The sequence below is a fragment of the Malaclemys terrapin genome, chromosome 13, assembly GCF_027887155.1.
Source record: "Malaclemys terrapin pileata isolate rMalTer1 chromosome 13, rMalTer1.hap1, whole genome shotgun sequence".
Classification (NCBI taxonomy): domain Eukaryota; kingdom Metazoa; phylum Chordata; order Testudines; family Emydidae; genus Malaclemys; species Malaclemys terrapin.
The window spans coordinates 23830101-23974279 of NC_071517.1; positions in this window are offsets into that span (position 1 = coordinate 23830101).

Consider the following 144179-nt stretch of genomic DNA (forward strand, 5'->3'; position numbering starts at 1 on the left):
GCACCCAAAAACTTTGCAAATTTGTGTCAATTTTGTCAATTTTTTTTAGCCAGGAAAATAAACCCAAAAAAGGAAAAAAAAATCAAAACATTTCACTTGGACATTTTCAAAACAATCTGCTTCAAGTTTTCAATTCAAAACGACATCTTTGTCTAGAAATTTCCTTTCATTGTATTTTAAAGTATTATAAAAATTCTCAAACTCAAAATAATTTTAGGTTGAATGAAACCTTTTCTTCAATCCCAAATGATTTTTTTTTGACTTTTCAAGTTGCAAAAAAGTACAGCAGGAGGTTTAGAGCATGAAAGTTAAGGCGGTGGAAGGTTTTGAGCATTGATTACAACAGAAGGTTTTCCAGACTCACTGTTTATTGCAGATGATACAGCAATGTGTGATGAGCAAAGCAGAGAGGTGAAATACCATTGCTCTCGCAGAGAAACACGGGTCTGGAAGATAGAGGGAGAGCAGGAAGCTGGAGAGATGGGAAGAGGTAGGTCTTGAAGGAAGAGGAGTGGGTTCAGATGGCAGTTCTGCTCTGGCCCCTCTAGGGACAGCTCTGTCCCAGTGTTGTAGAAGAACTCAATCAATATGGAGACAGAGCTGATACTAAATGATGCTGGAAATTTTGCTCTTTTGCCAGAGGGGAACCCCAGTTAAGAAGCTCAGGAGCTCCTGCAACAGGGAACTTCTGTTAAGTATGCCTCCCACCACTAGGGTGACCAGATGTCCAGATTTTATAGGAACAGTCCTGATTTTTAGGTCTTTTTCTTATATAGGCTCCTATTACCCCACACCCTCCGTCCCGATTTTTCACATTTGCTATCTGGTCACCCTATCCACCACCGAGCATAGGGGCATTATCTGCCCCCAAATTTTCCACTGCTTCCTTCTGCACCCTCAATCTGTGCTCCCTACAACCATCCCCACTCCACCCTGAGCATCAGGGAGATCAGGGGGATTGTCTATCCCCCCCCTCATCAAGGCCCCCCCCCATAGCCCCTACAGCAGTTACTGTCATTCCAAGGGAGAGACACCAAGAATCCTGTGACAACTTGGAGCATGTTACTGCGATTCAAGATGATTTCTGTTTGGAAATACTTTGTACCTGGTTTAGTGATTAAAATAAAATTATGAGACAATTACCCATTTCAATTAGAGAAGGCCATTACAACGTATTTACCCAGGGCTTGCTCTCAGCTGCTAATCAGGCTGCAGAAGGAATTGTGTCCTGTGTATTTATCTTTTTAATCACTTTTTTAAGCATACATGGTTTATTACTTTCTTGATTTCACAAAGCCCTGAATAATCAAGGCGGCTTTAAGAATTCTCCAAGAATGATAGAACAGCAATTAACTAAAGTATGCAGAGAGAGTGTTAACCCATTTCACTAATTAATGAGGTCACTTTTTCAAGTGTTTCATAGCAGCCTTTGGGAAGTAGACAGCAATTTGTTGTAATCCCTAGAGATGGGTTTATTTTTTCCCTTCAAAACTATTTCAGATGCTGCCCCATGCTCAGAAGCAACTTACTACATCAAACTGACATTTGCTTGTCCTCTGGCACCAGCTTGTCCGTGAGATGGGGGTGGGGGAGAGGGATGAGCCAGGGGAGGAAAGGCTTAATGATCTGCCATGGAGAAAGGGACCCAACCACTCTGCAATTTCTGACAGTCATAGCGAGCCCCCAGTGGTAGGGAATTAAAAGAGAGGAAGTGAGGCTGTTGTGACAGTGGACTCTTGGGTCTGAGAGAGAGAGGATCTGGGGAATGGGCTGAGCTTGGAACCTGAGGAGCAGCCCAGCTTGGGGAGAAAGTTTGCACTGGACTGTGTTGCCCCATTGTCAATTAAGCCCAAAGAGCAAGTTGTGACCCTTTCCACGGTGCATGGAGGGACCATGCTTCAGAGCAGCGAGGGCAGGCAGATGCACACAGACTGCTAGACTCTTTCTTTCACTCATTGCTTGTAATGGAGCCCAGACTATTAGCCTCTCCACTCACAAATGCATTAGGTACCTCCCCATAGCTAGCGTGTCTGGGCAATGGCTCTCTCCCATGCCAATTCACTTTATGGGACTTATGTGGGGCCCAACGGCATCCTCAGGATGCTGGAATTTGTCATCGGCTCGTCAGTGGCAGAACTCAGAATGCATGGGGATTGGTCCTGCTTTGAGCAGGGGGTTGGACTAGATGACCTCCTGAGGTCCCTTCCAACCCTGATATTCTATGATTCTATGCGCGTGGTGACTGGGCAGAAGAAGGTCTGTTTGAATCCATCCACAGGACAGAACCCGCCAACAGAAGAAAAGATGATCAAAATCCCTCAGACACAGGCACAAGATGATTTATTCTTTCCTCCCCTAGGCAGACGATGGTGTGGGATGGTTGATTTCAGTGCAGCCTGCTGACAGTTGTGTACTTGCTGGTTGCAGAGAGAATGGAGGGAAAGGATTTGGTGCAGAGGCCTGCTGAAGGCAGGAATCAAGTCTGTTGATTCCAGGTATCAACTGTAATTCTTGTGAGCTGTACGCTCATGGATTAGCCTAAACGAGGTAGAGACTCACAGGATCGAGTACCCTGATCTGAGCCTGAAGGATAATCTGTGCGTGGGATCCCTTGACGGTCCCTGCAGCCAATCTGCCTTGGAGAAATTTTTTTGCCTAGAGCTGGGAGAGCACAGTAAAAAAAAAAAAAATAGTCACAGGACTGGTCTACATTAAAATTTAGGTTGACAAAACTACATCAGTCAGGGAGGTGACAAAACACAGCCCTGATTGACAGAGCAATGCTGACCTTGCCCCTAGGGCAGAGGCAGCTATGTCCACAGAAGAATGCTTGCACAGAAGTAGCTGCCTTCGTTCAGGGAGATGGTGTTCCTACACTGATGGAAAAACCCCTTCCAATGGTGTAGGCCACGTTTGCCATATAGGGTTATGGAGACGTAGCTACGCCAACGTAGCTGTGCTGGTATAGTCTCTGGAGCAAAGACACGGGTGTGCAGTCTTGTGAATAAGCCCCACCTCAGTGTTGGGAGCTGCAGCCCCTTTATTCACAAACATTTGGACCAGTGTGTTTTTATTTGCAAGCTTGTTTAGAAAAGCAAGCGCCTGATCAGCACCAACTGGACCGACACTCCCCAGGGCATTTGCACCTCCGGATTCCCCTGTGACCATTTTGAAAAGTTTTGTTGTTTGCACAATAGATTTGAAGCGGTACACATGTCTGCATGTAGTTTACAGGCAGAAAAGGGCCTCCTCCCATTTATAGCACGTCCTATGATCATTGAGTTATTATCAATTGTATTACAGTAGTGCCTAAGAGCCCAGGTCATGCACCAGGGCCCCAGTGTGCCTGTCACTGCACAAACACAGAATAAAAAGACTCTTCACTCAAGGAACGGAAACAATATGCTGTGACTTAGTTGATTGTTTTGACCAGTCCCACAATGCAAATAGCCAATAGTGAATTCGCACAGGGACTGGTTCAGAAATAAACCATAGATTAACATTCTGCACCAACTGTTAAGAACAACAAACTGTGGCTATCCATGAATAATTCACAGACAGAAACTAAGGCTAAGCAATATTTGATTGCATCTTGGGCCAGCTGAGTATTAAACAAAAATGGATTCAGGAATACATATGCAAATAAAAGCATGGTGTTTGGGCCCTTATTGCTTGTTTTTGTTGTTATCTGTATTATTCTCAAGCCAGACAGCTGCTGGCTGCTCATGGAAATGTTCCCAAAGCGTGAAAGTTTCACAAGTGTTTGCTTGTTCAAATACTCTCACTGGAGATGTATTATTCATCACTCTCCTATTTTAGAAGTTTTGGTCATCCAGTCATGGAGCAGAAACAATACCACATGAGACTACAAATAGAGAGGATCTCATCGTTAAAGGGAACACTTAGTGGACAAGCAGGAGGCTAAAAATTCTTCATAGATAATATTCAGCAAATACTTATGAACTACAGCTATGTTATCTAGCAAGCTCCTATGGAGCACTTTCCATCCATAGACCTCAAAGCCCTTTACCAAGAAGAGCAGTATCAGTATGCCCATTTTACAGATGGGGAAACTGAGATACAAGATGACTGGCCAAAAGTCACCCAGTAGGCCAGTATCAGAGCTGAGTGTCGAATCTAGGTTTCCTGAGATACAGGCTACTGCCTCGGTCTCTAGACCAAATTCAGTCTCTCAGCTTTGTTACCCCTCATTAATGGGTCTAGTATAAGAACCTAGTTAGGATTCACAGCCATTGACATCAGCTGATGGCTCACAAAGAGAAAATAAATTCAGCCAGCTCTGTTTGCAAAGGATAATGTTCCCAGCTCTGCCTGACCCCAAATATGGAATGGGTTTTAATCCTTTGCATAATGGAAGAGTCTTGATCTATCCTTGATCTATCCTGACTGTAAGGAGAAGTTCAGCAAGTGACCATAAACATATGGCAACATAAATGTCACCCTCCTAAATAGGGCTGGTTGGAAATTTTCTATTGAAACTGTTTTTCAATGGAAAATTGAGTGTTCAATTCAACTGATTTTTTTAAAGAAAAGTGTCTACTTTAGGTGGAAAATTTTGATATTATGTTAAAAAAAAAAGAACGCATGAAAACTGAAACATTTTGACAGTATTCCTTTAAATAGTCTGTGAACCCTTTCATGGCACTCACTGTGTTCTATGTAGTAGAAGCCACCAGACACCAGTCAGAGAAGTCGTGTGCATGGCTAGACCAGGCATGTTTGTGTCTAGTTAATAAACATGGTTATTTTGGACCTCACTATGGGTGCATCTTCACAGCACACTTAGCTCAAGTTATAACTTGAGTGTTACCCTGAACTCAGCTCCTGCCCACACACAAAAATCTGTAGCTCGAGTGACGTGGGTTCTTTAAGCAGGAGCTAGCTGGCCTGTTGGGGTCCGGGAGAGGGTGTGGGGAGCTCCAGTGATGCTGATGTTCGAGCTAGTAATGCAGTGGGGATGCAACAGCTCAAGTCACAACAACTCATTATCAGCAGCTAACCCGTCACTCTGCTAATCCTCCCACTCTGGGCTGCCAATCAAATGATAATCACCCTGTGTAACTCCAGTGTTGTTCTGAAGTGTGTTCACTCTCACCAGAGTTAGGCCAGGGCCTGCAATGCCTAGCACAATGGGGCCCCAGTCTTGGCTGATCCCTAGGCACTGCTGTAATAAACCCAATTAATAATATAGACTTTTTTCTGCTGTGTCTAAGCAGTGTATTCGGCGCACACCTGGATCAGCAGGACACACCGTGGCTGCTGGCCACCCACACTGCCCCTGAGGTTGGAAGCAATGCAGAGAGCACCCAGGCCATGGGTGGTAATTGTATAGCCCGGAGTCTCATTGAGCAAGGGGGAAGGCCTACAACAAGCAAAAACAGATGCAAAGAGGTCTCTGCAGCTTGTTGTGTTAACTGTTCTAGAAGTGAGGCCGTGCCAAGAGAAGGCAGTGCCCGTCTTTACACGCTCAGCATTCACTGCGTTCTCGGTACGCGGCTACCACACCACTGTTCACACCGTAGAGCTGCTCTCGAGAGGCTGGCTTGGGAGCTCAGCTCTGGTCAGAAAGCTGGCCTGAAAGATTTCATTGCTGTGAAAAGTATCATCAGCCAGGAAATAGCCCTTTTGGGGGAATCACTTCCAACCTGGATAGTCCATGGGCTCTAACACCCGAGCCAGGTTTCTGGGCAGATCCAAAGATGAACAATGCACTCACAGCTTTATTAATAAACTTGCTGTAACCAATAGATCTCCACAATAATTCCTCAATTGCTAGAGCCTAGAGAGCAGTTTTTGTCCATTCTTTCACCCACCCCTGGCTCAGTTCCTTAACACAATGTACTACTGCAGTGAGCTGGTCTGGAGCTGTTCCCATTAAGTATTGTATTAGTATTCACACGGGCTTGCCACTGGGCCAAGAACACTGTGCATTCTGACCGTCACAGCACAAAGCCAGCACTGACTCCAGCACACACACCAGCTGCTTGATCTTAGGGCAGACAGCGGAAAAACTCGCCTGGAGTGTGGTCAGTAAAATACAGTTCTTAGTAAAGATGCCACGAGGGGTGTGAACTGATTGTGTTGAAGAATACAGAGAAGATTGTAGTTACAAAAGAAATCATTTGAAAGTCTGAAAATTCACTTGAAATTCCACTGACTCCTTAATGCTGCCAACATGCCCGTGTCTCCTAGAGCACTTCAAAAAAGCCAGTTGGGAATTCTCTGGGTTTTATTCCCGACCCAGGCTCTGACCTGGGTCGGGAATAGAACCCAGAGAATTCCCAACCCTCCTTTGGCAGTAATCACACACTCCCTGGAGGGGAACTCTCCTGCAAGCCGTGCACTGCCATTTAGGGAGGTTCCAAACACATTCTTTTTCCTCTAAGATCTGCTCAACACAGTTTTTGTACCAATATATATTGATTAGGAGGAGCATTGTCTTACTGAAACAGTTATAGTAGTACCGCCCCAATATGGACAGTTATCCCAGTGCCTTATGCAAGTACAGCTTATTCCCCTTCCTGCAGAGGAACAGCTATTCCAGTGTAAGCCCCTTTCTCCCAGTATAACTACATCCATGCTGGCTGGGCGGGATTCTACAGCTGTAGCTACACTGGTATAATTAAAGCAGAACAACGGTTGTGTATAAATACGGCTTCAGTGTGAGGCAGCAGAAAGGGCTGGTGCTAAACTGAGCAGCAAGGAAAATATTTATGTACATATTTTATGTATTAATATTCTTATAGACTGACTTCTATGTCCCTGATCTTTATTGGTCACCGCTGAGGATACATTTATATTGTACACGCACACACACCCCATTCATTTGATTCACCGCCTGGGTGACAAATAGCACCTATTAAAAGCGGAGTGGTTATAGGAGAACCAATCCATCTCCTCTGGGAAATTAGCTGTGTCAGGAAAGGCAACAATGAGAGAAGGGCGAGCAGTGAGCATGTAACTTCTCTCTGAAGGGAAGACGACTCCCTTCCATCATCAATCTGTGGCGCGGAACATTTGTGAACAGAAGAGACTGATACGGAATGAAACAAGAGCTGGCTTCATTTCAGTTTCTTGATCTGCTTAGGAGACTGCAAGCGGGGAGGTTGGCTGCAGAGCAGGGCAGAGATTTTCCAACTGAACGTTCTTCTGTCCAAAAAGGCCATTTCATTGAACCCACAATTTTCCACGGAAACACGTCAATTTCAGCAAATTTTTGCTTGGAAGGAAAGTACAAAGTTTTTTGAAAATGTTGATAAATGTTTAATTTTATTGAAACAAAAGTCTTGATTGACCTGAAATTATTTCCCGCCCCCCAAAATTTCATTTGGCAGGAAATTCTAAATTTGCTCTTTTTGTTCCAATTCAGAACAATTCCTCCCCACCCCCAGTGTTGGAATTTCTGGCAGAAGAAGACATTCTAGGTCCTGCCCAGCTGTAGTTGAAAAGCACACATTGGGCTGACCGAGCCTGGTGACTCAATCCTGCAAGGGGCCAAGGATTTGCTGAACATCCATCACCTCCTAGTGGGGTTGCTGGAAGTGAGGAGATGATTGAGGGGGCAGACAGATGGGTGTGCTTCACACCCTTCCCAGAGAAATCAGTCTGGACAAACACACTAGAAAGTGCTGTAGCAGGTCAGCATGATCTGCTGTGATGGGATGTGACACTCTGGACGTTTGTCCCTCTTTCTTGTTTTTTACATTCGTTTCTCTAATTAAAATACAATGTCTTTGCTGCCATCATAGAGAAATGGCAGATCTTTCCCACCTCTGTCATCTGTGAGTCTCTGAGTCCCATCAAGACCCTCCCACTAATCCAGTTCAGGATCCTTCCCTACCCGGTCAAAGCCAAGGCGAAAGATACGGTATTCCATTCCCAGTCTCACCTGTGTGACCTACTGAAGCCAATGGCATTGCATAGATTAAACTCAAGATAGAATCTGGCCCATTGGCTGGATAGCTGTATTTACAGAGAGGCAGCATGGACTAGTGGAGAGTGCTGTATTTGATTCTTGACTCTGCTACTGGCCTGAGGCATGGCCTTGGGCAAATCCGTTCCCCTGTCCATGCTCAGTTTCCCCACCTATAAAATGGATGTAATGATCCTGACCAGCTTTTTTGAAGTGCTTTGTAAAAGCCAGATATTGCTGCTATTTCTACAGTGCAACCTCAGTTATCCCAGTGTGATGGGGGACATGTAATAGTTGCAGAGCTTTGCCAAAGGAACCCCCGCCCCTCACCCCATGAAACACTCCAACCCAGCCAGGAAGGTAGAGATCCTAGAAAATGGACGTCTGAGCATGCGTATACTCACACCATGAAACGCTCTTGTTTCATTCCATATGGAATGTTCAATTCCATTCTAACAACCCCACTGATCTCAAGGGAACTGCAGAGATGTAAATGAGAGCAGAGTCTGGCCCTGCTTTTATAAAGCAGAAAGGCTCCAGTGCACGCAGTTCTCTCTACTCAAAGCTTCATTTCAGTAGGGAATCAGGAGCCAGATATGGATAAATGGGAACATGCACGCATAGCACCGTGTATTCTAAAGACAGAGTTCGTGGGACAAATGACCTCTCTAGCCACGTTGGTAAGAATTCATGAGCGGTAGCTAATCATCTTTGATACTCCCTGTGATAACTTTAGCCACCATCCACTCATTTAGCTTTACTAGAGATTTAATATCTAATTATACAGCATTTTATGAGATCAGACCAAAAGGCCTTGTTTGGAAAGCAGTTAGGGCCCCATTTTATGCATTGCTTCTTTGCACTTTTTTAAGAGAGCACACAGTGACCTTTTAAAATTATTTTTTAGGGTTTGGAGAATCCATAAAACTTTCTCTCTGACACGTAAACCCATTCAGGGACATGTTCACGAGGGATTAGAGGGTATTAACAGGGAGAGATAATGGCCTTTTGCCTTCCATGTTAGAATTGGTTAGTAACGCAATAATGTTTTCCCCTTGTATTCCAGTAGAGGGCAGCACACACAGCCGCTGCCTGCTATAGCTACACTCTCAAGCCTAGCATGGGTGGATGCTGTCATAAATGCCCAGGCAACCTGCAGTGTCTGTGCTCCTGCATTGGCTAACCCAGCCTGTATCCCAGCCATGGTGGCTGCATCCTGTCCACACGAGCACTCCCATCTCTCATGCTGCACTGGTGCTAGAGCAGCAGTGGGGGAAGTGGAGTGGCTCCCTTGAGAAAACATGTCCAAATATTCCTGGCTAGCCGGCAATTTGCAGAGTGCCGTCTCAGGGATGTCAGCACAGGACTCACTGGAGTGGAAGATCTGTGATGCCCAGAAGTGAGTCACAGAAAGTTAACTGGGCTGGTGTAGCAGGATGTTCCCATGACTGCGAGGATGTGCGGGGCCAGAGCACAGAGAGAGATGCTGCAGATCCGGTTCTAACGTGAGGCCCTGCAAACCTGCTTTTGAACAAGGTTTGGGCTCATGCGTAGCAGGAGAGAAAAGGGGCAAAGGTTCCAGAGTTGCAAACTCTTGCTGTTCTAGTATGAGTCTCGTGAAATTTGCTGGTTTTCTAAGGCCCTAGAGCCTGTGAATACACCAGGAGCATCGCCAGCCCCAGAAGGGCAACTATCGTGAGCCAGACCCCAAAACATCAGGAGATTGGCCCCCAAATCCTGAGATTTAAAAGAAGATTATAAGCAAAGGGGAGAGGGGAGAGGTTGGTCTGTCTTTTGACTTTTGAATTCCCCCTTGTGTGTGTAACAAGTAAGATCGTGAGAACATAAAAATGGCCATGGTGGGTCAGACCAATGGTTCATCTAGCTCAGGAATCTGTCTTCCGACGGTTGCCAAAGCCAGGTGCTTCAGAGGGAATGAACAGACCGTGGTAATTATCAACTGATCCATCCCCTGTCGTCTAATCCCAGCTTCTGGCAGTCGGAGGCTTAGGAACACCCAGAGAATGGGGTTGTGTCCCTGCCCATCTTGGCTAATAGATAAGTGCCTGGAAGATAGGTCCAGCAATGGCTAATTCTTTTTCTGAGCCCAATTATACTTTTGGCCTTCACAACATCCCCTGGCAATGAGTTCCACAGGTTGTCCATGTATTGTGTGACCTGCCTATTCATGTTAGGCACTTTCCAAATTTACTGGGTAAGGGGATTTTGGCCCCTGCTGCAGGAGCTCTCACCCCCACATCTATCCATGCTCAGCAAATAATTCTGCTCCCAAATCCATCAGTTCTCCCCTCCCCCTGCTTCATGTCCGCTCCTCCTGAAGCTCCAAGGGTTCTCCATGTTGCCCCCGCCCCTTCCCAGGCTGGGTGCTGCAGGGAGGGAGAGGGAGGAGCCGAGGAGCCATTCCTGCTCACAGGAGTGGGGGAGCAGAGCCACCTTGAGCTGCTGGGCATTTTCTGCTCCTATGAGAATGGGGTGTGGGAACCCTGAAGGGAGGGTAGAATTCTGTGCCTGCCTCTTGCAGCAGCTCTGATTGGCTGCTATACCCCAGCAGGCAGGTAGTGAGGAAGGCAGCCAATCAGAGGGGGAGTGGGTTTCCCCAGGCAGGGGTGAAATTTGTGGCCATCATTGCCAAATGGGCTCCAGCCCTGGTTGAAATCCTGAGACCAGCGAAGAAATCGTGGGCGCTGGCAATGTTGCACCAGTATCTCTGATTTCATTTCAAAACAAGCCATTTTCTATCCCTCGTGATTGTAGAGAAAAGCTGGGAGCTGTGACCTCTAGCGGTGCCAAAGCCCAGAGCCAATGAACAGAGCCCCAAACAGCCAACTTTGGAAATCTCAGGATTTTTAAGGCGGTCTCATGATTTTTGGGGGTGCCCAACGCATGATGATTCACATGGCCCTGCCGCATCAGACAGCTGCACACATCTGGAATGCTCCTAGTAACTGAGTATCAGACTGAGGCAAGTGAGCCAGGGAAGTGCTTGTAACGGTCAGGCCTAATCGCTGGGACTGGTGCGGTTTGTGTCAGTATCATGCTGTCCCCACAGTGGGGCCCCTTGTGGTGTGATGGATTGATTGATTGATTATGTGTTAATTACAATCCCCAGTTTAACATCCTGTGGTTTGGCAGTGTTCTGCCTCATGACCAGACCCAGACGTATTGGAGTTATTACAGGTGTGCAGGAGTGAGACGTTCACACTTAGAAAAGGCGTTTTGTCCTTGGGATATTTTTATTAGCACAATTATCAAAGTCACAAACACTCCAACCCAGCCAGGAAGGTAGAGATCCTAGAAAATGGATGTCTGAGCATGCGTATACTCACACCATCCCTTGCCAAACCCCCCAAGTGTTAGTCATCATCCTCACCCTCATCATCCTTCTCAGCAGCGCTCGTCATCCTGGCCTCTCCCAAGGTACGCCAGCCAGGATTCAGCTTTTATAATGCATTACTCTGACACCCTCTAGGCCTAATGCATCTTCAGTAGGGGGTTCAGCCCCTTTTCCTTATCTGTATTTCCTCACCCTACTCATGTTGCGGTACCCTTCTCCCATAGGTTACGAGGTCTCAAGCTTGTTAACGTACACGTCAATTAGTTACTATGGCATTCTTGTTGTCGGACATCTGCTGATGTTCCTAACTCAAAGTAGCTAAAGCTGGTATCAACTGGCATTGGGTGGCTACCTGCCAACAGTTTAGTCAAACTTGTTTATTACAGCTTCTATTCTGTGATAGCTTCTGATCTAGGGTTACTCTTGGTGCACTGCGTATGCTAAGGCTCTTTGAACCTTAGGCCTTGATTAGTTTAGCGAAACTATTGTCTTACAGGCCTTGAGTCATTGCGTTACTGCCTTACCTGATACTAGTGCCTCACCTACCTAACCCTATAGGCTGCACCTAGACAGCGAGTTCTCTTCCAGTGGAACTTGGCCTGTTGTCAAGCGGACTGGACGTCCCTGATTGCTTTAGTGTGTTCCAGCCGACTCCTCCAGACGTGACATGGGTCATGTGTCTTCTTGCGTGGCAGTCATGCCTCTGGCAGTCCTGCCATGTCTGCTCACACAGTGGGTCAAATCTCACACATTCCCCACTCTCAGCCTATCCTGGGAGAGCTCAGCATGTTCTGGGACATGGTCGCTGACACCTGGCCTTGCTAAAGCTGGTTCACATAGGGAGGGGAGAGGAGCTTGGCTGCAGTTTCTGCAGCCTCTTCTGGGAAGAAGAAAGCTATGACCCTTCCAGACAGCCTTCCTTGGGGCAAAGAGCACCCTGTCACTACTCCCAGGGGAAGGGGAGAGTGGATCTGTTGGGAATTCAGTGTTGTGGCAGGGTGGCATGATGAAACGTACCCATTTGACTACGGGCTACACTCTCAGCCTGAATAGCCAGATGAGTGGTGTAGTGGGGCGGTTGCCCCACTCCTGGTGAATTTAGGCTGCAGCAGGGCAGTGGGCCTGTGCAGATGGACACCCAATCAGGGAAGGGCTTATTGGGAGCCAATCAGGGCCCAGATTGGAGGCAGCCAATCAGGGCCCAGATTGGAGGCAGCCAATCAGGGCCCAGATTGGAGGCAGCCAATCAGGGCCAGGCTCAGCCCTATAAAAAGGTTGCTCAGGGAGAGGGCAGGCAATCTGTCCCAGACCTTTAAGAGGGGAAGGTCTATCTCTAGAGCTGGGAGACTAGCACCTGGGACAGCACAGCACAGTGCTGGGCAGGCCCGGGGGAGCAGAAGGGAACTCCAGCCCAGTGTCTGCCAGGCCCAGGCCCTGAGGGGATGGGCCTAGCCGGTGTGAAGGGCCAAAGGGGAAATGGGACAGGGACAGATGGTGGGAGAGAAGGAGGGCAGGATGGCTGCCACTAGAGGGTCCCTGGGTTGGGACCCAGAGTAGTGGGCGGGCCTGGCTCCCCCCTTGCAGTACACCCAGCCATTGGCTGTAGGGAGCAGCCATCATAGACCTGCCAGATTCCTGAGAAGAAGGGATTAGACTCAAAGGGTGTGGTTGGACATGGTGGCTGGAATGTAGGACTGCTGATCACCCAATCCCTGGAAGGGGGTGTGGATGGACCGAGGGGCACTGCTGGAGGGCAGTGGTCCTGAAGAGGACGCCGTGAGTTGGTGAGCGATGTGGGCTCAGAAGCAAACCGAGGGCAAGACATCAGACAGGACAGCACCAGCAGGGGGCGCTCCTATGGACAGAGCTAATTCCTGGAGCAACCAGTAGGTGGTGCCGCGGTGGTGAGTCCCAACACTGTTACAAATGGACATATGGGGGGGGGTGTAAATGAGGGAGATTTGCCCCTGCAGTCTGTGGATGGGTGACAGCTGCCATCTTGCCCAACACCAGGGATTGAACCGGGGTCCACCAAAGCTGAAAGTACAAGTTGCTGTTACTGCTTGAGTGAAAGAGCGAAGCTTTGTGCTGTAGCACACCCACGGGCTTGGTGGGCTGGGTTCACAGGCTGACATCTATCACCCACTGATTGTGCCTTAGGTACCCAGCCACTTGGGGGGCATGACCCTGAGCCCTCCAACTCTGGGCTGCTGAGCATGTAGTGTGACCTGTTCCAGGGCTACAGAGCCGCCCACAGCGTGGGTTACGGTTCCAGGGTCACTGAGCAGCCCTCTGCTGAGGCCATAGCTCCTACTGGCCAAAGCATAGCTCCTACTGTGCCTCCGTGCCCTTTCTCATCCTGCTGTGGAGCAGAGGGGCCATTGATCCAGTCCTGTGCCCAGCCTCCCCTGCCCGCTGTGCACTGCCATGCAGGGTGTGTAGCTCTCCAAAACCCTCCCCTCCTTGTCCTGGGCAATGGCGCCAGTTCCATCAGCAGAGGGCGCCCAAAGCTAGGGCAGGAGGGGCCCTTGTAGCAGAGCATTGCCAGGAGGCCTGAGGCAGGGCTGTGATCTGTAGTCTGCGCCAAGCAACCCATGACAGCAAAGAACTCTAACTAAGCCTGTTTGAGCACCAAATGGCTCCATTGTATTTTGTTTACGCGAGGAGCTATAAATACTGGCTTCTGCTCTGGACGCTGACTTCCTTGTTTGCATTTTTAATTGTTGTGACAGCTGCTACATTTTGAATTCCAACGAGGGAATCTGTGTGTATCTGGAACATGCTGCCAGCACCTCCAGCGTGGGTCCCCCATGCTCTGGCAGGCCTGCGGAGAAAGCTTGCAACATGGCTTGGCCCTCTCTACGTCGCTGGCCAAGACGCATTGGGCTTAGAGGGGAGCATCTGTGAATTAGGCTTTGAAACAGGCTTCAAACCCAGTGCTGGGTCTTCAACGCAGAGTGAAAGGAGTCATTCCCAACCATCTCCACTGACTAGGGTGACCAGATAGCAAGTGTGAAAAATTGGGACGGGGTGAGGGGTAATAGGAGCCCATATAAAAAAAGCCCCTAAAATTGGGACATCTGGTCACCCCACCACTGACACATGCACAGAGCCCTCCCCAGACAGATCCCAGCTGCAGCCTCCTTTCTCCTGACTGGGTCTCCCAAGCACAGTCTTCCAAGGAGCCTGCTGCTATCCAGGAGAAATTCTGCTGTCTCCCTGGGGAGGGATTTCTGAGCAGAGGTGTGAGGCGCATTCTTCCAAAGAAGGATTTGTTTTGGGACTAGGGCATGAGCCTGGGACTAAAGAAACGTGGGTTCAATTCCTGGCTCCACTGCAGGCTGTGTGACCCTGGGCAAATTCTCTCCGGAGCCTGTGAGGGGCGCTGTTCACCTAGCGTCACAAGCTCCTGATTCTCATGCCAGTATTTGTGCCTGTGACATTTGCTGAAATCATGGGCTCGAGGAATTTGGATCAGAACGGTATTAATAATGATAGCTCTAGGAATGAAGACCTCAATTAAGCTCAAATAGTACATTATCTGGAAATTCTCCAATCAATGTGGCTTTGTGATGGCTGGTTTAATTATCTCTCATTAAATGGAATTGAAATCAGTCTCCATCTTTTTATTATTTCAAATTCACCATGGGTCGTGTGAATTTTTAATTCTTCTAAATGTCCCTTCTTTGGAAAACCTGCCTAATGTATCCATGACGGATGCTAAAGCAGAAGCTCATTCAGTGACTGTAGGCTAGTACCTTGAATTATTTGTATTTCAGTAGCACCTGGTGCCCCTACCTGAAATAGGTCCCTCATTGTGCGAGGTGCAGTACAACCACAAAGTCAGAGAGAAGGGAAAGGAAATTATTATTCCCATTTTACAGATGGGGCCTAAGGCTCAGAGAGATGCAATTACTGGCCAAGGTCACACAGGACAGCAGTGGCAGAGTGGCTAATTGAACCCAGAGTTTGAGTCCCTGGCCTTGTCCTATCACCGCAGACTCCTCAAATGCAGATCGTGCTGTCCAAGTACATTTTCCAGATGAGCGTTGCACTCCTCAGCTTTGGAGCCGATGCACAATCCATCGCTGCCTTTTCATGTATGTCAAAGCTGATCATTTCTCTGCCAGCAAGGCAGGGAGTCTCTGCTAATCAGCACTCTATAAATCATCCGTTAGTAATTACATTATTTATTGCAATATGAAAACAGAATAATAATGGTAATCTCCAAAAGAATTAGCTCAGCCAGACTGGAGTTGTTAATTTCACTGCGCTCAGTTTATTTTTGGCAGGGTTGGCTACTGGAACGTTTTCACTGTAATATTTTCCTCTCATCTAAACTCGGCTGATAAACACTGGATGATTTGCTCCCGTTAAACTATTGTCTCAGAGTCGGCACCAAGCATCTTGCCATCAGGAGTGTAATAAGGCAGGGCCTCAGGTCAACAATGAATACACACACCTTTCCCCCAATTATTCCTCTGCTTGTTATTCCACTCTCTCTGGAATGCAGCTACTTCCTCCTTTGACTCTGATCTATTATAGCATGATCAGTCCTGAAAGAATCAATACAACCCTCAAAATCACTGGTACCTAGCACTGACTTTAGAACGAGGCTGGGGTTTATTCTACAGAGGAGCTGCAAATATTTGACTACAAATTAAAACCACGTTGGTGAGATTTCCAGAGGGAATAAAGCCCACAGCTGTTGTGTGAGCAGGTACAGTAAGTAGCTCCCTATTTTGGAGGTCACCAGAAGCAACTTCTAGAGGTGAGGTAGAATCCTAGCTTCCCTTGTCATTTTCCACATAATTCCCTGAAACAAATTCTCCTGGGGGTGAAATTTTCCCTTGTGTAACATTAGCTGAACTTGTTGTGACTTCTGTGAGTGTGGGGGGGGGGAAAAATGCACATGTCCCTGGGAGGAGTAAGGGCTTAATTCTTTGCCCATTGGAAATGTTGCTGTTAACACTGGTGGGGGCTAGATCAGGGTTCAAAAAGATTTTTTTTTTTTTTTATTCTTAGCAAACTTTAAGGTGGTTTGATTTTTTTTTTTAAGTCACTTGTGTTGCCAACTCTCACAATTTTATCACAGATTCATACATTCCAAGGCCAGAAGGGAGAATTGTGATCATCTCGTCTGACCAAACATAAGGAAGTATTTCTTCACACAACCCACAGTCAACCTGTGGAACACATTGCCAGAGGATGTCGTGAAAGCCAAAAATATAAGTGGGCATAGGTGCTGGAACTAGTGGTGTTGGGGGTGTGGCAGCACCCCCTGGTTTGAAGTGGTGCTCATCATTTATAGGGTTTACAGTTTTGTTTAATGGCTTTCAGCACCTCCACTATAAAAATTGTGCCAGCACCTATGTAAGTGGGTTCAAAAAAGAATTAGCCATTGATGGACCTGTCCTCCATGAATGTATCTATTAGCCAAGATGGTCAGGGATGCAATCCCATGTTCTGAGTGTCCCTAAACCTGTGACTCTCAGAAGGTGGGACTGGATACCCTGTTATATTCATTCCCACTGAAACATCTGGCACTGGCCACTGTAAGAGACAGGATACTGAGCTACATGGTCCATTGGTCTGACCCAGTATGGTCATTCTTAAGTTCTTATGACCTTCTGTATAACACGGGCCATAGAACTTCTCCATAAGTTTAATAGAACATATAGAAATAACTCCATAATTATTGCAGGGCTTGTGATATATGGTGTTTTCCTAAAACCCAAGCTGCTGGTATCATGTGACTAAGTGAGACTCTCAGCTTTCATGGCTGTCAAGAAAAGCTTGAAAATGTGTCCTTCTTAAAGTCTCTAAGCCCATAAAGTGAATAAACAAACCCCCAATTCAGAGCTGGTTGGACAAAATATTATTTCCCTCCATGGAAAATTTTGACTTTTTGTGGAAAAAATGAAAACACCAAAACCAAAAAAATTTGGCTGAAAATTGCCAACCTCCCCAAATGCTTGGCTGAATACTTCCAAAACCCAAAAATTTGAACACAAACTGGTGAAAATTGAAAATTTTCAGTTTTGGAGTTTTCAGTTTTCTGACTAAAACTCAACAATTTTTGTGGAAAGTGGGTACATGCCATGAAAATTATCATTTTGTCAAAACCCAATCATCTGTCCAAAGCAAGTTTGTTTGGAAAGTTTTTGATCAGCCCCGCACAGAACCCCAAGCTGAGAACCCCCCACCTCCTGTTCGAAGTGCCAGGTGCATGTCTAGCTGTTTGGGTGATGTGAGCTCAGAGCATGGTGTGGATACCATAGATCAAATGAAAGAAATGAACCCCCACAACACACCCACAATTTTCCCCACAGGGAGAGGAAAAAATGAGAGAGAATGACCACAACAGATGTCAGTCGTGTCACTTAATGCATGACTGGATACCATGGGTCAGATACCACCGCAATGAGCATGGGATAGAAAGTTGAATAGAACAGAACATTTATTTAAAAAAAAAATCTCATGATTATCAAACCAATCTCATGATTTTGCAGAGCTTGTCTCGTAATTTTCAATCCCTTGGGGTTGGCAGTGCTGACAAAGGCCGGTTAGCGGCCATCTCAGCCCAGCTGGACAGGAAAGCTAGCCCCTACGCATGCGCACCCACAGTCACACACACAAGAGGATCACATCGTAAGGTTTCAAGGTGTGATTTCACACTGAGCTGGGTGCAGTTCTTCAACACAACTAGAGTCAATGACACCGAAACATTTGGTGAATTTGTGTCAAGTTTGTCAAACTGTTCATTTAGAAGTGATCGTGTCACAGGGTGAGCCCCACCTCGAGCACCCTCCTGTGGCAGGCCGTGGCCTGAAATGCACCCTTGCCTCAGTTTCCTCTTTCTATGGCCCATGGAAAGGAATAGGGTCTCTGGCAATATCAAATTTAAACTCAAATTCATTTGTATAAAGTGTTGCAGTCTGCAGTTCCCTCATGGTAAAAACTGTTTCTTCCCCAAACCCCCAAGGTAAAAACCAGGTTACCATGCAGCAGCTCCTCAGTTCCATTCAAGGTGCCACCATTCCCAGGTTTCCCACCCAAAAGTCCTTAACCACTCCAGACTGGTTCCTTTGGGCTGTTCCAGGGCCCCACTCTCTAGGTCTCCACCGCAGAGTTCCAAGAGCCAGGACTTTCCTCCCATAGCTCAAAGTCAGGCCCCCCAAGTGAGGGCTCACCGCACAGATACACTCCTGCTCAGGGGAACCTCCCTTCAGGACTCCTGGTCTCCTCCTGCAGTGCTCCACTTGGGTTTGCTGCCAGAGAGCTTCCTGGAGTGTTTTACAGCCCAGCTTACTTGCCTGAGAATCCCACCCATGCTCCGGGGGAACTCCCCCCTTACTTCTGGGCCTGGCATGCACTGACCAGGCTGGTTCTTCCCTTCATTCCTAGGCATAAGCCTTCCTGCAGCTTGGCAGGGTTCCCCACCTCTAGCCGGTCCTTCAGCAGTTCTCCTCTGAACCCATCACTTGCAGCTCACAGTTACTGCTCCTCAGGCCTGCAGCTCTTTCCCTTGGGCAACTCTGCTGCTCCTTCTGTCGCTCCTTGGTTTTCTGGCAGCTCTCACCCGTCCCTTCCTGCCTTCCCCCGGATATGGCCCAGTGTCCTCTCTCTGGCCCAGTTGGGAGGCAGCTGTCGAGTCCCGGGTGCACTGGACAGTGCTCCCTCTTCCAGGGACAAATTAAAAAACAAAAACAAAAAACAGGAAGTTTTGTTTTGGCCTTTTCAAAACAGTTTCACGGTTTGAAATGACTTTTTGTTTTAAAATTTCCTTTAATTTTTTAAAATGCAGAAGTGTTTAGAACTGTCTGGAATCTAAACAAGATGTTTCAATTGTGTCAAAACGAAACGCTTTGTTCTACTCAACACAACTTGTTTTGACTTCCCGAGGCACTGAACCGTTCAGACATTTTCTTTTTGGGCCAACCTGACATTTATTTATTTTGTACTTGTCAAAAGTACCAACAAACTGAAAACGCCATTATTCCCCCAGCGCTCCTAGCAGAGAAGGGTCCCTCCTGACCCACCCTCATCCCATTCAAGCTCTCCCTGCCCTACATTCCAACATGAGGCTGACTTCAAGCAAGATGTTAATCACATGGAAACTCCGAAATCTGACCCATTTTCTTTGTTTATTCTCCCTTCTCATTCTTTTCATGGCAAGTGACAAATTCTCCCTTTTCATTCTTTTCATGGCAAGTGACAAAGTTGTTGCTTAGCCGAGATGCTGTGTCCAGGGAATTATAAACTTGGAAAGGATGAGAATGTATGTCCTAACTCCAAAGAAGCCCCTGTGTGACTCAGTTGCAGAGGCGTGCCGATTGCAGGATTAGCAGCGGTGAGAGCGGAATGATTTAACGAGGTAAGGAGATCTGCACAGGAATCCTTAATTCCCCATCTGAGATCCCAGCACTTCCTGCCCCTTAATTAGATTCTCCACCACCACGTTTGAGGTGTTCCAGGCCATTACGCTGTTGTGTGACCTATCCATCTTAGACTCCAGGTCACTTCTGCTGCCCACCTCTGCTCAGATGCACCATGGAGCCTTAGCTTCCCCAAACCACAGTCTCAAAGCTAGATCTTGCTCAGCCCTCACTCCATGGCAGATTAGGTCGCACATCAAGGCATGGGAGGTCTAAACAGCCACAGCATGGGAGACAAAGCTGAAGTTACAGTAGCACAGCTCAGAACAGAACCCTTGACACGTTAGCCCTAGCCAGTGCCCTATGGGCTGGACCCAGCTGGCTCCCCAGCACTTGCTGCTAGACCTGTTAAACCTCTGCAGTTGTCTGAAAAGGCTGGACACCTCCATTTCCAAATTCCCTCCATAACAGGGTGGTGGTGGTGGTGGTGGTGAGATATTGCATGGGAAGCCAGTGGATGTTGTTAGATGACTCACCCAGTGCAGCCAAGAATAACAGAACCCGTCTTTCCTCTGGGCTAAGACTGGGGCACTATCTGGTCCCTGGTGAATGAGGGGTTTCCCAGGGGAGCAGACGGATCACGCACAAAGAGCTTCTCATTGAGGTCCGTATGATTTAGTTTTTGACACTAGCTTAGTGGGGTATTACTTGTACTACAGTAGTATCGAGATGCCCCAACTGAGATGAAGGCCCTGCTGTGCGAGGTACTGTATAGACACATAGTAAGAGACAGTCCCCAGTGAGATCTCGCAGGCTCCATAGACAACGCAGACAAAGTGTGGAAAACTGTGCTGAAATAACCCATCCGTGATCACAGACAAGCAGCAAAACCAGGACGTCCTGTACCCTAGGCTAATACCTTATCTTGGAGAACACACCGCTGGACATGGATAGCCAGAGTACAGCAGGAGGGGTGACCCAGGGACCCAGCTAATTGCGCTGATCGTAAAATGGCAAACCAGAGAAAGCGAGCTTTTCTTTCAATGTGACTTTTTTAAAATGTTTTTTAATATGAGAGAGAGAGAGAGAGAGAGTGCCGTTGGACTCGTATGATGTTTCTGACCTGAAAGTTGTCCATAAGTGGCAGCTAGCAAGACAGGCTGGTCCAGTGGTGCAAGGGTTAACCTCTGCCTAAAAAACCTGTGTTCAATTCTTCCCTCTGCTACAGACTTCTTGTGTGACATTGGCCATGGCACTTGTCCTCTCTGGGCCCTAATTCCCCGCTGTACAATAGCGATAACAACACTGCCTGACCCCATAGCAGGGCCGACGAGGGCGGGGGGAAGCCGGTACAAATTACCGGGGCCCGGCTTCCCCGCCCCTTGTTGGCCCTGTTTAGCCGGTCCGCCCTTGCTGGGGGCCTGAAATTTTTTCACTGGAGCCCGAACCCGCTCTCGGCAGCCCTGCCCCATAGCAGTGTTGGGAGGATAATGAATTAGAGTGTGAGGCTTGCAGTTACGTAACAGGGGCCAGAGAAGTGCTTTAGCTAGACTAGCTGCAAGAATGAACATCCTTAGGAGTGGATTGCTGTAGCAAGCCTCCCAGCATGCATCACCCTTTGATTGACATAAAATATGAGAGATTTCTGTCCCACTGGGAGCAGAACAGAACCATATTCCAAGAGCACCAGAGGCATCAATGTGCAATGAGTCCGAAGTAGAAGAGCATGAAATAAAACATCAATCTGTCCCTCTGAGCCTCCTAATTTCAAGGAGGGCTAGTTCAGATTTGAAATCCTGGCTCTGGCACTGCAGCCGGCTCTCAAGAGTCTTTGTGATGTTTGGTGCATGTCTTAAAGCCTCAGCGGCAGGAGTCATGGGATGACATTGGAATCTCAGTTTTCATTTAAATTATTAGTTACGTTAGAGAAGCTGGGGATTAGTACAAGAACTGTCAGGTGGAATAGGAACTGGGTAAAGGGGAGAGGGCAACGGGTTGTGCTGAAAGGTGAACCATTGGGCTAGAGGGAGTTTACTAGTGGAGTTCCTTGATATACATCCATCAGTGACTATTAGCTAGGATGGGCAGGGAAGATGTCCCTACCTCTGTTTGCCAGCAGCTGGGAATGGGTGACTGGGGATGGATCACTTATGATTACCTGTTCGGTTCATTCCCTCTGGGGCACCTGCCATTGGCCACTGTCAGAAGACAGGATACTTGGCTAGATGGGCCTTTAGTCTGACTCAGCATGACCGTTCTTATGAAGTCATATTTCCATGGGGGTGCTAAAAGAGCAGCATTATTTCATGGTCAACAGTGTCAAACACTTGCAGCAAGGTCCAGGAGGATGTGAGGCGCTACTTTGTGCTCACCTTCAAGCACAGACTTCAGGGAGTGGTGGTTTTCTTTTAAATAAAAACCACCAAGAACTTTTTACCCCAGCTGCTACAAAAGAATTAATGAGCCGCGCATCAGCCCAAACCAATTTTGTGTCCCTGCCTTATAAACAGGGAACGCGTATTCTCCTTCTGGCAACACGTCCTAGACACAGCACCACAAAATTGATTTTCCTTGAAGTGAACTGCGCCCATAGTAAGGAAACATCTGGTATATAAATCATGCTGTTGGTGAAGTAAGGGAGAGTCATTAAGTCTTTCCATTGAATAGCGCCGATGATAACCTTGTTGGTATCACAAAGCAAATATGAAATAGACCGGAGGAGTTTGACAGAGCTTTTGATGAAACAGCCGAGCATTGGGAGAACACGTCTGGGTTGCTGAAAGAGGAACGTTTTAGGGATGATGCCGATTTTTTCATTATGACTATTCCACACCCCCGCCCCCCCACCAGATCTTAGATTTGGAATTCAAGAATCAGGTCACATTCCCCCTTCTTTTTATCTCTATTCCATTTTAATGAGAAGCAGTATGAGCATATTTTGCAAATTTGGATAATGGCTCCAGTTTCATATCCCTCAGCAATTTCACACTATTTTCTGTATTGCAATATTCATTACAGAGAAGGCAGAGTGCTGCACAAAGCACAAACCTGAGTTAAGTTTGTAAATGCATGCTAGGAAAGCATAGAGCTGCAGTCCTTTCCTGGCTGCTCCCAGACACTGAGCACCTGCTGGCATCTGCATCTCTAGCTCTGGGCACGGCTGCAAGAAATCAGGTTTTAATTCCCTGTTTAATCAAAATTAAAAAGCCAGAGTTTACAGCAGAGGATAGTGCAAAGAGGTTTCGAATTAAAGTCCTGCAAAGGAGCAAGGGCTGTGATGAAATTAAAGTGTGATTCGCCTTTACAAGAATGAAAAATGTTATTTTAAAAAAAATGTTAAGAGATAAGGGGTGCATTATTTCCACTGAGGTTCTGACTGTCTTTCTGGACAACACTAGCTCTCATAGTGTTATAAGTAGGCTTGGCAGAATTTTTATTTTTTTTATAATTCTGATGGACAATACCAATGCTTATTTTTAAGCATTTTTGTATGTTTACCAATTTAAATTTTCACAGTTGCACAAAATTTTGGATTTTAAGGCTTTTTAAATTTTTATCTATTTAAATTTTTACAGTTGTGGGAAATTAAGGGGGTGTCAGACACTAGGTGGAGTCAGACAGCAATTATTTAAAGACAGTAGACAGTGAGATTCACAACGTTAATTGAGAGAGACAAGGTGGGTGAGGTAACACCTTTTATTGGATCAACTGCTATTGGGGAGAGAGAAGAGCTTTTGAGTTCGATGTCTCTTTCACCAACAGAAGTTGGTCCAATAAAAGGTGTCACCTCACCCACCTTGTCTCTCTAATATCCTGGAACCAATATGGCAAAACACACAAACTGTCAACATCACATGGCAAAATATACAAAGTCAATATCCTTAAATCAAACTCTGTAAGTTCTCAAGCTGCATTTTCCTTACTTTACCGATCTGTAAATGTCAGTGATTGCTGGAAATCTTTGCTCGTCAGTTTGGGTGGATGGTGAAAATAAATGCTTATTGACATTTACCGATAAAAATTGAATCCTTCCAAGCCTAGTTATAAGAAAAGCTGGGCAAATGACTGATTGTTTGGTTCAGTGGCAGCAAGGGTGATCAGATGACCCGATTTTATAGGGACAGTCCCGATATTTGGGGCTTTGTCTTATGTAGGCTCCTATTACCCCCCACCCCCGTCACGATTTTTCACACTTGCTGTCTGGTCACCCTAGTGGCAGCTCAAAAAAATATATATATAGTTTGGTTGGGGTCAAACTAAATATGAAAATGTTAAGAATTTTCAGTGAATCAAAAAAGCCCATTTCAGGTCAGTTCTAGAGTGGAGATTTAACCTGGGTCTCATTCTCCTCTTCCTCCTCCTCTCGCCGTTTTGTGAATGCCCAAAACTGTTTGTGTCAAATTTGCAAATAATTTTAGATTGACCAAAACTGCATTGTTTGTCAAATAAACTATTTGTCTGAAACATTTCACCCAGTTCCATGTTCTGTTTAACTGACTTGATAGGCATCTCCATCATGGAGAAACGCTCATTACTACTTGTCATGGGATTCTTTTTAGAAGCTGTGCATAACTCCAGTAAAGTATCTGTAGCCAAATCATACCTGGGACGGAGCTGCGTCCAGCAGGATTGATCCGTGCAAGCAGTTTGAGCATGATATTCACGTCTGAACAGGACTGGGTGGAAATGCTGGGAAAGAGGTTCAGGGATTATTACAGTTGTCTCTTTGACCTGAGTAGTGAGCCAATATTCTGGGCCTTGTAGGGTTGTTGCTGTTAGGATGAGAAGAGATGATCTGAGTCAGGTCTATGCGGAGTGTCGTCTTGTTTACTTACAAAAAATAGAGGCAAAGTCCTCTTTCCCTGAGTGCAGTAGCAGGCAGCAGCAGACAGCTTGCTTGCTCAGAAATCCCCAAGTCTGCCTCCCTAGCGAGTACTCCTTCCTCTGTGGCTGTACTGTTAACCCAGACTCTTACCCAGGGTTTAGCCCAAACTTATCTACTAGCCCCACAGAGAAACCTCTGACCCAGCGTAGCCGAGTGTACAAACCCTGCACCAGACAGGAAGGGGTCAAGGAGCTGCTCTGGACTCAAACAGTCCCACCACCCGGCACCTCAGGGCTGGAGGAAGGGCTTCAAAAGGGAGAGTCCCAGCTCAGCAGGGGCAGCTCTGGAAGGAGGATAGACCCTAATCCCCAGCTCCAGTGAAGGGTCTGGCTTAGGACAAAGGCTGCTCACACTCCTGCAGGCTGCCCGGGCCTGGAGACAAAGGCAGGCTGGAATCAGGCACTTTCTGGAAGCTTGCCTGAGGACACTGAGCTGCACACTGGCTGCCTGCTTGGGGCTGTGCATTTGTTTTTTCTTTTCTGGAGCCCCTGAAGGAGCGAGCTGCAGAGGAACCAGCCCGAGGACTGAGTTCCCATCCCTGGACCTGCATCACTGATGCCCAGTCTGGGTGAGTACAGGGCCCTGTCACATCCCACAGGGATGCTGTGGAGGGACCAAGCCAGGACACCCAGGTTTGGAGGTACTTTCAGCCCAGGGTCGCTGACCCATCTGTGGGCTGGGGTTAGAACTCCGGCTGCATGTTCATTGGGACTGGAGCCTTCACACTCTGGAATGAGGACATCTTGGGTGCTGACCGTCCTCCCGTGCCTTCCCACAATTCCCTCCGAAGGACAGACAAGTTCTCCGCAGTCGACACAATTGACTGGGAAAGAATCCTTGAGCATCTCAGCACAAAGCCCCAGGGGATACACCCCCACAGCTCCAACACACACCCCGCACACAAGCGAGTGCAGCACCAGTGAGAACACAGGAACTCAGGCAGGGTGGGGATGGGAATGAGTGAGACAAACCCACAGACTCTGACCCTCGTGCAGATCACCTGGGTTAACTGCAGTGAAGACGTACTCTTAGGGTCATGCTCACAACTGCTTCTCCTAGATTTCTGCCTCCAACTCCCACAGCCTGCAACCTATATCCCACCCCTTGTGTTTACAATGGGGGAGACCCCTGTTTATCTACTGGGTTAGTTCCGGCCTAACCAGGTGGCTTAGTGCCTTGAGTGGTTATCTGCCGCTGCTTTCATTACAGAAAGTGGCTTAATTGCTCCTTCCATTGAGCCTGAAAGATAGTGTCTGGCACATTGGGTCTTTGGATCCTAAAGCACCTCGCTAGTTGCCATCAGCACCTGTCAAGGCTTCTTCCCCACTCTGAACTTTAGGGGACAGATGTGGGGGCCTGCATGAAAACTTCTAAGCTTAACTACCAGCTTAGATCTGGTTCCCTGCCACCACTCCCAATGTGCTAATTCCCTTCCCTGGGTAGCCTTGAGAGACTCTTCACCAATTCCTTGGTGATTACAGATCCAAACCCCTTGGATCTTAAAACAAGTAGAAATTAACCATCCCCCCTCCTTTCTCCCACCAACTGCTGGTGGATCAAGATCCAAACCCCTTGGATCTAAAAAACAGGGAAAATCAATCAGGTTCTTAAAAAGAAGGCTTTTAATTAAAGAAAAAGGTAAAAATTATCTCTGTAAAATCAGGATGGAAAATAACTTTACAGGGTAATCAAACTTAAAGAGCCCAGAGGACCCCCTTCTAGCCTTAAGTTCAAAATTACAGCAAACAGAGGTAAACACCCTAGTAAAAGGTACATTTACAAGTTGAAAAAACAAAGATAAAAACTAACACGCCTTGCCTGGCTGTTTACTTACAAGTTTGAAATATGAGAGACTTGTTTAGAAAGATTTGGAGAACCTGGATTGATGTCTGGTTCCTCTCAGTCCCAAGAGTGAACAACCACCAAAACAAAGAGCACAAACAAAAGCCTCCCCAAGATTTGAAAGTATCTTGTCCCCTTATTGGTTCTTTGGGTCAGGTGTCAGCCAGGTTACCTGAGCTTCTTAACCCTTTACAGGGAAAAGGATTTTGGAGTCTCTGGCCAGGGGGGATTTTATAGTACTGTACACAGGAGGGCTGTTACTCTTCCCTTTATAGTTATGACAGCACCTTTCCCCATACCATTATTATTTGTATTACTGCAGTGCCTAGCGATCAGCAGAGAACTGGCCCCTATTGTGCCAGGTGCTGTACAAACAGAGGCAGACAGCACCTGCCCTCAAGAGTTGACAGCCTCACTGCACTCACAAATTCCAGGGCCAGAAGGGCCCAGTGTGATCATCTAGTTTGATCTACATAACACAGGGCAGAGACCTGCCCCACAATAATCCCTAGAGTGGAGCTTTTAGACAAACACCCAGTCTTGATTTTAAAATTGTCGGTGCTGGAGATTGCACCATGCCCCCTGGCAAACTGTTCCAGGGATTAGTTACCCTCCCTGTTCAAAATGAACACCTTATTTCCAGTCTGAATTTGTCCAGCTTCAGCTTCCAGCTACTGGATACTTGTGAAGGGGTCACCCTCACCAGCACCGCTGCCTTGTGGTCAGGCAAGGCTGTGGCAGGGGGTCCCCTTCCTGACGTCTCCCCTTTTCTCTACAACTCCATCCTGTGGGGTCGATCCCTTCTTCTGTGGCTCAACCCTGAGGTGGGGTCCCGCGTTCCAGTCCCGCCCTTTTGGGGATGTAGAAAGAAAAGTCCAATAATGGAGAAGTCTTTTGGTGCTCACAAGGTCTTCGGGGCTTTCTCTTTAGACTCAGGGAATAAGGTCTGGCCCCTGGTGTATTCAGAGCTATCCCTAGCTGGATACCCCGCCAAGGGGTAGACTCCTGTTGTTTTCTCACCCTAGTGGTTGGTGGAGGAGCCTGGATCCACCTGCTCCACTGGGCTCTGATCCAGGCCCCAGTGGTGGGCACTGCAGCTAAGTCCAGACCTTTGGGTGCTAAATAGCTGCCTCCCTGGATCACTCCCTACCAGGGTCCCATCCTCCCACAGGGAAGAATAGAGAACTGAACACAAAATTAAAGTTTCTGACCTTCAAAAGTCCCCAGTCCCTCCTTTGCAGGTGTGGGCAGATTAGTATATCCGAGCCTCAGGCAGCAAGAGCTCCTGGGCTGCTACCTCCCTAGAGCTTAGAGCAGGGGGCAGCTCCCTTCTTCTGAGCTGCTTGGCTTCCCCTTTGCAGCTCTGCTCCAGCTTGTGCAGGCTTTGCAGGTGTGGCCGGGTGGGGCCGCCTGCACCCAGAGTTGCTCCTTAACCCCTTGCTCTCCAGTGTGGGGTTTGTATCCCCCATCACAACCATGTTCTACCTCTCTGTGCTGGATGAGACAGAGGAAGGGCAGGAAGGGGTGTAACCCATGGGTGCAAACGTCATGGCTTTTGTCTCAGGTTTGCTTTGCTGGAGATTTCCTAAGCAGCTCTGCACATGGGAACAGTTGGCTCTCACTGGCGGTGGGGGGCCACAGGCCTGCATGAGGAGCATGTCATGGAGCTTGAAGGGGAATAACTGGGCCTCTGTCTCACTCTGCCCACAGCCTGAGAGCTCAGGAGCTGAGCTCTACTCCCCATTGTTTGTAAGCCATGCCATTTGCTGGATGCTAACCTCCTGGATGGCACTACCTGCAATCAGCTGGCTTTATCCTGCATCCCTTATGTGCCAAAACTAGCAGTGAAGAAATTCCCCCTGCTGCTGCCCAGACTGTACCTGTCTGGTGGATAATCAGAGCTTCTAGTGCTGTCCGTCCAACTTTCCCCCAGTTTATAAACACCAGCTGGGATTTCCAAGGGAGCCAAAGGGAATTAGACTCCTAAATCCCATTGGCAAGCAATGGGATTTGGGCACCTAACTTCCCTGGGCACTTTTGAAATTCCCAGCCTAAAAGCGTTTGAAATCTCTGCTAGTTGTAGCTGATTCAGCCCTGCTGTGGGTGCATGGATAAGGTGGAGAAAAGTTTGTTACAGACTGTTGGTCTGAGAAAACATACTGAATGTGGAGGTGAGGTTAAAACGAATGGGGAATGGGCACCCAGCACCGTGGCTTAGGATCTTGAAGCTTTATTATCAGATGAATCAAAGGTGAGTTTGGTGCCAGCAAAACCATTCCTAAGCTTCCCTGGCTGGCATTTAGGGTGACCAGATGTCCCGATTTTATAGGGATAGTCACGATATTCCGGGCTTTTTCTTATATAGGCTCCTATTACCCCCCACACCCTCTGTCCTGATTCACACTTGCTATCTGGTCACCCTACTGGCGTTGGGGTTGGGAGCTGCAATGGGTGATGCTGATAGCTTGCCAAGGCACTGGGAACGGTGCTATAAGATCAGTTATACGGGATGCTGCTACATTGTTTCCACCAGAGCTGTTTTCTAGAGGCCAAACTTGGGCCTGGGAAAACTTGGCAGCGATCCTACGAAGGGTTAAAGCAGCAGTTTTCCAAGTGTTTATCCTCTGAGCTCTGTGGGTTGGTGCTTAATACCCCAGGTTTAAAGGTACCAGTGGTGCCACTATTTAACATTAGCTCCAGCACTGATGCGATCAGGCCCATTTAGTTCAGCACAGCTGGTGTGCAGTGGAAGTGGCATTTGGTTTTAAAGCCCAATGAGGGGGCACAAATGTAGCTAAGAGCAGCGTGTAGCCTGTGATGCCTATAACTCATAGGGGGGAGAACTTTTGTTTCAGAGCTGAACTATACAAACGCCATACGAAACGCATGCCTGTTGCAGCAAATTCACGAGATATACAACTAGTGTGAACCGCATGTTTGCCCGTGTCCTAAATACATGCGCACCTGTTTTTTTCCATGGGCAGGCCTCTTGGTATATATACAACCTCCAACTTTGAATGTGAAATGTATTTATTATTTGTATTTTCGTAGCCCCAGTCATGGACCACGACCCCATTGTTCTAGGCGCTGTACCAACTCACAACAAAAAGACAGTCCCTGCTCCCAAAGAGCTGACAATGTCTATGTCCTGGTTCAGGGGCCTGTCCATAAATAATACCCATGCTCTTCTTTGTAGCTGCCCAATCCCATAGAGAATGCATTGTAATCATGTGGATTCAGCCTTTTACTCTGAAACTATTGCTGCAGAAATACACAGACTGAGGCTCTGCACAGGTAAAGCAGAACTCCGGAGTGCTTATTGCAAAGTGCTGTGAGCTCAGCGTGAGCTGTGAAGAAATGAGCTCCGAGGCTTTGAGGGTGGGCAAAGAAAAGAGCTGATATTCTTAATCAAATGTACGTCACTCATTTCAGATGAAATGTAAAACCTTCCCTAGGGATTTAATCATATGCAAACCACCGAAGAATAGCCATTAATTTTCTCTTGGCTCATAACATGCAATTTTCCACTAATAAAAAAGCGTTAATAAGGCTCCCCGTAACCTTTATATGTTCTGTGATGGCCCTGGGAATTACAGTTGCCTTGTACTTGCAATAGAATGTGTAATCCTATCAATAGGCAAAATGTCATCCTCTGAAAAGGTTCCCAGCCAGCAGCTGTCATTAACCCATAATTTGCTAAACTGTACTTAATACACACATACAATCACCTTGGGTGTGGATTAAGTCTTGGCAGGGGGATTTTTGGTGCTCTGTCAATTGACTCATTTCGCATGGAGGTCAAACTTGCTTGTGAGTCCCCCCCAGCCTACACCTGCTCTTAGTTAGATCCTGGGCAGTGCAGCCAACACAAGCGTTACAAACACCGGTTTTGTGGGCAGTTCAGTGATTTCCATTCAGCCTGGCTGAATTTCTTCATTTTCCCTGCCAGCTGCATCAGGGATGTGGCTCACACTGAAAATCCAGTAGCTTTGTGTACAAAAAATGAAAGCCCAGTCGAAGTTATCAGTCCCACGGCATTATATCACACCAAGACTGCCATTTGGGGAGGTATTTCAAGAGACTTAATGTTAAACATGACATTTAATTGGAGGACATTTTTCTCTCCCTCTTTTTGTCTTTCCTAGGAAGGTTAGAAAGCAGCAAGCTGTCCTATTATACTGTATTTCACTAGGTGGAGATCTTTAGTTGTCCACTAGTTCTGGTCTCTTGTTTTTCAGTGTGTGCAATTGAGATTTTCTCAGGAGCTCCGCTATTGAATTTTCAGATGCTCTCTCAGATCTTTAATTTTCCTCTGGGATATATGGTTCTTTTTTGCTGGGAACATATGGGCTGACAGGAAATAGTTCTTTGTGTGGTTGCCACTTTTAGAACATTCTGTGTCTGATTCTTATCATTTATTGACTGATGAGAGTGACAACACTCAAAGAACGTTTGCCTAACAAACTGATGGAAACTAAAAAGAGAGCATAAAAAAGGCAAATGAATACCACTCTGCTAACAATGAACAGAGAGGGGCGGATTCTGGTCTCGGTGACACTGTAATATCCAAGACACTTTTACAACAGAGTTATCCCAGATTTACAATGGTATAAGTGGGACTAGAATCTGGTCCAAACAGAGCTGCTCCAGAATTCCACTGGGTCATCTTGAAAATGATGTTAGTTACTAGAACCATAACTTGGTTTATTTTGACTTTAGTGGGTGAAGTGATGCAAGCACTGACTTGGGGGGAACAGGGTTGGGGTTATAAAGATGGGTGAAAAATAATATTGGTGGAACTGGCAAAGTTAAATATCACATCACTCATAAATTATAAGTGTATATTAAAAGAATGAGATCCCATGGATAGAAGGTCAATGTCTCACAACAATAATTCCCTCCAATGGAGCCAATAACTAACCAGCAGGAGAGATGTTGTAGATGGGAGTGAAAAGTTAATTGGGCCACAACCCGGACTCAATGTTTTAGATGCTGTAAAACCTGATGCTAAAACTTTTTTGTAGAACAAAATTTCTGTCATTGGACAAAATGGTGAATTATTGAGCATGTAATAGTAGGCCAGGAGAAGACCAGTTCGCTCTGTAGCTCAGTGTTCTGGCCTGGCCTTTCATTTCTAGAGTCCCCAGTAAAGCTGTATGGGAAATAATTTTTGCACTCCTTAGCTGCCCTCTCAGTCCTCATCCTCAAAGGAAACCTGCACGACTCCTTCAAAAGATGAGACTGGGAACTTAAATAACAACACTGCTGGACATTAAAAAAACGTGGACTGAACAGAGTCGCTGATATGGTGGCTCATTACAATGATTTGTAGAACACCCTGCTGCTCACTAACCCTTCTTTCTCCTAAATCTGCATTCTAAGTGATCTCCAACAGCATGTGTGAACCTTTTAGGCTTAACAATCTGTCCCACCTTGTAATTAGCTGTGACACACTGGTTCCCTTCTCCAGACCTGAAGAAGAGCTAGGTGAAGCTCTCACCAACAGAAGTTGATCCAATAAAAGATATCACTTCACCCACCCTGTCTCATTAATGAAAACATTTTCTGTTTTGTCAAAAATTTCCTTCAAGAGTGTTTTTGTTTTCATTGAAAAACTGAAAATGTTCAGTCAAAACATAACTTTTGGCCAATATATTTTAGATTTTGATTGCCAAAAACAATTTTTTAAACAAAATCTCTCAGGTTTTGGGTGCTGAAAACCAAAAAAGTTAATTTTCTTTTTTCAACAAAAGCCCCCCAGATTTTGTCCCGAACAAATTTCCATTTCTACAAAACAGCCTTTTTTTGTTGAAAGAGCATTTCACATGAAAAGCTTCAATGAGCTGTAGTCTAGTGACTTGAATTTTGAGGTTTCTGTCTTGTCCCTACACTTCAAAGCCATCACACAAGATGTAGACTCGGTTTTCTTCTTCAGGAATAGCAGCAGTGCCACATGTCAGGAGTAAGATTTAACAGCCCAGCAGTGAGATGGACTCAATAGTGGGATAGCAGGGCTGTTGCAGGTTATGGACACAGCTGTGCAAGGGCTGGGACAGCAGGGGGCTGAGACAGAATCCCGTGTGTTGGGGTAGGGCAACTGAAACTGCTACAGGCCAAGAAATGCAGAGAACAGAAAGGAGATTAGATGAAAAAACAGGGAAGAGGGGGAGAAACAGAGAAAGAAAGATGAGGAAGGGAGGCTCTTGGTGAGGAGATTGCATGAAGGTTGGGAGTTCAGCAGAAGTCTTTGTGGAGGATTGACTTTGTTGCGGGGCTACCTGTTAGATGCTAGCTTTATTACCCATATCAAAGGCTCCCAATCTCAAAACAGATACCTGGTTTGTGAATATTGTTATTACAGGAATTACCAGATGGTGCTGTTACACATCACCTTACACGTTTCTTAGTATGTGAGCAGCATGCGGTCTTTGTCAAAATGCTGCATTGTTGTTAGTTTTGTGCAATTATTTCTTTGCCAAGAGCTGTTGCAACCAGCGAGAGAGTTTGCTTTCTGCCTCTTAATCTCTCTACCTAAAGTTGATTCTTCCTAGGAAGCAGGCATTTGTGTTTGGGTTCAAGTTCCTGAAAGAGGAGATTGCCTATGTGCTGTTTGCGAACACTTCTGTCCAAGAACTGATGTGTACAGTATAAATAAACAAGTCACACTGCCACTGGTTTCTCCTTCAACAGGAAACCAACCTGCAAGGCTATACACAAAGGAATAATAGAAATTAGTAACATTATCTGATATGCATGAATCAAGTCCAGAATGGGTGAAACTGACACCACTGCCAACTGGCTTTTCAATACTGAATAGGCCATCAATAGCCAGCTGGCTGATTCTTGGCAATTCATGTTAGAATACAGGAAGAAAAGCTTCTTCTGACATAAAATGTTTCACTCTCTGGTTTGCCCTGAAAATAAATTAATTGCTGCTTCAAGATACCTTCCTACTCTGCTCATCACACTTTTGCAAAGCCTGGAAGGGACTACCGGGAGTAAATTGGCAGCAGGCATTCATCTTTGTATAACCCACAGCGAGCTAGTGAGAACTAGTTGAGGAGGAACATCTGATGGGGAATATACACACACAGAGCCACACAGAGCGATCCACTTGCAATGGGTATTTATTTGTCTACTCATTCATAAGAGGTATCCATCACCTTAACATCTAACTGTCAAACCCTGGAACTGCTTTGAAAAGTGGCTGTGCAAAAATGGCACTCAGCTGATTGGGCCACTGGGTGTAGTCAGCATCATGGCTGCTTGCTGAAGTGACAAAGAGAAGCGCTACTGTTAGCCCTGCTTGGAGAGATGCTTGGAGTCTGTTCCATCTTGTGTACCACCAATTAATTGCTAATGATGTTCCAGGCAGTTAGACCTGTGCAAACCCATGGAGGTTAATTGGTTTGCAGAGGTGTCATTAAGAGCCTAATTTGGCTTGCAGAACATTTATTGCCAGCAAGGAGAGAGCCCAGCTTGACTCTCAGATCCCAGGCTGATTCTGTTGGCCTGACAGTAAGGAAAACGTCCTTTTACTTGTAACTGAACACATTTGATACAGAAATTGGGAGACAATGAGCCCCCTATGCCAAGCTGATAGTCACTTTTCAGAGTAGAACTGTACTTTAACTAGAAAATAATTGCAAAATTCAAAAACCAGAGGTGGCACAAGATTCTCGTAAGTATCTTCATGGGGAGAAAATTCTGGGTACTGAAGGGCTGTTTAATCTAGTGGGGAAAGGCAGCATGAGACGCAATGGCTGGCAGCAGTGGTGCAGACCTGATTTTTTAAGTGCAGATACTCTGCTCCCGCTTGCATGGCCCTGCTCCCATCGGTGTGGCTCCACATGTACGGAGCAGGCAAGGTCACGGTGTGTGGAAGATGCTATTATGCTCTGTAAATGGCATCCTCCATGCTGCCCCAGGAGGAGACCATTTTGTTTCTGTATAAAATAGTGCCCTCAATGAGGCGTGACCTCGCATGTACAGGGCGTACGAAGTCACACTGTGCAGAGAACACCATTTTGAGACCAAAATGGCCTCCTCCATGCAGCAAAATTGCCAGTACATTGTTCTGGCATGATCTGGCCCCACTACTGCACAAGCTGGAAGTAAAAGCCAGACAAATTCCAATTAGAAATAAGACATAAATTTCTGACATTGAGGGCAGGGCCAGCTCCAGGCACCAGCTAAAGAAGCAGGTGCTTGGGGCGGCCAATACCAAGGGGCGGCACTCCAGCCGCTAGTGGGGCGGCACGTCCGGGTCTTCGGTGGCAATTCGGCGGCGGGTCCCTCAGTCCCTCTCGGGGCGAAGGACTTGCCACCGAATTGCCGCCAAAGAGTGGAGCAGCACGATCGCGCTGCCACGGCTTTTTTTTTTTTTTTGCCACTTGGGGCGGCAGAAAACCTGGAGCCGGCCCTGATTGAGGGTCACTAACGACTGGAATAAATTCCTCAGGAAAGTGGTGGATTCTTCATCTCTTGATACCTGCAAATCAAGACAGAATGCCTTTAGGAAGAGATGCTTTAGCGAAACACAAATGATTGGGCTCAACACAGAGATAATGGAAACCCTCTGGCCTGTGTTATGCAGGAGGTCAGACTAGATGACCGAATAGTTCCTTCTAGCCTTAAACTCTATGAATCTCTCCCTGGCCACTGCGGTGATCAGGAACTCCTCCGACCCAACATCCTGATTCCCCCAAAGACATAAGTGTCGCACTACTGTTGGAGCTCACGGAATCTTGGCTCCAGCTGACCTCCAGAAGGAGTGGCTTCTGGAACTGCTGCCAAGGGTGCTGGTGTGGAAGCATTTAACCTTGAGAACCGACAAGCAATTCAGTGCACAATAACCCCAGCACTGGGACACAGGCAGAGGGCTGTTTGCTCAGATAACTAGGTCCCGAGCTGGGCGAGGCTGTCTGGATCATAATCAAGCTTTTGGATAATAATCAAGTTGGGTTGGATATTCCGGGGGGAGGCAGGTGAGTGATTGGCATTAACCTTGCTTATTCCTCTCCAGTTACCAGTTCACACAGCACTAGTTATTCATCTGCAGTCACCCCTTCTACACACTGTATATCATACACTGCTTCTTCCTGGGGAACACAGAGGAAACAAGCCAGAGCTAGAATGACTTGGGAAATATCCTCACCTCCCTTTAACTCAGCTTACATTATGGGAAGCTACTGCCACAATCACGTCCTTTTCATGGGAGTGAGGAGCGAGGCATTCATACTCTGAGGCTTGGTGTTCCTATCATAGCTCTGAGTATTGCTATTAAATAATAACAGCAGGTCCTCTGCAGCCAGCTATGATCTGGGAAGAGCTGATTATAAGCCTCAGAAATTCCAGAGAAGAACTTGACTCAACTCAGCCCTTTAATGCCACCAAATAGACAAAGTAGCCTTTGTTTCTACATCTCACGGGCTAAGAGACTGGTGGCCTTATGCAAATTTTTTTATATTAATTCCTAATTGAAATATCTCTCACTGCTGATGATAAAACACTCTTGAAGTGATAGCACTTAGACACCACAAAGGAAATGTCCCCTCCACAAATTTGCCATTAAAAGATGGAGTTTGGTGAAATTCACCAGAGGGGACATCAGACTGGCCCACAACGGTGAACCCACAAATTACTTAAGATCAAGCTGTATCAGACTTGAAACAGGATGACAAAGCTTCAGCAGGCTACAGCAGGTCGAAATTTTTCCCTGGAAAACATTTTTGGCTGGAAAATGGCTTTTCAACTAAATATAAATTCTTACCTCCTCCCTGCTCCCAACCCCCAAAAAGGGCTTTGAAAATGTTCAGTTTTTCAAACTGAAAACTGAACATTTTCAGGTTTTGTTTACCAAGGCCAAAAAGCTGATAAATATTCCCCTTTATGATGAAAAATCAGAAAAATGTTGATGATTTTTTTTTTGACAAAAACAGACAAGTCAAAAAATTTATGGGGAGAAAAAATGCTCCAGCCAGCTCTACAGTAGACTCCACTGACTAACCCTAAACACATGTAAAATGCTTGGTGATTGTAGAGTCTTGGTGCAGAGTAAAGAAAGAACCAAGAGTGAGGCTTATGGACCAGGGGCAGAGTTAAGGTTACTAGAGAGGAGCAGTTAGCTCTAAATTTCCTTTCTTGCAAACCCCAAACTTTGGGTCAGTGGAGGCCAGGGTGCCTAGAGAGCACAAAATCACATGGATTCCCTCAAAGCTGCATAGAAAGGATGTGAAATTCTCCTTCCTGCAGCAGAAGCAAACCTGGAACCAAAATACAAAGCAGCTAATGCTGGTTAAACCACAAGGGTTTCAGAATTCCAGGCAATGGCTGAGTTAGCAGCAGGGCCAGCGCAACCCATTAGGCGACCTAGGCAGTCACCTAGGGCACTACAATTTGTGGGGCGGCAACCGTGGTGGTATTTCGGCGGCAGGACCTTCCACTGCCTCTGTGGGGGCGGCATTTTGGGGTGGGACCCTCTGCCGTCTAGGGCGGCAGAAAAGCTGGCGGCGCTCCTGGTTAGCAGGGGTCACTTCCTGCGTAGTGATTGCTTGTAGGGGGGCTTTACTCCATTGCTTTCAGCCTGACGCCTTGGCTCCTGTTAGTCCATTGAGGTATCTTCCCCTAGCAGAGGGGCTGGGGATGGAGGGAGGAGAAAATGGAGCCTTTATGGATTTGGAGTGGGAGGTTTTCCTACACGTGGCTGCATGAAGGTGCTTGTGGGAGAAGTGGATGCGCTGAGAGTTAGGGACAAATAGCTGTGAAGAGTCAAGGGAGTCAGCCCAGCTGAGCTGGGAGAGGCCAAGGAGGGTTAGTGCTCTGCTGGGGCTCAGAGCTAGGGTTTCAGGCCTGGCAAGATCTGACAAGTGAGAAAGCTGTGAAAGGGAAAAGCTCCCTGGGGAACAGCCCCAGTCAGGAGTCCCCTTGAGATAAGGCTCTGGTTCCGAGCCTGGGTGCTGTCAGGTGTCTGGGTTTCCTTTATCACGAGGCCACAGAGATCAGCTGCTTGATTGAGGCAGGCCCACATCTAGATCTCTACAGAGTAAATAGCTTTGTAAGCAGAGCTCCCGGGGCTGCATGTTGATCTCTGCTCTGCACTGGGTCTGTGTGGTATCTCCTAGGATCAACTGTCCTCCCTGCCTGGCTCATTTCACACAACACTGATTATCTCATTGTGGAGCTGATCCCTCCCCAGGGTGCCCTGTACAGCACTGGCTGCATACACAACCCCCCACTCCACACACACACACACCAGTACACTGCTTTAACTCTCATCCTGACGCCAGCACGCCCAGGCCTTTAGAGTCACTTGCATCCAGAAATGGGCAGGGATTTGGACGGGTTCCTCAGATAGGTCGGCTTCCCTGGCCTACTTGCATACACTCTCCTGCCACAGTCCTCTACACCCCTTTAGCTCATCACTGGTCTGTGCTAAGAGAAAGCGCTAGGCCCCAGGGAAATGCCATCCCCTAATGCTGGTGGCTGCTGCTGAGGAACACAAAAATAGTCATTTGTGTTCTATTAAGAATGCCATCCCCTGAGTTCATGTGCACGCAGAGCATGGTGAGGCAGGTCAGGAGCAGGGAGAGGGTTTAAGTTAACCCCCCTTCCTACTCACTCCTCTGTGTCACTGGCTGGTTCTATTGGACCAAAACCTCCTACTGCACTTATTTAAAAAAAATAAAAGGAAGTTCTTCACACAGCGCACAGTCAACCTGTGGAACTCCTTGCCTGAGGAGGTTGTGAAGGCTAGGACTATAACAGGGTTTAAAAGAGAACTAGATAAATTCATGGAGGTTAAGTCCATTAATGGCTATTAGCCAGGATGAGTAAGGAATGGTGTCCCTAGCCTCTGTTTGCCAGAGGGTGGAGATGGATGGCAAGAGAGAGATCACTTGATCATTGCCTGTTAGGTTCACTCCCTTTGGGACACCTGGGATTGGTCACTGTCGGTAGACAGGATACTGGGCTGGATCAGTATGGCCATTCTTATGTTTTTATGTTCACTCTTGGCTTAGCAAACAGCATCAGCCCACTCGCCAAACCCACTAGCTGGACCCAGCCAGGAAGAGACACCTGACTGTAATTTTGGAGCCACTGACCTGTGCATCAAGGTTTCACCACACACATTATTGCCCCAAATGAGAAACAACCCTCCCTGCATTGACAAAGAGGCCACCCCATGTGACATGTGTCTCCCATTCTCAGTTCAGGCAGGGTCTCAGCCTGCCCCAGCCAGGGAATCTGATCCAAATGCCACGCACTACCTTCGCAGCGTTGATGCCACTTGATGACTCATTTGATCCCTGTATTCTGCCATCATATCCTCTGGTTCTCGTCCCCTGCCTTCTGGCTGCGTCACTATGCTAGGGATTAGTCCCCACAGAGACTATGCCAACTGGACTCAGTCTGAGAACCCAGCACTGCCCATTGTGCCCTGCACCAGGTTGGCACTTAGCTCACCCAACACACGTTAATTCCTCTCCCAAGTTACCCTCTGTGGCTGGGCTCTAGTCACGTACTTTGGTCTTCACTGAGATGCTGAATGCTGACCATGGATCCTGGTGAGGCACAGGAGATGGGGTTCAGAAATACACACTCCGGTATAAAATGGAAGGGTGCCACTGGTGAAATGAAAGCATGTTCTCAGCCAGGGATAAAGCTCAGCAGCGGCAAGCCAGAGGCCTGGATTCTCCTCGGGAATCCAGGGGAACCCTTCCAGCATGGAGAGGGGTCCTGATGGCTTTGCTACTCAAACCGTTGGGATGACGGCGCCCCAGGGGGCGACTTGATAGGGTGACCAGATAGCAGGGGTGAAAAATCGGGACAGGGGGGTGGGGGTAATAGGCACCTATATAAGAAAAAGCCCCAAATATCAGGACTGTCCCTATAAAATCGGGACATCTGGTCACCATACGACTCGAGCAGGTTGAAATGTTTTGAAAGAAGAATGTTTTACTCGGCAAATGGCCATTGTGCCAATGTAGAAATGATCACAGAAGGTTTTGAAATTTTTTGATTTTTTGACAAAAGAGGAAAACAAACAATATGTCCTGAGCTGACGGAAAACCAGAATTTCCCTCCTGTGGGATACTCTGATATCTCGGCATTTGTTTTTGTCTGGAATCAGGAGGAAAAGTTGAAATATTGAACATTTCCATGGAACAAACCATCCAAAATGCATCTGACTCAGAAATGTAGAAACCTTCAACATTTGTCTGCATTCACATGAGGTGCTGCGGTGCCTTGTGGGAGTTGTAGTGCAGGTGCCTCCTGCCCCTTCACTCTCCCAGAACTGCAGGGAGATCCTTGAAGGGGCTGGATTAACACTAGTGACTGTTAGCAATTGCCTGATGTTCATGTATCCTCCATCCCAACAGCCTGCCTTTTTACAACAAGGCAAACCCTGAAGTCCACACTCTCAGTATAAGACTGGCTGTCTTCATATGAGATCCACTCCAGTTCTCCCATACAAGCCACTGGGCTTCATGCAAGAACCCCCGGTGGAAATTGTCTGGTGTGTGTTATGCAGGAGACCAGACAAGATGATTACAATGGTCCCTTCTGGCCTTAAAGTCTGTGACTCTTGGGCATCACTGGGCCCCTGGGAGGTAACTTTCATGTGCTTCTCAAATGAAGTGCGTGGTGGTGAAACAGTAGGTGAGTCTTTTCCTGCTTGGACACTGGCTGGACATCAGAGTTTGCGAATGGCAGGACAGTAACATGAGGCAGACAACAAGATGCAGCCGTTTACCTGTAGCAGGATGTACAGTGTCATCCCACAGACAGCTGGACCTTTCTAATTGGGCTATGATGACCTTAGGAAAAGCATTATGCAAAGCAGGCGAGGAGTGGCTGGGAGCGGACTCCCTGGCAGAGGCTGTCGGAGGTTTCACGCACCACAATTTTGTTTTCGGCATTTGTGCCCTTTGGTTCTGCTCATTAAAGGAGCTGTTGACTTAATCCGTGACCCTCTCCCTGAATGGCCCAGGCAATTAACACACTGTCCTTATTTTACCACGGGCTGCAAAAATAAATGACAAGTTGCTTTGCAATGAGCAGATGTGGAAAATGGAGCGAAACAGAAATGCATCAGCTGTCTCTGGGCCAGATCGGGCCTGTCCTTTACGGGGGATGGTGTGTGTGTGTGTGTGTAGATTACACACACACACATACACACACACACACACACACGTGTTATGGCGAGGGCATAACAAGCCCCACCTCTTTACATGGCCCATGTAGGGACTGGGCAAAGCAGTCCCTGGGATCTGGTGAGTGCAGGGGCTGATCTGTTTCCATGTCCCTATGGCGCATGGGACCCCCAAGGGCGCCATAGCTCTGCTCCCCATGTGCTGGCTGGCTATGTACAGGATACTGAGCTCCATTAGGCCATGGCTGGGGCCTCCCAAGGAAACGCCCTTTACTTGGGACATAGGTAATAAAAGTGGGAAAATAATGATCCAGGTTAGGACTTTGAACACGCTGGAGCTCAAGGGCAGTGGGAGCCGAAGCATTGGTTCAGCTGGTGTTAAAGACAAAGGCAGCGCTGGTCAGAGATTTTTTCATCAGTATTTTTTTGTGGGGACAAAAATGTCATTTTCATCAAAATCAAAACACTTTGAAAAACACCTAGATGTTAACAAAATTTCACGTACGCCCCGCCGCCCCCAGCAATGAAGCATTTGGCTACTGTCAAAATGTTCCATTTCGATGTTTTCAGAATGGATTCTCATTTTGAAACGCTTATTTGAAAACATTTTTTGAAAAGGTTGAAATCTCAATGAAATATTTTGATTTTATTAAATAAATTCCTTTGACTGGAATATATTTGAATTTTATTTTGCTGAAATTGTGACATTTCTTGTCTATGGAACAGAAAGAAATTCAAAATTGCAGAATTTCCCACAAAACAGAAAATCTGGCTCCCGCCCAGTTCTAGGCAAGGGCCATATGCAAAGCGGAACTCTCAGCCTGGACTGCAACCCTCGCACAAGAAGCTGTTGGGCTTGGCCCTGTTTTAGGCCCATTTGTGCAAGGGACCAGATGCCATCGCTGGGCTCACTCCAGCACTGGCGCTAGGGGAAGGGGTCGATATGACCTAATGATGCTGTGATTTCACAGACTGTGAGTGCAAGCACCTTCCATGCTGCCATTCAATGGGAGACAGTGATTTCTCATGCAGAACCAGACATGCAGCATTGACTCTGGGGGAGGTTAAAGCAAACAGCTGGGCTTCCAGACATGTCCAGCCTTTGTTCTGCAGTATTCAGCTTCTCAGCATAAGCTCCCAGCGCCCCAGACCGACCTCTCTAGCACAGCACTCATGCCAGGCCTGGTTTATATGGAGACCTTGATGTGTGAACCCACTGGGACCAGATGAGTTCCCTGCTCCCCTTCTAGAGCAGCAAAACCAATCAAAGAAACCAAAGACACTTGATCATATGAATGAAAATGGCAATTGGGAACGATAGATAAGAGCTGATCCAAATAGGCAACATTATCCAGAGCTCCCTGGGTATGTGTGCAGGCACACATGCATGGGTACACACATGGACATATACACACACAGACACACATTCACAGGAGGGCACATACATACGGATACACACATGCAGACATACATGTGGACATACATACAAGTGCATACATGTACACATGGACTTGTGCACACTTGCAGCTACACACACATACACATGAGTGCACACACATGTGGGCAGGGCACACAAGTATTGGCAGACATGCACATGGGCACACTCACCTGTACGCGCACACACACACATGTGGACATACACAGACACACATGCTTGGGGCATTCACACATATGAGCAGGGGCACATGCATGTGGGCACAGAGAGGCAGGAGAGCACACATGGGCACTTGGAGACAGGAGGAAACACACATGTGGGCATGCATGCCCTTGAGCACTCACACACACATGGGCATGCACCTACCGATGCAGTCATATACACATGCAATTACACAGACACACAATCACTTACATATACATATGGGCACTCACAAAGCATATTCCATGTATGACTGAATTAAAAACAGATCCTCTTATTTTCATAGTGAGATTCCAGTACTGACTGTGCTATTCTCCGGACTTTAACAGTGCAGGATCCTGAATGAACCCCTGTCCCGCAATAAGTCAGATTGATGGTTTTTCCCCAGCCTAGGAACACTTTGCACAGTGATAAATTGTCTGAAATTGCTCTGAACAAAGGAAAGAAAAGGATGAGAAAAACAAAATGCCTATGATTTTCCAAAGCTGGTTGGCTGCTAAGAAGCAACCACCTTGTGTCCCTCTTGTGCCCCTCGGCACTGTCCTGCTAGCATCCACACACAAGAGGGTGTGGTGGTGGAAGGGTGAAATTGCAGCAGAAAGCCTGTTCACCTCAGAGTCCCTGCCTGGTTTAGCAGCCCCAGCATTGGAGGGGGCCAGAGAATTAAAGGAGACAAATAATTCGTTCAAAGGAAAGTGCTAAAAGCCCACCAGGGAAATGGGTCACAACCAGCATCCAACCAGCTCTACCTTAGATGTTCAGGCCTCAGAGAGGCAGCCAAACATCTGGGCACACATTTAAAGCCAGCGCTGAGCTGTTCGGGGTCTGCCCGTTGCTGATAGATGTTTGGCTGCATGCGTGTGTTCTTTCTGCGTGCTGCACTGGCTCTGGCCAGATAGCCCATACAGCAGGCGCTGATCAAACTGCCCAATAAGATCACAAGACTTGGTTTAGTAGCAAAGGCACCCAGCCAGGTTTATTACCAATGAAGCACGGTGCTGTTGCCCTGGCTGAATGGTTACAGGTATACTAACACATGTGTGGCCCTGACAATGGACCAGCTCAGTGAACGGCGGGACTTTCCATTCCTCCTTAGGCCAGACAGAGACACTCCCTTTGAGGCTTCATTTTATACATCAGTACAAACAGGTTACCTATTCCCCTCTGACGTGGTTAGTTCCTGTCCCTGACGTGGGTTGTTGCCATCCATTGCCTTGTACATGTTGATTCGATCAAAACATCTCTATGTATCACACTGCCATCCTGACCTTATCTTTAGGATGGGTCAGTGTGTCCCTGTTATCTTTAGGGAATGTGTTGGTATTGAGGTGTTCTAGTACCACTCTTCTGGAATATGTTTGTGTGAGTGCTTTGTGCCTAGGAATGTGTGTTTCTGCAATATCAGCCCTGTTCTTGCCAGACTCTGTGAGCAGGGCCTGCCTCTAGCTCACAGCCTGATTTTGCTTTATGTCAGCAAAGCTTTGACCACTACATTAGCTCAGGTCTCATACTAGGCCTCAGATACAGGGGCTTATGTTTCAGGCCCTCTTCCTACTACACCTGTCAGGGGCACAACATTTGCCACCACTATGACACTTGAGCTGGACTGCAGCAGGGACATTTAGGCCCAGCTCTGATAGTCACACAAGTGGCTTGGGCCTCCAGGGCAGGGGGATGGGGACGCCTCACTCTTTCCGACGGGCAGGTATTAGCAGCAGGCCCCGGAACTGCGTGGGTGGGGGCTGTTAGGTGGATAGTTGAATAGCTTACTAGCTAAATACCACCTTAAAATGGCTGCCTCCCATAATAGCCCCTAGAGCTGCCTGTTCTGCTGCGGTGGAATGTGTCTGAGCTCAGGCTTGTACCTGTAACAGGGAAGCCCGGCTTAGCACTGTGGCCCAGTGGTTAGCATGCGGAGTTGGAGCCCCAGGCTCAAGTCCCTGCTCTACCACAGTCTCCCTGTCTCTCTGGGCTGCAGTTCCTTATCTGGACAAAGGGGATAATGTACTGCCCTGCTCCCAGGGGCTTGTGAGGGTACAGATGCTGAGGATTGTGAGGTGTTCGATACTCCAGGCAGGGGGCCATATAAGTGTCTAAGAACAACAGGTTAGAAGCAAGCACATGAAAGAAATGTTTCTCTTTGCTTCAGGGGCACCCAGTCATTGTATTTGCATGCCTGAACTCCCGCTTCTCCCCCCTCAGGCACTCACCAATCTGCATTTCAGCAGCCCTGGGGCAAGGAGGCTGCCCCCAAGGAGCTGGTTCTGAAAGGGACATTGCACTTCACCTCAATTGTGGGGGAGGAATACAATCTCTTCTTGCCTTTGGGGATCCTGTCTCAAGCAGGCCGACAGCTCCCTCGCTGGAGCAGTAAGCGCCGAGGAAATGAGTGTGATTCTTGTTCGGAGTGTGAAAGGGCAGCTGGAAATTCAGCTTCTGGGACAGGGCCATATTGACTAGTGCCAGGGGAGTCCCAGTAATACCAGGAGCTGGAATAGCGTTAAACTTGCTGCCGTGAGGTTCAACAACTAGCAAAGCAGAACAAATTGAAAGGGCCCAGAGAAACGGATCACATGAGCGCTAGGCAGAAAGATGCCAACAATTGGATATCCATTTGTCTAAACTGCCCAGCTGTGCCAACAATTCTCTGTCACTCAGGGGCACCCTGACATTACCTTCAGACACCGGGGTCAGGTGTTCACTGACAGGATTAATTCACTCGTTGGCAGAGATGGCCAGTGCCAGGGGCTTTCAACAGGAACAGCAGAGAGCAATTCCTAGTGTGCTTGATCTATTATTTAAGGCAACACAATTGGTGCAGGTGGTGAAGAGAGAAATTAAAGTGCAAAGATGACTAGGCAGAGGAAACAGTGGGGACCTAGCAACAAGAAAGAGGGAGAAATGGAACCCATGCCCAGGGCCTTAATGATAGAATCTTGCCTCTTAATCCCCCCATGCAATGAAACAAGGATCCCACAGATCTGAAAGCACATACAGCGATGCCTTCGTTGTGTGGCTGAAATACAGCCGTTCACGCTGTCAGCAGCAATGTCTGTGATTGACACCTTGGCCCCAGTAACACCATTTGGCCTGGAAAGAAGGATTTTTTTTAAAGTGGAAGACCATTTTGTTCCTTATCAGTTTATAAGGAGGTTATTACTGTCATCACAGAGCGAGCCATACAGTTGCAGTGCTCGCAGGGCATCTAGGCTCAACAATCTAAGCCAGGGGTAGGCAATCTATGGCACGTGTGCCGAAGGCGGCACGCGAGCTGATTTTCAGTGGCACTCACACTGCCCGGGTCCTGGCCACCTATCCAGGGGGCTCTGCATTTTAATTTAATTTTAAAGGAAGCTTCTTAAACATTTTAAAAACCTTATTTACTTTACATACAACAATAGTTTAATTATATATTATAGACTTATAGAAAGAGAACTTCCAAAAACATTAAAATGTATGACTGGCACGTGAAACCTTAAATCAGAGTGAATAAATTAAGACTCGGCACACCACTTCTGAAAGGTTGCCAACCCCTGATCTAAGCATTAATACAGCACTGCTAAGCCCAATGGTGCAAAAATCATGAGTCAGGCCCCCCAAATTGGCTTAAAAATCATGGTTTTTTTTAAATAAATAAATCCGGGGGGTTGTTTTATTTGCTGTCTGGGTTTTGAGCCTTTAGGTCACACGTGGGACTTGTTCTCCAAAGGTGGTGGGGTAAAGATGGGTCATCTCTGGGTGTAGAGAATGGGGCATCCTCTTCATAGATGATGGGGCCACCATTCTACCATGTGACTTAACCCAAGTGCCTCCTGGGGGCTTCATAGCCCATCCACTCCCCCATCCACTGGGTGCCAAGTTCCCAGTTTTGCTCTTGAGTGTAGAACAACACAGGACGACATAACCAGTAGTACTTTGCCCTGTTTCCCACATGCAGGTCCCTTATGCAATCTGTTCTCTATGAATCAAATATCAATGGAGGCCAAAAACTATTCAGCCTTTTCCTGGTTCCTGAGGCGCTAAAAGGCTGATTAGCAACCTGCATGGTTGCAGGTTGCAGTGTAATGAGGAGATATGTAATGACATTTAATTGTAATATCCTTGAAATATATTAACACTACTTCTTAAAAGTAATAGGCTCACTAATAGACAGTGAAACCTTCCCCACTCCGCATCAAGGGTCAGTCAAATGCTGTGGCAAGCTGGGCGGGAGATAATCACTGCCAATTTGGTTTTGCAAAAAGACTATTGCAACCTTTTATAGAAGGTAAAATGTCTTTAGTTATAGAAATAAAAGAGAATAAGGAAGGCTGAGGTTGGGCAGTTAGGCAGTGCGGATGGGAAGGAGAATAAAGACAATATAGCTATGGCCCAAAACCAAAATGAATACTTTCCCTCGGTTTTCAATAACAATGATAATATGGGACATGTTCATGAAGGCAGGACAGCTGATGGAAATGAGTCGAGAAATGGAAATTACTACATCTGAGGTGGAAGAAATACTTAAAGAGCTTAATGCACTTAACATAGGGGGACTGGGTAATTTCCATCCCAGAATACTGAAAGAGCTGGTTCATGAGATTGTTGGTCCGGTAGCAAGGATTTTTAATAAATCTATCTATTTGGGGGTAGCACCATATGACTGGAGAAGAGCTAACGTCATATCTATATTTAAGAAAGGGGAAAAAAGGTGATCTGTGCTGTTACAGACCTAGGTTAGTCTGACCTAGGTAGCATGCAAGGCTTTAGAACAAATTGTGAAGGAAATAATCATTCAATTCATGGAGGTAAATGGTAAAAGGGATGTAATGCAACATGGGTTTACTAAAGGTAGATCACGCCAGACCAATCAGATTTCCTTCTTTGAGAAAATAACTGATTTTTTAGATAAGGGAAGTGCAATAGATCTAATATACTTGGATTTCAGTAAAAAGCATTTGACATGGTACCACATGGGAAATTATTAGTTAAATTAGGGAAGATGGGGATTAGTACAAGCCTTGTAAGGCAGATAAGGAATTGGCTAAAGGGAAGAAGACAACATGTTGTGCTGAAAGGTGAATTATCGGACTGGAGGGAGGTTACTAGTGGAGTTCCGCAAGGATCGGTCTTACACGAACACTGGACAATGCAGAGGACACTTGTACCTCCACCTCGTGCCATCTCCATGGATTAATTCCATGACAGAGGTCTGCCTGGAACCAGAGCAGGTGTGGCAATTTCAGTGCAATCCCACAGGCAGCCACCCTGAAATGGATGCTTACTCCCTGGTGTATTTTGGGTTTAATGAACATTTTAATAACATTGCGCAAAAGGCAGCACTAATGGATGGGGAGAATTGTGGGCTGAGGAGCGGATCCCAGTGGTGGAGAATGTGCTCGGCTGCTAACCACAGGGAAATTGCTTTCCTGGTGCAACACCCCAGTTCAACATGCTTAATCTGCATCGTTTGCTGCAGTTGCTGGGAAAATAGCTGACAAATTTGTAGAGGAAATCAAAATAGGCAGCAGACCCAGCCTTGTCAATATTTAAAGGGCCAGAGGTGTAACTGTGAAGGTCATCGGTTGGCCAGCCACCTAGAAAATCCCTTTTCAGGCTAATCTCTTTAACATATCTCCAGGAGATGAGGAGAAGGACATTGCATTGTCAGGAGAGCAAAGTAAGGAGGCCTGCTCAGGAAAGCAGGTCTGAGACAGAGCTACCCCACTAGGCACTGGGGAGGAGACTGAGAAAGGGCAACTACCCCCGAACCAAATGACAGCCGTGGAAAGCGAGACTGACAGGAAATGCTGGGATTGGCTGCTTGGAGGAGCTCATCACAGGCTGATATGAGTGGGCACTGCCCATGCCCCCTATGGGAGCACAGCGGCCCTTTCTGCTGGTCACCTCAAGGTGTGGCAGGTGGGGTCATGGCTCTGCTTCTTCCTTGGGGTGGGCATGAGCCAGGAGAGCCCTTGCACTGAGATGGCAATTATGGCTAACTGTGCAGGGAGTGCAATGGGAAAGGCACTTTGCACTGCTTCCCCGCCCACACACACCAGGACCTGCCGATGGCCACAGCCTTAGTGAGCAAGCCAGTCTGAAAAGCAGCCAGAGAGGACATTGTGTGTGCCCCCATGAAGTTGGCCTCCATGAAGGTGGCCAGTCCAGTCAGTTGTGTGAGCAGAGAGACACCAGACTCCAAGTGCATAATCAGACAGTTAGAGAGTGAGTTCTTACCTGGAGGTCTCTGGCTTTATCACATGACTTGGTCTTCTCTAGGAACCCAAGGAACAAGAACTCTCTGATTTTAGCTTATCTCCACACAGTTAGTCTTATCCACCAAGCAAGTAGAAAACTCCCTGCAGTGGAAGAAATTGGAGCCCGTTTCCAAGTGGAGGTCTCCCAATTGCACCAAATTCCCTGGAATGCCCTGGCCAGATACAGCTTCATGGCTATTGGAGCAGAAACAGAACCCTTCACTTCCACCACAGTTGTGGCACAATCACAGAGCCTCGGCATGATTGCTCCCATCGACCCGTTAGCCTCTGCCTCAGGGATGCATCAACTGACTCTCATGAGGATGCTCTCTGTGGGGATGTCATTGTAACTTCTACCCACTCCATGTGGTGTGGTGTCCCTCTCTACTGGTGGCTGGGCCACAATGAGAGGTTGATGAGCCTGCGACAGCCTTGGCTAACACCATTGGTCATTTACACTCAGGCAGTAAAGGCTCATGCTTTGCAGTCCAGAGGTTCCCAGTCCAATTCCAGCAGTTTAAAAACCACCCAGTTTGCAGCATCATATCAGCGTATCAATGACTGAGAACAACAGATGATCACAATATCCTACTCCAGGGGCCATTGATGCAGTGCCGTCTGTGCCTATTTAGACTGTAAGATCTTCTGCTCAGGACCATTTACAGCCCTAGCACAGTGGGGCCCTGGTCTTTTATGGGGCCCTCTGGCTACTACCACAACAGATATAATAGCAGTAACTACAGGCTCACATGGAGTCCCCTGTTGTTAAGTGCTGAAGGCTGGAATGTCATTGCCATGGTAACGCAGTCCAGGGGGTGCTTTGAGTTGTTACATCTGCTTAATGTCTCTATCTCAGGAAAGCCAATGTTAGTAACACAAGCATTGGATGCGGTTTGCTGAAGAGACCTTGGTTTTATTCATAAAGAACAACCACAGGCACAGTTCGGTGATAAAGGCACTCGGCCAGCTTTATTGCCCTCAAGACAGTCCCAGTGCACTGGCTCCATGGTTACAAGTACACTGACACGAGTGTCCAGTGGTAAGGAGCAGCTCAGTCAGCAGCAGGAATTTCTGCTGGCCCCAAGGCCAAACAAAGGGTTAAGGTGAGGAAATTTCAATATTTCAATGTGTCCCCTCACATGTTTCAGGATATCTGCTTGTTACCTCCTTTTGTATTACACTCCAGGTGGCTAAACATCCTCCTGTCTGATGTTCGCTCAGAATGTCCTTGGGCTAATCTTTAGGAGTGTGTTCTCACACCTACCCAGTATCCCATTGCTTCTTGGGGGTGCCTGTGCTTTTAGCTACACTAGCAATACTTTTGCCAGGGTCTTATATTGGACAGGAAGCTTGTAAACAGCTACTTTAATACATGGCCTGACTTTGGTTCACAGCCCCTAGTTCAGGCCTCAGATCTTATACCTGGCCCTGTACTTCAGGGTCTCTCTCGCCTACATCCCCAATTAATGTTTTTATTAAATAATTCTAAAAAAGTTTATATTAGGTTTCTTGGGGGCATCACTGACAACTTAGTGATTTATAATTCAGTGAAATCTCTTATATGAACATAAGCAGAAATCGGGACTGACAGTTAGCAAACAGCATGCCAAGCTCCTGGTGTTTAGACCTTTGTAGTGCACACAATAATACAGGTGTTAACCTTGGGTTCCTGGCCAAATGATAATTTTGGTGACTGCATTCTGCCACCTGAATTCCCCCTGGGTAAGACTGTCTTGTAGGTGTTGTTAAATTCTATTCCATTCTTTATGGTCATCACAATAGTATCTGAGCAGCTTCCAGTCACGCATTATGACTAACATCTGTCACATGGGCTTCATTTTGTCTCTCATCCTCTCCCCTGGGGTAGAATTGTGTGTGCAGTGGAGGTTTTGGGAGAGGGTGTCTTTGTTTATAAACAATGTCCATGCTGCTCTGGGTTGATATCGGAGAAGGCAGGTCTGAGACATGTATCTGGCACTTGGAGTGGAAGGTGAGGAGGTTTGGGATGGTCTAGAGTTCCTGAGGGGGTTTGTTCCACAGTCTCAAACCAACTCCTGATAAAGTTCTGCCTCTGGCACTGATTTTACCCTTATGCTAGGGAGTTCCATTGTGCCAGAGGAGCAGTGTTGCCCACCCTGGTTTTCATCCCTGAGCTTTAAGAGATCTTTTAGGTATGGTGAGCTAAGGCCATTGAGCATCTTGAAGATAAGGACTGAGACTTTGAACTTGAATTAATAGAGCTTGTAATAGCTGTCATGTTCCATCCCAGAGGCAGCTGCATTTTAGTGGTGCATGGAGTCCTATGTATGTGAATACCTACCTATAGCTGCCTAGCTTAGTGTTGTGCATGAGATCCTTTGGGATGAACATAGCGTTGTCATTTTTTAAAAGTGATTATAAAATTAAATCCTGTTTCTAGAAAGTGCCCTGGTGTGTCAACACCTTTCATTGTAGTGACCCTTTCAGGGTAACCCCAGGCTAACTTCTGCTTAAAAGTGGGTCAGACAGATGGGCTGCTCTGAACTGGAGAAGGGAATGTCTGGGAGGAGTGAAGGAGCAAGGTAAGTAAATGCAGCAGTTTCTCTTGGTGAGCAGGCTGTTAGAGCGATGAGAGACACCGAAATATGAAGGATGGGTTACAATAACATACGAGGTCTGTCAAAAAAAAAAAAAAAAAAAAAAAGCCATGTCAGCCTTGGATGAACACACTGAGTTCAACAGTGGACATCAAATTGACTCAGCTAGTGTCAGGATGTTTCATTAAGAGATGGATGACTTCAAAGGGAGAACTCAATCCATTTATATGAAAGATTCAATTCTAAAGTCACAAGGAGGGTTTAGAGCTGAATGGCTCTGAAATTTACAACCCAGCATCAGTATCTGATTTGTTTCAGCAGTGAGGGCCAAAGTAAGGAGGTAGGATATTTCCAATGTGCATATTAGGACGTCATCCCATAACCTAGACCCTCCAGACAGATGGCTCATAAGGGAATGCCAGCTGTCATCTGGCTGGTATCATTCTTCTTGTTTAGTCCTGTTCCAAGTGCTTAGTCCAATTGAGCCAATATACTCTTGGCTTGGATCATCCTTTTTGTTGCAGGATTTGGCTCCTGGCACAATCTATACTGCACTGTGTCATCAGCAATACCAAGGTCAGAGACTTTGAAATCTCCAGAGATAGTTGTCTGGGATGCTCTGGTTCTGAAAGGCAGGGAAAGGCCATTCATTACAAGAGCAGAGCAGAGATGGAAAGTGGAAAATCTCTAGCTTTTTAGGGCTGTCACACATGCTCCTTCTTCACTGTCCTAGCTCCCAGCCCTCCGTGCTTGCTCTTACACCACACCACGGGCCAGATTTGCAATGGGTGTAAACCCAGCACAGGGGCAGAGGTAGCCTCCCGATTCAATGGGTGTACAGTACTAAACTGCCAAGGTGCCACCAACCACCTGCACCAGGACCCTGCACACTGGCAACCGGAATTCTTCCCTGAGTGGGAGGGGCTGGACAGTGAGCCCACCTCCCACTCATCCCATAACAGCAGCTCCTGTTCCATGGGACTGGGCCCAGCTCCCCCCTCTGGTCGTTGTGACCTGGTACACGGGTTTGCAGCACCACACCACCCAGGAGACATATGGGGAGATGAATTTGAAGGAAGGGGAGCTGAAATACGTGATCGGGGAGCAGAGTGGTACATGGAGAAGAGTGCATGCAACAAAGAGAAGATGGAGGGGGAGAAAATTTGCCCAGATGCATAGACCCTCTGGTTGTGTCTACACAGGAAAGTGGCACTGATTTAACTGAACACCATAGGCTAAATCCATATAAGGCTCTTTCAAACCCAAGTCAGTGTCCAGACCCCAGGGGGTGCACTGATGGTACTAAATTGGCTCTGACCCGGGGCAGCGGAAACACCCTACAACCGAGGCTCCACCCTCATGCCGCTCCTTCCCCGGATTCCCCACCCCTGCTTCTCCCTGAGGCTCCACCCCCATGCTGCCCCTCCCCCCAAGGCCCTGCCCTCACACCACCTCTTCTCCCCAAGCATAGCCCTCCCACTTTTAAAAGCCTCCCCCATCTAACCCCATCCCCCCCATCTAATCCCATTTGGTTAAATCTGTACAATTTTCTCTTGTTGACTAGGTCTAATCCCAGTGTCCAAGAACTGCCCAAAGCGAGGGCACTGGCTTCAGGAGAACCATGCACCTGTAACCATGGCTGACACACTGGGGCTCTTTGACCTCTGCTAGTGGCCAGAGTGTTATGATTGCTGAGCATGAGCTCATTGGCCTAGTCCTTTAGCTCAAGCGGGGAAACCTCAGGCTTTTAGAAGCAGAGGGCTGGATTTCAGTCTGCTCAGCCGGGGTTTCTCGCACAGTCAAAGCCGCTCAACATTTGAATTTCTCTCCCCTATGGTGAACACACAGAGTGATGTGTTTTGCTCTGTTTTGTTAGGAGCCTGGAGAGTGCTCAGAACACATGCGCTATAAATAAATAACCATTTCAGCTATGCAGCCATGCAGTGTGCTCCGGAGGCTGTTCTTGCATGCGGGGGAGCTCCCAAGAGGCCTGACTGAGGAATAATTCTCAAGTGTTCTGTGGCGTTCCCAAAGTCTTTTCACATATGGTAGAATTCCCTCCAGGCACCCCCTAGCGTTCGCAGGCACCACTAGAGGGGGCTGTGTGGGTGCCATGTCGCGTGGCAGTGTGTTATGGTGGGAGCTGGAGACCACGCTTTCCAAACCTGGCTTTTGTACAGTATCAAATCAATACATAATATTTGACCCCTCTGCAGAGGGTGAAACCAGAAACTGGGGCTCAGTTTGATGGTCACTAGCAACTCCTTACAATGAGCCAAATTCTGCACTGGGACATCACTATTAGTTGTTATATGTATTGTGGTAGCACAGTGGAACTCCCATCATGGACCAGAACCCCATCGTGCCAGGTGCTGTACAAACACAGAAGACAGACCCTTGCCCAAAGAGCTTCCAATCTAGATAAAATGAGTCGGCATTTCCCATTCACCTGATGTGTAACCCACCGTGCCTGAGCCACAGAGGATAGGAGTCTATTTCAGCCCCTGCTAGGCAGCCTGGCTCAACCGGGCTACAGGTTGAGCCAGGCTTATGCTTTTTTAATTTTAGCTCTGGAAGTCAACAGTTCGATCCCTGTGTGTCAGCCAAGACAATGGCCATCACATGTGCCTCTGTGCATGCAGAAGCTGGCACTGCATTTGTATCCTTTGATTGCTCAGACCCTGTCTACGTTAAGGAAATTGTTGCTGATGTAATGACGTCATCCCCCTAATGTGGATTGCTGCACGTTGCCATGCAGGGCTCACGCCAACCCACTGTGATACAGAGATGGACCCAAGCGCGCATCACTCGTGTCAGAGCCCCTTGGTACCAGTGGAGAATGCCAGTATGGGAGGTTCACACAGGGATAGCGGCACTGATGCCCATTTCCTTAATGCAAACCTGGCCAGCATTGATTTTTTCATGGCACCTAGAAGGTGAAAAGCATCTGTGATTGGTTTCCATTGACCAATGATATGGTGGAGGAGGAAGCTGTTGAACTGGTCTCATAGATGATAGGCTAGAGAAGAAGTTCCTGGTCCCCTGCTATTGTGGCGGCTCCAGAGGGAAGAAGGACCTAGAACCCCTAAAGGTCTATCTACTTGGGTGTCTGTGACAAATAGCCTGTGGGGGACGGACATGTAGCCTGACTGACAAGCCAGGGCAGCCAGTTGCAGGCCCTGAAAAGCCTGCCCATGGCTGGGCCCAGACCCACAGCATTCATATGGCTGCAAGGAAGTGAGTTCCGGCCACAGGAGGAGACACAGTCATGCAGCTGCTCTTGTGGGGGGAAGGGAAGGCGGAGGCTAGGGCCCATCAGCTCCAAGGTGGCCCCAGAGCCAGGGAGGAGGGAGTGACCTCTGCCACTCTTATGGAGGATGGGTGTGTGGCAGATAATGCAGCCCCATGTGATATCTTTGGGGGCCATATTGCATTAAGTTTATGAATGGTTTCTATATCACTGTGGGCCAGGGATTGCATGCAGCTCCAGGGGGAAAGGTGAGCACAGCTCCTCCAGGAACCAAAACTGTGTGGGGTGACCTGAATCACTCAGGTTCTGAACTTCTCCAGAGAGGTGCCACCCCCTGGGGAGGCTGGTACAAACTGGATTTTCCAGAGACCAACAGACAAAGAAAGGGCTTGTGGCATAAAAAGGCTGGATTTAAACTTACTCAGGGCCTCCTTTCTGATCCAGCAAATGGACAGGAGCTACTGTCCAAGCACCCCAACCCTTGCAGAAGGGTTGGAAAGACTTTGACCTTGTAGGGCCCCATAAGACTGGTGGGTGACTCCTGGTATGTTTAGTATGTGTTAAATCTGTTCATTGTTTTATATGTTTTCTCTGTCATGATTTTACCTTAAGAATAACTGATTGCTTAGCAATGGCTGTGTGGGAACTTGTAACTGCTGGCAATACACTGGCCATAGCTCTCGAGAGAAAGTGACGCACAGGCACAGGCCATTAGGCAGACTGGCTTGCTGGGGATATCACAGCATAAGACAGTGAGCTGTGCACCGTAAATCCCCCCAGTTAGAAGGGAACAGGACAAGGGTCCCTACCCACTGACAGATAACAGCTGGAAACCTGACTGGGAGTGGAGGATTCAGGTGCAGTTACACTGACACTGTGCTACAGGTTTAGCCAATCCCTACCCCTGCACGAAGGATGAGAAGGGAGTAAGCTACAATGTAGCTGATAAATTCAGCCCTTTCCTTATCCCCAAATTACTTACAAACAGCCTCTGGTTGGATTGCAACCCCCTCTGCAGTTGGTTGTTCTTTTTTTTAAATGGAAATAGGATATCTCCTAGAACTGGAAGAGACCCTGAAAGGTCATCAAGTCCAGCCCCCTGCCTTCACTAGCAGGACCAAGTACTGTTTTTGCCCCAGACCCCCTAAGTGGCTCCCTCAAGGATTGAACTCACAACCCTGGGTTTAGTAGGCCAATGCTCAAACCACTGAGCTATCCCTCCCCCCATATGTTCCTGACATATTACTCTGAGCCTCTAGGAACTTGCCCCCAGACTTCAGCAGCCATGGCTACAGAGGCTCAGGGCTCCATTTCCCAGATTGCCTAAGGCCCAAGGTGAGGATAGAACAAGCTGGGAGCTACTCCCAGAACCCATGAGAAGCCAGAACTCAGAGGCAAAGGGTTTCATTTCACTTTTGGGTTTGGCTGTTGGAGCAGAGAGAGAAGCATCAGAGCCTGGGCGGTCCCCATTCAATTTCCCATCTCTGCCCAACAGGAAGCTTTGAACTTGGTGGTGGTTACTGGGTCTCTGAAGGACGTCAGCCCTGCAGAGTCCAGCAGCTCAGGAGGCTGAGGAGCGATTCGAGGTCAGGCTACCGAGAGCCAGCCTAATTCTCCATTGGGCTCCAGACTAGGGAGCTTCAAGACCATCCTACCCGCTTAGGGATGGAAAGCCTGTAAGGAATCCCATGTCTATTTATTTTGCTTGTGAGTTTTATACCGGCCAGTGATTACAGCGCTGCATCCCCCAGTGCAGAATTGAGTCTCAACTCACTGTCTGCTGAGGCAGGAAGGGAGCGGGGTGGCATGGATATGTTGTAAACCTTGGAAGGGGGAGAGTTTAAGGTATTGTTGCTATTTTATTATTCTAGTTACGCCAGTTCTTTCCTCATCTTTTGTTCTCTGGACCTAATAAAGTTCCCCCTGTTGTTGTGTTGTTACTTTGGGGACTGTGAGAATTACTACTGGACTACACTTCTAGTATTTGGTAGTAAACATTTTCCCAAGGGACAGCACCCTTTGTGTTCCAGGCACTAGGTGGGGTCTCCTTGGGGGGAGGGACCAGGCATCAAGATAAAGAACCAGTACCCATACCCCTGAAGTGAGAAGGCTGGGGTAACAGATTAATTGTATTGGTGAGTGTCCCAGGGCTTTCTGGAATAGAGCCATGGGTGGCTCATGAACTCTTTGTTTTTACTCTGGCTTCTTTCTGTCCATTATGTGTCCTGTCTGGAAGCCATCTAGGTCCCACAACATTACTGCTCCCTGACTGGATGTTGCTAACTTCATAAACAAGGGTGAGCGTGTCCAGCCTGAATAGAATGGGCCCAGATGTGGGCACAGTTCCCCCTCCCCAAGTCACACGTGAAGCCAGATGTGTGCATGAAGAACAGCTCTTCCCTGACCTGTGTGTGAACAACAATGATCTGTGATTATCCATGGATAAGCGAGTGAAAGGACCCTACTCATATGGGCATGGTAGAGACAAAAGCCATTCCCACTCAAGGAGGCACTTCCAATAGCATTGGCCAGCTCTGCTAGTGACTACAATTGATTGCACATTTTTGATGAAAACTTGTTCTTTTAGGTTCCCCTTTGTGCAGATGCCATTTTTAGGTAAAAATTTTATATCTGAAAATTTCCCCCCCAGCTGAAGTTTCAGTGCTTGGTTTCATATGACAAGTAGAACTGGAGGAAATTTTCAACTTAATTTTTTTGTTGAAAAACACAGATTCAAGCTGACCAAAACATTCTGCACTTTGTGATACATTCCACAAAGTGGGGGAGGGGGGAAACCTAAAAAACCAAAAGCATTTAAGAAAAAAAAAGAAAAAAAATGTTCATTTTAACAGTTTGAAAATGAGAAGTTTTGATTTTCCAATTTGAGGCACCTTTTCATTCTAAAATGTACTTTGGTTTTATTAAATAAAATATTTAAAATATTAAAAAACCTTGAAAATGAAATGAAATGCGCTGTTCAACCTGAACCAATTTTTTTCCTTTTGAGTTTTCGATCAGCAAGCGAACTGAAAAATCAGTTATTCTCCCAACTTTAGTAACAAGACCTTGGAAAAATTGCAGATGTGTCTTTCAATTTCCTTATCAGCAGAATTTCACTCTGTCTGAGCACACCCAAGGCAGGTTTGACTATGTATGGTAGAATGAGCCCCAGGAAATAACATTTGTTCTACCTTCAGTCACTTCTTTTTCCAACCTGGTGTTTTCTGCAGTGCAGAATGGAGCAGCTGCTCTCTGTAGCTGTCAGGGCTGAGAATAAAGTCAGGCATGTTTTCTGCTGTGTCTCACATTTTTTTCTTTGATGCAGAGTATATGGATTTTTTTTTTCAGACACCTAGTCCCAAGGCAGATGACAACATACAACAAAGAAGCCGTAGCAGCCTGCATATCTAGAGGCAAAGCAACAGAAGGGTTGTCAGCTGCCTTCGGAGCACGAGCCTAGACTGTCTGAGAAGCTGGGTGTGTGTTGCTGTGTGATAAAAGGTGGACTAGCAGTTGTTCCCCTGTTCTTACAATTACCTGTTGCTGTTATTATTACACATACAGGGGTGAAATACACAAGTACATGCTTCTCCCGGCATGCAGCCTTCAGGCCCAGCATGGATCTCAGAGCATAGCTGGCCTGCAAGGTGGTGGTGGTGGTGGTGTTATTAAGGAGCTGCACTTGTGTCCTAGGGATAATTCCTCAGGGGGAGCAAGGGACTGGGATCTGCTGGACAGAACATAGGCTGAGAGTAGCTGAGGAGTTCATAGTTGGGTTCCAGGGCAGGGTTGATACCAAAGTAAAAGTCAGGAGTCAAAGTCCAAATCAAGCCAAGGTCAAAGCCAGGAATTCAGGAGCAAGGTGCAGAAACAGTCATGGCAGTTACAGGAGAGCCACACTGTTGCCTTGACACTTCCTGGAATGCCCCTGGGGTTTATATAGGTCAGGGAGCCAATCAGGAGCCATGAGGCCGCTGGCTGTCAAACCCTTGTGGCGGAACTTCCCCCGAGCTGTGTTCACAGCAGGCCATTGAGAAATGGAGAGCAAGCTGGTTACTGCTGCTGGGGGGCAACCTGGACCTGCCAACTACCTGGTAGCGCTACAGGTCTGGGTTCTAGCTAATTCAGGGCAAGCTACTTGTTAATGGCTGAGTTGTACCATATATATAAGAATGGCCATACTTGGTGAAGCCAATGATCCATCTAGCCTTATCTTCTGACCACACACAGTGAAAGAGAATGAACTGAAGAGGCAACTTCAAGTGATCCATCCCCTGTTGTCCAATCCCAATTTCTGGCAATTGAAGGTTTAGGGAGCATGGGGTTGTGTCCTTGGCTAACAGCCATGGACCTGTCCTCCATGAACTTATCTTATTCTTTTTTAAACCCAGTTATACTTTTGGCCTTCACAATGTCCCCTGGCAATGATTCCACAGGTTGATGGTGTGTTGTATGAAGAAGTACTTCTTTATGTTTATTTTAAAACTGCTGTCCATTAGTTTCATGGGGTGATGTGTAGGTCTTGCGTTATGTGAAGGGGTAAATAACATTTCCTTATTCATTTTTTCTATACCATTCATGATTTTATACATCTCTATCATATCCCTCCTCAGTCGTTTCTTTTCTACAATGAATAGTCCCAGTCTTTTTAACCTCTCTTCATATGGAAGCTGTTCCATACCCCTGATCATTTTTGTTGCCCTTCTCTGCACCTTTTCCAATTCTAGTATATCTTTTTTGAGACGAGATGACCAGAATTGTATGCAGTATTTAAGGTATGGGCGTACCATGGTTTTATACAGTGACATTATGATATTTTCTGTTTTCTTATCGCTCTCTTTCCTAACGGTTCCTAACATTCTGTTCGTTTTTTTGACTGCCGCTGCACATTGAGCAGATGTTTTCAGAGAATTATCCATGATGACTCCAAGATCTCTTTCTTGAATGGTAACAGCTAATTTAGACTCTATCATTTTTTATGTATAGTTGGGATTATATTTTTTTTGAATATGCATTACTTCGCATTTATCAACATTGAATTTCATCTGCCATTTTGTTGCCCAGTCACCCAGTTTTGTCAGATCCCTTTGTAGCTCTTCACAGTCAGCTTTGGACTGTCATCTTGAATAATTTTGTATCATCTACAAATTTTTCCACTTCACTGTCTATCCACTTTTTCCAGATCATTTATGAATATGTTGAACCGCACTGGTCCCAGTACATATCTTTGGAGGGCCCTGTCACCATTGTGAAAACTGACCATTTATTCCTACCCTTAGTTTCCTATCTTTAACCAGTTACCAATCCATGAGAGAACCTTCCCTCTTATACCATGACTGCTTATTTTGCTTAAGAGCCTTTGGTTAGGGACCTTGTCAAAGGTTTTCTGAAAGTCCAAGTACCCTATGGATCCCCCTTGTCCACATGCTAATAGATACAAGTATTATACGAGTGGCTTGTACCATGGCGGGGTAATTGGGAGATCTGGGTTCTATTCCTGGCTTTTTATAGTGACCTGGGGTAAGTCAGTTTCTTTATTTAAACTGTAAATGCTTTGGGGCAGGGACTGTCCCTTGCAGTATGGTTTTACTGTACCTAGAACAATGGGGCCCAGAATGGGATCATCTAAGCCCTACTGTAAATACAAAGAATGGTGCTATGCTTGCCCTTTTTTCTCCTTATGATTGACTTGTAACTCCTTAATTTGAGTAAAAAAGGATGGTCTGTGTATCTTTTATAGGACACACTTGTATGTCAATGCCCTTTTCGTGCTGACTATAATGATATGGCTAAATTGTTATGGCTGTGGTTACTAAAATTAACCTTAAATAATATTGAGATCATTGCAACTGCTTGAGAATCTAGTGGAAATCTCACCAGCTCTTGTATCTGATCCAGCACTTTGCCTCTTTGCCCAGCTGCTGTGGGGAACTTGATGGTTAGCAATGTGGGTTATACAATGAGAACATACGGAGCTGGGAGGCAGACTGCGGTAGCCTGCGGGAAGTGCTATAAAACAAAACCTTACTAATAGAGCTGAGCAAAATGCTTACTTCACCATGTTTTTCTTTCTTTTAATGGAAAACAGCTTTTTAAAATCAGAACAGACGTTTCCCTGGGAAATATGATCATGGCGAAATGTTCTGGGTCTTCACTGAAAAATGAAAGCCCAAAAGCCAAACATTTTTTGCTGAAATCCAAAAATCAGACGCTGAAGAAAGCTTTGGTTCCAAATCGTTTTGACACTGGGTGACAGACGAAAGGAGCTGGGCTGGGTTATTTCTTCTAACCCATGTTGCCCAACCCTGCTTGGAAGTCTGGTGAAGATGGAGCTCTATAAAGCAGTGTAAAGATGCTCTCTATGCAAATGTTGCACTAGAGGGCAGACTGCTGGAAGGATTTGACCATGTGATCAAGGAAGCTAAGAATGTGAGGGAGGATGGTCCAGCAGTTGGGGTGCTATCCTAGGACTTAGGAGACTTGGGTTCAGTGTCCTACTCCTCTGCACACTCACTGTGGGCAAGTCTGTCAGGGCCTCAGTTCCCCACCTGTGCAATGGGGATAATAGCACTTCCTACATCATAGTGGTGCTCTGAGGCTAAATACATGGTGTGTTTGGATATTATGGTAATGGGGCCAAGTGACATTGGTGGGTGGTGGAAAGTAGTTCTCTGAAAGGAAGTAGACTATGATTCAGTTTTGATCTCCTCTCTCTGAACCATCAGGGATGGCCCTGGCCGGAAATGGCACATTGGGTGGGGAGGACCAGGGTTCGGTGGTGACACCGAGCATTCTCTCTTGCCGGTTCTTGCTCACGTGCTCCGGGTCTAACTCATCACCATGTGTGGGAAGGAATTTTCTCCAGGCCAGATTGGCAGTGACCTTGTTGGGGTTTTGCCTCCCGCAGTGCTTCTATATTCTGGGAAATTTCCCAAAATCTGGGAATTTTTGAGTAAAATGTTTTGAATGAAAATTCCCAATTTCCCAAGTTGAAACATTTTACTCACAAATTCCCAGGTTTTGGGAAATTTCCCAGGATATAGAAGCACCGTAAAAAACTTTATCAGGGAATTTTTCACCAGATTTGGGAAATTTTTAGCACTAGGTTGGGAAAAGTTGGCATGACGATATAGAAGCACTGGCCTTCCTCTGCAGAGTGTGGGTGCAGATCGCTTGCCATGATTAACTGAGGATATCCCACTTTATCCTTTCCCTACCATTGTGGGGGCCTTGGGCCTGGTGAACCTCGGTCCCTCCTTTCTCTGCCTGTCTAGTCTCCTGTGGTCTGTGGTTTGGTTTGGTTTAGTATGTGCCAGGTTTCAGGTACAGGTGCTGGGTGGTGTTGGTGGCCTGTGACATACAGGAGGTCAGGCTGGATTACCTGGTCCCTCAATCCCTATAAATCTATGTGAGGAATGTGTCAGACTTTTGGCTAAACCTGGCAGTAGCAGTTAATCCTTCAGTGGCAAGAGTTGTATTTGTTTAGTACAACATCCACTGGCTGTTCTGAGTGGATATGCCCAAATCACCACCACAAAGGGACTAGAGCTCTCCGTACAATAAAACACAGCTCACCTTCAATCTGATTTTATTGACAGGGCTCCACTGAAACCCCCATGTAAATGGCAGGTTTTGGGCATAACAAATAGTGTAACCGCAGCCAGGAGCTGACATGGAGATAGATACGACCTGTATTTGGCTGGAAATAGCCGAAAAAATGTCACAGTGAAAACAAAGCTGCCCTTTCATTGCATTTGTTTTGCAGCAGAACATCTGTGTCCGTCACTAATTCCAGTGGAGAGACCTTTGCCTTTTTCTACTGACTTCTCTGGAAATGGCTGCACAGTATTACTGAGAACTCAGAGTTCTTTTAGATTTCATAGAAACAATTGTACAGATGCAGAAGCTGGCACCTAGATACCATACGAAGGGCAGCATTGGATGTTAACGGCAGAGGAAAGATGGCCTAGGTTCATTCCCTACTCTGTCGCAGGCTCCTTGTGTAAGTCACTAAGGGTAATGTATTCATTACAGCGTTAACTCGGGCGAGCAGCACCTGGGTGTAAGTTACCATGTCCTCATTGGGGCTCTGCTTCCCCCATGTGTGTCGCTAAGACTTCTGGGGCCACATCCCATGGTTCTTAGCGCTGCATAAGTTGATCTGTTCTATGATTATTTCCCAGTGAATTATGGGAGAACTTGTCTGTTCTTCTGGGCACATGGGGGGATTGTGGGAAGACACTGGAGGACTGTCAGCACTGAGCGGTTTAGCCTTCAGTACAAAGTGGGTTGGTTAACAATACCCAAGCTTTAGCCTACATAGCCCCAGCTGGCCTGGGTTTAAACCACCACCATACTCAGGTCAGAGAGTTTTGTGTGTGGATGAGGGGTAGGGGCAATGCCTCAGTTAACTCTGTAGTGGAGACAGACCCTTAGCCTCTCTCTAGCTCAATTCCCATCTACACAATGGGGACAAGAGCACTGCTCTACCACACAGGGGTTTGTGAGGGTAAATACGTTAAAGACTGTGAGGTGCTCAGACACTCCAGTGATGGGGTCAGATAGTTTTGTCCATCTTTATTTCTTTATCTGATTGTCATAGAGTGGGATGGTCCTTTAAGGCTGTGGTCTGAGCCCCAACCCACGACACAGATCTGTCTAGCTATTTATATTATGCTCATCATTGCAATTAGTGTTAGTCCAAAATTTTCCATCAAAACACTTGTTTTTTTACTGAAAACGGATTTTTGACTAAATGGAAGTTTTTATGAAAAATATTGTTTTTGTGGGAAATGTGTGGTATCCCTGCAGTAGTATGGCCACCATATAGCTCAGGTGTGGAAACTGCAGACTCCCCCATTGCTGAACACAGGAAATGGGGCAGGATGCTGAGCTGTGGGGCAGCAAGGGAATTCCTTTGCTTTCCAAACCAAGAAAGATGTCCATTGTGTGTCTTGACGCACACCCCTGTGGGTGTAGGTGTGGGGTGGATGTGGATGTGGGTGGGGGGTGGAGCTGCACTGCTGCTGGGGGAGCATTACAGGGGACAAATTCGTTCAGGGGGCTTCTTCGTGCATGCTCTGTACGTCCCATAAGCTCCACTTCCATAAGGAGGTGCTTTTAGTTGGAATGGCAGATAAAAATAAAGCTCCCTTGAATGGATGGAATCCAATAAGAACGAATGCCAATATTTGGCTGCCTCTGCTGGCAAAGTCCAAAGTTCAATCCAGGTTTGTCCTTGTATCTAGTGGCTCATTATGAACAAACCTGTCATATTCCCCTGTTCTCTCTCCATGGGAACTAATCGTGTTTCTGTTACCATGTTACAAGCCTCTGTATTGCAATAGAAAATCAGACGATAATTGTAATGTTCACCTGACCATTCTTAGCACTCCTTAAATAGCAGCATAAGCTATTGTGTAAGAAATGAAAAATGTGGACAATGCCATTGCATCCTCCTGTTTGCTGCTATGTGCTGAGAAAACTAGCAGCATTTTTAATGAAATGGAACAGGTTGCTAAGATTGGAAGTCAGCCTATTTGATCTATAATTCCCAGGGGATGTGTTCATTCATATTAAGAGTGTAAACTCTTTGGGGCAGGAACTTTGGGCTTGTGTACACAAGGGAAATTTGCACCAACATAATGACATTTTCACACAGCATGTAATTAGACTATGGAACTCGCTGCCACAGGAGTCATTGAGGCCAAGAATTTAACAAGATAAAAATGAGGATTGGACATTTATATGTATAACTGTAACTGGATACTCTTATTAATGCTAACAGACTTTGGAAGGGATATTAACCCTCATGCTTTAAAGCATAATCCAATCTCTAACTATTCGGGGCTAGGATAAGACCTTCATGGGAAAAGATTATCCCATGTCTGCCTGATGGAAGTTTCATACACTTCCTCAAGAACATCTGGTGCTGACCACTGTTGGATACAATACTGGGCTAGACAGACCTCGGGTCTGATCCAGTCCGGCTAACCCTATGTTCATCAGTGTAAATAGAGGGCACTGGTGCAACTGACCCTGATGCAGCATATCTACACTTGGGGTTTGCACCGTGCCAGTGCAGCAGAGTAGTTGCACTGGTGTAAAAGAATCCAGTGTGAACATGGCTTTAGAGCCTGATTCTCCCTGCTCTAGCTCCTTGCAATGTCACGTATCCTTGTGCAAAGTGGATGTGAAATGCCATTGTTCCGACCTGGTAGCATTTTACAGCTACTTTGCCCAGGTGTAAACCATGATTCGACCTGGTTGGAAAGTGGAATTTCCTTCCTGCAGGAAATTCTGACATTTTAAAAAAAAGTTGAAATTTTAAAACGTTTCTTAGACAAAAATTCCAAAAATATTAAATTTGGAAACACTGAGAACGTTTCCTTTCAGTGAATTGTTTCGTTTTGATCATGTTGAAACTAGAGCTATCCACAGGATGATGAGTCCATTGCATGGTAGCTCTTGAGCTTTTGAAATTTGCTTTTGTTCCACACTGGAAAATAACCAAAATCTTTGGAACATTTTTGTAAAATGAAAATGTGTTGAAATGTCTGTTTTCAGAGCAAAAAGGGCAGCTCTCTCTCCCTCTCTCTCTCTGGCCAGAAGTAACCAGAGAGCCCTAGACTTCAGAAACATTCCTATCAAAAACTTTTTCAAAACAGACATGTCTTCTCAAAATGTTTGGCTTCGACAAAACAGTATATTTCAAATAAAATACATTTAATCAAAAACATTCTAATAATCTCCAGCCGAAACATTTTGTTTTAATGAGGTAAACATGTTTTGATTTGATGTAAAAGTATAATATAAAATGATGTATATCTACACTCACACAAATATTAAATATTTCCTGTGAGGAAAAGTTAAAAAAACTGGGCATGTTTAGTCTTGAGAAAAGAAGATTGAGGGGGGAACTGATAAGTTTTCAACTATGTTAAGGGCTGTTATAAAGAGCACTGTGATCAGTTGTTCTCCATATCTAAAGGCAGAACAAGAAGTACTGGGCTTAATCTGGAGCAAGGGAGATTTGGGTTAGATTTTAGGAAAATCTTTCTAACTGTAAGGGTGGTAAACTTTAGAATAGGCTTCCAAGAGAGGTTGTTGAATCCTCACTACTGGAGGTTTTTAAAAATAGGTTGGACAAGCATCGGTCAGGGATGGTCTAGGCTTACTTGGTCCTGGCTCTGCCTGGGGGGGTTGGACTTCATGTCTTTGCGAGGTCCCTTCCAGCCCCACATTTCTATGATTCTATCATATAGAAATTGAAACAAAGTAAAACAAAATGATAAAGTCAAAACCAAACATTTTGCCATCATTGAAACGAAACAAGAAAGTTGAAACAAATTGTTTCTAAATCTGTTGAAAATTTCATCATAATTGATGTGTTCCCGCAAAACATTTTGATTTCTGCAAAGCAGCATTTTGCAACAGGAAACTGCTCTATCCATTTTTTTTTAACCTGCTCTAATAATGACAGAGGGGAAAGGCAGAGGGGGAATCTGTCCTCCTGCCTCCATTTTTGATTGCACAGCCCTTGGCACAATCTTGTTATCACCATAAACGTAAAGCCCAGAAGGCACCAATGTGATCACCTAGTCTGACCTTCTGCATTATACAGGTTATAGAACGTCACCGGCTATTCTCCATGCTGCACAAGGATATGTCAGGCAGTTCATCGACAGGGGGCATATATTCTAACCAATGAGAATAAAGAAGAGCAGTGGATTTTGCTGTATAAATAACAGCTTAGGAGATACTCAAGTGAAGTTGTCTAGGAGTAGACAGTGCAGATGGTGGCTAATGATGTGCTAATTGGCTAACAAGACAACAATCTGATATGCACAGGGGATTGTGCAGAGAGCTGTGTAATGAGAGCATGTGTGTGTGTGTGTGTGTGTTGGAAATAATGACAGGCTGATCTCAGCAGGCCTGGGATGCTGTCTTTATTACATCTTGGCAAACATTCCTCAGGAAAACTATGGGATTTTCATTTCTCCCCATCGCGGTGATGGTGGGATTTCAATATGCTCCACCTCGTTTCTGCCTCAGATGGTTAAATGCATGTACCGATGATTGTAGTGCATCTTAATTAAATCAAGCTCTCTGGTGTGGAAGATCTGCAGTAACTGATGGGGGTGGGAGCAAGGAGAGCTCAGGTTGCAGATGAGGCAGAGGGAAGTAATAGGAGCCCCGGATGTGACAAACATGACAGCTATGCTCCTAGAGATAAGCATGGCAGATGGTGGGCCACAGTGTGTCACATGTCACTTGCAGTTCCATTCTACACAGTTGCGTGCCGTCTGTAAGCAGATGGAACAGAAAAATGGCAGCACATTTGTGAGAGGCAGCTTTAGTTAGCAGGATAAGTGAGTGCCTTGTACACAGGCAGATGGCAATTACTGTCACACAGCCTTGACTCTGGTTCGTCCGCTCCAGGAAGAAGTGGGTTGGGATGTGTTTTGGGGATATCTCTGCCTGAAGCCCTCTTTCAGATACTTCCTATGTAGGGGGAGCTGAGACAAGCACTTACCTCAGCTGCCCTGTAGGAGGAGCTACCACAAGCTCCTACACCTCCCCTAATGATGGGGAGACCTACAATTCCCAGGAGCACCAGACTATAATACTCCAGTGTTGCCTAGGTGGTGTCATCCAGAAAAGGGAGACAGTGAATCCAAGCCCTCCTTGGCTACAATAGTCTGATTTGTCAGATTGTAGGTTTCCAGTAAGGACATTTTTATAATGGGTTCCTAAATGCACAGGAGCTGTGGCAGGAGCAGGTTTCAACCCAGGTGCATAGCAGGATGAGTGCCTGTGGTGCAAGTGTACAAAGCAGTAGATCTGAGTTCAAGCTTCACCTGTGCCCTCAGCCTCCAGGGGGCGACCTTGAGCAGGTCAGGCCTAAAGTGCCCATGAGTTTTGAGTGTCCAGTTTGAGAAAGTCAAGACCTGCTTTCCAGACTCGATGAGCAGCTTCAACTCCAATAGGAACTAGGGGCATTCAAGGCCCTACGCATCTCAAGTTGAAGACTGACAGCAGGGGCACCCAAGAGCAGGAGACACTTTTGAAAATTAGACTTTAATCTTTCTATGCCTCAGCTGTAAAATAGGAATGATATTTGCTTGTGCCATTGAGGTGCCATGAACCTGAGTAGATTCATTCTTATGAAGTGTATTGAGATCTTTGGATGGATGTTGCTGTAGACATACAATGTGCCCTGGATGCAGAAGCACCACAAGAGAAGCTGCTTATGTGCCTGGAGCAAAGAAGAAATGGAAACCTCACGAGAAACCTGTTTCTGACCATGGGGTACAAACACAGTAATCAGATAAGTAATAAATCTGGGCTGTTTGTGCAGTTTACAAACCAATGGGATCAAAAGTGCTGGAACTATGGGTGCAGGAGATGCTGCAGCACCTCCTGACTTGAAGTGGCTTCCATTATATACGGGATTTACAGTTTGGTTCAATGGCTCACAGCACCCCCACTATATAAATTGTTCACGCACCTGAATGGGATCTGCATGAGGACTGTTTGGTACTGAATTATGTTTTCCTTTTATGAAATCTCCCATGGTAGGAGAATCTGATTGTTTCTTTGCTAATACAATAAATCTGAAAGTGCTATGTAATTAACTGTCAAAAATCATAGAAGTATGGTAGATTCTTTTAAAGCTTCGAGGCATGCTGGGGAAAAGTTTGTACAGATGATTTATGAAGGAAATGTATTGATGGATGATAATGTGTAATTAAAAATGCATTCAGTAAAAGTTCTCTGATCATTTAATGAAGCTGGGGAGATGCAATGGTGCAAAGTGTAGGGCTGATCTCCTGCCAGATCTATGAAGTGATACTAGAGATTAGCGCATGAAGTGACTGCATTTTTTGAAAAGCTGGTGTTTATCATAGCACAAATCATAATCGTAGACTGGCTGCATTACGCTGAGGATCACTGGGCAGAGGAAATTTAAACAGGTTAATTTATGCCCATTTGACAATTTCTTAAAAGCCAATGACACTTTATTGAAAATATTAGAACATGGAGGAACAGATCCTCATCTGCTGTAAATTGGTATATCTATGCTGTAGTCAGCATATTTAGGGCTACATCTGCTTTTGTGTTAGCTACCCTCTGTCTCTCTCTGCCATGTTTTTAATGACAAGGGCTATTAATTTTTATGAACATAGGATCTTTGTTCCTTGAGTTCATCTTAATTCACCCGAAGTTCTGCTCATGAAGGAAGAATCTCAGATGGTTTCAAGTTCAGGTTTGTTTCTATAAGCACGAGGGAGGAATCCAAACCAAAACCCAGATCCAAACATTGCCACAAACTTTGGGAAAGATTGGAACCAAACTTCCATCTGAACTTGGCAGATGATCATCCACCACTGGAAGGGACTTAGCTTAAACCCAAATATTCCAGAACTTCGAGGAAGAATTAGACTTTGGGGTCTGGACCACGTCTAGTAAGTGTCAAGATAATTGCGTGGGCAGTCAGACCTAGTGGTCAGATAGGGTGACCAGACAGCAAGTGTGAAAAATCGGGACGGGGTTGGGGGGTAATAAGAGCCTATATAAGAAAAAGACCCCAAAATCAGGACTGTCCCTATAAAATCAGGACATCTGGTCACCCTATGGTCAGAGCAAGAATTGGCATCAGGAGGCAAGCCAAGGGTCATAGCCAGAGTCAGAATCGGGAGTTGAGTCAGATCAGGAGTCACAGACCAGTGGCAGGGATCAGTAACGAGGCAGGAAGGCAGGAAAGCTGGGCTCAGGAGTTGGATGAGAAGTCAGGATACAATGTAGCAGCTGGCCAGGAATTCACCCCATCGTACAGACAACTTCCTGTGCCTCTCTTTGGGTTTACCTGTGATCAATCAGAGGTTCCAGTGTTCTTCCAAACAGGTCATCCATCAGTCCAGGTTTGAGACTTGTGGGGTCATAACAGCAGGGCTGGCTCTGGCTTTTTTGCCGCCCTAGGCAAAAAAGCCACCCGCCGCACACCCCCCCCTGCGGTGGCAGGGGAGGGTGCTGAGCCCGGCCGCGGGCCCACAATCCCCGACCGGCCGGAGCGCCGGGGGGAGGGCGGCGAGCCCGCCGCAGCTCCACTCTCCCCGGCGGCCAGAGGGCCGGGGGGAGGGCGGAGAGCCCCCAGCAGCCAGAACGCCGGGAGGGCGGAGAGCCCGGGCCGGGCTCTCCGATCTTCCCGGTGGCCAGAGCACCAGGAGCAGGGCAGAGAGCCTGGGCCGGGCTCTCCGCTCTCCCCGGTGGCCAGAGCGCCGGGGGGAGGGCGGAGAGCCCCTGGTAGCCAGAGCGTCGGGAGGAGGGTGGCGAGCCCACTGCGGCTCTCCGCTCTCCCCGACCGGCCGGAGCGCTGGGGGGAGGGCAGCGAGCCCGCTGCGGCTCCGCTCTCCCCGGCGGCCGGAGCGCCGCGGGGAGGGCGGCGAGCCCAGTCACAGCCCCACTCTCGGGCCGGAGCGCCCCGCCGCACCATCCCCCCTCCAGGAGCTGACCCAAGCACATGCTTGGTGGGTTGGTGCCTGGAGCCGGCCCTGCATAACAGTAAGCACTCCAAAGTCAGATGATCTGCACCACTGAAGTCTATGATGCTGGCCTTGGAATCTCATGTTAGTCCCATGGATCTCCATGTGACTGAGGCAGCACCTAGGCCTTGCACAAGTCCTCTGCACCAGGTAGATTTTGCACAGACAGGATTAGCCTTTCTTGCAGGTTTCTGCACATCTGATTCCACGCCCAGACACAAATCAGAAGTGAAGAACAACCCACATTATCAGACCCTTTCTCAAATTTCAGCTCCCAGTGGGTTCTACTGCCAGGGAGGAAAGGGGCAGATTGGTCCCCCCTCCTCCCTCCAAGCTTGTTCATCCATTCCTAACCCCATTCTTAGTCTGGTGCAATCAAATCCTGTCCATCCCCTTGGCCCAAGCAACTAATTTTTCTCTGATTAGTGCGTATGAATCCACCACAGTCTCAGTCATCGTGCAGGGAATACATCTGAGTGCCTCAGCTGGGGAATTTCCATGATGTTTTTGCATGGATGTAAAAAAATGGCTCCACCACTCTGCCCCAGGTAGGGCCTGATCCTGTGAGGCTGAGGCCAGTGGGAGCCCTGGATGCTTTTCAGCCAAGGAGCACTTGGCACATCACCCATCAGGCCTAGGGATGGGACCAGTCCAAATAATCCCTGATCTCTGTTCTCAGGAATGGACTAAGGTGACAGCCCAGATTTTGGGGAATCTGGATCAGGATGAGGCCATCTTGCTCTCAGGCACCCTCCAATGAGCCCCTCAAACCATCAGCCTCTCGGGGCATCTGTGACACAGTCTGATCATGGGTGCAGTCTCTGCTTGGCAATGTTCTTCACTTATTGCAGCCAGTGAAAGCTTTTCCCTTGCCCTCAGAACTGGAGCCTTTATTGGTGCTTAATGCAGAGCAGCTGCTGCAGCCCTCACTGAGCACATATTTTGACTAAGGCCAATTATCAGGAAAGAAAGAGGAAGAGGCAGCCTCCTGGGAGCTCGCCTGAGCTGTTGTGGCCATTTGTATTGTTTGTTCGGACTGGGGCATTGCATGGTTTCCAAAGCACTAATCCTCTGCCTGTGAGTGTCACTCTGATTTTACAAATTGGCAGCCATCTGGAGTACTCAAACAGTCAATTATTCCTACTAAAGTCACCAGGCTGGTGTGTCACCCAGGGAAGACTCCAGGGCAGAGACATACTGGAGGCATCACGGCGTAATGGGTAATTTTCTTCTTGAATACACCCATTTTTCTGTGTGAGGAGCATCTCCTCCAGGTGAGCACTCTGCAGCTACAGGATTGGATTCCCCACCGCCCGTTGCTAGTTTTATGGAGGTGCAGCTCTCGTCAGTGGAATTAAGCCTCAGTAGATGGGAATAATGAATGGGCTGTCAAACTCAGTGACAGCTGGGTGAGTGCTTGGCAGGCAGTGTAGAAACAGCACCACAGAAGCCAGTTGGGGGTGGTTACTAACTAGCTTCTGAGCAGGCAGTCGCGCCAGGGGTCCGTGCTTGAGAAGCCAAGAGCCATTTTCTTAGTGTCGCTCAGTGCATATTAGTGTCTATTAAGTGCTCTCCTAAAACACAATGATGGGACCAAAGCAGACCCCACCTTGGAAGCACTTGGACCTTGCTCCACACTCCACACCACAGTCCCATATTGCAGCGTACCATTAAAGTTGTGCATTGCAGCCTCCAAAAACCCCATTTCTTAGTAGATGGTTAACTTCTGCCTGAATTGAGCAGAATTCCACAGAGACCTTTTTAACTCCTGGTGCATGAAGCAGCTGCATAAGCTGATTATCTGACTGGGGCCTTGAATCCTGGATCCCCTCCCCATTAAAAGTGATACACTACCAACTGAGCTAGCCAGGCTTGAAGATGTTGACCTCTTGAGAGCATGAGCAGCAATCTCACCAACATGCTATGTGAGGGTTACCATATTTAACAAATAAAAAAAGAGGACCCTCCATGGGACCCTGGCCCCGCCCATTTCCCACCCCCAGCCCTGCCCCAACCCTGCCCTAACCCTGCCCCCTCCTCCCTCCCACTCCCAGCCACGCGAAAAGGGCTGCCCGAGAGCTACCGGCTTCACGGTTTGCCGGGCAGCCCCCAGACTCTGCGCCCCCGGCCGGCGCTTCCCCAGTGCAGCTGGAGCCCGGGAGCGGAAGCGCCCAGCCGGGGGCGCAGGGTCTGGAGGCTGCCCGGCAAACCATGAAGCTGGTAGCGCTTGGGCTTCGGGCAGCCCCTTTGCCTCCGGACCCTGCGCCCCCGGCAGGGCACTTCCACTCCCGGGCTTCAGCGGCGCAGGGTCTGGAGGCATGGGGGCTGCCCAAAGCCTGTAGCGCTCGGCTCTTAAACAGAGCCGAAGAGTCAGGGGAGGAGCAGAGCCACCGTGGCCGGAGGCTCTGCTCCTCCCCTGACTCTTCGGCTCTGTTTAAGAGCCGGGCTGCCCGAGCGCTACCGACTTCGGGCAGCCCCCATTCCTCCAGACCCTGCACCACCAGAGCCCGGGAGGGGAAGTGCCCGGCCGGCGGCTGGGGTCCGGAGGCAAGGGGGCTGCCTGAAGCCCATAGCGCTCGGGCAGCTCGGCTCTTAAACAGAGCCGAAGAGTCAGGGGAGGAGCAGAGCCGCCGCGGGAGGGGAAGTGCCCGGCTGGCATTTTCCCGGACATGTTTGGCTTTTTGGCAATTCCCCCTGGACGGGGGTTTGATTGCCGAAAAGCCGGACATGTCCGGGAAAAAACGGATGTATGGTAACCCTATGCTATGTGTAGTGTCCTGTCACCGCTCTGTCTCCAGCTGCAGACACATGCTAGCTGGAATGTAGCTAAAACAGAATGTTAGAGCGGGAACTGCCTTGCTGCACAGACATTGGGGTCTGTCCAGTCCAATTCTCTGCTTCCAATGGATGCTTCAGAGGAAGATGCAAGAAAGAAGATGTGCATGGGAGAATTTTTTCCCTCAGTACAGACACTACTGCCCAGATCCGCAAAGGCATTTAGGCTGAAATCAATGGGAGATAGGTGCCAAATACCTTTGAGGATCTGGGCCTTAATAATTGGTTTGTGTGCAGGGCCGGATTAAGGCATAGGCACTGTAGGTAAAGCCTGGGGAATGACACCAGAGGCCAGATTTACATAAGAACTCAGGTTCCAATTTTAAAGGGCTCATGGCCCACAACAGGGCCCAGATTTTCAGAAGAGCTCAACATATTGTGTGCTGTGCTGTGCTGAAAATCTGGCTATTTATTTTAGTGCCTACATGAGAGCTGAGCTCTTTTGAAAATCCAGACCCTGGACTCTTCAAATTCCATCAGAATTTCAGCTTGCATTAAAAAAAAATTGAAAGTACGTGTGACGTTCCCCTCTGGTGTTGTCTGGACCAGTGATTTGCTAGGCCACTCCAATCCTTGACTCTGGGAGCCAGCCTTACCCTGCTCTGCTGTGAGAACCCCCACTCCTGGGCTGTTCCCGCACAGCCTCTGGCATGTAAGCTGCTCCCAGCTACTTGAAAGCGAATGACATTAGCCAATATCTCCGGTCCCAGATACAACCCTAGGAACCTCCGTCTTGCAGTGTCTAGTTATGCCCGCCGGTCACTGCAAGCTTATATAAGTTTGTCAATTTAAAAAAGAAATTGATATGTACCAGGCTTGTTATCCCAAGGGGAGCCTCTGACACACTTCAAACCAAATGCACTGCTTCGGGTAGAATAAACAAACACATTTATTAGCTATAAAATAGATTTTAAGTGATTATAAGTCAAAGCATAACAAGTCAGATTTGGTCAAATGAAATAAAAGCAAAATGCATTCTAAGCTGATCTTAACACTTTCAATGGCCTTAAAAACTTAGATGCTTCTCACCACAGGCTGGCTGGTTAGTTTTCATTCAGGCTCTCCCCTTTGATCAGCCTTTCAGTCGCTTGGTGGTGGTGGTGTCTGTAGATGTAGGTGGAAGAGAGAGATCATAGCAAAATGTCTCTCCCTTTTATCATGTCCTTTCTTTCCTCTTGGCTTTGGCCCGCCTCCCTTCAGAGTCAGGTGAGCATTACCTCATCGCAGTCCCAAACTGCCCAAAGGAAGGGGGTGGATCCCTCGAGGGTCTAACAGATTCTTTTGTCGCTGCCTAAGCCAGCGTCCATTGTTCCTGTGAGGCTGGGCTGGGTTTGTCCCATCCATGCCAACGAGGTGTGAACTGCCTCTTTGTTCTTGGAGAGTTTTTGCATGGGCTTGCTTTAAGCCATGAGGATACATTATCAGCCTCATAACTATATACATGAAATGATAACCTATAATCTTACTATAACATTACTGTAACAATTACTATAACATCACTATAACAATCATGCTCAGTGCATTATGAGCCTTCCGAAGACACCCAACATGACAAACTTTGCATTGGATACCACAAAATCATTTTATAAAGTTGAATATGGGGGTATAGGGTGTTCCCTCGAGGTACTGAGCGTTATAGTACGTTTCTAGGGATCACAGTTACAGAGGAAAGCTTGAAAACAGGACCCACATGTAGCCAATGCAGCAGTATCTGCCTGAGTCTGCAGTCAGTCTGAAACAATGTACATGAGAAGTGTTAACTGCCTCATCCATCTCAATAGGTTGTTAACTCCAATTCGCACTATTTAAGGGGCCTCCAGCCAACACCACCCTCAAAAGTTTCTGTGACTGTCTAGATTAATTTTTCAGTTGTATTGTAACTCAAGCTAATGGATTGTCAGTAAAGGGCTTGTCCACACTGGGAAATTTACCAGCATAACTGTGGAGTATATATATACCAGTGTAACTCCCTGTGCAGGTACACTTAGGGCACATCTTCACTAATGCCACGGCAGCGCTTTAGCATTGCTTGTGTAGTCATGGCAGAGCGCTGGGAGAGAGGTCTCCCACTACTCTAAAAAACCCACCTCCACGAGGGGAATAGTTCCCAGCGCTGGGAGCACGGCTGAAACTTGCTGCACTCAGGGGGTGTTTTTTCACACCCCTGAGCGAGGAAATTACAGCGCTATAAAGTGCCAGTGTAGACAAGCCCTTAGGCTATGTCTACACTGGCACTTTCATCACTAAAATTTTGTTGCTTACAGGTGTGAAAAAACATCTCCCTGAATGACAAAAGTTTTAGCGATGAAAAGTGGCGGTGTGGACAGCGCTTCGTCGGCGGGAGCCACACTCCCCTTGATGAAGCTACTGCCCCTCGCTGGGGCTGGTTTTATTTTGTCGCTGGGAGAGCTCTCTCCCGGCGATAAGGAGTGGCCACACAGCGCACCTTACAATGGGGTGGCTGCAGTGGTACAGCTGTATCGTAGTAAGGTGCGCTGTGTAGACATAGCCTTATTTTGGAATGAGAATGCCTTTTTCTGGTTTAGCTTCTACCACTTCCAAAGTGACATAATTATACTGGTATAGCTATGATGATAAACTTCCCTGCATAGACAAACCCTAAGGCTGTGTCTACACTACAGAATTAAGTCAACTTAAGTTATGTTGATGATCATAAACTGCTGTAATTACATTGCTTATTTGTATGTTCATACAATGCTCCTGGTGTTGGCAGAGCACATGCACAGTTGGTGCTCTTGCACTGACAGAGAGAGCAGTGCACTGTGGGTAGCTATCCCACTGTGCAGCTTGTCACCTTGTGCTGCATGGAGTTCTAGGAATGGATCGCAGTACAATCGCAGTGCATCATGGGGGTGCGCTCACTGGATGTTTTCTGACTGCAGAGCAATCAGGGACCGGAACATCTCTGTTTGGTCCTCCATGATCTTTATCATCCGCTCCTGTCCCTGTCTCATCTCCTCACTATCTATTTCTAGGTTTCAGAGTAGCAGCCGTGTTAGTCTGTATCCACAAAAAGAACAGGAGTACTTGTGGCACCTTAGAGACTAACAAATTTATTAGAGCATAAGCTTTCGTGGACTACAGCCCACTTCTTCGGATGCATATACAGTGAAACATATATTGAGGAGATATATATACACACATACAGAGAGCATGAACAGGAACTCTATATGTTTCACTCTCTATGCATCCGAAGAAGTGGGCTGTAGTCCACGAAAGCTTATGCTCTAATAAATTTGTTAGTGCCACAAGTACTCCTATCTATTTCTAGTTTTTCTTTTGTCTCTCCATGCTCTGTGCTTGCTATCTGCATGGTCAGATGATTGCAGCACTTCTCAAAACATGTTCTTCTTACTCTGCATTTTTCGTCTCCTTATCTGACAGAGTTGCTCCGCCGGTGTGTAGGAGCTAGCCATCAATGGCACCTCTGAAGAAGCAAAAGAAACAATACACAGAGTCAGTATTGTGAGTACATTCACAGCCTTGAATCAAAACAGTTTCATACACCTCTTTCTCACGTTCCCTTGGGAAGCACGTAGCATGGCCAGAGCATTAAAAATGGTGAATTCGGCCCAAGGAGGGAAGGTGCAAGATGGGACAAAGGGTCTGGGTGGTTTCAGAAGGGGATCACTACAAGTGCCTAGGGACTCTATTCTGAATACCGGCACCTTTTTTCACCGGCGGGAGTGATGGAAGCTGAAATCACTGAGGGTAATCGATGATGCAGTGGTGCATCTCCTGCATGAAGGTGGCTTCAGACTGGGTCTGTATGCTGCTCGCCCGTGTGCTGCTTTGGTTCCTGCATAAGTAATTGCCGATTGGTGCAGCAAAGTTTCCTACAATGTGGGAAGAAACAAAGCAGCTCTGCCAAGGAACCTTCAGCAGAGGATTGCAGAGTATCTGCAGGAAAGTTTCCTAGAGATCTCTATGGAAGATTCCAGGGAGATCCCAGTGAGCATAAACAAACTTTTCCACAGGGCCCCCACTGCATAGCTGCACAGGTGAATTTAATTTAGTGTTGTTAATTTATATCCTTTCTCCCACATGCACCATGTAACAAAATAAAGGACACCTCTACCTCATGTCACCGTGCATCATCAAAGCAAAATGAGTACTTACCAGAGCTCCCCTCTCCTGCTTCAGGAACTCTAGAGTCAGACTGCTGGGACTGGCTAGACCCCTCCAAAGTCAAAAAGAGGTCCTGGCTCGCCGTGCCATTGGACGAGTCTATCACCTGTCCCACATCCTCCTCCAACTCGGTCTCCTCGTCCATCACTTTGTCATCAGGGTTGACTCCACTGCCTGCTGCCTCCAGTCCCCCCAAAGTACCACAGGGCTCTTGGTGGTGCAGGTGTGGTCTCCACCAAGGATGGTGTGCAGCTCCTTGTAGAAGCGGCATGTTTTTGGCGCTACACCAGAGCGACAGTTGGCCTCCCTTGCCTTCTGATATGTCTGCCTCAGTTCTTTGATCTTAGCATAGCACTGCTGCATGTCCCTTCCGTGCCCCTTCTCATCCATGCCATGAGCAATCTGCTTGTAGATGTTAAAGCCTCCTCTCCCCACAGAGCCATCAGATCCAACAACTTCAGTGTATTCCAGGCAGGAGCATGTTTGCTGTGAAAAGCCGGCATGGTCAGCTGGGAAGATGCGATATGAACTCTCCACAATGAGCAAACGGGAAGTGGAATTTCAAAAATTCCTGGGGCTTGAAGGGGAAGGGGCAAATGCCTGTGTATCTGGCTGCAGGGCAGTGGAGTTGAAACTGCTGACCAGAGTGGTCATGAGGGAATTGTGGGACACTTCCTGGAGGCCACTTAGGGCGACATAAGCAAGCTCAGTATCTATACTGACAGTGCATCACTGTAACTTCATCGCAAAAAGCTCTATACAGCTCGTTGACTTTATAATGTTGGTGTAGCAGGAGAGTCAGATCAGCAGGAGGAGCATTGCAGTGTGTGCCTTTCCATTGGTTTGTCGACGAAACTTGAGCTTTTTGACAAAACTGTGTAGTGTAGACAAGATCTAAGTCAAGTAACATAACAAGATTGTGAATGTCACTGTAAACACTTCATCAATGTCTGTTGTTGGTCTTTAGGCTGAGTTTTTCCTTTTCTTTTTAATTTACCAGTTGATCCCTTTGACATGGCGAATTATATCATATTTATTTTAAAACAAGTAGGGAAAGGAAGAGCTGCAGATCCTATTTCTGGGCTAATTGACAATTAACACCAATGAATAGAGTCTTAAGCCATGTCTACAAAACAATCCTTGGTTGACGCAAGTTACGCTGATGTAAAGCCATCGCAATTAGTATATCGCTCATGCATGTGCATACTTGACTCCTTGCACTGGCAGTGTGCGTATTCACCAGGGATGCTTGTGTCAATGGACAGTGCAGTGCACCATGGGTAGGTATCCCAGTATACAACTCACCATCTTCCAGCACATGATATTTTGGGAAATTTTGGGACAGAAATGAGTCACGCAGGGGTGACTGGGAGCAAGGGGTCAACTTCCCAACATGCAACTTTCAACATCCCATAATGCCATCTATATGCCATATTTTTTGTGCCTTTTCTTAAAAATCCCACAAACCTGTTCAGCATTTTCACTGTCCATCATCTCTGACAGAATCCTGGAGCCTGCACAGCTCTGCACTATTGTCATCAGCGTTGCAAACACAGACTGAACGATCCTTCGATATTTGCAGCACTGCAAGAAGAACCTCAGCAGTGGGGAACATGACAATTTGTGGAGAGCAGATTGCTGTAGGACATAGCGAAAACAAATTCAAGGTTATTGATGGTCTTCACAGAGCAGCACTGACCAAGAAACCAGCCTTCACTGGTGGGATCACATCGTAATGCAGGTTTGGGATAATGAGGAGTGGCTGCAGAACTTTTGGATGAGAAAAGCGCATTCCTGGACCTGTGCGCTGAATGAGAGCTGCACTGACAATGGAGGAGCAAGTGGGGATTGCACTGTGGGATTGCAGCACTGGGTTGCTACCAGTCAGTCGGAAATCATTTTGGAGTTGGAAAATCCACAGAGCGGGTCGCTGTCATACAAGTGTGCAGGGCCATTAATGGTGTCCTGTTAGGCAGGACTGTGACTCTTGGTAATGTGCAGGACATCATGGATGGATTTGCAGCAATGGGGTCTCTGATCTGCAGTGTGGTGTGGATTTTATACACACATCCCTATTTTGACACCAGCCCATGTTGGCACAGAGTACGTCCACTGAAAAGGATGGTTTTCTATGGTTATGCAAGCACTGGTGGATCACAGAGGATGCTTCACTGACATTGGTGTTGGGTGGTCAAGGAAGTGCATGACTCTCGCATCTTTAAGAACACAGGACTGGACTGTGGTGGGGTCTCAAACAGGTCCTGGCTCATGGCATAGCTGGACCCCCTGATTGAATGTCCCCCATCCTCCTCCTTGCTGTTCACAGCAGGAGTCTGTGTCTTGGGCTCCTTGGATGTATCCACATTGCTCTGTGGGGTGCTGGCGGGGTCTCCACTAAATATGCAGCTAGTCTGCAGCTTTGCACCAGAATGACTGTTGTCCTCCCTGGCTGTGTGGTGTGCTTGCTGCAGTTTCTTCTCTTTCATGCAGCACTGCTGCCGATCCCTGTCATGCATCCCTCATGCAATCTGCTCATAGGTGTCTACATTTCTATGGCTGGTCTGTAGCTGTGCCTGCACAATCTCCTTTCCCCACAGACCAAGGAGATCCAATACCTCCTGTTTGCTCTTTTTTGTGTGGACACAAGAACTAGACTCACTATCCAGTCTGGTCTCACTAATGCCATATGCATACGTCCTTGGTCGTATAAGCAAGGCAACATCAAGTAGGAGTAGGCAGATGGCAATTCCTTTGCTGCCTCTGTACTCCTACTCAATATTACCTTGCTTATACATCCAAGGACTATTTTCACCCTCTTAGCTACAGCCTGGCTCTGGGATCTCACGTCCAGTCAGTTATCCACTATTAACCCTCGTCCTGCCCAGTCACTACTTTCCAGGATGCAGTCTTTGCTCCTAGTGCCGTGCCAGCACAGGCTACAGTTAAACCTCTGAAAACTGGGAAATATAAAGTCAAGGTGCACGGCAGCCCATCCCTGTGAGCTTAGCTCTGTCTTCTTTGTGATGCCCCGCCCCACCCCTCCAGGTGACATGGAGCATTGTGGGGATCCAGATCATCATGGGGACAGCACGGGGTGACTGTCAGACCATTTCCTAAGGCAGCAGCCACACTTAGGTCAGGTTTCGTGAGCCCCAGCTGGAGCCACCTGGCCCAGACTTGATTCCTTCCCCTGCTCAGACCACCCCAGGTCACCAGATGTTACCACCCCCTGACCCTTATCCTAAGGATTCCCTCTGGAGCATCACCTGCATTTACCCCATCCCTGTAGTGCCGTGTCATGTCTTCCCCCAGACTGCTACACAACCCCACAGCAACAACTGCCCACTGCGCTCCTCTTCTGCCACAGCACAGAAATGCGTGGTCCATGACCCCTCTGGTCCAGGTGCCCCTCTCATGTCACAGCGTGAGCTCTGGCGACCTGCTGCCCCTAGTCCCTGCCCCAGTCGATGCAGCATTCCTCGCAGTGCAGGCAGCGGCATGAGCAAACACAACACAGCACATAAAATGGCACGGTTTGTTGCTCACTCCTCATGGCCATTCATTATGGGGCAGCCCTGGCTGAAACATCCTTGCACTGTATTCCCAGTGGCTCTATCCAGCTCCAGGGGGCAGAGCTAAGGAGGCAGGGTGGGGCTGGTACGTTCATTAACTCTGTAATTCCCATTTTTCAGAGGGTTATGTTTAGCCGCAGACACATTGTGGAAAGGCACGAGGCAGCACTAGGCATCCTGCGTTCACTTTTTTTGGCAGTGAATTATGCTAATATTTTTCAGCCTTTACAATGGGCCTTCATGGAGTGATTATAAAGCAGTAAAGGAGCCATAAATGTGATAACAAAGAGTTCTCGCCCGAAATGCAGCCTGCCCAATTTTACAGCTACAATTCATGTTAAGTGCGAGTGCACTCAATTATTCAGAGATGATAATGTCTCCTCTTCATAATGCCAATATGGCTATGCTGACTCAGGCTGCAGCATAGCTGTGGGAGAATGTGGTTCAGCTTTGCTAGGGTCACTAACACTTTCCAGTAATGATAGATCAATGAATGACAAATGATGATGGAGAGCCTATTGAAGTAAACATGGCATCCACCTGAATGTCACATAGATTCATCCTCATTGGTGCTGCGAGAGAAGACACCTAATCCACTAACCTTTGTCAGCCAACGCTATTGTTCCATTCATGTTTCTCTGTGATGAGTTAAAGCACAATGAAATATTTAAGGAGCATATAAAGGAAATTCAATTGCCAACAATCATCTTGCTAGACAAGAGGCTTTACTAGAAAAGAAACAGCAGCTTTTCAGGGAACAGCATGGACTAGTGGGTAGGGCACTGACTTGTCAGTCACGGGTTCTGATCTGGACCTTGCTGTGTGACTGTGGCTTTATCTCTATTTCTCCTTTGTCTTGTCTATTTAGAGTGGGACAGGTCTGTCTCTAACTATATACTGCACTACTTAGAACCGATAGGTGCCACTGTAAGAATAAACATTTTTGAAGTCCTCCTGTTTCCAAACACCTTTCATTTTCAATAATAATTCTGAAGACATTTACAGCTCGGTAGTGGTTCAAGATTAGGTATGGGCAAACCATTTGGTAAAATATGGACTGATTCCAGATCTCAAAGCTCAAAGCCAACCCTGAGCTCTTGATGTTCAATAACAACTTGTGCAGCTTTTCTTCTTGTAATGTTTATTGTTTAAAGTTTCCTGGTTTCAGCTGGACATGGGAATGCCAACAAAGGGATTCTTCCTGCCGCATCTCCAATTTATCATTAATGTTGACTCTGCTGTGCAGTAGCAGATGTCAAGGCTTTGCAGGTCAGTTTCTCATTTGAGAAGAAATCAGTGAGGCAGAGGCTGAGCATATGCACAGTGTAACTTGTTTAATTATATTATATATGTGACGGGTTGGATCACAGAAACCCCCTTGGGAGCTGCCACCCGATGTGCAAAGACTACCCCTGCTTCTGTTTTCCCTGCCAGCTCAGGACTCCAGCACCCTGTCTTGCTGAGCCAGACACTCCCGTCTGGCTCCAGACACAGACCCAGGGTCTGAATCACTTGTCCCAAAGCTGCAAGTTTACCTGAAAACAGCTCGCAGTAGCGTGCTTGTCTTTAGCACTCAGATGCCCAACTCCCAATGGGGTCTAAACCCAGATAAATCCGTTTTGCCCTGCAGAAAGCTTTTGCAGGGCAAACTCATAAATTGTTCGCCCTCTATAACACTGATAGAGAGATATGCACAGTTGTTTGCTCCCCCAGGTATTAATATATACTCTGAGTGAATTACTAAATAGAAAGTGATTTTATTAAATACAGACAGTAGGATTTAAGTGGTTCAAAGTAGTAACAGACAGAACAAAGTAAGTCACCAAGCAAAATAAAATAAAATGCGCGAATCTATGCCTAATCAAACTGAATACAGATAATTTCCTCACCAGTTCCAGAGTGCTCCCTTTTACAGGCTAATCTCCTTTTAGCCTGGGTCCAGCAATCACTCACACCCCCTGCAGTTACTGTCCTTTGTTTCAGTCTCCTTCAAGTATCCTGGGGGGGGGGTGGAGAGGCTCCTTCTTTAGCCAGCTGAAGACAACATGGAGGGGTCTCCCACAGGTTTAAGTAGACTCTCTCTTGTGGGTGGAGACCCCCCTCCTCCCTCCTATGCAAAGCCCAGCTCCAAGATGGAGTTTTGGAGTCACCTGGGCAAGTCACATGCCCCTGCATGACTCAGTCTTTGCAGGCCGACGCCATTGTCCACAAGGCATCTTGCATGTCTCCAGGAAGACTTCTCATGTGGATTGGAGCATTCCAAGATGCATTGTTCCCTAAGTGTCTCCTGATCAGGTACTTAACCTGGCGAATTCCTTCCTAAAGAAGCTGACCAAATGCCTCACAAAGCTTACTTAGAAACCAAGCAAGCATACAGCCCATATTCTTAAGCTCGAGTAGAAAATGATATATATGTACAAATAGGATGAATAGATATAGTAGATCATAACCCTTATGGAGATATGTTACATGGCACAGGCAGTACAAAACATATTCCAGTTATGTCATACATACATTTATAAGCACCCCCTCCCCATAAAGCCTTATAGGGTACACTGTCACAATATATACCAGTCCTGGAACAGAGATGGTCACAAACAGCATGCAGGCAACCCCTTCTTTCAGGAATTGCAGCCCAGCACCAGTGCCTGGTTCCTAGGTGGCAGCTCTGCCTCAAGAACTGACTCTATTAGAGAAATTAAGATAGAAAACAGATTTGCTGCTTGCAACTGTGCTCCCCAAAAGAATCTGCCACAACAACACTGCAGCACTTCTAGCTCTCAGGCAAATTAAAAAAACTTGGAAAACTATGTGTAACAGCGCCATCTGTGACTCCCACCATAGCATTACTAATTGTAACGCAGTAGTGCATAGAGACTCCAATCAAGGACAGGGTCCTGTTGTCTTAAGGTGCTGTACAAATGCATAGTAAATCCCAGTCCATGCCTTGCTTCCATTCTAAGGCCCTAATCCTGCAAGGACTTATACTGAGAACACTCATAATGCACAAAATTAAGCACATGGTAAGTCTTTGTAGAACCAAGGCCTTAGATTTATAGCTGCTTGGGAATTTTTCAATAAATGATTTTTCATTGAAAAATCCAGATTTGTTGAAATGAAAACTATTCACGAAACAAGGTCAGATTCCATGAATTTCCCAACTCTGAAAAATGTCAAGAAAAAAGTTACAGCATTGTTAAAAAGTTTTCTGGTTCCCTGCTTCAGAACGACTTTTCTTTCAGAAATCTAAGTGAATGAGAATGAAAAAGAAGGGAGGGAAGTGAAATCAAAATGAAACATTTTGTAATTATGAAAACAAAATAGTTTCATGGACCCAAAATGAAAACAAATGGGTTTGTGGGTCACACATATTTTTGAGATTTTGATCTTTTTGTCTTGATTCAAGCTGTTTCCCACTCAGCTCTACTTAGATTTCACTGACCAAAGCAGGTAGTAATGGGAAAGAATGCCCTTTCCGACCAAGCCAACAGCGTAATTACTCAACAGGAGCATGCATAGCCTACATTTCAGAGGTGCTGAGCTGCCGTTGACTTCCGTGGGGGTTGTCTATGATGTACATCTCTGCAACTCCGCGCTTGCCCATGGCTTGCAGTTGGGGGGGAAGGCAATGCCCTCTTGGCCCCCAAACTATACCCATGTTAAAAAGTGGAGGGCATGGCCCTCTGGCACCCCCGGTTTTGGTGCCGGTGGCCCCTCACTTCTACAAAGGTTATGGCGCCCTTGTCTTAAGTACTTATACGACTCCTATTTCCATAGTATCTGAGCACCTTACAATCAGTGCTCTAACCACTGGACCATCCTTCCTCCTCTTGCTGAGTCACAGGGCATTTGTTTCTGCTCCTTGATTGCATGGCTGCAATTGTTTAAAGAGGAGACTAACACCATAGAGACTAGGCTAGGGCACTCTCTAGCGGGAATGCATTGGGCCTGGAAGGAATGGAAGCAGCTTTGGGATTTCACGTGCATTTCCGCTGTTCTAGTGATTTGTGTACTTGCAAATCACAAAGCTTGGGCTGAGTTCACTCCACCTGTGCAAATTTAATACTTTACGGCCTGGAGTTAAACTGGTCTAAGTGGAATTTAAACTAGTTTAACTGCATCTGCACGAGGGGTTGGCGATAGTTTAACTGGACTGATTTGAAATGGATTTACCTACACCAGTGCAACTCTTCTAATGCAGACCAGCCCGCATGGGTGGGAAAGTGAAATCCACATCCCAACCCCGGCTCATGGTGTGGGGCTGCTGTTGCAGTCTGTGACCTGGAGTAGCATCAACAGCCCTTTTGCATTCCTTGCTCATAAAGGTGGGTCTGTGGCCACTCCTGTGATCTTCCATGCCAGGGTGATGGTTGCCCACTTGGCTGATACCCCAGGGATTGAACTCCCGAGCTAAGCACTGTGGCTCCTGATCTGGGGCTGTAGCAGACACATAGCTCTGCAGATTGGGCCCAGAGGAGACACAAAAGCGACCTCCCAAGCAGCAGCCCACGCAGGATGGCATGGAGGGCATTTCCACAGTGGACAGGAGCTGCACCGACACCCCTACTTGGCCACTCAGCAGGCCGAACCCACAGTGGTGAAAATGGCTCTGCATCAGTCCCCCACACCATGGGTGAATTTGGCCCACTGTGAGCCCATGAGAACCAGCCAACTGAACTGCCCACGGAAAATATCTACCAATTGCTCTTTGTGTCATCCCATCAGTTCTACTCCAGGCTCCTTCCTGCTTTCTCAGGTGCCCCCATCAAAGCAAATCTTGTCCCCCCCAAATGCATCACCCCAGTCTCTTTATGCAAGCAACTCTGTCCATGGGATGCACGGTCACTGGGAAGCCATCACTCTTTTTATTTTAATGGTGAACAGGTAGAGCGTCAGCTTCATCTAAAGAAGGAATGGCAGAGAACATCTTCCTCAGGCCTGCCTAATTTTCTGCACTGATTGCCCGCAAGCAAATTGCTCAACTTTTAATTAAGTCCAAAGGGAACGACATATTCTTCTTGGGAGCAAATCCACATATGGCTTCCATACGGCCTTAGAAGTCAGATGTGCAGTGCAGCCACTGACTGGATTGAGAAACAAGTTAATTACACAGTCCCTTGTGTACCTGTTTAAGTGGTGATTGTTACTAGTGTGTAGCGGAGGAAACCTCAAGCTCCACTCTCTGCATAACAATCAGGAGACTGGAAGGTGGCAGCCGGGTGAGTCACAGAATATGCTTTCACTAGCTCCAGGACTTGATGAAATCCCATCTGCATTTTGTTCCTAGCAAGAAAGCATGAAACCCTTTAAACTATTTAAGCAAGATTGAAAACCCTGCAGCAGATGTTAAACATGCTTCAAATGTGAGTGGCCTAAAGGCAGACTGTTTGTCAGGGAAAGGATGCACCAGGGTATTGTGTGTGGGGGGGGGGGGGTGTGAGGAGGGAGGATAATGCTACATTTACTGATTTTTGCTAGGGCTGGTCAGAAATTTTCTATCAGAATGATTTTTCAACAGAAAATGTGGTTTCCACAAAACCAAAATTGCTGCTGGAAAAGTTTGATTTGGCTGAAAGCTTTCAATTTTCCTGATCGGAAATCGAAATGAAATATTTTATTTTGAGTCAGACTGACCCAGATTTAAATATTTCATTTTCAATTAGTTCAATAAAACATTAATTTGCATTTCCCTATCTTGGTGCACTGTCTTAGAGGAACTGTAGTTTGGGCCCCCATTTTCTCTGTGTACCAAGCTCCCTGGATGACTACATTTGCTATGATGCAATATAGACTGAGCTGTGTGCTGCATCATGGGAGTCACATGACTTTGAGTGCTCTATGGGAGAGGTAGTCTGGCAGGGAGCGTGACCCATCGAGAAGAACGGGGGCATCATGCACCCAAATTAGAGCTCCTATGAGGCAATGGGCCACTATGGGAAAATGCAGTTTAAGATTGAACTGACTTGAAATGAAGTGTTTAGAATCAGTTCAATAAACTGAAATGGAACATTTTGATTTTGGAAGCGTCAAAACGTTTCATTTTGCTAAAAAATGTCAAAACAAAGTGTATCAACATTTTGGAATTAAAATTTTTCAGAATTTCAAAATTTCAACTTTGCATCCTGATTTGGAATACAAACAAATATTGAAACGACACTTACCCAGAATTTTGCCCAGCTCCTTTTCACGAAGTTTTGGCTGATAAACCAGCCGGCTCTGCACAGCTTGTGGCATTGGTGGCAAACCTCCGAGATACGTGTTCACTGGGGGTAGGGCTCCTGGTGGCAGTGGGGGGGGGGCTGAGGGGGAGACACTGAAAGGATATGGAAAAGAAGGAAGAGGAATGCGGAGGGTCAGGACAAAGTGGCTCAGGCTCAGAGGAAAGGAAGGGGTGATAAAAGTCTCATTCATATTGACTCTGAATAGCTCTCAACGACATGATCTAAAAGATTCCTACCACTTTCCCGAGGCCAAAGGCCTGGAGAGCAGGTAGACCGCTCCATGTAAGGAAGAAGCAGAAGAAGGGTCTGACTGCTGGGGAGCAAGAGTTTGGCAGGAAGCAGCAGAGTGTCACTACCCTTGCCATACGAGGCAAGGAGGGAAAACCATTTTCTTCCACCCGGACAAGCACATGTTGCTAAGACAAATCCATCATTTCTAGAAAAGAACAGCGAGTATCAGGGATCAAACTGGGAATTCTTTAACAGTGAGAGTAATTAACCATTGGACAATTTACCCAGGGTCATGGTGGATTTTCCATCACTAGCAATTTTTAAATCAAGACTGGGTGTTTTTCTAAAAGCTCTGCTCTGGGGGATTATTGTGGGGCAATTCTCTGGCCTGAGTTATACAGGAGGTCAGACTGGATAATCACAAAGGTCTCTTCTGGCCTTGGAATCTATAAAGAGCATGAGCCAGCCAATTCCTGCCCAACATGATCCAACCAGAGCTGTTTAAATAACCGATTTTTTGGTTTGGTAGTTGAATGGAAAAATTGGAGAAAAAAACACTTAGTTTTGGGTTGACCTGAAATGACATTTGTTTTAAATTTTCAGTGAACTGACAATTTTGTTTCAGGTCAACTGAAATGTTTCCTTGAACCCCAAACAAAATGTTGTCTTTCATTTATTTATTTTAAATAAAATTGAAGCACAAAGCGAAATGAAAGTTATTTTTAATCAAAAAGTTTCATTTTGAAAATGCCCAAATGAAAAGATTTAACCTGTTTGGAATTTGTATGTATCTGTTTCTCAGCTGAAATAATTTGGCAACATAAATATGAATTTGTGAACTGTTTCGGTTGCCCCCAATCTGTTTTTTTCAGCAAACAAAAGTTTGGTCTGAAAGATTTCATCACCGTCTAGATCCAACTAATTCCTGCTGAGGCCCAGCCACTGGATCTAATTCTCTTGTACCCACCGGAACCTCCTTGCTGAATGCCAATAGGAGGAAAATGCTGTCAGTCAATTTACTTCCCTTCTCATTTGCAGGGGGGAGGGGCTCTTCTGGGCAGTAGACACCATGTGTAGCTCCTATTCAGATCATTTCCCCAGGGCAGTGGACTTTTCTTTCAGTGGCTCCCAGGCCAAGGTAGTTCACCTGACAACAAATGTATGGACCAGTGAGCAGACCATTAATGCTATGTGTGAGAAGAACATCCACTGGGGCTGCTCTCGGGTGGGGGAGGGGCTTGCTTGTCAGCATCCAGCAGGTGAGCTCTGAACTTGCAAGATCCTCTGAGACAAAAGACTTGAGGGCCATTGCATGCTCAGTGAAAATGTGCTGTCGCACTCAGCAGTAGCAATGGACAAAGGAAGGCCTTGTGGTTAAAGGAGTGGAATGGGACTGTGGAAACCAGCGGTCAGGTCCTGCTCTGTTACAGACTCCCTGTGTGTCTTGGCGTTGGACTTCTAGAGCACACTAACCTGCTGTGCACTGATTGGGCCGGGCAGACTCTGTGCGTGCGCTTTAATGAAGAGCTGTTTGAAATAGTGTTAGGTGACAGGGCACTAGGGAACCTTTTGTGCTCACCTGCAGGGTCTACACAAACCAACTAATACGTGGCACATTAGTGCGCTTTAGGAATGACACCCCCCATAGGGTGCATTACCCCGCCGTGCAGACAAACTCTGGGCCTCAGATCCCCATCTGTAAAATGAGGTTGATTGCACAGGGGCTCCAGTGATGGTGGCCATATAAGTACGATAGAGTTGAAAAGCAAATAGCCTGGGCTGTAGCAACCAGTACAGACACTATTACAGCGGTAGTGAATCAATCATGGGGCAGCCTCATGGGTGGCTGTCATTGAGCAGCCCTACCTTGAGAGCCCATCAATGGCAAGCTGCGGCATGACAGTGGTGCCTGTCTCAGTTTCCCCTTGGTTTGGCCATAATAAGAGCCCACTCTCTCTCACTGTCCAACACAAAACCCACCTCTAGGCATAATTTATTCCTGTACATGTGCACAGAACCCTTATGATAAAGCCAGTTTTCCATGCTCCATCCTGGGACATCATTTGCAGCTCACCTTCCTGAGAGTTCATCTCTGGTCTGTTCCCAGATTCATTCCAGCCTTGTGCCAGGGCTCCACTCTCCAGGCCATCCACCTGCCAGTTCTCAGAATCACTTCTCTCCCATGACACTTCTCCAATAGCTCCAAGTCACGTCACTGACAAGAGAACTCTTCACAACGATCCACTCAGCCAGGGCTCCCTGCCTTTGAGTCCTACCCCTGCTCCTGGGATCCACCCTCCGGCATCAATCCTCTTATTTCAGGCTCAGCTTCCCTTTCTCCTAGGGGCTTCTGCTCTGACCAATCTTCACCATCAAACTTTGAGATAACAGGTCACTCATAGCCAATGGCAGGTAAATCTCAAACGTGGAATTTGCACCTGCTGGAGGGTGGAAAGTCAGACACTGCTGTTAAGTCTAAAGGGGGTTGAATCATGTTTTTGTAAGTTTTCAGTAAGTGGCGTTGCGACCTGGCACGTGAGGGGCAGACGGACAGAGAGGCAACCTGGCCAAAGGGTGCTGCAACCTAGTGCATGGGGTGTCTGTTCCTGTATGGCACAGCACAGGGGAGTCCACCGAGAACTCAGCTACTGGTGGCATCGGCTCATGCACAGTGTGGCAAAGAGAGGGGTGAGCGGGAACCAGAACAGGGTCCCTACTGGGGGAGGGAGGCAGGGACCAGAATTTGCCCTTTCCCCAGAAATATCTGAACTGGCGCCCCTATAGTTGGGTTCACCTGGAACTGATACCAGGCTAAACTCACCTCATTGCAAGATGTCGAAACAAAATGCAGTGAAAGTCATCATTTTGTGTGAGTTTCCCTTTGAACAGTGATGTTTGTTGGAACATGAATTCAAAGTGAAACTGAGGCTGGGTGGGTTCAATGTGCATGGAAACAGAAGCCTTGTCTACACCTGAAAGCTACATCAGTTTAGCTTATATGAGCTTAAAATTAGATTTAGTTCAACTGGTGCAAAACCTGTGTAGATAATTTTATTTCAATTTAACTGAAATCTGTAAAAAACTGACTGCATCTAAATGGATTTAAGGAAATCAGACCCAAAAGAGAGTGTCTGCATGGGGGTTTGCACCAGTATAACTAAGTAACGAGCTCCATTTAAACACACCTCTAGTTAAACTAGTGCAGGTGTGTGTGTAGACCTGGCTTGAAGAAAAGGCACAAGTAGCTCTTGTGAACAGAAGGCAAAAGCCATCCTGTTGTGAGGTGAGTGACGGTATGCCAGTCCTGGACCTGGAAAGTGTCATTTCCAGTTTGGGTAGCTGACCCTGGGTTAGCACGATCAACATAGATGTGTGGCTATAGCCGCACAATGGGGTAGTTGCCTGGAACACAATTCCCTCCAAAACACTGGCTTCATACTCAGGCCGCTGGCTCCTCCTGCTGCCATGACTACACTTCTATTTTTCCACACAGTAGTTTGACCACTGTAGGCCTAGCCAGAGCGACTCCCTACAGAACTAGAAGGCACAACACCAGACACAATTGTTATATGAGTCACGCCAACCCCTGGGGAGGTGGGCCTAGAACCAGGTCCTTCGCCTCTGGAGTTAAAGGCAGAAAACACCACTAGCTAACAGCTGTAGCTGCTCAGTTGTCACCTGCCTGAGCCAGTCGCTGGAAACAACATCACACCTCACTGAGTGAGACACTTTCACCCGCTTTCACTCGGTGTGCTTAAATTCTAAATAGCTCATTGATAGAGATGGCCAATAGGGTTGCCTTTTTTGGTTGGATGTATTCCTGGAGATTTTGTCTGATAACACAATCTTTAATTAAAGATTAATCTTTAACTCCTGGAGACTCCAGGCCGATCCTGGAGGGTTGGTGACCCTAATGGCCGAGGAGGTCAGATTTTGATTTTGTAGAAGCAAGGGCAGTTTGGCTCTGGGCTACGTTCTTTCTGAACCACTAAAGTAAGGCTGAGAAGGGCAGGAATGGCGATCAATCAAATGCTCCAGCATAGGGTCATCTCTTTGCGCTATCTCACGATGAAACTTAGATTGGGGTTACACATTAATCTGCTTTATTGCTGACTATAACTTCATACGGGGAAGACAGGGACCCAGCGCACTGCAAGCAGAAAAATAAATAATATATATGTTTAATATAGTATAATCAAACTCATCTGCTGATGGAGCATACTAATGATCTTAATGAGATTTCTTGGAATGAGAAAATATTACTTATTTAATTAACTGCATGACAATTCAGATCCTGGGCAAAACAGGAAATAAATTAAAAAATTAAGATTTAAAAAAATAACTCACTGACCTATCACTTTTCGTGGGAAAAGAACCTTATCCCAGGGAATGAAATTTCTTTAATATCCAATAAAATGTTTTGAAAGAAATGATAATACATGACAAGGATTTAACCACTCTTTGCTGAAGCATCGAGAGCTGCACTCAGCTAAGTACAGCAATCATACCCTGGGCTTCGCTAGCTGCATTTGCAGAGACAGGGTCTGCAGCCAGTGATTTCTGGAGGAATCAGCCACATTTCCTTGTGAAGGGGCTATCTTGGCAGACACACCTGGGATTAAACCGGGACCCCCAAACTGGAAAGCATGAGCTGCTACCTTGAACTAAAGAGCCAACGCTCCCTAGCTGGGCCTCTACACGGGAATAAAAACCTCTAGTGCTGAGTCTCAGAGCCCGGGACATCTGAGGATCAGGTTGCAGGGCTAAAAATGGCAGTGTAGATATGGGGGTTCACTCTGAATCCCTGCCCCCCCCCCAGTCGAGTTTGAGAGCCCGGATGCCTACACTGCAATTTTATAGCCCTGTGAGCCTGCATCAGCTGACTCGGGCCAGCTACAGTCGTGCCATGGGTCTTGTACCCTCTCAGACTCCCATCCTCTGTGGATCAGGACAGAGGGGGACCTGTAATACACACTCACCAGTTGGTTACACTTGCACCCCATGCCAAGCTACTTAAAAGTGCAGCATCCCAGAGCTCATGAAATGACCCCTACTGGGCCCTAAAAATCAGCCCTCCCAGACAGCTGTGATTCCAGGTTCTCCCTTCAGCACGGAGCCTAGCGTGAACTTTCAGGATGATTCCACCCAAAGGTGTCAGGCTGCAAATGAAATCCTCCTTCTGTCAGTAGTGCCTTTTGGCCCCAGCACCCATCTAGGGCATGGGTTCCTTTGCAAACCAGATGCTGATACACTTGACTTGCATTAGGCAACCCCACTGACATCAGTGGTGGAGTGAGGGGCTATTCAGCATAAGTAATGGAGCCAGAATTGGTCTCCTGGTAAGGTGGCTACAGTAGATACTATTGTCTGTTTGAGGCCCTAGATGCTATAGGACAGATTCTGCCTTCCTCACTGTGACCCCTTGGTGCCAACTGATGGAGGGCGTAAGGGGCGCATAGGGGTTTACAGGTATCTCTTGGGTTAGGTTAATCAAAGGGTGGCATGTGAGGTCTCTACTGAAAAATAGTAGCCCATTGGTCATCGTAATCACTGTGAAATGTGCAGGCAGATAATATTTAAGGAGTTGTGCACCTAATCTGAGAATTATGTTCTTAAAGTCTGGGAGTTAAGACAGGTCACCAGGCAGGAGATGATAGACACTTAGCTCTCTCTGCTTGGTGCTGTAGTATATGCTTCACAATGGATGCCTTATTTGTCGACTGAACCAAACACATCAAGAGATTGTGAAATTGACAAGAAAGAACTATACAGGCAAAACAGCCAGCAGGGGGAATCTTGTTTAGGAGTAAGGACAATGGATTGGGGAGGGCATAACTGGGGGTGCGGAGATACACCCTCGATCCTTTCACCTGGGAGACAAGATGACAGGATTTTATGTCTCATGAAGGAGGGATCACAGCCAGGCCTGGCTGTAAAGTGCTGATGGGCCATACTGTATTAGACCAGAGAATATCCTGTTAATTAAGTCTAGGTTCTAGAATGTGCCTTATGATTTTATTTCCTATGTAACCACTTGTTTCCAGTACATCTACTGGCTACTTCCCAAATCTCTATTATTTGTTGAATAAAATTATGCCTGTTGTCATGATACGCAGAGCTAAATGCTGTGAGTTGAGCAGAGCAGTGATCTGCAGTGGCATGTGTAAGCTGCGGCGCACTGTACCTTTGGGAGTCTGGGTATTCTGTGCATGTCCAGTGGAGCAGGGTCTGGACATCCCAGGAGGAGGATCGGGGCTTGGAGGGCACCTATTGCTAACCTGTAGAAAGAGAGTGGGGACTTCTGTGGGCCTGGCAGGGAGAACTTGTATTGCCCGTGGCCATTGGAGCTGGGGTGCTGGGCCCCTGGCAGGCACAGACAGGCTTCCTAAAGCTAATGGCAGGTGGTAGCAAGCTGCATCACAACCCTGGGTACCCCCAGAAAGCATCACACTTACTCACACTGTGCAGAGCCCTCCTCCAAAAGTTGTCTCAGTGGGACAACTCATGGGTTAAAGTGCTATTCAGTATAAGTGTGGCAACATCAGACTGTGTGATATGGGGTGCTTTAGAAATAATGGAAAGACAGTTCTCTTCTGTATTACTGAACAACAATGGCTGTTAGGGTTGGGGACTTGCCTTGTCTATTTGTTCTCAGCAGAGCTGGTAGAAATAGAGGAAAATTACTCCATGAATAAAAGCAACATTGGATGAATAATGTTTTTGCAAATAATATCCCATCTGCTCTAGCTATATGTATGGGATGTGGGTAGCCTTTATATTCATTGTAAAGGTACTGGGTAGTTTGCAGCTTAAAATTTAAACTTTGTTAAACAAAAGCAAACCCAGATGGCTTATGAATAGAAATGGATCCATGATCTTATAAAAAAAAAAAGAAAATAATACATTAAAAAAGACCTTGCCAAGTTAGTCAGAACAGAGTTACAGCGAACTGGAGCTGTCTGGTTTCACTCCCCAAGATGAGTGAATTGGAAAGTGCAAACAGCATTAGGGGATGCAGTTCATTTAGCAGAGAATACAGGAGAAATAGACATTTTATCAGATCCAGGAGTTTCCTTTCACTTTTAGAAAATAGATGCTTTTGGCAATTCTATCCCAGGGCTAAGTCCCATTTTCAAAAGTAACTGAGGCCCAGGTCTGCAAAGGTATTTAGGCACCTAAGTCCCTCTGATTTCTGTGGGAGTTGGGCTCTTAAATACCTTTCCGGATCTGGGCCCTCAGTGCCTAGGTCCTTTGGATAATGGGATTTAGGCTTCTAGGTCACTTAGGCATTTTTGAAAATGTTACCCCAGGCCTTTCCAGAGGTCACCATAGCTTCAGTCTTCAGAGAACCAGAAATGTAAGATAGCTGTGAATATCAGCTCACAGGGGGAAGTAGCTCTTGGGCTCACCTTGCTTGCTTCTCCAGCTAGATCTGTCTCTTGTGCAGTATTCTATTAGCTGCTTTCTCACAACACGCTCTCCCCTTTGGAATGCAGTGAATGTCAAGTTCCTTAGGGACAAGCAGGTTGTTTTATACTCTTGTCGCCTAGAAGGTTACATTTTTCCTAAATTCCTTTCTCAGCAGGGGCGCATCATGGGCTGGCCAACTCCTCCGGGGCTGAATACTTTTTTTTCCATTTCAGAGCAGACAAGCTGGAAGGATGCACTTTACTTGAGCATCTTTCCTATAAAGGATATGCTGTCAGTGTCTTCAGAGAATGAACAAATTACTTGCAGCTTCAGGGATCAGATGGCTGGAAGGTTTTGGTTAAATTGTTTCAGATGTGTGGTGGAGTCTACTAGACAAAAAGCTATCTCTGTCCACAGATTGTTTTAGGGAGTTTAATGTAATTCACTGATAGATTCGGGACAGGTCTATACTACAAAATGTTCTTAGCATAGCTAAGTCTGTTGTAGAAAAAACACTCCCCCTTCCCCAGCCAATAAAAACCTCAGTGTAGACACAGATATGCATACACCTATGTGTCGTTTGGGGAGGTGGTGTAGCTCTACCAGCCAAAAAACGCCATCTGACGGCATATGCAGTGTCTACACTGGGGGCAATGCCAACTTAGGCTCTGTAGTGTAGACATGGCCTTATATATCCAAAGCTATGCCCTTCTATTATGGAGTGAGTTGAGTGAGGCCATAGCTGAGGGATGTTGAAAAACCCACCCTAGATTCACTGCTGATCTTAGGTGTCAAATTAGCTACTGGGTGTGTGTGTGTCTTCCCTATTGTTGCTTCAATGTCATCAAAACACAGTCAGCAAGAATTCAGGAAAAGAATCAAGTAGATAAGCTAGATGTGCTCCATAGCTGGTCCCCAGTTCTGTGTGCAGAAAAAATCCAAACCAGCAACCGGTGCTCTTTGCTTTGCTCTTAAAAAAAAGAGGCAAGCGTCAATTCCAGTTCACTGGTTAAATGAAGTGGCATCACTTAGGGCATTAACTATCCAGTCCAATGCCAGACCTATTCAGGTTCCATATCATAGCAGCTGGTTAAGGATACAAGGGCTGGTAGCGAACTCCTATACTTACACTGATATAGATCAGAAATAACACTATTGAAACCAATGGAGTTACAACCTGGCCTGGCTAAAACTTGGGGAGTTGATTTGTGAGAAGTTTTGGTATTTCAGAATTTGCTTTTGTTACAATTCAGATGAAAACAAATTGACCGAAATTTCTTGGCGAGCTGGCGATCCCCAAAGTTGCATCTTAGAAACACCAAAATACAGTGTTCCCAAAATGGAAATGTGTGAAATTGACACTCCAGACTCTCAGGCCAGCTGGCACCCCAGACTGCCCACTCAGGAATCGGGCAGCCCAGGGAGACAGCTGGCCACATGGTGGGCCTGCCCCTCAGCTGTGGACCCTGGAAACCTGTCCTAGGACTTCCAAGCTCCTGTGGTATATTAAGGAGTGTGTTGGAATTGCAAGTTATCACTTTAAGATTGGGAGAGTTTCCTGGTCCTGCTTGCAGTTTAGGGGACTCTGTAGGGAAGCATGTGATCAGGTTCAGTCTGGAAAGGGCCAGCCTAGAACCAGATGGATGAGTTGTGCCTCTGTGCCTTAGGGAGCAGCCTGCTTTGTCTCTCCTTGTTTTGGGATTCATGTTGTGTTAAGGTTCTGGATTCTAAGAAATGAAGTTGTGTTATATTGCAACCTTCCAGCAAGAGGATCAATGTTTTTATCTAACTTCTCTGTTTGCATGCTGTGAAACATAACCGCTCCCAGCTCCACAGCAAGGACCCTGAGAGCCCCGCTCAAAGGTGTGTGTGTGGGGGGTCTAGCAGCCCCAATGGCCTCGTCTTCAGGCAGGGTCCTGGGAGCTGGCATGTTGATGTCAGGGAGCCAGGAACCTAGCAATCCCAAAAGCCCAGCCAGAGCTGGGAACCCAGAGCTGTCAGGCTGTGGACCCTGGAACACATGGTCCCAGGCAAGTTTCTAGTGGAAACCTGTCAGTGTTTTTTCTGTAATAGCTTCAGCAAACCATTTCGATTCAACAAATCGGTGTTTTCCAACAAAACTAAGTTTTGTCTGAACATTTCTGACCAGCTCTTGTTACAAAGCAGTGGTAGATCAGAATCAAACACAAAGTTTTCTCATCTCTTCTGGCCACCTGAGGCCCAAAATCTGGTTTCCAAGGCTTTGCCCAAAGCAGAGGATGAACATATATATTTTGGCCGATTCAGGTTCAGAGACTGGTCCCTTTACTAAGGGACCTTGGTGAAGTTTTGCCATTGAATTCAGTGGGAACAGGATCAGACCCCAAATCCATGTCCCAAATAGTATTTCCCACATATGCAAATGAATGAAATCATTTAATGAAGCAAATGAGAAAAATCAATGAGCTTCGTATTAAGCTGAACTGTCAGCAGCTCAGTGCTGGCATGGAGGCACGGAGACGGAGATGTGTGTGTAGGGAGAGGTTCTACTGCTGCTCACCCTGTCCTGTTCTCTAGAGGTTGTAAGAGAAAGGCAGGAAGGCTGAGCCAGCTTCTGTGCATCTCCTTCCCCGGGCGCATAGCAGGCTGTTCCTGTTTGAACAATTCCCCTGCAATCCTGACAGCCCAGAAAGGATATCTCCTGACAAGCAAATAGTTCAATTAGTTATTTGCGTTCATGCTAATTCTCTTCTAGCTCATACCATGGCATTTAATTTATCCATCCCACTGATGGACTCTATAATTCTATCACCTATCACGGAGCCAGCTACGTGAAGCGAAGATCCGAACCCATCAGAGATGTCATGCAGACCTATAGCTGGGTTTTAGAGAGACAAGGCAGGGAAGGTAATATCTTTTATTGGACCAACTTGTGTTGGTGAGAGAGACAAGCTTTCGAGCTACACAGAGCTTGTCCTCAGGTCTCTGAAAGGTACTAAAGACCAGAATGAACAGATAGTTTAGCATAAGTAGTTAGCACATAGTGTGAGGAGCCATTCAAGATGTAGTTGTAGGACAAAAAGGGGGGTTGGTGGAGGTTAGTGGGGTACAGATTGCTGTAATAATTTCAACAGATAATATCAATGCTTATTTTAAAGCTATTTCATCAAGTTAAATTCACACAGTTCTGGGAAATTACAGGGGCAGGGCAGAAAGAAGAGGGTCAGACAATAATTATTTAATGACAGTCGACATTAAGATTCAAAAAGTTAGAGCTTTGTAACCGTTAAAAGATGTCAAAGCATACAAAATAAATATCCTTAAATCAAACTCTAATAATTTCTCAAGCAGCATTTTTCTTACTTTGCCTATCTGTAAATGTAGGTTATTATTGATGGAAATATTTTTCATTGATTTGTGTGTGAACAGTGAAATTGACATGTACCGACATTTACAGATAAAAGTCGAGTCTATCCAAGCCTACCTATAGCTTCTGATTTCCCAGGTAATTCTAAGTGCAACAGAACATGGAGCTTCCTCACCAGTTGCAGCTTTAGAAGAACTGCGATTTTTGGAGACAATGAGAAAGCAACAAAAAAGGTAAAACCCACAGATGGCTGTGTCAGGGGACAGGCCAATGTGCCTCTGAAAATAGTCTTAGCCTGACTTTTCACAGTCATTACTAGTGCTGAGTGAAGTGTTTGCAATGACTAATTTTTTGGAGGAATTTCACCTTTTCCCCCGTTTGCTAACTGTCCTCGAACAGATTGCAAAAGTCTCATACTTATTCAGGATTTGAAGCTCTGTGCAAATCTCTTCAGTGACTAATTCTTGGGCCAGCTGCCCCATCCAAATTGGAAATGCGAAATGCCAAAGAGTCAGAGATGCCTTCACATGGAGCCAGCCAAGCCAGGCCCCTTTCATGGCAGTGGGCTTTGGTGCAGGATTTGAATGCCTGGCTACTAAGAGGTGAGAGACAGGCAATCCCCACAAGTTGAAGTGCTCTGTTTATTTAATGGGAGTGGGAGCTTTCTGCACACACTCCAGCCCCTGTGTAAAGGGGTCCACTCACCGAAAGTGTGCTCCTCATAGCCAGGCGAGGTAGAGTGGCTGTCTCCTTGGACGCCCCTGCTGACAGTTTCTCTGTCACTGCAGTAGGCTTTTTTCTCACAACTTGTCCCCTCCGGACAGGCCACACTTTAGTCCACCCCTTCTGGGATAACAGAGAGTCCAACCAAACTATAGTTCAATGACCTTACAGAAGGTCTTCCATCCATCTCTGTGTTCCAGGGTCCTTATATCTCTTTCCTCAGGGGGTTTCACCCACCTTCCTTGGTGGGTGAAAGGGGAATCCAGGCCAGCCCGCTCCTCTGGATTGCCACCCAGGGACCTTGCAGTTGGCAGCTAAAGTCTATTCCCTCAGATCTCTTGCTGTCTCTCTGGACCACTTCATGCCTCTTCCGTTCCCCCAGAGAGTGACTGCAGATGCTCTCCCTGCAGCCTCTTCCTGCTACAAACTTCCTGGCTTTCTGATCACCACCAGGCCCTCCCCACGTGTGCGCAGACACTGCTGCTGCTGCCAGTCAGTCACCCGGGTTAGACTTTCCAGCTATGCACAGGGCTTGCATTTTACAGAGTGATGGATGCAGCTTGTGACTGAAAAATGCCTTTTCTGTTTATCATTAACCGCGGCCTCAGCACTCCCTGCAGCTCCGGTGAGATGGAGCAGCACAGAACTGTGACAACAACAGCAAAGCACCATGCAGGGCTTTGGGCTCTCATGGCACTCAGCTGGCCTGGCCTCACTAACCTTGGCCACATTGGCCTTTCGTGACCACTGCCTGGCCTCTTTGATGCTCACTAAGTGTTAGCTTCTTGTCCTCAGCTGTCACATCAAACACTTGGCAGATCTTGGAAGGGAAAATGGAAGTTTTCTAAAGAAAAGCACCAGGATAAACCAAATCCCCAGTAATTCTGGGTGGAGAGTATCCAACTTGGAGGTGCAGGCACTCACAGGTTCACTCTACTGGCATGGGAGATGCGCACATCTGGTAATGTCCTATTAGTGCCCCCTGCATGCCAGTGCCAACTTTCACTCTACTGTGATACCAGTAAGGACAGGCCCAACAAAGAAAATAACAGAACACCACTAGCTGTCACCTTCAGCCCCCAACTAAAACCTCTCCAGCGCATCATCAGAGATCTACAACCTATCCTGAAAGATGATCCTTTACTCTAACAGATCTTGGGAGACAGACCTGTCCTCGCTTACAGACAACCCCCCAACCTAAAGCAAATACTCACCAGCAACCACACATCACTGAACAAAACCACTGGCCCAGGAACCTATCCTTGTAACAAAGCCCGATGCCAACTCTGTCCACATATCTATTCAAGTGACATCATCATAGGACCTAATCACATCAGCCATACCATCAGGGGCTCGTTCACCTGCACATCTACCAATGTGATATATGCCATCATGTGCCAGCAATGCGCCTCTGCCATGTACATTGGCCAAACCAGACAGTCTCTCCGCAAAAGAATTAATGGACACAAATCTGACATCAGGAATCATAATACTCAAAAACCAGTGGGAGAACACTTTAACCTGTCTGGTCATTCAATGACAGACCTGCAGGTGGCTATATTACAACAGAAAAACTTCAAAAACAGACTCCAATGAGAGACTGCTGAGCTGGAATTGATATGCAAACTAGACACAATCAACTCCGGTTTGAATAAGGACTGGGAATGGCTGAGCCATTACAAACATTTAATCTATCTCCCCTTGTAAGTATTCTCACACTTCTTATCAAACTGTCTGTACTGGGCTAGCTTGATTATCACTTCAAAAGTTTTTTTTCTCTTACTTAATTGGCCTCTCAGAGTTGGTAAGACAACTCCCACCTGTTTATGCTCTCTGTATATGTGTGTATATATATCTCCTCAATATTAATTCCACTCTGTATGCATCCGAAGAAGTGGGCTGTAGTCCACGAAAGCTTATGCTCTAATAAATTTGTTAGTCTCTAAGGCCTTGTCTACACTACGAGAGTAGTTCGATTTTACTTAAATCGAATTTTTGGAATCGATATTGCAAAGTCGAACGTGTGTGTCCACACTAAGGACAGTAATTCGACTTTGTGAGTCCACACTAACGGGGAAAGCGTCGACATTGGAAGTGGTGCACTGTGGTCAGCTATCCCACAGTTCCCGGAGTCCCCGCTGCCCATTGGAATTCTGGGTGGAGCCGCAAATGCCTTCTGGGTAAAAAAAAGGTGTCCAGGGTGCTTTTGGGTAACTGTCGTCATCCGTCCATCACTCCCGCCCTCCCTCCCTGAAAGCGCCGGCGGGAAATCAGTTCGCGCACTTTTCTAGTCAGTGACAGCGCGGACGCCACAGCACTGCGAGCATGGAGCCTGCTGCAACCATCACTGCAGTTGTGGCCGCTCTCAACGCCTCGCAACTTATCATACACCTTTCCCTGAGGCAGATGCAGAAAAGTCAGGCGAGGAGGCTACGTCAACGCGGTGATGGCCTGAAGTCTGAGAGTAGCACAGACCTCTCAGAAAGCAGGGGACCCAGCGCCGAGAACATCACGGTGGCAATGGGTCATGTTGATGCCGTCGAAAGGAGATTCTGGGCACGGGAAACAAGCACTGAGTGGTGGGACCGCATAGTGCTGCAGGTCTGGGATGAATCCCAGTGGCTGCGAAACTTTCGCATGCGGAAGGGAACTTTCCTGGAACTTTGTGAGTTGCTGTCCCCTGCCCTGAAGCGCAATGACACCCGGATGCGAGCAGCCCTGACTGTCCAGAAGCGAGTGGCCATAGCCCTGTGGAAGCTTGCAACGCCAGACAGCTACCGGTCAGTCGCGAACCAGTTTGGGGTGGGCAAATCTACCGTGGGGGTTGTTGTGATGCAAGTAGCCAAGGCAATCGTTGATGTACTGCTGCCAAAGGTAGTCACCCTGGGAAACGTGGAGGCGATCATAGATGGCTTCGCAGCGATGGGATTCCCAAACTGCGGTGGGGCCATAGATGGAACTCACATCCCTATCCTGGCACCGGAACACCAGGCCAGCCAGTACATTAACAGAAAGGGCTACTTTTCCATGGTGCTGCAAGCACTGGTGGACCACAGGGGACGTTTTACCAACATCTACGTGGGATGGCCGGGCAAGGTTCATGACGCTCGTGTTTTCAGGAACTCTGGTCTGTTTAGACGGCTGCAGCAAGGTATTTACTTCCCGGACCACAAAATAACTCTTGGGGATGTGGAGATGCCTATAGTCATCCTCGGGGACCCAGCCTACCCGCTAATGCCCTGGCTCATGAAGCCCTATACTGGCGCCCTGGACACTGAAAAAGAACTCTTCAACTACCGGCTGAGCAAGTGCAGAATGGTGGTGGAGTGTGCTTTTGGCCGTCTCAAGGGGAGATGGAGAAGCTTACTGACTCGCTGTGATCTCAGCGAAACCAATATCCCCATTGTTATTGCAGCTTGCTGTGTGCTCCACAATCTCTGTGAGAGCAAGGGGGAGACCTTTATGGCGGGGTGGGAGGTTGAGGAAAATAGCCTGGCTGCTGATTACTCACAGCCAGACAGCCGGGCGATTAGAAGAGACCAGCGGGAAGCGCTGTGCATCCGGGAGGCTTTGAAAGCAAAGTTCCTGAGTGAGCAGGGTAACCTGTGACTTTAAAGTTTGTGTATTGAGAAGCTAAACCTGCCCCCATTTCTTTGCCCAGTTAATGTTGACTATCCTATCCAGTTACATACCCCCTTCACCCCACTTCCAACACACGTTTCAAAATAAAAATAGTTCTACTTTGTTAAAGCACACCGTTTTCTTTAATACTGTATTCGCGGGAATTTTTTAAAACTGGGACGCAGACTGTGGTGCGGAGCGGGTGTACTGTAGTGGCGCGAATGCAGCTTCTAAACTCAAGGATTGACAGGCTCCGCTGCGGTGGGATGGTTGTTTCAACGGAGCCTGTCACCCCTCCTGATAGGGACTGTGTGTATGGGGGGGTCTATGTGACTTTGTGGCAGGGGGAGGACGGTTACAGATCCCCTGCTGTGTGGCTCTGTGATCCTGCCTAAGGACCGCCGCTTAAGATCTGTAACTGCCCTCCCCTGCCACAAAGTCACAGAGCAACCCACCCCCCACCACATAACATGAAAACAACCTCCCAGACTAACCAGGGTAACTAGTCACTGCATCACTGCACTATGTATGTGCCCTGCTGCTGTGCCTGCCCCCGACTATATACCCTGCCAAAGGTGACTGTCCTGTCGAATTACCAACCCCCTATCCCCCCCTCCTGCAAAAGAACATGATGGAAACAGTAGTTAACAGAAACGTATTTTTTATTATCAACCAAACATGGAACTGGGAAAGTGAAACTTGGACGGGGGCTTGTGTCAGGCGGGAAGGAAAGAACTTGTCAAATTTTGGGGAATGAGAGCCTTCTGCTGCTCGAGCTCTCTGCAGGGGTGGAGTGAGAGTTAGCAGGGACTCTGCCGCCTCTCCTTCTGTGCACTTTGGGTGAGGGGAGTATGGGACTTGGTGGCGGGGGAGGGCGGTTAGAGATGGACTGCAGCGGGGCTCTGTCCTCCTGCCTCCGTTCCTGCAGAACATCCACAAGGCGCCGGAGCGTGTCCGTTTGCTCCCTCATTAGTCCAAGCAGGGTTTGAGTCGCCTGCTGGTCTTCCTGACGCCACCTCTCCTCCTGATCCATGTTGGCTTGGTGCATTCGGGTCAAGTTCTCCCGCCACTGGGTCTGCTGTGCTGCCTGGGCTCTGGAGCAGGCTATAAGCTCCGAGAACATGTCCTCCCGTGTCCTCTTCTTCTTATGCCTAATCCGCGCTAGCCTCTGGGAGTGTGATGACAGGCTAGGTTGTGAGACAGTCGCAGATGGGGCTGTGGGAATGGGAAAAAGGGAGTGAATTCCTCAGAAAGATAAATGTAGTTGTGAACAAAGAACATAGTCTTTCTCTGTTAACAAGACCATGCACAGCACCTATCACATGCGCACTCAGCACAAGGTCGAATTCTCGGCCTTCGCATTCAGTGCCTGGGGTCTTCTACAGCACATTTGAGAAGCCTCTCAGGAGAACGGACTTTCTGTTGCAGGCAGACATGGTAAGCCGTAGACTTGTGGCAGCTTAAAACTTTAATATTAGCAATGGCCTCATTTCACATTGAAATCAATGTCGGTCCCTGCTGCCAGCAATTCGGCAAGCAGGAAGTCTGCTCCTGTCCCACACCCTCGCGGCTGTCCCCGGGAACGATCCCTTTCGGCTGCCCCTCTCCCGCCTCCACCGCGTGGCTGCAAACCAGCGGTTACAGTTCTGTAAAGGAACGGCAAAGCAGTCCCAACACTAACATTCCCCTACCTCATTCAAAGCAGGTCATCATGAGCGACATCACCCTCATGAGGATCTCTGACAGCGAGAAAGAGAGAATGCTCCGGGAAAGCCTGCAAAGACCAGGGCCGTATGCCGCCATGCTGTGCAGAGCAATGATTCCAGAGTACTTGATAGTCTCGTGGCGTGGCAACGTGTCCTACTACGGAGGACCCAATAAGGCCGCTCTCCCCAAGAACCTAATGCAGCGGATTTCCAATTACCTCCAGGAGAGCTTCCTCGAGATGTCACAGGAGGATTTCTGCTCCATCCCCGGACATATAGACCGCATTTTACTGTAGCTGCTGTAGCAGTGACTAACCAGTAGAGCGGCTTGGGCAGGACAATCATGCAAAACCGGACATTGCTAGATTTTTTTTCAATAGTTGCACTGCCCATGACTGAACCGTTAAGCTAATCAAACTAATCATGAGAAACCCATTTTTTAAATTGTTAATATTCCTGTTCTGTTACAAATAAATGTTTAGATTTTTACAACACTTACTGGCTGATCCTTCCCCAGATTCTGTGTCCGGGGTAACGGCTGGGGAGGGTTGGTAGGGGATCTCTGTAAGGGTGATGAAGAGATCCTGGCTGTCGGGGAAATCAGCGTTGTGAGCGCTGTCGACTGCCTCGTCCTCCTCATCTCCTTCCTCATCTTCCCCGTCCGCTAACATGTCCGAGGATCCAGCCGTGGACACTATCCCATCCTCAGAGTCCACGGTCACTGGTGGGGTAGTGGTGGCGGCCGCACCGAGGATGGAATGCAGTGCCTCGTAGAAACGGGATGTCTGGGGATGGGATCCGGAGCGTCCGTTTGCCTCTTTGGTCTTCTGGTAGCCTTGTCTCAGCTCCTTGATTTTCACGCGGCACTGCGTTACATCCCGGCTGTATCCTCTCTCTGCCATGTCTTTAGAGATCTTCTCGTAGATCTTTGCATTCCGTCTTTTGGATCGCAGCTCGGAAAGCACGGACTCATCGCCCCACACAGCGATGAGATCCAAGACTTCCCGATCAGTCCATGCTGGGGCCCTCTTTCTATTCTGAGATTGCACGGCCATCACTGCTGGAGAGCTCTGCATCGTTGCCAGTGCTGCTGAGCTCGCCACGATGTCCAGACAGGAAATGAGATTCAAACTGGCCAGACAGGAAAAGGAATTCAAATTCAAATTTTCCCGGGGCTTTTCCTGTGTGGCAGTTCAGAGCATCCGAGCTCGTACTGCTGTCCAGAGCGTCAACAGAGTGGTGCACTGTGGGATAGCTCCCGGAGCTATTAGCGTCGATTTCCATCCACACCTAGCGTAATTCGACATGGCCATGTCGAATTTAGCGCTACTCCCCTCGTCGGGGAGGAGTACAGAAGTCGAATTAAAGAGACCTCTATGTCGAACTAAATACCTTCGCGGTGTGGACGGGTGCAGGGTTAATTCGATGTAACGGCGCTAACTTCGACATAAACGCCTAGTGTAGACCAGGCCTAAGGTGCCACAAGTACTCCTGTTCTTTTTACGGATACAGACTAACACGGCTGCTACTCTGAAACCAGTAAGGACTGTGTGTTTGGTGGGCAGAGCAGGGAAGCTAGTTACCAGGATTCTTCGCTTTTCTTCCAGGCTCTGCACTTAATTCACCATGCGACTTACAACAAGTGACTCAAGCAGTGCCAGTCTTCAGAGGAAGTGTGAGAAATGCTGATTGTTATCCAAAGGTGGATCCGGTTATGGTGCCATGCACTGCTAGTAATGGGTGTTGCCCTCCACCACTGCCAGACTACTCAATAAACATGGGAGATGTTAAGTCAAGAAGAAATAGATCTTTCATCTGGGACTAGCCAAATTTTATATACCACTAAAAAGTAACAGGACTGTCAGTGGCACAGATATCTCACACCATCCCCAACGGTCCTTGCAGTGATTCAAAGCTCCTTTTAATTCCTCTGGAAATTCACCAGATGGTGTAAACACAGCAATTCCAGGAGCAGACGCCCTAGAGGACGGGCTGCATTTCTGGCAGCCTAAAAGTCCACATTGGGGGGAAAAAAATCCAGGCTTTGAATCTTTTGTGTAAACAATCAATGCCCTGATCCTAGGGTGCCCAAAAGATCATCAAACTGAAAAGTCACGCAGAGAGCTCTCCAGAGACTACCTTTTTCCAGAGCTGAATTTAACCATCCTGCCAATGCTTCCCAGTTCAATTCTCAGAACACGATTTCCTGGGAGTTCTGAATTCAGCAAAACCTTTTTGTTCTTTCCTCTTTGAATCTGGTTTGAGTTCCTTGGAGGGACAGTGTGAAACAGTCTATATCCGCACAAGGGAAACCCTGCTCTTCTCACTTGTCTATAACGCAGCATTCAGACAAAAAGGCATTGTGCTCTGTATATTCATTATATTAACTATTATGCTGTCATTCTATTATACCAATGACACTTTTTGTATGGTCATGAAGATTAAAGCAAAGGGATCTAGTCATTCATGTACACCAGCTTAAAATCATTCAATGTCCTTACAGCTCCACTGCAGTCTTCTCTGAATTGGCTTTGCAGTGTTTCTCACCAGCTCATTTTTGAGTCACCCTCGCCAGCTGCCATGGTGAGTGTGATAAATGAAGCGGGGAGGGGGGAGCTTCCTTTTATGTACACCCAGCCAGCCAGTAGCTATAAAATCCCTCTTAGTAGCTGTTCTCTAATCACTCTACCTGTAATGGGTTAAAAAGTCTCTTAAAATGTGCCTTTTTTAAGAACAGAATTGGATTTTTTGTGTCTAAGAGGTTTGTGCACATATTGTTTAAATTAGCTGATGGCAACAGCTGATTTCCTTTTTTTTTTTTTCTCAGTTCTTCCCCAGAGGGGGTGGTGGTGAACGGGCTTGAGGGTACCCCACAGGGAGGAATTCCCAAGTGCACCTTCCTGGGTCCAAGGGGGTTTTTGGCATTTGAGTGGTGGCAGCGTTTACCAAGCCAAGGTCAGAGAAAAGCTGTAACCTTGGGAGTTTAATACAAGCCTGGACTGGCCAGTATTAATGTTTAGAATCCTTGCGCGCCCCCACCTTCTGCACTCGACGTGCCAGAGTGGGGAATTAGCCTTGACAGCGAGCTATTGAACTGCGTTCTAGTCACTGCTCAGGCCCCAGTTCAGGTAAGCACATGCTTAACTGCTCTGCTGAACAGGGTTGGGCTTAAGCCAGTGCTTAAAGCTAAGTATGTGCTTAAATGCTTTGCTAAATCAGAGCCCAGCTTTCCAGGGCCTCACATCCTATGAGCCTGTCTCTGTGCAAATTTAAAGTTGAGCTGGCAAAAAGAAACAAGCCTTGAATCTATCTGAGATGCTTATTGGTCCCCCCCTCCCATTTCCTGAGCACCTCAGAATCTTTAATGCACTTACCCTCCCCATGCCCCTGCAAGCAAGGAATGTGCTGTTAGCCCCATTGTACAGAGCGGCGATGGAGTCACAGAGACCCAGATTTTTAAAGCTATCTGGACACTGCCGTGCTCAGCGTCACAACACCTACCTGGTTTAGGAGCCTAAATCTCATTTTCAAAGGGGATGCATGTCCTTAGCAGTCTAAATTCCATCAACAGTCAACAGCTCCTAAATCAGATAGGCATTGTGACTCTGAGTGCAGCAACTTAAATGCCTTTAAAAATCTGGGCCTTAGAGACTAAGGATCAAACCTTTAAATATATTTTGGTGCCTAATTCCCATTGAAATCAACTGAAGTTAGGCTCCTAAATACCTTTACAAACATGGGCCTAAGTGACTTAACTAAGGTCATATAGGAAGTATGTAGCAGAGGAAAGAATCAAACCTGGATCTTCTGAGCCCCCGTGCATACCCTTACCACTGAACAAGTCTTCCTCTCAAGGAACAGCCTGCTTCTCAGCTACAGATGGATCTATATTAGACATGTTTGATGGGTTTGCTTCAAGTGCTCATTTATTATTTTCATTGCAATAGTGCTCAGCAGCCCTCCTCAGAGCCTAGGACCCCTTTGTGCTGGGTGCTGTACAAAGGACGCTCCCTGCCCCCAAGCAGCTTACAATCTCATGTATCTGTGCCCTTTATGTGTTTGGTTTCCAGGCCTATTCTGGCGAAGGAGATTGGAACATTCACCGAAACAGCACATTTAAGAAGAGGAATTGGAGCATCAAGTCAGTGATAACCAATTCAGGTTTATGCCAGGAAGGTCAACAATGGATGGTGTTTGCAAGCTGAATATTGCAGGAGAGGTATAGGGAGAAACATAAAGAATGGCATTCAGTGTTTGTGGACTAGAAAATTGATAGAGTGGTACCTGCGGTGGTCAATCTGCTGGAGACAGAGGTGAAAGTAAGCCGGTACAGTCAGGTACGGCATACTGGCAAGAGCCAGTATGCCGTGCCGGACTGGACCGGCTTCCACGGCAGTGATTTAAAGGGCTCAGGGCTCTGGCCGCTGCGGGGAGCCCCGGGCCCTTTAAATCCCCACCGGAGCTCCAGCAGCCGGGCTCCCGCGGTGATTTAAAGGGCCCGGAGCTCCGCGGCGGCCGGAGCCCCGGGCCCTTTAATTCACCCCTGAGCCCCGGGGCTTCCAGCGGTCTCTTCAGCTGGTAGCTCTGGCATGATTTAAAGGCCCTGGGGCTCCCAGCCACAGCTGGAGCCTCAGGGCCTTTCAATCTTAAAAGGTCCCACCTCTTCCGGTTGAGACCACCCTCCCGCTCAGGACTCCGGCATACTGGTAAGCCCTTTAAATTACTTTCACCCCTGGCTGGAGACATACATTCAGACTATCGTGGTCATGCACAAGGGTAGTTCAACAGTGGTGAGAAGGAGCTGTGGCTATAGCGAGCTATTCACTGTGAAGGCAGCTCTACATCAAGCACCAATCCTAAGTCCGTTTTTATTTGTGACTGTAACAGACACCGTGATGTGGGAGGTTAGAGGAGATGTTTATGCCGATGACATTATGTTGTGCCATGAAGATAAATACGAACTGGAAAGGGTTCTAGAACAATGGAGGGCTGCATTAGAAGGAAACACTTTTCATATCAGCTGATCACAGATGGAATACAAGCAATGCTTTGTAGAGGGGGACCATGAGAAGCCAGTAAATCTAGATGGTATAGATTTAAAGCCCATGCAACAATTCAAATACCTTGTTCAGCATTGAGCTATGACAGGAATGTGGATGTTAGGAGCCACATAAAATGCATGTATTGTAAATGAAGATGGTTGATGGGAGTTTTTTTGTGATAAAAATATGCCAAGTAAACTAAAGAGCAAAGTGTATAAGACCATAGGTCAGCCATGATGTAAGGGTCAGAATGTTGGCCAGTGTGGAAGAGAGAAGAACAACTACTTCAAACTGCCAAAATGAAAATGCTCTGGTGAATGCTGAGTAAGATGAGAACTGATAGGCTACACAATGAAATGATGTAATGATGGATGCATTTAGCCTCCATCACAGAAAAGTTGAGGGAGTATCTACTGACATGGCTGGGTCATGTGAGATGATGACACACGGGATACGTTGGCCAGAGAGTACAAGATCTGATAGTCATGGGCCAAAGACTATGAAGAAGATCCAAGGAAAGGTGGTTCAAGACACTGAAGGAGGACATGAAGAAGATAAGTGTCAACTTGGAAGAGGGACTCAGCAGGAGCGCTTGGAGTCATAGAACAAGAGTCACCCACCCAGACACAGGATGGAGCAAAGACGAAGAACAATTGAACAGATATAGGGTGCAGAAACATACCGTGTGACCTATGCCCAAATCAAAACAGCTCAAATTTTGAATGTGGATTGTTCTCAGCTAAAAGCCTGCAAACAAACGACAGCCCAAGAACTGTTCACAGAAATTCTACGGTGAGCAATATCATCAATGTGAGAAAATCACAATCTGTCCATAGAAAACTTGTGAACAGGAGAAGAGGAGCTATGCGCCAAATATATGACTTACCATGAATTGTTCACCCAGATCTGCATTCCAGAGGTTTTATTTCATATTGCACACTGAGATTTATGTGTAACAAGAAAACCCAGAGGGTGAGGAGAGCCAATGCTAACAGAAGAGCTATAACACTCCCAATCACTGACTAATCAGGTTTAGAAAGAGACTCCCAGATTATCCCACCTCTGCCTACAGCAGGATTTCTTACACTTTCCTCTGAAGATTGTGGTGCTGGCCACTTTCAGAGACAGGCTGGGGCTGAGACAGTCTAGCAATGCCTATGTTCCTGTGAGACCAAGAAATACCGGCGAGGCAGGCCCAAATGCTTGTTTGTCCTGCTCTGTGCAGGGAAAGCCCCATTCCCCAGAGGTCCAGGGGGTTTTAGGATCTCTGGAAAACCAAGAGATGCCATTCTGCAGAGCTTATTGACTTCCTCCCTGTGGAGCTGAGCTCCCAAGGGGCCCAGTTCTGGAACCCTTATTCACCTTGTGTACTATTTAGTGCTGCGACTAAGCCCATTGAGCCAACAGGGTAAATTCTGCTCTGTGTCAGAGTCGCAGAAAGAAGTCCACGCTTTTCAGGAGCGTGTTTGCAGATTAGCTCCACCCTCAGGGCAGCCCTGCCATGCTCAGGCGCTCAGGTAACTGGACCCTGAAGCTTCTAAGCTCTGAGCCTCAGTCTATCCGTGTATCCCTCGGGGACATAACTCACCCCAGAGCCTGGGGTGCATGGAGTTTGGACACTGGTGATCTCCACATCTGGGTGTGTTTGCAGTTCCCTGGGCTCATTTACAGCTAAGTACGTGTTGTGTTTATTTTGCTTCAGTTTTCTATGGAATCTGAACAGTTCCTGAAAGGTAGCTCTTTGGATTTTTCTGCTGTTGTCTGCCCCTCCTTCAACAGAGCAGCCAAAGCCGGCTAGTTACCTTGGAGCTGTCGACATATAAATAATAACGGGTATTTGATATTTCACAACTGTCTTGAGACAACCTTGGAATCTTCCTGACACATTTGCCTTGAGAAAACAGCCATGCCCGATGCTGTGGCATCTCTCCGGTTTGATTGAATAGCCTTCCTGAAGGCAGATAAGGAAATCAGACAGTGAGACCCTTTGAAGTCAGCTCAGTTTTGGAACAACTGGGAAGCAAGTTCTCATGACACAAGCTAGCAGAGCTCAGCCTATTACACAGAGAGCGCACGGGACAGCTGACCATAATGTAAGTGTATATAATCAATGTAGATTGCATGACAGGCAAACAGTGTGGGCGTGGGCATACATGCTAGTGAGGCAGGATGGCCTGGGGTTTAGGACACTATTGTAGGACTTGGATGACCTGGGATCATGTCCCTGCTCCAGCCTCCACCACAATCTTTCTCTGTCACCTTGGGCAAGTCACGCACTTTATGCATTTGCAAAATGGGGGTAATGCCCCTCCCCAACCTCACAGGGATGTAAGATGTCAGATACTAGGGTGATTCAGGGTGGCAGATAAGAACCTAAGCTAAACAATCAGACCAGGATGCTGAGCATACAGTTACATGGTAGTTTGGGTGCATTGGTCTGAAGATGTCCTTTTGTTTTAAGTGAACTTAGCACTGGCACAAAGTGCCTGATAGGCTTGGAACAGATATCACACAGGCAAGGCCACGCAGCTCCCCTGCACAGCCCCATCAATGCGTCTGCAGGGATCATCTCTGCCTAAAGAGGATAGTTTAGTTTCCTGGACTGTTCACTCCTTGGCCTTGTCACTGGGACTGCTAATTGCAACAGTGGCTGGAGGCGATGTCCCCTAGGAACTGGGGTCAGGAGGAAATTTCTAACCATAAGGCAATATTGCAACATGTGGGGCTCACACCTGCTGCCGCATCAGCACTGGCCATTCTTGGCGACAGGATGCTGGAGTAGACAGGCTGTTGACCAGCTCTGCAGAGCACTGTCATTTCCACAGCAGCGGGCGGAAGCTGCATATGCTCAGACTCTGAAACCCTTGCAGTCCTAGCTACCATCTCCCATCCCAAAGGAGAGCCAGCGCCTGCTGCAGCCTCATTTCTCTCCGACGCAGTCTGGGCTTCCCACGTTGTCTCTATGTGACAACTTGAAAGTGGAGCCTTTAGAAATGCTAAGTGGTACGAGGAGCGAGAGCACGGCATGTTCTGTGAACAAGCCTCCCTCCCCGTCGCCAGCGCTGGGGAAAGCAGAGCGGTGCCGTGTCTCATGCACAGTGAGGCCAGGCTTCTGCAGCATCTCATTCCTTAAGGAAGACAAGAGTGCAGCAAGGACAGGGGAGCATTGGATTAATCGCAGAGTGAGGCCTCACAGCAAGTCCCCTTGGCCTACAGTTCCCTGGCCACGCCGGGTCCATTTGAACCTCGAGTCAGGACTGGGCTAAAGGAAGAGGAAGGAGAACCGAGCTGTATCTTAGGGTTACCATACATCCGGTTTTTCCCGGACATGTCCGGCTTTTCGGCAATCAAACCCCCCATCCGGGGGGAATTGCCAAAAAGCCGAACATGTCCGGGAAAATGCCGGCCGGGCACTTCCCCTCCCACGGCGGCTCTGCTCCTCCCCTGACTCTTCGGCTCTGTTTAAGAGCCGAGTTGCCCGAGCGCTATGGGCTTCAGGCAGCCCCCTTGCCTCCGGACCCCAGCCGCCGGCCGGGCACTTCCCCTCCCGGGCTCCAGTGGCGCAGGGTCCGGAGGCATGGGGGCTGCCCGAAGCCGGTAGCGCTCGGGCAGCTCAGCTCTTAAACAGAGCCGAAGAGTCAGGGGAGGAGCAGAGCCTCCGGCCGCGGCGGCTCTGCTCCTCCCCTGACTCTTTGGCTCTGTTTAAGAGCCGAGTGCTGCGGGCTTTGGGCAGCCCCCATGCCTCTGGACCCTGCGCCGCCGGAGCCCAGGAGGGGAAGTGCCCGGCCGGGGGCGCAGGGTCCGGAGGCAAGGGGGCTGCCCGAAGCCCAAGCGCTACCGGCTTCATGGTTTGCCGGGCAGCCCCCAGACCCTGCGCCCCCGGCTGGGCGCTTCCCCTTCCGGGCTCCAGCTGCGCTGCGGAAGTGCCAGCCGGGGGCACAGGGTCTGGGGCTGCCCGGCAAACCGTGAAGACGGTAGCGCTCGGGCAGCCCTTTTCGCGTGGCTGGGAGTGGGAGGGAGAAAGGGGCGGAGTTAGGGCGGGGTTGGGGCGGGGGGAGGGACGGGCGGAGTTAGGGCGGGGTTGGGGCGGGGGAAGGGGCGGAGTTAGGGCGGGGCTGGGGGTGGGAAATGGGCAGGGCCAGGGCCCCATGGAGGGTCCTCTTTTTTTATTTGTCAAATATGGTAACCCTACTGTATCTAGTCAGTTAAACAATGAGAAGGGAAGGTGATGGCTATAGCATTGAAGGGGGTAGCTGTAGAGCAGCTTGTAAATACTGTGCCTAGCAACCCAGTTCACTTGGCATGTAATTGCATGACACTGGCCAGCTTCAGTCAATACACTGGCTGTTCTGCAGCTGCTTAGCTGCCCAGACCCAAGACTGTAACCAGACCCCTTATGATCTGTAGGCCACAGTTTATCCAGGCAGAGCCAGTCCTTGATCTGCCTGGTGTCCCTCCACATGGCCTGGGCGTCCCAGTGACAATACGTTTAATTTTTCTCTTTGAGTTGTGGATCCCCTCTCAGGAGTGATCTAGAGCAATGGTAGCACAAGGCTCCATGTTCACTGTCCACCAGGGACTGCAGAGCAAACATGCTCCATTTACAGAGAGAAGATGGTCTTTTCCTCATGCCGCCAACTCATCTGGGATGTGAGAGTCCAGCTCACGCTTCTCACGTGTCCCTGCCAGCGTTGGCACTTACACAGCTGGGGGAACTTCGTCTGGTCACTACAGTGAGCAGCCAGGAGTCTGAGACATGCAGGGAGTGAGCGGGGAGGGGGCAGAGCAGAACTGGACTGTAAATGAGGAATTGGATGGAAGGGATGAATGGTGGGAATCGGATAGAGAGCAGGCATGGGGGGAGGAGAGGAAGTGAAGAAACTGGAGCCTCTCTGTGTGATTCCTACCCTCCCTGTAGAGCAGTGCAGCAAACAAATGAACCAATCGGACCCTCTCCATGGCTGCACTACTGGGAGCTGTGGAAACCTGTCTCGTGTGGATGCAGCTGCTCCTTGTGGCTTTCTATTATCTTCCCTTCCCAGGTTATGTGTGCAGAAACCCATCCAGACGTTGTCCCCAATTACTGCTGTTACCAGCTGATGGCTGACAGCTGGATTTAACAGCCTCGTGGTGTCCTCCACATCACTCAGATTAGACATGTCAAAATGCTGAAGTCCCGGGTGCTTTATACCCTCAAACCACCTTACAGATATTTATGATTTTTTTCCTGCGGTGCCACCAGAGAACACGGCTCTTTACAGCGAATGGAATAATAACACTTGTAATGTGTAGATCCCAAATCACTTTACAAAGTGCTTGTAATGTGTAGATCCCAGTTCACAGAAGGAGAGTCCAGAGGACAGAGCAATGAAAAGTTACTGGCACAGAGTCACACGGCAAGGTAATGGCAGAGCTGGGGATCACACCCGTGGTTGAGCTGCAGGCACACACTGCGCCCCACAGCTCAGCCTCTGCCCCGGAGAGCTTGCACGAGGCATAGCACATTCTTTACAAACCTGAAACCATATCTGAAAAACCTAAATGTTGTTAAACAATATTTTCCACACTGCAAAAAATCCCAGAAGACCAACTCAGCACTGCTCAGTCCGTTATTCGATACACACATTGGACCTGACCCAATGCCTGCTGCGGCCAGTGGAAGGAGTTGCCATTGACATCAATGGATGTGGAATGGGGCCCCACGTCAGGGACTCCAGGATGCCGAAGTTAAGCTCCAGTGGAGATTCTCAGCCTTTCTGAGCACTCATTGATCTCCTGCTGCTATGTCTCCCTGGCTCCTCTGTATTATCAAAGCGAGTGCTGCTCAAAGCCTCATGTAACCTGAGTGAATGAACAGCACCATGTCCAGAGGACACCTGGGGCATCGGGGCCTCCCAGCCTTCTAATCACAGGCTCCGCCCTCCCTCTGGGCCTCTCTGCTGCCCCCAGGAGGGCAGGGGAATCCAAACATTTGTTAGCCATCACCCATCTCCTGCATTCAGCCAGTAACCCCAGGGCGCCGTTTGAAGGAATGAGAAGCTGGCTCCGTGTACTGCCACCTGTGACGTTGTGCAGTCTATATGGTTTTATAAAAACTTGATAATAAGTCAATATAATGTAACTGAGATAGTTTTAGAGAAAATACGGTAATAAGTGAATGTAAGTAACTGGGATATGCCTCATGCAAAAGGTCTCTTGTAAGGTATCATTACAAAGCTTATAATCTACTGAGTGTGATCATCTGATTTGTATAAATGTACCACTCTTGTATCTAAAACTAGAAATATAAAATGTAACTCTGAGGGCCTATTGTAATTGTGTAAAGTGTGGACCATTAATGATGGTTTGGAATCTTGATGACTCCCATTGTCTGCAGATGGCTGTATTTACCTGTGAGTCTTCCTGTATATGTGTGTGCTGGCAAGTGAGTAATGAAGTCTTGCAGTGACATGTGATCATGTCACCTGAACTGGAATCCATCTTTAACCTGGTGCTTTTCCAGTGAGGGGGGGTGGAAACCCAGAGAGACAAAGAGTTCCCGCCTTATGCAAAAGATATATAAAGGGGGGAAGAGAACAGAGAGGGAGAGAAGCCATCATGAAGAATCCCCTAGCTACCACCTGAGCTGCAACAAGAGCTGTACCAGGGGAAAGAATTGTGCCCAGGCCTGGAAGGTGTCCAGTCTGAGAAAAACTTACTGAAACATCTCTGAGGGTGAGATTATCTGTATTTAGTTTGATTAGGCATAGATTTGCGCATTTTATTTTATTTTGCTTGGTGACTTACTTTGTTCTGTCTGTTACTACTTTGAACCACTTAAATCCTACTGTCTGTATTTAATAAAATCACTTTTTATTTAGTAATTTACTCAGAGTATGTATTAATACCTGGGGGAGCAAACAACTGTGCATATCTCTCTATCAGTGTTATAGAGGGCGAACAATTTATGAATTTGCCCTGCATAAGCTTTCTGCAGGGCAAAACGGATTTATCTGGGTTTAGACCCCATTGGGAGTTGGGCATCTGAGTGCTAAAGACAAGCACGCTACTGCGAGCTGTTTTCAGGTAAACTTGCAGCTTTGGGACAAGTGATTCAGACCCTGGGTCTGTGTCTGGAGCCAGACGGGAGTGTCTGGCTCAGCAAGACAGGGTGCTGGAGTCCTGAGCTGGCAGGGAAAACAGAAGCAGGGGTAGTCTTTGCACATCGGGTGGCAGCTCCCAAGGGGGTTTCTGTGATCCAACCCGTCACACCACCTTCCGAAGCCGTGGGCAGCTGGGTACAAAGAGTATAACTGGGTACAAAGTGCAGCCTCAGGGCTGGGTGTACACAGCTGTGGACATTGATTTCTGTGACCTACACCTTTACATTTCTGAGACTCTGCTGTCTGCGGAGGCAGTCGCCATTCTGCTAGGCATGCTACAGAGGAGCCACCCACCATGGAGACTTTGCTTTTGTTCTTTCTTGTTTTATTGTTTTCCTTAATTTAAATGAAGAGCCATTCAGGCTGAGAGTATATGGCTGCTCCCTGTGTGTGAGTAAACCTAGCACAGACCACCAGGGAACACCCATGGGCTACAGGCTGTGATCATGTATTATATGGTTTTATCCTGCTGGCCATCACCTTAGTATCTGGGCGCTTTTTATGTAAAATCAATAACAACAGCAAGCTTCTAGTGGACTTCGTGGCTCTTCTCCCTCTCCTGCTTGGGGAAGAGATTTTGCTTCAAATGTTTACAATTTATTTATCACCTCTTTTTTTGTTGGCTGATGTTTATCAGCTAGAAAGGGGGTCAGTGCTGGGGTTTGGGTAGAAGGGAATCAGTGTTGGGGTTTGGAGGTTAGAAGGGGGGTCAGTGTTGGGGTTTGGATAGAAGGGAATCAGTGTTGGGGTTTGGAGGTTAGAAGGGGGGTCAGTGTTGGGGTTTGGGGGTTAGAAGAGGGGTCAGTGTTGGGGTTTGGATAGAAGGGGGAGTAGTGTTGGGGTTTGGGTAGAAGGGGGTCAGTGTTGGGGTTTGGAGGTTAGAAGAGGGGTCAGTGTTGGGGTTTGGATAGAAGGGGGAGTAGTGTTGGGGTTTGGGTAGAAGGGGGTCAGTGTTGGGGTATGAAGGTTAGAAGAGGGGTCAGTGTTGGGGTTTGGATAGAAGGGGGGTCAGTGTTGGGGTTTGGTTAGAAGGGGGAGTAGTGTTGGGGTTTGGAGGTTAGAAGGGGGGTCAGTGTTCAGGTTTCAGTAGAATGTGGCTTAGTGTTGGGGTTTATTGGGTGGAAACAGGAGTCAGTGTTTGTTAAATATCTGTTGTGTAGTTCACTTGCAAAACCCATGAAATCTATTGAATATGTAATCTGTAAATATTCTCATCAAAGATATCTGCCCAGCTCTACAGCTGACTGACCAAATACATAAATATTCACCAAACGATTTATCTGAAAAGTATTGCTATTTTTTCCAGTTATTCACTGAATGCATCAAAACCCACCCCCGTCCCACTCCTGGACTTTTGGGGTGATTAAAAGCCCCTCCAGCCGTGTTTCAAAGAATAGACATATTTGAGGTAGCATCCTGCCCAATTCTAGTTCAGGTTATGTGATAGAGTCTATCAACTGGTTAACCAGGGGTTAACAGGAGTCTGAGCCCAGTTAGGCTCCTAGGTGATGCTTGGAGAGCACCTGGGTTCAGTTTGCAGGCACTGGCCAAAATCAAAGCCAGAGCTGGAAAAGTTCAGAGGCTCTGGATTTACATCAGTGTAAACGAGATGAGTCAGGCCCTGAGGTAGCCTCCAGCCAGGTCGGTTCCTAGAACCCACTTGCTCCAGGAGGCTTGGTCCAGTCTCTCATTCAGAGGAAATGGACAGGGAAAGCACCAGTTGGCAATGCATGGGTGGCCATGGCAACCACTTGGCTTCAGGTTCCACGACTGGCTCATATTGAGCTCGGTGGAGGGGAGAAACATGTTGTGAAGTCACTCTTCTTTCCTTTTAATAGAAGTTGGGCTCACTGTGAACCCTTGGTCACCAGGATTCACAGTCCTGGCTTTTAAGCATCCCACTCTGCCTGGATCCAATTCACTCTGGCACCAGAGTGTGTGTAGGTGCGGGGGATGGTTAGAAGTGCCAATAGATGTGTTAATAGGACAGCTGAATTGCAATAATGCCCCTTGACTAATCCTCCCCCCCCCCCCCCGCATCATCTCTGTGACCCTCAGTATCTTCCTTTGGATTCAGAGCAAATGGACAGATTTTGGGAAGCCCGCTGGTATTAGTTGGGTTCCAGAGAAATCTGGTCTTGTTTGAGTTGGATTGCGAGTGACAGGCATGGACAGGCTTGCATCACAGTGAGCGACAGTCTGTGGCATTTGAGAGAATGTCAGCAAGCCGACTATTAGCCACATGCCATCTTCTCTGCCCACACTCCTTAGTCAGTACAGCGCCGCTGTCTCAGGATGGGATATGACAGTAGCTTTAATTCTGACTCCACATTTGGCAGCCTTTTCCATACTGTACGTAGTATGTAGTACGGTGATACATTGCTAACCAGGTCCTCTTCCAGTGTTTGGCACTGAAATGGACTTGTCTTAGCTAGTCAGAGCGCAGTGACGCCGAGGGTCTATGTAACCCACTCGTCAGTGTGTTACAGGTCCCCTGTATGCCTGATCCATAGAGGATATGAGTCTCTTACATCCCTGCATCCCACAGTTTGGCTCAAGCTGTGAGAATTCATGCCTTTAGCTCTAGAGATCCCTGGCTCAGTCCCTGGTGTGTTGGCCAAGAGGGTGATCATCACACTTACTGATATACAGTAAAACCTGTTTTATCCGGCACTTCACCAACTGGAAAGCTCTATAAACTGGCATTTCTGATCTTCATTAAATTCTGGTTTATACTCCAGTTGGTGCAGGGTCGGCAGGGAGTTGAGGTGTGGAAGGGGGCTCAGGACAGGGGGTTGGGGTGCGGGATGCCAGATCTGTGAGGTGCGCACCTCGGGCGGCTTCCCGCAAGTGGTGACCTGTCCCAGCTGCTCCTAGGCAGAGGGATGGCAGGCGGGTCTGCGCGCTGCTCCCACCCTGCCCCAAGTGCTAGCTCTGCAGTTCCCACTAGCCAATGGGAGCTACGGGGGCAGCGCCTGCAGGCGGAGGAAGTGCACAGAGCCGCCTGCCGTGCCTCCGCCTAGGAGCAGCCAGGACAGGAGCCTGCTTGTGTAGAGCCGCCTGAGGTGAACGCCTCCTGAATCCAGCACCCTGCACCCCCTCCCGCGCTCCAACCCCCTGCCCCGAGCCCTCGCCTGCACCCAAACTCCCTCCCAGAGTCCGCGTTTCACACACGTTCCCGTGCCTGCGCCCCAACCCCCTTCTGGCCCCACACCCCGTCCTGTACCCAAACTCCCCCCTCTTAGTTAATGCATTTTTCACTTACAGGCCCCCAGGTCCCCAACATCCTGGATAAAACAGCTTTTACTGTACAAGCCTTCAAATATTTTAAAGTTATGCCAGTCCCTGCACTGGGATTGCTGATGGACGTCTAATGAGTAAAATTGTTGTAGTGTTCTCTCTCCCTAATCATGCAGTGTCTTGTTATATTCTCCATACGGCAGGAACAGTCATCTACTTTCAGCCTACGTGACTCTAGTTACAGAGTAAATGAAAAACAACAAAATAAGAAAGAACAAAAGTGAAGTATCCCCGAGACTGGGCTTGTAGAGGGTCTGATCTCCCAATATCACCCTCATGGACTCGTGCTCAGTGTGTCTGCTCTGGGGCAAGAATCCCAGCTGCTCCTTCCCAACCGAGTTGGGAAACAAAATATAAATGGACAATGGATTGCAGCCATTCTGGGGAGGAGCTGATCTGAGGGAACGGGGAGTGGGGAAAGATGGAATGAGGGAATTAGATGGAGGGAAAGAGGTGGGAAGGGATGGAACAGGAGATGATGGGGTTAGGAGGAGGAAGGGCTAGAGAAAGCTGTCACTTTTTTTAACCAATTGCCCATTCAGCAGCTTCAGAGCCCAGCTTTCATTAATAAAAAATGGATTCACTAATAACCTTCTCAGTCACTCAGCTATGCCCACACCTGGCTGTAATACATGCCATGGCACTGCCTATGACATGGCTTTTACAGGAAAACTTTCAAATTATTGTTATGCTCCGCATTTAAAAAAAAAAAATCAGCTGTTACCACACCAGCGGTCCAAGACTTTATAATATTGGCCAACCCCAGCTTCTGGTATGGGGTGAGCCGGAGACTGCACCCTGGGGCACAATCCGGCCAGAGCGTGTAGATAATCAATCGCCTTCACCAAGTGCGCTAGCTATCAGGGTGGACAGACTTCAAGGGATTTGCTGCTCTGGTTCGGTCATTGCTGTCTAGCATGAGGCCTTTGGCCCAATTCTCAAGCCAAGATTTTCCAGTGTGACTGAGGATTATGGGGATCTCCCTCTTTGGGGGCCTAATGGGAGATACACTAAGGGGGCCTTGGTTTCAAAAGTTGGGAGCTCAGCCCTTGGTGGAAATCGGCCCCTTTATGGTGTCTCCAGGCGAGCACCCAAAATCACTCAGCACTTTGGGTAATCTGGGCCTCAGGCATTTCGGGGCTCCCTCAGGATTGTCTCCAGGGGTTGGTGGTGCCAGGGGACCAGGGAGCCACAGACACAGGCAGAACAGTCATTGAATAGAAAAGGGGACTAGAGCGGCCCTGGAGAAGGCTGTTCTGGAGGCCCAGAGCCTCACAGTGGCCTATTCCATTCTCCTACTGTAGGCGAAATAGTATTTCATTGATTTTTAAAATTGAAATGCAATTGGTATCTCTTGTGCTTTGCCAATGGCAGAAAGAAGCTCCAGGCAGGGGAGAAATGGTGTCAGCAGAGAGGGAAATCCTAGGCTGTTTGCTTTCTCTTTGTAGACCAGCACAGGCTCAGTGCTGCCCTCTGAGCTCCCCTGAGCCTGCAAAACTGGGCTGTGAGCGGCCTTCTAGTGGGATTGACTCTGCCATGCTTGGCATGGAAATCCTTCCAGCACAGCCCTGCTGTACTATAGTCCTGGTCAAGCAGCCATGCACCAGCTCCCAAAGCTGTAAGGATTTTCACTCGTTAGTCGGTCCAGCCCATCTCCAGTGTATCTGGCTTTTGCTAAGGACATGTCAGATCTTCTGATTACAGATAATAGGTGAGAAGTTCTCATCCTCTTAGAACCGCAGTGACCCTTTCCCCTGTGGGGAGATTCCCTTGACATTAGGAAAACTCTCTGAGTCTAAGGATTGCTAAACACTGGAACAGGTCACTGAGGGAGGTTGTGGAATCCTGCTCAGTGGCGGTTTCTAAGGACAGGTTGGGCAAACACCTGTCGGGGATGATCTAAATTTATTTAATCCAGGGGGCTGGACTAGATGACATCTTGAGGTCCCTTCCAACCCCACATTTCTCTGATTCTATGAAAACACAAGAGGGGAATTAAATAAGCCCTGCCATGGGTTGCCTCTGCCCCTTTCCTTCAGCAATCAGCGCACTGGGGGAAACCTAATTCTACAAAGTCAGAAGAAAAAGAGGCACAGTAGAATTCAAATAATCACCCTCTGATGCAAAGAGAGTGTGATTCTCACGTGGAAGGTGATCCTCTTTGCTGCTAACTTGAATGGCTTCTAGGGCCACCTGCAGCCTGGGCACTGTCATACGGAGCTGCCCTTTTGTCAGAGACAAGCTCAGAAGAGGGCTCAGCTCAGTGATGGATGGGAATAGTTTTACTCAAAAGCCCTGGACTGCACGAAGGACCCAGGTCTCCTCTCCCACCGCTTTTCCATCTCTGAATCTCCACTGCCCTCAAAGGAGTTTGTGCTGATTTCCACCAATGTCCCCAAAGAGCCAAGCCCAAATCCAATGAGGGAGCCGCAGGGACGTTTGTGTCCAGTGTGGCGGGTGCTCTGCAGGTTTCCATGGCCTGTAATTCAGATGCAGCACCGATCCAACTCTCTAAATCAGCCCCCACCCTTTGATCGGGGGAGGGGCAGGTTTGTTTGTTGCCCTGTGTGATTTCTGCCGGAGAATTTGTGACGATGAGGTCATCATCTCCCTAGGCAGTCCTGCCCTACTTCCACCCAGCACTGTATCTTTGACAGATCAAATCCACCTTGGAACAGTGTAAAGTAACCCAGAGAGCACAGCTCCCCAAATGGCCTCCTAGAGCAGGAGAACTGAAAAATACCAGGGGGGCTAATTCCTGCAGTTCCTCTTCAGTCAGAAATCCTGCTGACCCCAGCACTCCCTGAGCCAGCTCGGCGCTCTGCTGCTCCCTGCACGGGTGGGCTAGATTAAGGAGAGGGCAGCAGGTCTTCCCACGCCCCCAAATGCACTTCTGCAGGGGGCGCCATAATCTTGCTTCCAGCATTGAGAAGAATGTGTGTGTAGGGGCAGGGGTCAATGCCAGCAGAACTAGCAGGGGGCATGTCTGGGTGTTGCCCTGCTCGCCCTAGGCTCCTAGACAGCTCTGCGGCTGTTTGCAGCCCTTGCACAGATTTCACAACTGGTGCATCTACACTACTGCCAGCGCATGTAGACAGACTTATGCTTGCTCTGCTTGAGCAAGCACGCTAAAAATAGTAGAGTAGCTGAGGGTAGCCCAGGGGGCTGTGATGGTAAATGCATAAACACACGAGAAGCACTCAGATCCTGCAGTGATGGAGGCCAGATAAGTGCCAGATGTAGAAAGAGCTGTGGAATTTGTCTCCTAGTCCATTAATGTGAAGAAGATTAACATGTTTTGTTTGGTAACTTGAAATCCTTCCTTTAACACTCAAGAAAATTTAGGCTTAATTCTAAAGGCAGAGTCTGGCAGGGATGCAGTGGCCGGGGTAGCTGGGAACCTGTAGCAATAGAATGTTGGAGGAACAGCTGCTGCATCTGTGCAACTCTTTCTTTCCAAAACAGTGACTTGTTCAGGGCGGAAAATAGATCTCCTCCTTTCCTTATAGTCCGCAGAGGTCAAAGAGGAACAACTGGAGCATTGCTGGAAGAAAGAGCCTGGCACAGCACTGGAGGAGCGGAGAGAGTGTCTCTGAGAGATGCTTTCACTGCATGAACCAGAGCCTGGGAGGAGCTGAGGTGTCTTTACAAGGAGATTTGCGAGGAGGCCATTATAGTATGAATTCAAAAGCAATGATAATAATAATGCATCAGAGCCATTGGGCCTGATCCGGGAGGGGGAGTTAGTCGGGAAATGGTGCCAAGCAAATCTGTGGGAGATTTTATTAATAGATTCACACGCTCTAAGGTCAGAATGGACCATTGTGATCATCTAGTCTGGCCTAGATCATATATAACAGAGGCCAGAGAATGGCCCCAATGTAATTCCTAGAACAGATCTATTAGAAAAACAGTGAATCTTGATTGTCAGTGATGGAAAATCCTCCATGACCAGTGGTTAATTATTCTCACTGTGAAAAATGTACACTTCATCCAGTCTGAAAAATACGCTGAGTATGGACCTCAGCACGGGACCCATTGACTTCATTGCCAGCTGTGGGCAAAGGTGTTCAGACGTTTAGCTCCATTGGAGTTAAAAGACGAGTGGCGGGTTTGGCCTCATAGCATTTAATGCCTGACATACATACAGTGCCTGTCACCCAAAGAATCCCCAGGCACGTTCCAAGCTTGGGCAAGATCCCACCCCATGCACTGGGAGGTGTGAGGGGGGAAGGGCCTGGGGCAGTTCAACCTAAATTCCTCTGGGGAGCCCTGGGAAGTGGTTGTGGAGGGCTTCTGCACCCAGCTAGCTCTGTTGGTTAGTGCTAAGCTCTTTGCCCAACATCTCTCTCGGACTGATAGTGCCCAGGAGTGCACCGGCAGGGGGCCAGGGTAGTGCTGCCTTCCAGGATTCAGGGTAGCCAGCTATTCAGAGGCAATGGAATGGGAGAAGATCCCTGCCCCCTCATCCTCTTGTGCATCTGTGCATGAGCCTTTTACAAATGCCAGCCACATCTGAAATACAGCCAGCCTTAGCCAGGGAGCTGGGAACTGTGCAACCTGGCACAGCAGCTCTATACATTTTGCGGCAGGAAGTGAAACCTTTGGACCATTAGCAGCTGGAGCTGCTGGGGAATGCGCTGTAATTACCCCACTTGAAACATGGCCAGAACAAAGAGATAAAGAGCCCAGCTTTCATGAGAAGCACCATGAGATGGAACTTTCTCCATCACATAAAGTCTTTAAGTCAAAACTGGGTGTCTTTCTAAAAGATCTGCTCTGGCTCACACCGAAATGATGGGCTTGATGCTGGCATCACGGGCAAGGTTCTCTGGTCTGTTATACAGGAGGTCAGACGAGATGACCAGAATGGTGCCTTCTGGTCTTGTAGTCTATGAATCAATGAGATAAGCAATAATGGCCACTCATGGGCAAGGCTAGAGCTGGACGCTAGTCCCTTAGGAAACCTGAAACCATACCAGTCTTGCCCAATTGGCTCAACTAACAAAACTATTAGGCCGTGATAGAAAAGTTAGAATTCACGGGATGAAACCAATAGAGGCCTATGTGTCCTGCTCATCACCAGAGCATAGTGATGCCTACAGGAGTGCCTCTAAACCCCTATGGACTTTGCAGAGATTCCTATCCCTACAACAGGATTCAAAGGGTTGGTTTAATACTTCTCTAGGAAGCTCCTTGTTCTCTGTGAAATTCAATAGGACTTTTTCATAAAGTGTGGGCTGGGTGGGAGGGTCCATGAGGAGCAGCATGGACAATCCATAAATCTTTCTTCCAAGCTGGAGCCAAAGCTCTGTGCTGTGTCTGAAGGAGGATGCCACACACTGTCATCCTTATGTTCAGGGATCAGTAGGAAGCTTGGTGCCAGTGGTCATGCGGCTATTATTGCTGATTCTCAATAGTATCAAGAGGTGCCCTGGTCGAGATCTGGGCCCCACTGTGCACACTTTACTAACCCAGCGTGAGAGCCAGTCCCATGCCCAAAGGCTTACGGCAAAATTAGACAAGACAGTCAAAGGCTAGGAGGGGAATTGACTTATCCAAGGTCACACAGCAGGCAAGTGGCAGAACCAAGATTAGAACACAGATCTTTTGAGTCCTAGTCTAGTGCTTTGTGTCCCCTAGACAATGCTGCCTTGCTAATAACATGGTGTGAGACACATGACTGGTGTTCAGCCTGAGCCTACCATGCATGTTCAGGAAGAACCACTCCTGGGCAGGTGCCTGCCGAGAGAGGCATTCCCGAGAGCATGGCAGCGATAACAAGCTTTACTCCCAGAATCCGGCTTGGGGAGACAGACAAGGAGTGTGCATAGCTGTGCATTGTTGGGGAGACATCGGGGACAGGCTGCATTTGTTTCTTAGTTGGGTTTGGCAAAATTTCCAACATTAGTTCATTAATGTTTGCAAAGCACTTTGAGTTACGCAGACAAGAGGCCTCAGGCTGTAGCAGTGCATAGTATTCAATGATTCAATTATTAATTATTGCTATTTATTATTCAAGTGGTCAATTATTCATTGCTATTATTACTGTTAGGCAGGCCTGAGGCTAATACGCACAGAACAGTCCTTAGTCTGCTTAGCAGCAATCAATCCCCCATTCATGCCTTCTGTAAAGTTGAGACCTCCCAACGTCTACAATCTCCACCCACAAGTGCTAGCCTGCATCGTGTGGCTTCTTCACCCCCAAATGACACCAGAGCGGGAGAGAGGAAAAGCAGAGTGACATTGACGTGCACAGGAGAACTGAGTGACTATAAAAATAACAACAAACTGATTCACAAATAGTTTGCAAAGACAAGTTTTGAGTCTGGTTCATTTTTACTCACGGGGCCTTTATGGTTTGTGATGGACTGGGCAACCACTGGGCACTCGTAAAAATGTCCAGGAGACCAGAAAGTGTTACAAAGTTCAGCACAAAAACGTGTTAGAGACTATTGATTGGAGCCGGGAAGACAGGTTGATTGCCTTCCCCCTTCCAGCTGACTGCCCTAACCATGGGGCTACCTAGTAACGCTCACTGGCTTCAATGGATAAGACTGAGGGAGCTCACCCAATCTCAGACTAGCATATTTCCTGCTGGCTAGGGCACCCTGGGGACAGCTGCCTGTATTCAAGTCTTTGCTTTAGGCTGGGCATTTGGACCTGAGTCTCTCACATCCCAGGTGAGTGCTAAAACCACGGGATTAAAGGTTAAAAGCCAAGCCCTGTTTGTTTATATCTGCAGTGCTCTCTGGCTAGTACTTTGTGTTCTCCACCATGATACACACTTTGTTAAACACTGCTGCAGATTCTTATAATAGGATCCTTTCTTTCTTTTCTTACACTTTGGTGAGCAATGAAACAATTAACAATATTGACATTTAAAGTACCATCGTTTACATGAGTTGGTGCCCATTGAAATGAATGGAGCTGGTCAAAATTTTTCCATCAAAGCATTTTTTGTGTGTGTGAAAACTGGGTTTACAATCAAACCAAAAAATGTTCACATAAAATTTTCATTTTTGTTGACATTTTCTGTTTTTTCAATAATTTTTTCTGGGTTTCGGTAAACAACTTTGGCTGAAAATTCTTGTTCAGAGAAAATTGAGAAAATAATCAATTATTTAATTAGTTTTTAGTTTTTCACAGAAAAACTGAAAGTGACAACCAAAAAATGTATAGTTTTTGAAAACTGATGTTGGTAAATGAGTTCTGTTTTCAAAACTTGAATTTTTTTTTGGTTTTCAGTTTTTTAATAAAAAAATCAAATAAATGTGAAATCTTTAAAAAAATTGACAATTGGAATGAACAGGGAAGTTTACACCTCACAGGTATTCGTCATCATCTCCGTTTCCCAACTTGTGTAGGGCCAAGATTATGAGCAGATTCCAGCCATGTCTGTTTTGAGCCAGCATTTTAGCTTGTTGGGCGGTTGGCTGGATGACTTTATGTACCGTGTTATACCACTGTCTCCTCAGTGATTGTGCCCAGCTTCTCCCATCATGCACTCTGCCACAGAGAACAATTTTAGGTAATCAATATGAGGTCAAACCATTGTCGTTGGCACCTTCTACGGATGTACTCATTTCTTAGTCTACCTAGCCTTTTCATGCCTAAGGTATGGTGCAGGCACCTCATTTCAAATGTTTGCAGCTTTTGCTCCAGATGCTTTGTCAGTACCCATGTGTGGGTACAATGAGCATTGTATAGAATCTGTTTTAGCTGTCATGGACCGTGATTTAAGCATCCAAATATTTTTTATTTAACCACTGCTGGCAGTGGTTATCTGCTGGCAGGGGTCAGCTTGTAGCAGAACTAGTCTCCTGGCCACCTGATGAGCACAGCTGGCCCTTATAAAAGCGGTCAGATTGACTGTATCACCTGATTGGTTGCAGGAATCAGCAAGCTGATACTTAAACTCAGCAGCAGAGGCCAGTGGCTGCTCAACACATTCCAAGCCTGCAACTGTGCTTGGTTCTGTCCTGGCCTCTGCTGCCTCTAGCCTTGCTCCAACCCCAGTTTGTACCTGGCTTCTGATTCCAGGCACTGACCTTCAGCTCTGCCTTTTGACTATGACTCCACTTAACCCTTTAGCTTTGGCTTGTGCCCCTGGCTCTGTCTCTTAGCATCACTCCTAAACCTTTCCTGTCAGGATCCAACTCTAGTCCAAACTCTTGCTCTAACCATTAGGAAAGACTGCCCTGACTCTGTCATTGACATCCGCTTGTTGATATAATCTTCACAGCAGTTGTTTTGTTATGTTGGAACCTGAGTAGCAGAAGCTGTCTATTTGCTCAATGTCTACACCATTAATGACTAATTTGGCCTGATTCTTAATTTTTGATGTTACCATTAGTTTGGTCTTTTGCTCATTCATTTATAATCCCTGTTCTCTAGCTGTTGTGTGCAGGTTACTTGCTGCTTCTTGGTTGCATTCCTCTGTGGCATTATCATTATGATATTGTCTGCAAAGTCAAGAGGATTAATATTTTACCCCAATGACATACAGTCTCCATCAGTGTTACTAAGGGAGCTGGACAAGATGTGTTCTGAGCAAAAGCTATTGGGCTGAGTATGCATCCCTGTTTAACTGCAGTTTTCACTTCAGACCACTACTGGCTTTTACTGCATGCCAAGCTCTGCTATACAGCCTATGAAGTATTTGAATCAGCTTGCTGCTAAAACTCTACCACCTGAGTACTTTCCACAGAGCCTCTCTGTTAATGGAGTCACATGATTTTTTTAAAGTCAATGAAGGTTCAAAATAGGGGTATGTTGAATGCTGTGTGTCTTGCCAAGATTTGACGAAAGCAAATATCTGATCAATGGTGGAGCGGCCAGGTCTAAAGCCAGCTTGTGACTCAGAACTGATTTCCTCTGCTCTTCTTTTCATTTGGCCAAGAATCACTCTACAGAATACCTTGTTAGGAATGCTAATAAGACGTATCCCTCTGTAGTTATTGCAATCTGTCAGATCACCTTTCTTAAAGAGTGATGCAGTGACTGAGCGTTGCCAATCTTCAGTGCTTTCACCCTTCATCCAAATGAGGTTAAATAGTTTGCAAAGGAACATAATCATGCCTCTTCTGTCATGTTTTAACACTGCAAGCAGTATGCCATCTGGACCAGGTACCTTGTTGTTTTTAAGGGACTTGAATGTGACTTCAATTTCCACTTAGAGTTCATTGTAAAAATGGCACTGTCTTCTGCATCTGTTGTGGGTTCATAGACTTGTATTATAGTTACAGGACCATGTTTCCCTTATAGTTTAATGCTCCTTATGCATGAAGAGACTTACCTATAGCTTTTCAAAGAACTGCAGGCGTTTTCTGACAATACAAAGATAACGCCGTCTCTGGGAATATTTTCTGGCCATCCAAAGTAAATAATTTTACAACACTTTATAAAAAGTTTACCACATCCACTTGGCACAAATCCCAAGAATGTCTATGGAAAAGGAGAGAAGCTGGTCCAATAAAAGATATTCCCTCATCCACCTTGTCTCTCTCTAATAGCCTGGGACAACAACAAAGGAGGTAGCTCTAGTTTCAGGTTTGTCAATTAACATTCTGACTTTGCTGCATTCACATAGAGTTTTCACATTCTATGTTCCAATGTCCACTCTTGTTTTCATGCTGAACAATCTGTTCTTTCATCCCCAACTTTTTGCAGCAGCTGAAGTTCCCAAACGGTTGGCATGGACCTTTTTAGGCTGGGCATGATCCAATTTGGTATGGATGTTGAGTTGCAAAGAGTGAGTGTATTTTCTGCTAGCAGATCTTGCTGCCAGGCCAAAAACATTGGCAGGGACAATGACCAAGCCATGAGCCTTCTTCTGGTGCATCCCAGGTACCTTTAATGGATAGCAGACAGGAGGGGGCTGTTTAGACTTGAGGTGGCTGGCACTCTAGGTACTTAAGCCAAGAAACTGACCTAATGTGCAAGAATCCAAACAACATCCCTAGTGGATCGGATGACAGCCAGCCTCAGACTTCTTGTTTGAGGCAAATTCAGGCAGACATCACTGTATCAGTTATACTTCGTCACATTTTGAATGTGTTTTTTTCAACCAGAGCAACTTTTTTATTTTAAATGACGTCTGAGGCTCTGGAGAACAATAGCAGCGTCTGTCCATGCCCCCCCCACCCCTCCGGCTAGTCCTTTTGGGCTCCTCCCCATCCTTTGAGAAACACGGATTGGAGTCAGAACCCAGGGCTTCCATTGCCAGCTCAGCTCCACTCCATGTGTGACCTCTCCATGTCTCCATCTGTGCAATGGGAATAATAAAGGATCTAACTGGAACAGTAAGCGTTGGCTGGAATCTTAAGAGACTTAATTAATTCCCTCTGTAAAGCCCTTTGAGTGTCTGTATAAGTGCTCCAGAAGAGCAAACTGTTGCTATTAAAATATATTAGATAAAATGGAGAAAGAATTTGTTTCCTGAAATGGTTCCATGATATCAGTTTTCTTCCAGATGCCAAAGATCTTAGGGTTACCATACGTCCGGATTTTCCCGGACATGTCCGGCTTTTGGGGGCTCAAATCCCCGTCCGGGGGGAAATCCCCAAAAGCCGGGCATGTCCGGGAAAATCGGGAGGGCTCGGTGGTGCTCGGCCGGGCCGGCGGTGCGGGGCCGGGGGCATGGTGCCGGGCCGGGCGCGGGGCCGGAGGGAGAGCCGGGGGCGCGGTGCCGGGCCGGGAGCCGGTCAGCCGGGCCGGCGGGGAGCCGGTCAGCCGGGCCGGCGGGGAGCCGGTCAGCCGGGCCGGCAGGGAGCCGGGCCGGCGGGGAGCCGGGGAGCCGGGCCCGCGGGGAGCCGGTCAGCCGGGCCGGCGGGGAGCCGGGCCCGTGGGGAGCCGGTCAGCCGGGCCGGCGGGGAGCCGATCAGCCGGGCCGGCGGGGAGCCCGGTCAGCCGGGCCCGCGGGGAGCCGGGCCGCCGGGGAGCTGGGGGGTGCACCGGGCCGCCGGGGGCCGGCAGTGCTGGGCGGGCCGGGGGTGGTCGGCCGGGGGCCGGGGCCGGCACCCCAGGGCCCGAGCCGACCCAGGCTGGCCCGCCGCCGGGGGGCCAGCCTGGGCCGCGCCTCCTCCCCCCCACATCCCCCTTACCTGCTTCAGGCTTCGCGGGAAGCAGGGGAGGGGGCGGAGACTTTGGGGAGGGGGCGGGGTTGGGGCGGGGGTGTGGGCGGGGCTGGGGGCGGGGCCGGGGGCCGTGGAGTGTCCTCCATTTGGAGGCACAGAATATGGTAACCCTAAAAGATCTGAGCTGGGCACCTTGGAAGTAATGAAAATGCATGATCTGAAGAAGGGAAAATGAGCACTCAGGATTAGAATATTCAGTATAGAAGGGAGGTTTCCATGTCTCCCCAGGACTAGAAGCAAATGCCTGTTCTCCACGCACTGGGCCTATCAGAACAGGCCTCGAGCCTGTCAATTCACACTCTGTGGGGCTCACCATTGGGAAAGCGCGTTCCCTGCAAAATTCACTCTCAACTCATCATCAGCTACAGGCACAGGCCAGAACTCTCCCTGCTATCTGAGAAGCTATTTACACCTCCACACACAGATGCTGACATGTTCCGCGGTGCCCCTGTAGCCTTTCCAGGATCCTATTTACAGAAAAATGATTTCTGTGTGGAAATAAATTCTCTCCCAGCTCACCCCTTGTGCTTTTCTCATGTGCTGTGAGATGTCTTTCCTCAAATAAAGGCAGGAGTGAAAGCAACATAAGCATAGGAACATCTGAACGCCCTTCCCTTTAACAATAATATTTCATAAACAGAAACTTCATCTGGAAAAGTGTGACATCCCCCAACACAAATCCTTGAAAATAAAGTTATGCCACATTATGGGACATTTCTTAACACACTTCATTGCCGACACAGCACATTTCTACTGAGAGTGACAGACTTCGCATCTATTCTATTCTATACAGGTTCTTCTACCACTGTCATCACTGTACTACCAGTCTAGTAACTGAGCCTCTTATGGTCTGTCATTACCAATAATACAGAGATAACATCTATAAGTAGAGATGGTTGGGAATTTTCCACTGGAATGATGTTTTGACCAAAAATGCAGTTTCTATAAAACTGAAAATTTCTGCAGAAAATTTTCATTTTGCTGATGTTTATTTATTTATGGTTGAAAAAATCAAAATATTTATTTTTGGGTTGATTTGACCCTATTCAAAGTATTTCAGTTTGTTGAACTGACCTGAATGCTTTGTTTTGAGTGAGTTCAACATTAAATTGCATTTCTCGTCTGTTTGGATGCCACTCTCTCCTATGGGCCGGGCTCCCTGGCCAGAATATGTCTCCCATGATTCAATGAAATCTCCTCTCTGACTGAGGGGCATGATGAATCAAGGAAGTCACAGCCTGCTAGTGCATCATGTGAGATGGCAGGTGGTGTTCCATCGGAACTCTGGTGAAAACAGACCATCTCCAATTTTGCTGATTTGGCAAATTCCAGTGACACACCCTCCCCAGCTCTATACTTGAGTTCTATTCCCAGCTCAGTCGCTAGCTTCCAGGGCAAGTCTCAGTGTGACTGCAATATCCTTGAAAACCTTATTGAATTCACTTTAAGCATCTTTGGAGTCTATTGGATTGAATACAAAGTTTATGAATTACCGTAGGATTGGCTGTAACATCACTAGGGGGGAGATGTGGCCAATCAAACCTTGGGAAGTGTTAAGAGCTTCAAAGGACTATTTGAAACAATGTGCCAGACAAGGAGCAACTTTTGGGACAAAGTGAAGTGGGTTTCCTAGGAAATACCTGGGGAGAAATGACTGGATCCTCCTTTTGAAGCTAGGCCCTGAGGAGAGAACCATGGGTTGCTAATTCCTGTTCCTGGAATTTGAAGATCCAAGGCCCAAGCTACACGAAGCAGAGACTGACTTATTCATGGGGGTGGGGACTTGTTCTGAGGTAAAGCTGCTATAAACTTGTAACCACAGCAAAACTCTTTGGTGGGGTTTGAAGGTCTGAAACCTACCAGAGCCCTTGCTGGAGTTTGGGTGATCTCTGGTAAGCTTATTAGCACTCATGTAGGTTCTTGTATCATTTTTAACATGTTTTCTCAGTAGTGCTTTCATCTTAAGACTGAATGTGCTTGCTTAGAAAGAGCTGTGGGCTCTTTCTTTGCCTTATAACTCTGGGCAATTACAACTGTTCAGAGCATCTGAGGAGAATCAAAGGGCAGACACTGTCCTGCTTAGGCCATCTGGGGAACTCCCGGTGTAGTCAGGGAACTGTGCAGGCTGGAAAAACCCCAGTCAGGGTGGAGAGAGACGCATCGTTCTGCCCAAGAGAAGTGACGGCTCAGGGGCTGGGAACCTAGATGGGGTGTCCATGGACCACAAAGGGGAATACAGATTCAGTTGCCCTCAACTGTGACACTCTGCGCCTTCATTTTTCTCTCACCCTTGTCTATTTAGCCCGTAAGGTTTTATGGGCAGGGTCTGTCTCTCACTATGTTTTGTGGAGCACCTAGCACAATGGGGACCTACTCCTAATTGGAGCCTCTAGGTGCTACCATAATATAAATAAATGCTCACTCTTAATTATAACCTCATACTCCTCCCCCTCCCCCGCACACGCAATAGATCACACACTTGTCTTAGCCTGAGCACATATGTTGATGCTAAATGTTGCTGAGGTTGCAAGAATTCAGTTCCTTACCTGCCATCTACAGGAGCTGGCACATATATTTGTATGAAATCTAGTAGTAATGAGTGGAGAGCAAGATAGTTTGGAATCACCTTATATGACCATGAAATAGTGAAATAGCTCTTATTAATGATGCTTAAGCATATGCTAATTACTAGTAATGTACGCTAATGTGAATATGAATGTAAGACCCATGTATATCCCAATGGAGTAATTATGTGATTATTTTTATCTTTTATACTGGAGCATTGTCATGAAATCTGAAATGCGCATGTTATGATGGTAATTACTCTTAAAATTGTTTGGTAAATTTAAATATAATTGCCTGCTAATTGGCAAGAACATGCAATTAATTATTGTGTATTTAGATATTTGTAGCAGCTACAGAAAGCAGTAAAAAGGGCTTTAAAATAAAATGGGCCTGATCCCGTTTTCTACTGTGGGCTCTCTGGGACCGTGTTAAAGTTTTTCTGTGGTTGGGTACTGAATTTAAAAGTCTCCGCTGAACAAAGGCTGTTTTCAGCCATTAATGAGCTCCCCTTATCCTTAATGCTTGCTGCTCATGTTATTTTTTAAATGAACACATTGGGTCACTGGGTCTGTTCTGAGCTAGTGAGCAGCTAGTTTATCCATTCTGTACAGTATCTGTGTTATTAACCATGGAGTTTGCAAACACAGTTCCTGGTGCCCATGACCAAGGCTGGGCAAATAGGCCCAGATCCTCAAAGGTGTTTAGGCTCCTAATTCCGTTGATTTCAATGGTGCCAAACCGAAAAGGCAATGAATTCAGGGCTTTGTGGGGGTTTAGAAATCCTTCCCTGATTTGGGCGAATTGATTTATCACACAGCAGTCATGTGCAGGGATACCTTTCCTGGGTCCATCGAGCCAGGAGATCAAGACCATTTATTTTTGGAAGTGGATCTTACTTTCATGATCCATGCCTTTAACACCTCCGGGCATAATTCTTTGCAAGGAGCTCTCCATGGAGCTACACCATGCAGTAATCTGGAAACAATGCAGTCGCCCACTTATTAAGTGGTGTTTCTCAGAAGGAGCACATGGCAGGGTGCTCCGGAATCTGCACTGGCTGCCTATTGGTTTACAGGTTGAATTTAAGGTTGACAATAAAGCCTCAGATAGCAATGGACGAGCCATCTCTCTCCGCATGGCAGTGGCAATCAGCATGAGCAGCTCGAGCTTGATTTAAAAGGGAGGAGGCTGGCAGTAGATATTCTTCATGAGGGGCTCTCAGCTATGGAACCTACTGGCCCTCTTGGTTGGAAATAGCTATGTATTATGATTAATTTGTATTGTGGCAGTGTCTAGGACCCCCAGTAATGGCCATGCTACGTGCTGTACAAACATGGAACAAAAAAGACACTCCATGCCCCAGAGAGCTTACGGAAGGTGATGTCTACACTGCATTCGGAGGTTTGAGTGCAGCTCGGGCTGGCATACCCACGCTAGTTTAAATTTAGCTAACAGCTAAAAATTACAATGGAGACACGGTAGCATGGGCTAGCACCATGCTGCTGTGCTTTTTCAACCCATACTGAAGCCTGCGTCACCGCATTTATAGTGCTATTTTTATCCATGTCAACTAGAATAAAGATAGGGTGGGTATGCCGACCCACGCTGCAGCCATACCCTGAGACTTTCAGGACACGCTGCTAGGACACGTGCTTGTTTGGGATTTGCAGGAGAGAGCGGTGTGAAGGCAGGTTTTTTGTGTGGAGTTTTGGGCAGGATGGGAGTTTATCAGTGCTGAGCTGTGGTTGGGGCTGCTGGTTGGATTATTATCCGGGTTAATTTTGTTAATTGATTTTGTAAATGGCAAAGCCATGTAGAGTGTTCAATAGGCATCTTTGGGATCTACTTATAAATCTAAATAAATAAATAAGCTGTAGTAGATTTGTGAATCGGCATCCAGTTGTTGGATGAGTCAGGTGAATTCTTCATATATGGGCTGTTCATGATATGTGATTGGTCACATAGTATGCCTTCTGTTCTCTGGCTGGATTACTGAGTCTTTTGAATGCGAGGAATCATTAATGGGAAGAACAAATTATCTGTTTTTCTGGTACAAGTGGAACTTTCAGGAGTCTTGGTTATTTTCACAAGGAGTGAGTCGTCAAATGGATGTTTACAAATAATGATCATTATGGCCCCACCATTAGCAGTGAATCAAATTTGAGCCGGGGGATTTTTTTTTCTATATCAGTGAACCTTTTTCTTTTCATTACTCAACTAGTTCCATTCATGGCATATTGACCACATCTTCCTCCTCCTTCTGCTGCTATCACATCATGCAGAAAGATCAGGACTGACACTTTGGTGAAGCAAACCTGGAAAGAAACCATAAGATGCAGCTGAAGCCAACAGTCTTAAACCTTCTTTTCTTGCATTGAATTGTATTTACATTGAAATGTGCTGGCTATAGAATTTCATATGAATTCTTTTAAAAATTAAGATTTGCATTGCATACATCCTATAAAAATGGGAGGGTTTTTTGTTTTTTTTTGAAAGAGGAGGGGAACTTGGCTGCAGGGAACTGTTCATTGTTCCCATCTTTCACAGCAGTAAGATGATAATTTCAGTAAGTAACAAAATAAATGGGTTTCTGAGAGACAGGGCAGATCATGATTCAAAGGAATACAAATATAGATGGGGAGTCTGAAAATGGGGATATGCATCTGAAGAAGTCGGGTTTTTTACCCACAAAAGCTTCTGCCCATATAAATCTGTTAGTCTTTAAGGTGCCACTGGACTCCTCGTTGTTTTTCTGGATACAGACTAACATGGCAACCCCTCTGAAATATAGATGGCTAAATCCTGAGGATCTTACTCAGTTCTTACTCAGGCTAACTCCCTTTGAATCCAATGGGAATTTGGCTAAGAAATGAGAAAAAAAATCAATAAGGATCTGAAGATTTAGCTTATTTGGGCAAAGCACCAAGATTCAGAGTTTGGGTTTATTTCCAACACTGTAAATTGCCAAGAGATTGGACAATTTTCTGAACATTATCCAAACTTGGGCCTGCAGGATTGCAGCTTATAGGGGCAGCATATATCCTGCTTTGTCACGTATGTCCTGCCTCCAGTTGGTCTGGAGCAGAAGTGCGGCCTTTCTCCTGGTGTTTCTCCAATTCACCTCCTGGCCTAGCCAGAATCTAGACATATAGAGGCTTGTGGCAAGGATGACTACTAGGGAATGAAAGAGTTAATCAAATGGGATGGGGAACCTCAGAAAAGCCTGGGTTGGAACTCTTACAATCATAGAATGAGAGGACTGGAAGGGACCTCGAGAGGTCATCTAGTCTAGTCCCCTACACTCATGGCAGGACTAAGTATTATCTGACCATACCTGACAGGTGTTTGTCTAACCTGCTCTTAAGAATCTCCAATAATGGAGATTCCACAACTCCCTAGGCAATTTATTCCAGTGCTTAACCACCCTGACAGTTAGGAAGTTTTTCCTAATGTCTAACCTAGGAAGCTCAGGAGGGCTTCTAGTTCCTATCTGACATTGTTTGCTCAGTCTGGGTAGGGTCCACATTGCTGTGCTGTGGGCTTTTGCCTCCAAAAAATCTCTGCTGAGAATCTTACTTGCCTGATAGTACAGCTGGTGGCTGCTTAAATCCGAAGGTGTTTGCTGTGTCTGGAAACAGAATGGGCATGAGTTTCCTTTCCAGGGCTCCTCAACATCTTCACTCTGGAGACTCCTTTGTCAGAGAAGGATCCGATCCGGAACCCAACATCCCTGTTGCCCATGGCAGGGCTCTCTCCAGAGCACACCGAAGAGATGCATAGAGCAGCGGGAGGCACTCAGCTCTGTGTGGCTGGGCTCCAGTGAGGGCTAACATCCACAGCTGGCTTTGCTAATCAGAATGGAAACAAAAGCCTCACAATTCATGTTAGGTTTTTTTAAAGAGTGAGTGAATGTGAATGTTTGTTATTCCAGCAATCACCTCTGAAGGCTGTATGCTTGCAGTCCTGATTTTTGTTACATTAGCAATGCTAGTTCTCCCTCGCTTTCTCTCTGTATCCAGGGTTATTTTATTGCTGCCCATCACCATGGAATCTGAGCATGGTTGTACCACCCCTTAGAAGACAGGACTTCCTAGAACAGTGGACTGGTCTCCACCTTTGCAATACCATTCCTGGAAGTACCACTGTGTAGATAGTGGCATGTCCCTGTTACCCGACCTTCCCACGGGTCTCTGAAGAAGCATCCGAGTGTTTCAAAACTTCCTCAGCCCATCACTTGTCAAAACTCTCTAAATCTGTTGCAGAAAGTTCTGCAGTAATTGCTGTGAAACTTTCCCTCATTCTCTTTCATAAGTGGAATGTTTTTAATTAAGGCACAGTTTCAAAGGCTGCAGAACTTCATAAGTAAATGCAAATCCAGTATTTGTACAGTAGCGTCTGTAGATATATGAGAGATCACCAGAAATGAGTATTACTCTCATGGACTGAGTTCAGTGCACAGATGTCTCCTCAATAATGGATTTCTGGCAGTCAAACATTTTCTTTAATGTTTTAAGACAGCTTGGCAGCATTTGATCATGATTACCCTAACAGCTCCACAGTGTTTTGGGGTGTAATTAGATGGGAAAGTCTCCTAGCAATTTAGTCTAAGTATCAATTGTCACATGAAGTAAATAATTCTGTCTATGAAAATACAGTCCAGCTTCAGGATTCCAGCTGAAAAAGCAAACTTGGTTGATACAGGACTGACCGTATTTGCTAAATAAAACAAACAATGAATTTGATGTAATCAATACAATAGCTACAGCACATAGAATATCAGGGTTGGAAGGGACCTCAGGAGGTTACCTAGTCCAACCCCCTGCTCAAAGCAGGACCAATCCCCAAACAGATTTTTGCCCCCAATGGCTCCTGAAAGGATTGAACTCCTAACCTTGGGTTTAGCAGGCCAATGCTCAAACCACTGAGCTATCCCTCCTCCTAGAGTCACACATCTCCAGTGTGAATCTAGCTATGGGTATCTCAATCGACAGGGTGAAATTTAAATGATTGGATACTCCTGGGTTTGGAAATCTGGTGGGAAATGTCCTGAGAACGGGTTCTCTCATGGAATTTCCAGCACTTCCCAGTTATAGCCTAGCCAGAACCTATGGGCGAATGCATCACAGAAGTCTTGCTCCCTTTAATAGCTGCTAGTGCAGAAAACCAAGACTTCCCAGGTGTCTAGTAGGTCAATGAAATGTCTTCAGAGTCCTCTGGTCTGTGTTACATAGGAGGTCATATCTCTGGTCTGTGTTACATAGGAGGTCATATCTCTGGTCTGTGTTACATAGGAGGTCAGATTAGGTGATCATAATGGTCCCTTCTGGTCTTGGAATCTATGAAACAGATTTTTTTGTTCACTGGCAGTTCCGAAAAATAATTTAAAACATTGTTTTGGACTGATCAAAAACACTTGTAATTGTTTTTTGGCAAATCGAAAAGTTTAAAAAAAATTCGCTTTGGCTCAAACAAAATGCTTGGTTTCAATTCCGATCATATTTAAACATTCTGATCTTTTCAAATTAAAATTAAAGGCTATTTCAAAACAGAAGGTCATGTTGTACTTAAAAATGGAAATATTTTGTTTTGAAAATGTGTAAACACAAAGTTTTGATTTTTTCCCAGTATTTTGGGGAGGCTCTCTTGTTTTGTGTGTGTGACAGAAATGATTTGGCAAAATTGACACAAATTTGCAAAACATTTCAGTGCTGCTGAATTGGCATTTTTCAGCAAAAATGTTTTGGACGAAACATAAGGCCTAGCTGTGGCTTTGGAGATTCGATATTTGTATAGTTTCCTGAGTTGGTCGAATAGAGAATATTCTCTGAGACAGACCCTTCTATCGTTGGTTAAATCAGTGGCTGAAATTAATTGCAAGGGCCTGCTTTTAACTGCATTACTCATCTAACTCCAATTATCCCATAGCTCTGAGATTAGAAACTCTCCTACCTGGGACCTGTCTCTTTCCAACTCAGTTGCTGATTTGCTGACTCTCCTACATGCCTTTGTCAGATTCCTGAGGCCCTGGCACAAGAGCTGTGCAGCTCATCTGGATGCCTGTTGTCACACTTTGTATGCTGGCATCTCACAAAGTTGGCTTTTAGGGCATCACATCATTTTTTTTCAACCCCTTTCCTCCTGCAGTAGGAATGCAGCAAGTGATAGCCTAATATTCTAAGCCTTAGCTCAAAAATCTCACTGTGCCTTAGAAGTTTAGTATTGAATGATCCTGCTTTTTTTGCACCTTCTGGACTCCACACAATACTATCATTTATATTTATGAGATCATAAAGAAATTTTAAAAGTTATTAACTTCACAGATGCTGGCTGTAAAAGCGAAAGGTGGGGGTTAGGAATGGAGCAAGTTATTAATAAATAGCAGCACAGCTTAATCGGGGTTGACACTGACATTAAGGTGTATCCTGACTGAGTTCGAAGGAAGAGAGTCCTACCTGTAAACCTGCTGTGTGTGGCTTTGGAATTCATGTTGGTGGACTTTGCACATCTGCTTGCAATAGCCTGATCTACCAATGGCACTGAAATAACCTGGATCCCATTCACAATCCTGACCAGAAGCTCTTGCCAGCCTAAGGAGAGACCATCTGGCCCCTGAGAATCCATCCCAGCTTTTCCACTGAACCCTGGCTCTGGGCATTTAGAAAGTGCTGTGCAGTGCAGGCACAATGACTCTACACCCTGGCCTGTCATACATCTCACCATCAAGCTTTAGTGCTTTGATTTAAGGAGTTCTCAACAGTCAGGGATACAACTCACCACTCAGCCACTGTAAGTGATGCTAAGAAGCAGGGCTGTCAAGCGATTAAAAAAATTAATCGAGATGAATTGCACAATTAAGAAAATTAATCGTGATTAATCGCATGATTAATCGCACTGTTAAACAATAATAGAGTACCATTTATTTAAATATTTTTGGATGTTTCCTACTTTTTCAAATATATTGATTTCAATTACAACACAGAATACAAAGTGTACAGTGCTCACTTTATATTTATTTTTGATCACTGTAAAAAACTCCAAAAGAAATAGTATTTTTCAATTCATCTAATACAAATACTATGTGAAATCTCTTTATCATGAAAGTTGAACTTACAAATCTAGAATTATGTACAAAAAAATCTGCATTCAAATATTAGAGCCAGCAAGTCCACTCAGTCCTAATTCTTGTTCAGCCAATCACTTAGGAAAACAAGTCTGTTTACATTTGCACGAGATAATGCTGTCCGCTTCTTGTTTACAGTGTCTCCTGAAAGTGATAACAGACTTTGTCATGGCACTGTTGTAGCTGGCGTCGCAAGATATTTATGTGCCAGATGTGCTAAAGATTCATATGTCCCTTCATGCTTCAACCACCATTCCAGGGGACATGTGTTCATGCTGATGATGGGTTCTGCTCGATAACAGTCCAAAGCAGTGAGGACCGACGCATGTTCATTTTCATCATCTGAGTCAGATGTCACCAGCAGAAGGTGGAATTTTCTTTTTTGGTGGTTTGGGTTCTGTAGTTTCCACATCGGAGTGTTGCTCTTTTAAGATGTCTGAAAGCATGCTCCACATCTCATCCCTCTTAGATTTTGGAAGGCACTTCAGATTCTTAAACCTTGGGTGGAGTGCTGTAGCTATCTTTAGAAATCTCACATTGGTACTTTCTTTGTGTTTTGTCAACTCTGCAGTGAAAGTGTTCTTAAAATGAGCAGCATTTGTTGGGTCATCATCTGAGACTGCTATAACATGAAATATATGGCAGAATGTGGGTAAAACAGAGCAGGGGACATACAATTCTCCCCCAAGGAGTTCAGTCACAAATTTAATTAACACATTATTTTTTTAACGAGTGTCATTAGCATGGAAGCATGTCCTCTTAAATGGTGGCCAAAACATAAAGGGGCATATGAATGTTTAGCAAATCTGGCATGTAAATACCTTGCAATGCCAGCTACAAAAGTGCAAATGCCTGTTCTCGCTTTCTGGTGACACTGTAAATAAGAAGAGGGCAGCATTATCTCCTGTAAATGTAAAATAACTTGTTTGTCTTAGCGAATGGCTGAACAAGAAGTAGGACTGAGTGGACTTGTAGGGTCTGAAGTTTTACATTGTTTTCTTTTTGAGTGAAGTTATGTAACAAAAAAAAATCATGTAAGTTGCACTTTCATGACAAAGAGGTTGCACTACAGTACTTGTCTGAGGTGAATTGAACATTTCTTTTGTTTATCATTTTTACAGTGCAAATATTTGTAATCAAAATAATATACACTTTGATTTTAATTACAAAACAGAATACAATATATACGAAAATGCAGAAAAAACATCCAAAATATTTAATAAATTTCAATTGGTATTCTATTAACAGTGTGATTAAAACTGCGATTTGATTAATTGACCTCCCCTACTGCAACTTGAGACCATTGCTTCTTGTTGTCATCTGCCACCACTGAGAACAGCCGAGCTCCATCCTCTTTGGAACCCCCCTTCAGCTAGTTGAAGGCTGCTATCAAATCCCCCCTCACTCTTCTCTTCTACAGACTAAATAAGCCCAGTTCCCTCACCCTCTCCTCCTAAGTCATGTGCCTCAGCCCCCTAATCATTTTCATTGCCCTCCGCTGGCCTCTCTCCAATTTGTCCACATCCCTTCTGTAGTGGGGGGAACAAAACTGGACGCAATACCAGCCTCACCAGTGCCAAATAGAGGGGAATAATCACTTCCCTCAATCTGCTGGCAATGCTCCTACTAATACAGCCCAATATACCATTAGCCTTTTTGGCAACAAGGGCACACTGTTGACTCATATCCAGCTTCTCATCCACTGTAATCCCCAGGTCCTTTTCTGCAGAACTGCTGCTTAGCCAGTCGGTCCCCAGCCTGTAGCGGTGCATGGGATTCTTCCTTCCTAAGTGCAGGACTCTGCACTTGTCCTTGTTGAACCTCATCAGATTTTTTTTGGCCCAATCTTCCAATTTGTCTCGGTCACTCTGGATCCTATCCCTACCCTCCAGTGTATCTACCTCTCCCTCCAGTTTAGTGTCATCCACGAACTTGCTGAAAGTGCAATTCATCCCATCATCCAGATCATTAATAAAGATGTTGAACAAAACCAGCCCCAGGACTGAACCCCGTGGCACTTTGCTTGATACTGGCTGCCAACTAGATATTGAGCCGTTGATTACTACCCCTTGAGCCTGACAATATAGCCAGCTTTCTTTCCACCTTATAGTCCATTCATCCAATCCATACTTTTTAACTTGCTGGCAAGAATACTGTGGCAGACCGTATCAGAAGTGTCACATGGATCTCCCCCCTTCTTGTGAACCCTGCATGTTGTAGTTTGCAGACACTTACTTCTGCCTCAATAGCTTTTATTTTAGCTTAAGGAAAGCAACTGAACAAGAAAGAACAAAAGTAAAGTCCCCAGGGTAAGTGAATGGCGTGTGCATCTTCTCTGTGACGAGCTGCAGTAGCTCAGAAAACAAAATGGCTGCTAGCTCTGTGCAGCATCTCAGCCCTTTAGAAAGTGTAGTTCTGCTCTGGAATGAGGCTATGTACAGATGTGATCTTCTTCCCCAGCAAGCTGCCATTGGTGCAGACCCTATAAGTTAAATAGCTGTTTTTAGAGATGGGCACAAATTCAGACTCTTGGTAAACCTCCATGAGCTGCAATCACCTCTCCTGAGTGACGAGTAGACTCACTCTTTGTACAAATGGCTGTCATACCAGGAAACCAGCTCCGGGGGCTTCCCAGGTGTTAGCCTCTCAGTGAGCTTATTCCGTACTTGGCTTTAACTTCAGCAATCGCTTTTGCACTAATTAACCCGTTTCTTCAGAAAACACTAACTAGCTGAAACATGGAGCCTCCACTACCATAGCTTTATCCCTCTGTATGCTGTGCTGCGTGGACACCTGCTGTGCTACCACAGCTGAGCCTTGCGTGGGGATAGCTATGGTCTATAGGCAGGTGAGCCAAAAGGCAGCCTTGTCCTGGCTAGTCAGGGGCAAGGGGTACTGATGTCTCAGCTCGGATCACTTCTTGGTAGGGCTGTTTAATTGCATTTGAGTCTGACAATCTAGCCAGCTTTCGATCCACCTTATAGTCCATTCATCCAATTCATACTTCTTTAACTTGCTGGCAAGAATACTGTGGGAGACCGTATCAAAAGCTTTGCTAAAGTGAAGGTATATCACATCCACTGCCTTCCCCATATCCACAGAGCCAGTTATCTCATCATAGATGGCAATCAGGGTTGTCAGGCATGACTTGCCCTTAGTGAATCCATGTTGACTATTCCTGATCATCTTCCTCTGCTCCAAGTGCTTCAAAATGGATTCCTTGAGGACTTGCTTCATGATTTTTCCAGGGACTGAGGTGAGGCTGACCAGTCTGTAGTTCCCCAGGTTCTCCTTCCTCCATTTTTTAAAGATGGGCACTATATTTGCCTTTTTCCAATCATCTGGGACCTCCCCCGATTACCTCAAGTTTTCAAAGATAATGGCCAATGACTCTGCAATCACATCAGCCAACTCCCTCGGCACCCTTGGATGCATTGCATCTGGGCCCATGAACTTGTGCATGTCCAGCTTTTCTAAATAGTCCTTAACCTGTTCTTTCACAACTTAGGGCTGCTCACTTCCTCCCCATACTGTGCTGCCCAGTGCAGCAGTCTGGGAGCTGACCTTGCCTTTGTAGACCGAGGCAAAAAAAGCATTGAGTAGTTCAGCTTTTTCCACATCTTCTGTCACTAGATTGTCTCCCCTATTCTGTAAGGATCCCACACTTCCCTGGACCTTCTTCTTGTTGCTAACATACCTATAGAAACCCTTCTTGTTACCCTTCACATCCCTTGCTAGCTGCAACTCAAACTGTGCTTTGCCTTCCTGATTACACCCCTGCATGCTCGAGCAATATTTTTATACTCCTCCCTAGTCATCTGTCCAAGTTTCCACTTCTGGTAAGCTTCCTTTTTGTGTTTAAGCTCACCAAAGATGTCTCTGTTAAGCCAAGCTGGTCGCCTGCCATATTTGCTATTCTTTCTGCACATCGGGCTGGTTTGTACCTGCAATCTCAATAAGGCTTCTTTAAAATACAGCCACCTGTTGTTGCAGAGCTGCTGGGAGGGAGGGAGCTCCCCAGCTCCTGGAGATCCCCTTCCGAGGTTCCAGCAGCCTGTCAAGGTCCGAATCCTGTTGTAAGGCTGGTCTTAGGGGGCTTGGCTGCTGCTGGACTCCCCTGCCTATACACCTTCCAGACTCTCATCAGCATCTGCACCCAAACCATTTTGATGAATGCAGAGACAAATCGTTGAAGCTGTAAAGCTCCCTTGGTGCTTCTGCAACAATGGCACATCTGCAAAAGCAGAGACGGAGGAAGAAGCAT